General features: G+C 38.6%; 1 protein-coding gene, 2 long non-coding RNA genes and 1 other non-coding gene across 6 annotated transcripts; 1 reads left to right on the forward strand and 3 right to left on the reverse strand.

The window, feature by feature from the left end:
- Nucleotides 1–9: 9 nt before the first annotated feature.
- LOC131235226 (uncharacterized) lies at nucleotides 10–657 on the reverse strand. The gene is made up of 3 exons (XR_009166000.1): nucleotides 535–657; nucleotides 299–436; nucleotides 10–220 (listed from the first exon to the last, which is right to left on the reverse strand). It is a non-coding gene; the product is annotated as an uncharacterized LOC131235226 (long non-coding RNA).
- A 389-nt stretch (nucleotides 658–1046) lies between these two features.
- LOC131235447 (uncharacterized) lies at nucleotides 1047–6024 on the reverse strand. Of its 3 annotated transcripts, XR_009166137.1 has the most exons (6): nucleotides 5916–6024; nucleotides 4837–5753; nucleotides 4428–4573; nucleotides 4036–4150; nucleotides 1222–1308; nucleotides 1047–1139 (listed from the first exon to the last, which is right to left on the reverse strand). It is a non-coding gene; the product is annotated as an uncharacterized LOC131235447 (long non-coding RNA). The 3 variants fall into 3 exon arrangements; XR_009166136.1 differs by having other exon boundaries at nucleotides 4428–5686; XR_009166135.1 differs by having other exon boundaries at nucleotides 4428–5753.
- A 33068-nt stretch (nucleotides 6025–39092) lies between these two features.
- Nucleotides 39093–88741, reverse strand: LOC131235585 (uncharacterized). Its single transcript, XM_058232798.1, has 9 exons — nucleotides 88589–88741; nucleotides 88240–88362; nucleotides 66627–66707; nucleotides 64784–64872; nucleotides 64613–64687; nucleotides 41689–41750; nucleotides 41509–41571; nucleotides 40647–40847; nucleotides 39093–39442 (listed from the first exon to the last, which is right to left on the reverse strand). Exons 2-9 carry the CDS (start codon nucleotides 88360–88362, stop codon nucleotides 39363–39365), a joined length of 774 nt encoding a protein of 257 aa, XP_058088781.1. The 5' UTR covers nucleotides 88589–88741; the 3' UTR covers nucleotides 39093–39362.
- A 12939-nt stretch (nucleotides 88742–101680) lies between these two features.
- LOC131235795 (small nucleolar RNA R71) lies at nucleotides 101681–101787 on the forward strand. The gene has a single exon (XR_009166316.1). It is a non-coding gene; the product is annotated as a small nucleolar RNA R71 (small nucleolar RNA).
- Nucleotides 101788–144179: the final 42392 nt, after the last annotated feature.

Genomic DNA, 144179 nt, shown 5'->3' on the forward strand with positions numbered 1-144179 from the left:
GTCCATTTTACAAGGATCAAGTGGAGAGACCTACAAGCTATCATGAGTCGAAATGGTGTGATGGTTTAGGATTCGCAGGACAAGAGCATGGTTATTATGATCGCTTGAGGGAAGAGAAGAATGATGAACTTGGTATTTCCTCAGGGAAAGAAAGAGAACTCACACATGGGGTTGCAACAGATCATCCCATTGCTCCTAATACTGTTCATAGATACCCAAACTATGATGGAAACATTCATCAAATTAGTTTCCATTCATTGCATGAAGCTCGGTTAGAAGAAAAAAAAAAGATCGCTACCTTAATAACTAAAACCACAAGCTTTGCATACATATCAATAACAGCAAATGAGAGATGCTGGACTTGTTGTGGCATTTGTAGGGACAATGAGCTTGGATTAATCATGTCAGTGGCCAAACAATTTGCTACAAAAATTTCCTGAAATTATAGGTAGAAAGAAAAGGAAAACTCTTAACAATTGTGAGGGTCTGAAGGATTCTCATGGAAACATAATAAAAACCATGAAAAAAGTTTACCATGAGGATTTGGAAAAAGCGATCCATGAGATCATCCCCTTTAAGCAACCCACTTTATTGTAATTGTGAGATATAATGGGTATAAGCTACATTAGTATAATTAGTTTAAACATAAAAAATGATGCAATACAATTAAAACTGTAAACAAAATTTATATTACTACACAATAAAAGAAATATAATATTTATTACAATAAATTGAAAATGGTCTTGAATTTAAAAAAAAAAAAAAAAAAAATCCTCTATATGGTCTAAATTTAGGCTAAAGTGATGTAAATCCTACACACAAGGAAAAAAAAAAGCCAAAAAGTAGCATGCAACAAATTGACGTATGAAAAATTCACATATATAAGCCAAATTAAATAATGATCACATCAACAACTTTCTAAGCAAACCACTTTAATTAATAATGTCTAATTGAAACCACAAGTCATAATTATTAAAAGAAATTAAAAAAAAATAAAGAAGAATTTAGAAATGATTATTATTCAAATAAAATAGCATTACCTCGGTTTCATATCTATCCCATGTATACAGAAAATATTTTTCAATGGAGGTCTATCCCAAGGTGTAAGAGGATTTAGCACTGGATCACCATGATACAACCTAAAATTTACAGCATTAAAAAACATAAGCCTGCTGGAAATGATATGACTCCAAAAATGCAGAACATTATTACAGCACATACTGTTAAATAAAATAGCTTTTCCACCATCTGTAAAATCAAAGGGCAGAGGAGAACTTTAATCAAGCATGAAAGTGGAAGGGTCAAAACCTGCAAGCCGTAGAAAAGCATTTACAGGCAATTTTCAGCATCCAAACACAGACTATAAACCATTTAACTGTAAATCATTGATTTACAGTTAACCCCATTTACAGGCATCATCCAAACACATCCTAACCATACCTATACATAAACGGTTTAGGAAAAAAAAATACAACAATGGTCTGACACGGTAGGGTTTGAGTACCAAACGAAAGGCAGCCTACTGTTCAACATTGAGGACTTGGCTTTTCAAGCCAAGGTTACCAACAAATAAATAAATAATCATTAAGAGAAACAACAATGGTTCCCATTCAACCAGCAATGGACCAAATATTTTCTAGCTAGGATCTTCCAATCTGGAGGATTGTTGGAACATGGTCCAACCACAGTTAGTCCCATCATATCAAAGTGATCAGAGTATGACTTAGTGTTGACTTTCTATTACAGCCTATGGTACCCAGAAACAGAAAGAAGATATGATCAAAGTATGACTTCTATACTAAAGGTCACAACATAAAATTATGATACACATCTTTTTGAAGTACCGACACAAATAAATTACAGGAAAATAAGTTCTCTCTGCAATCTTAGTGTTGACTACTAAAGTCAGTCTACAAGATTTATTTAGGTGTCCAAGCAACAGGATTTTATTGGTATCCAAGCAACGGGCAACATTTTCCACAACATCAATCTTCAAATCAATAGCAGAATTATTGATTTGAAGCAGGAGCAGCACATGTTTAGAAGGAAGAACCCGACACATCTGAAGCAGCCCAATAGTAGGTAGTTTTCTCCCCTAAACCATTTGAGCATAAGAATTAAAGAGAATCTCAGAATAAAAATGAGAACCGGTAACAGTTCTATGACATATGCACTATGGGACTATTAGACTCTGGATCAGCAAACCATTTGCCCCACTTGTACTCAAGACCCGAGGATAATTTCATTGCCTCTGATCAAAGGATTATTTGATTCTTTTCTTTCACAAGTTGAGAGTGAATTAGATATTATTTTATATGTTTATTTAACTAGACAACAAAAGTTTTTTTTTTAATTATTTACGCGTGGTTGAACCATTTGAAAGTAATTTAACAATGGAAACAGGTCAAAATGCAATCCAGGTTTTAAAATGTAAGCGTAATATTGATTTCCTAAAAGAAAGTGCAGAACAATATTATACAATGCAAAAGTGGAACTCTGACACCCATTATGCAAAAATAACCAAACAAAGATTTTTACATGAATCAGATTTGGGATCATCATCATCATCATAGACTTAACATTAGTCCCACAATTTCTTAGCGGGAAATTGTTAATAGAATGGATTAGAAAAAAAAACATATGATTTACATTTTAAGTGTCCAAGTATGCCCGGTTTGGCCACTTGCAATCTTAGAATTCAACTCAATTTTATTTTTAGTTTAAAAAATTATTTTTTTCCATACAAACAACATGCCAATCTAACAGATATTAACCAAAACAAGAGATCACCCAAATCACTTTACTGATTTTTTGCAAAAAGAGTTTCAATACATGGTAAAAAAATAAAAATAAAAAATAAAAAATCACTAACTGATTTGAAGGAAAAAATTTAACATAGCAAGGTTTAGAAAATGGAATTGTGACCGTGGATAAGCCGATTGGTGTTACAGTTGCATAATAGAAAGGAAAATGAGTAGTCAAAACCTCTAAAAAGGAGAAAAGGAGTACATGCACATGTTACTATAGGGAGTGAAGAAAAGGGAGCAAAAAATAAAATGAGAGACACAAAAAATCCATGTTACTTGAGACCCAACTTCCAATAGAAACAAATAAAATACAAATAACCCATGTCATTTGAGAGAGCTCATCACTTGTAAAGGAAACATGAATCATAATAAAGGGCAATAAAAGATTTAGAAAAATGAAAGTAGTATAAACTTACAGTCCAATAAGTGTAGAGCCTTGTGTTGTTGTCTCCATAAAGATAGAGGCCAACCTATTTTTGCATTGTTATTTGTTAAAACATTAGGAAATGGATTTGGGTCTGCATTGTTAAGCAACAATCCACATTAAATTTGCATGTGTGGCCCACCTGATGAGCTGACTGGCCTAATTTTTGGGCCAGGGCATGTTAGTGATGGGACCCACCTAATGGAAGTGCAGATAACATCCGATGTTAGCATTCATCCTTGAATTATAATGTTTTGATCCTGTCTGTTTTCTCTGACAAACAGCTGTTATTGTTGAGGACTGTTGGAATTCTTATTCCAGTTTATATAATGGCAAGAGCACTGACTATAATTCAACGCAGGCTCCAACAATAGGTAGCTCCCCTTTTCCAAACCTACAAATGAGATCCAAGCTTTTCACCAGGTAGATCCCAGCAAATTACCCACGAACCAAAAATCAGGGCAGGCCTAGCACCAGGTGGGCCACACTATATATGGAAAAAATGATGATATTTGAAACTCATCAATGGCTACACATGTGGACCATTTGATGATCATGCTACAGCACATAACACTGATGGGCCCAACTAATGAATAGCCTAGAGCTCACATAGGGCAAGAGCACAACTTCCTCAGCAAATGTAACACTTTACTCTCTAAAATTCAATATTTTGTTGTGGTACAAAGCTTGTCACTAGATATAGAAAGTACAAATTCCAAAGGTTTAATTTATTGGCTACACTAGAGTTCACATATTTAAAGGAGAAAGGAAGCTAAAAGTGAGAAAGCACATGATGAACCGTACATATTGTTGGATGGCAAGACCTAGATGATAAGTGCAAGGACTTTGGAGTTGCCATTAGATGATAGAAATCGCCTTTCTTCAAGTCATGCCACAGTAATCTCACATTCTGATGGTCCTTCACAAAGAAAATAGTTGGATGAAACTCAAAAGTGAAGCAAATACTAATTAGCTAGATAGGGGGACTTTGGGGCCAAATGCATCAATGTATATGTGTTGGTTTCTATACACTTAGCTAAATAGATCGATGCTCAAATTTGAACACTCCCAAGATAGTGATTAACTAGAAGAAACCTTTTCTCACCTTTTCATCATCATATACTGAGCAAATATAATGTCCCAGTAAAGTAAAAATAAGCTTGTGAACTAAAGGTTATTCATAAGATTTCTCTCACCTTTTCATCACCATATACTAAGCAAACCATGGATAGTACTACTCTCTCAAGACATCAGTAAATTATTTTGCTTTCACATCCATATTTGAAGATGAAATATTATTAATCATAAATAAAATCTTGTCATGTATCTCTGATGCAGGTTCCTGCATGAAATAAACAACAAACTCAAAACTTTCAAAATACAATCGAGATAATACATGACTAGTCAAATAACATAGAGTAAGAACAAAACATACAGAGACATTCTTTTGGCCCAACCATGCTAGGAACGTATTTGTGACACATTACATCAGACCCTCTGACAACTCTGCTATAAACTAGCTGTGTAATCTGATAATAATCTAAGCCATGATCCGAACTACAGTCAGCTACAAATTAAGGTTAAAATGGTGGAAGGTTTGAATACCTAATGTTTGTATATTCTGGCTCTTGTGCAGCAGTGGCCTCTGTTCTGAGTGGCCAACTGAGCTTATGAGATTGTGAAGGGAATTAACATTTCCCAAATGAAGACCGTTGCACCTTGGGAGAGTTGATGATTGACTGTTGGGGTGGTGGATTGAAGTCTATAAAAGGGTATCAAGATCCCCATTACAAGGAATAACAGAAAATACAACAAAATCTCTCCTAATGTGATCACTAGTCTCGCGACATTCCCCTCATCATTTTGGCAATGTTCGACAGTACTGATGTCCGTATAAAATTTCAACAATTCAGTCATATAATCTAAAAGTTTCAGATTTTAACATGGGTAACATACATACGAAAATGATAAATAGCAATGCAATGTAATAAAAATACTACGTTGAAGAGTTGAGGACTGACAAAACAATTAAAACCACCCGTTTCTAGATTTAGGACCTGTGCAGTAACCAATGGGTCCCATCATTTAAGGACTGGGTCCCATATCTTTAGCCAATAAGAGTTCATGAGATCTCCATTCTCTTCACAAAGTGGGGATATATACATAATTTTCATGACCTTTTCTTCTTTAAAAAAAAAAAAAAAACTTATCTCGTCAGGCAAGCATATTTGCTTCCTCACAATCTCGCAGACTTTGTCAACTGTCTCCTTTTTTGCTGCACAACAGATCTGGAATCGGGAGGTCCGCAGAGATGAGAAGCTGACGTTCTTCACCCTGCCAACAGAGACCAACCTCAAACTAGAAATCCTTCCAGCTACCTAACTCCAATTCGCTTGTTGTAACGAAGATCCGAACCAGATGGAAGTCGCAGAGACGGATGCCATTGATGCAAGGACTAACGAGAGAGGGAGGGAGAGGATTTTCACGAAAAATGAAGGGCAAAAAGAGAGCCATTAAAACATCTATATCATTCATAAGAGAAAAAAACCTAAAATAAAATAAATATAAAATATAAAAAATATATATTAAAAAAACCCAATCCAATTCCACAAAAAAAAAGACAGCAATATAAATATTCAAAAGAGAGAAAAAAAAAAAAGAAGAAGAAAATCATTCTTGCATACTTAAAATGGACGCGGATTATGGCGTCAGAGAGGGAAGTCTTCGTGAGATTCAGAGAGAGAGGATGGTTAGGGAGAGAAGAGGGGTTCGTGACAGGGGAGATCGAGAGAGAGAGAGAAAAGGGGCGCGGGATATTGAGATCGAGAGAGAGAGAGAGAGAGAGAGAGAGATATGGATGCGGAATCGGTTTGGAGTGGAGGGAGATGAAAGGTTTCGTCCAAGGGGGGAAAAGAAAAAGGGCAGCGCGGGAAGAGTTTCTGCATTTTTACCTGCTACGCCCTGGCTACAGTTTTAATCCGTAGCTAAAAGCCATGATTCGTAGCCATTTACCTCACATCCGCTTACATACATTTTTTATGGTCATGGATGAACGGCCCTCTTAAGGGCGGCTTTGTGGGATCCACCGTGATACATTTCATATATCCAATCCGTCCATTAAATTTTTACTTTTTTTTATAGGGATCGACTCAAAAATATAGGTAATTCGACAGTCAACTTAAACCACACCATTGATCAATAGTAGGTGTTTAATCTCCACTATTTCCTACCATGTGGTCCACTTGAGCCTTCAAACTACTTCCTTTTTTGGGCTCTTGCCCAAAAATGCTCTTTCAAAATGAATAGACGCCCTAGATGGAGCACTCATATTTTAATGTGTATCGTATAGTCCCTTATGGGGCCATCTAAGGTTGTAGGCGTGAATGGTGTTAGCTTTTAGCTACGGTTCGATTATTATTAGCTACGGATTTCAGCTGTCGCAATATACCTACGGTCTATATCCGTAGCTAAAAACTTTCATAGTCCGTAACCTTTGATCATTTTTTTGGTAGTGTCTATACTTCTCTTTGAAGTACTCAATGACAAGAATGGTACGCCCTTGGTTATCAATGGGAAATCCCATGGGTTGTGGTTGTCATGGATCGTAGTTGTCATGTTATATGAGGTCGTGGTTCTCATGTGATGTGGGTCGTGGTTGTAATGGGTCGTAGTTTCCATGGGTCATGGTTGTCATGTTAAATGGGTCGTGGTTGTCATTATATATGTGTCGTAGTTGTCATGTTAAATGGGTCGTGGTTCTCATGTTAAATGGGTTGTGGATATGACATTTTTCCCTATGATGTGATATAAATGACTATTATATTTAAATGAAATTTATGATACATGGTGAAAATATGATTCCTTGTCAAATGGATGGAATGGATCTCATATAAACATGTTCCCACCGTACTGTTTATCTAACATCCCAATTGTGCTCAGTGGCCCACAGACCACCGAGCACCAGCCACACGAGCTCTAGATCAAGCTGATATTTGGGCCTTAAAATGACACAGCAAAAAAGGATGGGCGGTGTGGGCCCAAAAAGTCCTAGCCTGGAAAGTTTCAACAATGGGTTCCATTGTCATGATTTTTTTCTATTATGTGACCCACACGAACTCTGGATCAGGCTGATATTTGGGCCCTAGCCCTAAAATGACACGGCAAAAAGATACATCAATGTGGGCCCAACGAGTTTGGTCCTTGCCCACGCGCAAAAAAGGGTTCTATACAAATCACTTTCTTGGCATTAAATACGACGTAACTTCTTATTCCCTAGAAAACCGTACGACTTTTGAACCAAGGACAAGGGCATTTTGGTCCAAGTAATTTTCGGAAGCTTGTCAGAAGGCCACTTTTAGGATATATGGAATGTCGTAGCTTTCTAGGTAATTTGCCCAAACTTCAAGGTGAGTACGGTCAATTTCCCTTTTCTTTATTGTAGCAGTCCTGCAAATTGTCGTTTCTGTTTCTTGCCACACTGAACCGTTGATGGTTCCTATTTTTAGGGTGTCAGATTCTCACCAATCAGTCGTTGTTGACTACATATTAAGTGGATTCTTATTGAGATATAACATTAATCTTTAGTGGGGCCAACCATTTAGGCGATTTAATATTGAGGTTCGTTCATTCCTTCTTACGGTTTTTGTATCCATAAGCATGCATCATTAGATCGTGCTAGAAAATCAAACTCTTCTCATTTTTTCAGCTTTGACGAGTGAATTTTTTTTTCACATTGCATGTATCCATAGAGCCCATCTATCATTTAGGACTCGGCCTTGAAATTTGGCCCGAAAGGTGACTATCTAATGAGTTAAAGGCAAGAGTATAGGCACTTAGAAATTTCTCACAAATTCCACTGATTTGATTAGCTGACTACTAAGTTAGGGGACATTTTTTATGTAAAATGTGGCACAGATACATTCCTAGCATGGTTGGACGAAAAGAAGGTGAACTGTAAATTGGCCATAACTTTTGATCCGAAAATTGTTACAGGGCGCATAACCTATCAATCTTTATTGAAATAGGCCATCGGAGGTGAATTGACCCACAACGTGGGTCGCGTCTGTCCTTTTTGTTATAAAACACGCACTTTCAGCTCAAAAATGAAATTTAAGAAAAAATTACTATTTTTAGTAATTCTATTTTTTTTTTGTAATATTTCCTCACTTTTAGAGTTTTAGAGTTTTCTCTTTTTTTAGAAAAAACTTATAATCATGCTAGGACTCTTCTAGAAAAAGTTTATTTGGAATTTTTGTTTTTAGAAATTAAGCTTTAAAACAGTTTTACTAGAATTGGGATTTTTATTACAGTTAGAATTTTACTATTTCTGGTAATTATGAATTTTAGGGAGTTTTAGTTGAAGTTTGGTTCTAAAACTTCTTCCTAGGTTTGGTACCACTATTTAAAGGATTGTAAATTCATTTTTAATCATCAATGAATCAAATTTTGAAATTCTAGAATTTATTTCTATTTCCTTATTTTCCCTCATGGATTCGAGGTATCTCTATGAGGAGTCCAGAAAAGCTCCGTGGATTCAGAGTATTTATCCCCTTGAGGAAGATGATGATCGACCACATCACGTTCATCCATGCGTCAATTGGTATCGAATCGAGGACTCCCATCATACCATTAGCGAAAAACAAAGGTATGGACCAAAATCTTGTGGACGTTTATTTAGGAATTTATTATCTTTTAGAAAGAATTGAAGATTTCCATTAGGAGAGTTAGTTAACCATGCAAGGGTTGCAGGAAACTCTCTACTGTCTTGCAGATACACTAATTCCGCCCCTAGCCCAAGGCAATGTTTAGCTATCCATGGTTGGTGTACGGCACAACTCCAATTTCCATAAAGCACTACCAATGGTGAATTGTAGGGCTACCCTAAATTATTCAAGCTCTAGTGACAAGGACCTCGATGACGGCTTTACATGATGACCAATCCATGGAGGCAATCGACTAGATTGTGTTGAAAGAGATTATTGGGGTAAGGTCGAACTTCCTAGTTTTAATATCTTATTACATATAAAAGAATTTCTCGACTGGCTAGCCGAAGTAAAATGATATTTTGATTACATAGACATGTCGGAACATAAAAATGTGAAACTAGTAACGTTTAAATTAAAATCTTGTGCTTTTGGATGGTAAGAGAAATTACAACTCTCACATGCCCAACAAAATAAGGCGCCCATCTGATCCTGGCCATGAATGAGATGTCTTCTTCAATCACAATTCCTCCTTAGTGATTACGAGGAGGTATTATTCCAACAATACCAAAATTGCTGACAAGGGAATCAAATTGTCGCAGATTACATCGAAGAATTCCAGCAGTTGACAATATGGAATGATCTGTTAGAAACTGATCGCAGAAGGTAGTACGATTTATAGGTGGGTTACAATCGATGATTTAGGACTATGTTCAGATGCACCAGTCAGGACCATGGATGAAGCGGTTCAGTTGATAAGTATGGTGAAAATGCAGCTTGCAAGAGTCCCTACTCGACCTTATCCTTGTTGAGGTGTGGAGCCAGCACACCAAAGCGCTGCTCGACCAGTTGAGTGGGCTGCTTAACTCGTCGAGTGGCCTACTCGACCAGTTAAGGGCTTACTCGACTCAAAGTCCAGTGAGCAGGTTTTTAGGACTCGACCAGTTGAGGAGCCTGCTCGACTAGTAGAGGGTCCGCTCGACCAGTCGAGGGTTACACGGATTTTACACGAACTACGTAAATTTAAGGCAGTTTCGCAAGAGTGCAGAAGGGAAGTTGCTTAAACTATAAATAAGGGTTCCTAGGGCTATTTTAGGGTATTCTAAGGTGTATACAAAGGGTTTTTTATATACATCTAAAGAGAAAAGGGCTATCTCTATGCATGGGAGCATTAAGAAGGTTAGTATATTGCTTGTAACTTTGTTTTCTTCATAGTGGAAGTTTGCACCCATGGTTTTTTACCCTTATTGGGCTTTTCCACGTAAATTCTATCTTATGGTTTGTTAGTATGCTTTGATTCTACTTCTAGATTATATTTCTTCTTATTTATCATTTGTGGGTGAGACAGGAGATTGGATCTTGGTTCACTTACATTGTTGGCGTGCTGCACAACAATCCTTCTACTCAACCCCCATAATGGGTCCCACGTAGGATTTAGTACTGGTACGAGGAAAAGAACCAGTAAAAGGATGTGCTCAAGCTCCTACAACCGCAAACCGTGACATGAGGAGCGGCTCATCTAGGCCTCAACGTGTAGCATCCACAACAAGGGGCCTCAATAAGATTTCAAATCCTTATGATCAGCCAAGCCCGAATACTTGTTACCAATGTGGCCAATCGAGCCATTTATCAAACACCTACCCTCAACACCCCGCAACCCACTTGACAATTAATAAAGGGGGCACTGAAGGTGATGTAGTGGAAGAAGACATTGGATTTTATGAAGATGAACAAACCATTGAGGAATGAGCTGATGACGAAGAATAGGTAATCGAGAATCATGATGAGTCCTTGGTCGTAAGGCGATTACTGTATACTCCAAAGAATGAGTTGCATTCACAGCAGCATAATATATTTAGTACACAATGTATCGTCAACAACAAGGTCTATTTTATAATCATAGATAGTGGCAGTAGTGAGAACATCGTCTTGAAAGTGATGGTAGACAAATTATAGCTACCTACGACAAAGTATCTTTCTCCTTACTCAATTGGCTGGATAAAAAGGTGAATGAAACCAAGGTAACCGAACAATGCAATATCTTTTTTTAATTGGTAAAAATTATAAGGATCAAGTACTTTTAATGTGGTTGACATGAAAGCATGTCATATGTTACTCGATTGACCATGGCACTCGGACCGTAATGCGACCCACCGAGGATGAGACAATGTTTACGTCTTTGTCAAGGATGGTCAAAATATGATCATTGTCCCTATAGTGCCCGAGAAAAACCCTGAAGCTTCTAAATGTAGAAGAGCTCCCTCTTGACCATTCGAAATTTCGTGGAGGAATCCAAAGGAAACCGGCAAGGTGTACGCCGTGGTGATAAAGGACGAGGGATTGGAGCCCTTAAACATCGCCCCCCAAGTTTAAGGCCATTGCTAAAAGAATTCAAAAAAATCTGACCCAAAGAATTACTCGATGGATTGCCCCTCATGCGGGATATCCAACATCACGTAGACCTTGTCCCTGGGATAGCTTGCCCAACCACTCTCACAATCGGATGAGTTCGAAAGAATGTGAGATACTTCAGAGCCAAGTGAAGGAACTGATCCATACTGATCAAGACAAGGAGAGCATAAGTACATTTATTGTATCAACTCAAGAGCCAAATGCAAAGTACAAAGAAAATGCTTAAAAACATTGGTATCAGAAATTATTTGAGTACCATGAGCGAAGTCCCTTGAGTAACTCAAGGACGAGTTTTTTCAAGTGAAGGGGTCTAATGTAGAACATGGCACAGATACATTCCTAGCATGGTTGGACCAAAAGAAGGTGAATCGTAAATTGTCCATAACATTTTATCCAGGTATCATTACAGGGCGCGTAACCTATCAATATTTATTGAAACGGGCCATCGGAGGTGAACCGACCCAAAAGTGGGTCACCTCTATCCATTTCATCAGAAAATGCACACTTTGAACTCAAAAACAAAATCTTAAGGAAAAATTACTATTTTTAGTAATTTTGATTTTTTTTTTTTAATATTTTCTTATTTTTAGAGTTTTATATTTTCATCTTAAAAATAAAAATAAAAAATAATAAAATAATAAAATAATAAAAAATAAAAATAAAAACACAACTTGTAATCATGTTAGGACTCTTCTAGAACAAGTTTATTTGAAATTTTAATTTTTAGGAATTAGGCTTTAGAAGAGTTTTACTAGAATTAGGAATTTTACCAATTTTAGTAGTTATGAATTTTAGGGAGTTTGAGTTAGATTTTGATTTTGAAACTTTATAGTATGTTTGGTATCACTATTTAAAGGATTGTAAATTCATTTTTAATCATCCATGAATCAAAATTTGAATTTTTAAAATTTGTTTCTATTTTCTTATTCTCCCTCGTGGATTCGAGTTATCTCTATGAGGAGTCCAGAGAAACTCCATGAATTCAAAGTAATTATCCCCTTGGGGAAAACAGTGATCAACTTCATCACGTTCATCCCTGGGTAATTTTTATTGTACAGTTCTGCATGAAAAATATCCAGTGGTACCATTTCAACAAACAAGTGTCCACCAATCATATGTCAGGATTGTTTAACCAATATAATTTTCGGACTGTGTGATCACCAACAGTTGGCTCAACAATTTAATTGGTTTAATTTGATTTAATGGATGCCACTTGTTCGTTTTCAGATGCTGCGTATCAATCATCAAACCAGCCTAAATATCGTGTAATCTTAACAAGCATTACGTTGGGTAAATCATATACCAAAAATAGTATTGATCACGCAACTGTGGCCAGAAAGTTAGGTGGAGAAAATGGATCCTCATAAAAGATTCGGACTGGATTCAACGACCCGGGGCGGCATGTGTCAAGAGACATTGGATAGAAGGCAAGCATGTCAGAGATGTAGAGATGCAGGCCCTTCATCGAGTAAAGATATATTGTGAATTGGCAAGGTAATATGGTCCGCTCGTCAATCAGGTCGAGCTCGTATGAACAAATGGGCAATTACAACCAAAGTCCAACCTTCCTAATTTAATACTCATCTTACTACCCTAATTTTTGCGTGCTCACAGCACGCACTAACTATTGAACGACTAGGATCTCTTGACAGGTGTGCTCAAATGTTAAATCAACTTCCACTAACCGTTTTTCTTCTGGATTTATCTTCAAAATTAAATGAGGGATTGGGATGGTCTTTGGAGTGCTTTTCGGGCTATGGCCCATCCAAAGTAAGGCTACTTGATAAGTGGATCATCTCATTAACCTTTTCCTACATGTATCAAAGTAACATTTCTATTAAACTAGAACGAGTGCTAAAATCAATCTCTCCCATTGCTTGGAAGGGTCGTGGCAGTGAAAGAATTTATGGACATTAAAATAAAGCAATTCAAATTGAATTTATTTTTAGGCATGCATGTATAAACGCTCTTCATGAGTTAATGCGGGAAATGTCCTCACTTCCTGTAGCTTTTTGCTCAGTGGTGCTTGTTACGTTTGAGTTAGAATGTGAAGGTGGATCAAATTTAAAGATATATTTGACGTGGAGTCATCACTAGCTAAATACAGCTTTAGAATATACAGTCGGGTAGACAACATAGAACCGCTTAAAGATAGAGGAATTGTGAGACTCCATGACTCAAGTGACTCCTATAGTTAGTCTACACCATAGATTCTGAATAAGGGCGTCAATTACGGATTTTAAAAAAAAAAAAAAAAAATAGACATCATTTTTCACTCATGTAATGCACAGTCTCTACTTTATGAGATCTTATGAATTTTTTTAGGAATTTGAATATTCTTCAGTTTCACTACATTACACCATATTGAGCAAGGTATCAGGACCTCGAGAAATGCCATACTGCGAATGCAGGAAAGACCCTCACTTCCTCTAGCTTTCCGCTCCACTCATGTCACTTGTTATGTTTGACTTAGAATGTGAGGTTGACCCATATGTAAAGATATATTTAAATTAGAGTTGCTACTAGCTACATATAGCTCCAAATCTATGGTCAACCAAACACCATAAAACCACTTAAAGGTCGAGGAATCGTAAGATTCTCTACTATGAGTAATTAGGCAATTGAAACCTCAGAATCTACGGTTAGCTAGACATCATAAAACCATTTAAATGTTGAGGAATTGTAATATTCTCTAACTTGAGTGACTCTTGTAGTTGGTTTACACTGTAAATTCCTAGTAAGGGCATCGGTTGCAAAAAAAGAAGGAATTATGCACCCATTTTTACCTTTGCAATACATGTCTCTACTTTACGGGATCATATGGATTTTTTTATTTAAATAATCTTCAATTTCACTAAATTTTGCCATATTACATAAGGTATCAGGTCCTCAAGTAGGCAAAGTAAAAAAAAATTAAAAATTAAAAATTTAAAAAAAAAAAAAAAAAGAAGAAGAAGAAGAAGAAGAAGATAAAAAGTAGTGGAGAAGAAAAGTAAAGATGTGCATGTGGATGTTGTCGATGTTCTTGGAATGTGCGGAGTGGTTCACGATCTGATTTGAGATGTGTGAAAGAAAAAGGGAAACCAAATACCTTTTTTACTAAAAGGAATGGTCAGGTATCCTCGATTCTCCTGTTGACACTGAAGGGCGGATTCCCGAAGAGACAGGAGATCGACTCTCGCTTCTTTCACCTGTAGCCTCAATTAAAGCCTTTCATAAAAGGGATAAGAGGGTTTAGTATTTGACCAGAGTCGCCACTAACTAACTATTACAATTCTACAGTTGGTTAGATCCTATAGAAATGCTTAATATTGAAGACCCAAAAATCCTTAACCCTAAGATTACTTTGAGTTTATGTTCTAGAGATTCTAAGTAAGGGACCGCAGTTACAAAGAGGGAGGGTGTTAAGCACTCACTCTGCCCGTATGGATGTACGGTCTTTATTGCATCAGTTTAAAACCCGGAAGAAGCCATTACACACTCCGCACTCCACCCGTCGCATCCGACCCAATCCTTGTCAACAAATGACCAAGATCAGCCCACCCATGGGCTCAGACTGTTGCAGATGAGACCCAGACTTCAGAGTCAGCTAGGATGAGAATGTGGTCTACAATTACATTGAGGAATCAACTCCAATAACGTACGTGAGGAGTGGTTTCCGACGCACGACCGTGAGGTAACCGGCAACATCGGCACATGCACCATTCACGCCTAATGGCGGTGGTCATGCCAAGAATCACGGATGCGATCACTCCAAACTAAAAGGTATAAAGAGGTAACATTTGGACAGGAACAGGTATGTTCAACATGTGAATTCGGAGACTTGGCATGTTCAACATGTGAATTCGGAGAATTCGAATCACTTATCTCATATTGTCCTTTTGGATTCAATGTGGTTGGGAAGGGAATGTCCATTTCTCCCTAATGAATTCGCCATTACAAAGCATCTCTACAAACTGGCGCATGTTGAAACTCAGTCTATCATAGAAAAAGCTAATCGCACACCATATTTCGTAGCCATGATGTGGGCAGGGAAGCAAAAGTTCCTTGAATCTTTCCCAATGCTGAAAAAAAAAATATTTTATCCTCCTTTCAGGAGAAGTTCATGATATTCCTCCTTAAAGTGTTGGTTTTTTAATCGGGAAAAACTTTTTTAGGAATCATCAGGTTATCACAGTCCATGTCAAGATGGATCTCGGCCTTAAGGAGTGTAGTCATGACTTGGCCCTCTCCTTTAAAGAGAATGGGAACAATTTTAGTATAATAACATCCTAGGAGACGCTGTAATGCAACGTGGCAATAATCTCATCAAATTCCTTTAAGTGCGGATATAGACTCTCAGAGTCAAGTCCATGAAAATTCGGGAGTAGTTGGAACACACCCAGTTTAAAATCTACATTTCTAGTATTTACTGGGAAAACCATGCAAGACAATGTGGTTGTTCTCACAGGTTTAGGTAATCATGTAAAGTTCTGACTGGCGGGACATTGTGTGCCTCATTCTCATCGTGTACCGTTCTAACCAGCAATGTGTTATACATTTCATGCTCATCGTAATTTGGTTCATCATCATCCATAATTCCAGTTGAATCGGGAAATTTTAGGTAATTTCAATACGACAATAGGTGGAGAGTCCTTCAACCAGTCCTCCTTCACTTGGAAGTCGCAATGTGTGATCACGAACCCACTTAGGTATGAACACACATAAAACCCTAGTTTAAAAACTAAACCTAATTCCTACATTAGAAATAAAATCCTATAGCAAAGCAATTAAAAGGAGTGAGGAAGGATGTTACCAGAAAAAGAGACACAACTTGAAAGATTCTTATAAAATAGACAGAAAATTGTTAATAACTAGGATTTTTTTTAAAAAATAGAGCTAATCCTAAAAATAAAAATTCTGGAAAAACCCTAAAACAAAAATAAAATCTTAAAACAAAATCCTAGGTTAGTAAAAATAAAAATTAGAAAACTTAACCTAAAAAATCAAAACCTAAAGTGTTCTGCACCTTCACTCCCTGATAACGATGCCAAAAACTTGTTGGACAACCCCAAGTGCAAGGCTATGAAGTAGTATAAACTCGGTGAATCTGAGGTCAATTCACATGGACTGGGAAGAACCCAATTAGAACTAGATTAATTCTAAGATTAAGTAATCCAATAGAGTAATTAGTGAAATTGCATTGAATATGATACCAAGACAATGAGCAGAAGCTTAGCAGAGCTATAGAATTAAGGTTGCCCTAGAGGGGGGATGATTAGGGCCAAATAAAATTTTGCCAATTAAAACTCAATTTCTTACTAAAACTAATATGCCAATTAAACTAAGCAAGCCAATTTAACACTAAGGCTTCCAAGCTAATAGTGGGTCCAATCACATAAACTAGTAAAGATATGCCGATTATGCAACCAGTTTATATATGACAGTGAGCTTATATGTGCATTACAAGTTAAGTGCCTAGTATACGATTCAATTCAAGCATTCATATGATTTACCTAATCAAACACATAATAATGTATGTAATTCACAATCTCAAATACAAGCATGTAAAGTTATTCAGTTTTTCTACTCCACTCCCAATAGATGTACTCTCCCTAAGTGTACCGGTATTCACTATCAAAAGTTTTAAATTAGGTTCACCTCCAACCTATATAAGTGTACACTCCCATCGAAGGCCTGCACAAGGACTTACCCATGTACTAACCCGTATCAGTGGCCTACACAGGGACTTACCATGTACACACCTATGTCAATGGCCTACACAAGGACTTACCCACGTACACACCCGTGTTGATGGCTAACACAAGGACTTACACACATACTCACTCGTGTCAGTGGCAATATGGTCTTACACAAGAACCTACGCAAATTTAGGTTACAAAATCTGCACTCAACCCTACACGAGTATGTGGACTCTTATAATTTAATAACTTACTTGTCAGATTGAGCCCCTTTTGTAATTCCTTCTTAGGTTGCTTGATCGATGCTCTCACGTGCTTCAATCAGTTCCTCGTATGCTCCCTCAATCATTGATGTCGATGCTTACCAATGTATCAACTATAAGATCAATCACCTTGCATGCAATGCTCCATGAGGTGACCAAAGTGATGGGAGGATAGTGAAATCTCTTACAACTAATGAAATGTTGTAATCCTAAGGGATTCACATAGATGGGTCTTCTAGAGGATTTAGATAAAGGGTATACTAATAAGGTTGGGTCTAATATCTAAAAAATGGTGGAGATTGAGTTCATCTTCAACATTGAGGTTAGAATCCTCATTAAAGTGGTAAAGCTTAAGAAGATAAATCAAATCTCATGGGATTAAAGGCTTAGGGTGTGAAATATGAGTAAGGATTCACCTAAACTTCTATTGCACCAAAAACCCATCAAAATACCCAAAGATCGGATTTTCTTTATAAATGAATTGAGTTCCAACGGTCATAAAACGGGTAGAAATGGCTAGTTTTGGTCCAACTGAATAAGCCAGTGGAAAAATAGCGAAAGCTATTGGGATAATTTTTGGCAATTTCGGTTGGACCGAATATGGTCTTCGATCACATCGAAGCCAACCGAATCACTCTCCAGTAAAAGCCGAATTATATGAATTTTAGGGCTTTATTAGTTGTCCTGTTTTGAACACTTTCGGTGGGACTGAATGGGGACTTGATGGGACTGAAGATTGCCTGAAATTATGCAGATTGTTTTCAAGCAACTTGGTACCTCTAAAACCAATCTAAGCATGTTCAATTAAGGATCCTAAGATTAAAGGATAATCAATAAAAGGTTTACCTATTAAGGTTAAGATCATCTAGAGGTTTAGGTTATTTTGAGTTAAAGGTCAGGGTCACCAAGGTACCTCATATAAATATTCTTTACTCCTTGATACTTTAGGTCTTCATGTGTCTTTAGTCTTTAGCTTCCAATGGCTCAACTAATTCCTTGACACACAGACATACATAATTGACAAACAAGGTGCACGATTAAGTGCATTAACAATTAGGGTTGTGGAAATAATAATTAAAATCAACTAAGGATCCAAGGATCCACTTCTAATTCACAATGCCTAGCTTATCGATTCAATTTCGATAACTCAATTGGAATCGAATAAAGATTCATTCCATTCGGAAGATAAAATAGTTAAACCATACATAATTCTCCAAAAAAATATGAGTTTAATTAAACAATTCTCTCATGAAGCACTCTGTCATTGATCATAAGGAATTCCAAGCATCAATTGTGCTATAGTCTATAATAGATCAAGGAATTTTACAAATTAATACCTTTGCAAATCAAGCAAAGCAATTGCACTACTAAGCATCCAATGTACCTGCAGTTCACAATGGATTAAAGCTCATACTACTCAAAAGCTTTTAAAGGAAAATTCAAACTAATTCAATTAAAAATCATCATTCAAACTAATATATTGAATCAAACAAACTAGAAAATCATAAACCAACAAAAGTTTTACCCCTTAGCCTTAGCTAAGAGACTAACAAGATATAGCTAACATCTTAAAACAAAAACAAAAATGGAAAACAAACTAGAAAACTAAAGAAGAAATCAAAAAAGGAAGGTGTCGTTAGTGCTCCACCTTAGCTCTCTCTCCTTTGAACCATAGGATTTGTTTTAGATGTGAAGTGTAAGACCCGTGTCCTAATCCGTACTGTTCCGTTAGCTTCCGTGGTCCTTCCGGTCAAATTCCGGCAACCTTCGCACCGTATTCGGTGTTTGTGCACGATCCTAAGCCAGGTCCCGCGCACCGACGTCGGCTTGGTCCGAAAGTTATATCATAGCGACCGCGTCGTCGCCGCGGTTCCAACGCCGTGACTTGCGCACCGAACCGATACCCAGGCAAGAAGATGCCGATCAGCGTTTATTCCGAAGAAACACCGCGCGTTGCGGATTTCGAGGGAATCTCTACAATTAGTCCCATCAATCAACCATTAAAGCATCCCATACCTTAAGTACAACAACCCATCTCCACCTTTTTCAAAAGTCCACCATTCTTTCCACCTCACCACTCCTCTTTCCCAAATTTCAACAACAACCATACACCTTTTTACAATTTTTCAACCCAAACCATCCCCCATTACTCCATCACCCATCATTCTCTCTTTCTCTCTCTCTCCCTTACAAGTCTCTCTCTCATTTCAACTCTCCCATAGCAAGTCCCATACGTTTGAGTCCCCCATGGTGAGAAAATTTTATTTGTGAGGCCCACCTTTCCCACCCCTTCATCTCTCATCTCAACCATCCATTTCTCATCTTCCTCCATCAAAGAGGAGCTCAAGGAACTAAGGAAGCCAAGGGAGCAAGAAGATCAAGCGGTGGGTGTGTGGATAGGAGCGTTTTGATGGTTTTAAGATGGGCCAAGTGAGGCCAACCGATCAATGGTTCGGATCTCACTTTGGACCCTATGATGTGGCCAAAGGCCCACTTGGATCATCATGATCATTCCATGATGGGGCCATTCCCCATGGACCCCATCATGATGTTTACCTTCTTGCATATTTAGGGTCATCTAGACCGTCTGATTTAGTGGAGAAGGGATCTCTACCGTTGAATTTTAATTTAATGGGCCCGCATGTAATGGGACCCACTTGATGTATGATTTAGTACAAGGGAGGGCCCATAGTGCCGGGGTCCCTCCATCACGCGGATCTCACCCTTTATCTCTCTCTATCCCTCTCTCTTTTTATTTTATTTTATTTTTAGTCTTTCCTTTTTTGTGATGATTATGAGGTTAGGTGGCCCACTTGAATGGACCCCACCATGTAGTATGTATTGTATTTGAATGGGGCCCACCTTATAAGTATAGTACCCTCACCATTCACCATGAGGTGGCCCACTTGAGCAAGGCTTCCATGCGTGTGCAACGTCCAGGGACGCTAGACGCCACTGGATGAAATATATATATATATATATGTTAGCTTGTCTCCAAGTGGGGTGGTCCATTCATGTAGGCCCCACCTTGATGCATGTATTCAATCCACGCCGTCCATTCCCTTGTCAACCCCCTTTCATGCGTTGAACCGAAAAATAAAGTCAATCCGAGGTTCTGGCGGGCCACACCATATCAAATGATGGTTTTCACCATTGAAACCTTCCCTGACTGTCTATACGGCGAAATATGTCCAATATTGAGTGGGACCACACTGTCCAAACGTGGGATCCACAATGATGGATGCATTGTGTTCACGCTGCCTCCAGCAGCAATGCTGCCTGGACGTTCTGGGAAAGGCCACCTGTATGAGGAGAAAACACGTGTATCAGCTTGATTTTTACAAGCTAGTGAGTCCCACGCGTGTGGCCCCACCTTGTACCTGTATACCATCTAAGTCGTTCATAGGGTGGGCCACCCCCCTGACATGGGCTCACCCCAAAAATCAGCTTAATCTAAGACTCAGGTGGCCCACACCGTAGGAAACAGTTGGAATGAGCCCCTACCTTTGAAACCCTTTTCGGGCCCGCAGAAGTTTTGGATCAGGGTGAAATTTGTTTTCACCCTTCATCTGGGCCCATGGGACCTCATCAACGGGTTGGATGAAATATAAACATTACGGTGGGCCCCACATGGAGCCCACATGGATGTATGTGTTTCAGTACACCGTCCAGGCGAGCCCCCTATGATGATTGTGTGGGGCCACTGTGATGTTGGGGCCCTGATGCGTGCGTGTGTGGGTTTGTACGTGTGTGTGTGTGTGTGTATATATATATATATATATCTATATATATGGATATATCTAATATTATATTATATATATAATATTTTATGTACTATATATATATATATATATATATTATATATTATTTTATGTATATTTTGCTGATGATGGGAGGCCCATCTCAGTACTTGTGGGCCATGGTTGAGACCCACTTTGATGTATATATAAATAAGGCCCATCTCAGTTACTTGTGGCCCGTGGTTGAGGCCACTTTGATGTATATATAAGGCCCATGGGTCGAGGCCCATTTAATGTATTAGGGGCCCCTGGGTCGAGGCCCATTAAGATGTAATGGGGCCAATGAGTTGAGGCCCATTTGATGTGCACATGGGGCCCAATTGGCGAGGCCCATTTGATACATATAAGGCCCAGGTGAGTAGGCCCATTTGATGTACATATGGAGCCCAACTGTCGAGGCCCATTTGACACGTGTAAGGCCCATAAGCTTAGGCCTATTTGATACGTTCTAAAGCCCACGGGTTATAGCCCATTGCAATGTACATAAGGCCCATTGGTGCGGCCCGCTTAATGAATATAGGCCCATATGATACGGCTCATTTGATGTATTGAAGGCCCAATGGGATATACCAAAGGTCCATTGCAATGTGCAATCCCGACATGATTTATGTCATATGCCTTGGGAGCAATGTTGGTTTGGCGTCCACATTGCAAGTATAATGTTGGTTAAATGTCCGCATTATGACTCTCCCTAGGGCCCATTGATAGGCCCATGCGTGTTATGTGCAGGTCGTCTAGGCCCACCTTCGTTATGCACGTCATCCATCCTATATAGCATGTTTAATTCCATGATTCATAATCATATGCATCATACGTATGCTTGATATGAGAAATGCCTGATCATAGCATATGCCTTCGGGCAGATGGTTTAGGGGCTCCCGTACAAGGGGTGTTGCCCTACATGAGCGCACGATACGCGCAGGATTGCTGCATGACTGGATAGTGTGATTCATGCATTCGCATTATGTGATATGGTTACTGTATGCCCTAGCGACATCAGGGCCGTAGCCTCCACAGACGTATCGTGGTTGGCAGGATTGGATACCGGAAATACTGTTCTACATGGGGTGCGATAGATATCCCTGGGTGAAAGTCCCTAAACCCTTATGGTACCAGGAGGTTGCTCCAACGTCTAGACCGAGTGGGTGCATGAGCGCTGGGTGCCGATTACCAGACGGTTGCGCTTTCCACTGTGTCGTGGTCGGTTGGAAGGGGGTGCGGCCTTACCCGCCCGAGAGTAGGGGGCAATGCTAGGCTGAGTCTGACCAGCTCGAGGAATGGGTCCGCTATTGACGAGCCGAGCCCGATATTGGCAGGCGGATAGTGAGGTCTTTTCCACTCACCTTATTGCGCGCGATGGGGCGGCAATCTGGCTTGGAGTGTACTAGACCCCGGTGATATTCCAGATTTGAGCCGTATTGACATGTGGACTTAGATGAGGATTTGTATGCTTGACTTGCATTTCGCATTGCATGGCCTTGGTATGGCCGACATCATTCTTTGCACCGCATGGCCTTGGTACGGCTAATGGGATTCTTAGCATTCATCAGCATGTTCCGCATTACTCTGATACTACATAACTACATTATCACCTTGAGCATACACTTTCACCACCCTCTAAGCTTTCTATAAGCTTATGCACGACCGTTGCGTGCAGGTGACGTTGGATCGCAGCAGCGCTGAGGCTTGGACGCGTGGCTGATCTTTTGGAGCTCTTTTTTTGTCTATCATCATTGTATTTCCCTTATGCTCATTGTACTTGTAAAGTTTTTTTATTATAGTGGAAATGTGATGGAGTTTTTGGTTGTTGTTTGTGGGTTATGCCTTTGGTTATGCTTATTACGAATCAAACTGATGTACAAAATCCTCCTTGTAGCATCCCAGGATCGGAACCTGGCGAATGGGCACTGGGAGTCGAGAATGGGGTTCTACGGAGGCTGTCAGCGCCGGATTCGGCGATCGGGAATTTTGTGAGCCCGGTTTCCGAGTTTGGGGCGTGACATGAAGAGAAGCCCCTTTATATAGAAATTCGCGCCACCAACTTTGGAGAATTCAAACTTATGCAACAGGTTTTTGCACCGCATAATCGACCAGACTATTTCCTTAGTCGACCATGAATTGTCTAATGGGACTCAGTTGACCAAGACAAGGTTCAGTCGACCGTGGAAGTTTGTTCAACAAGTCAGGGTCGACCCTAAAATTTCAAGACTTTTTTTTTTTAACCATACGGTTTTAAGATTTCATTTTCTTAGCCCTGAAATTTTAAGACTTCTTTTTCTTGATTTTTTTTCACTTGTTTTCAACAATCATTCGACTTCCTATTGATTTCCTTTGGTCCACATTCTTAAATATGCTTGATCATCATCCATTGAGCTCTCAAATCTTTAATCACTCTACTCTTGATCACCTTTAGGCTTTAAATCCTCACATTTATCTTAGATAATACATTGAAAACTCAACTAATTAAACCATTTTATGAATTTGCATATGAAAGCACTTAAAATAAGGGATAAATATACAATATTTATCACTCGCATATACCTAAGAGCATATTTTTTTAACCATTTAGCCTCTTCAGCTACAGTTGCAAGAGAAATAAACTCGGACTCCATTGTGTACTGAGATATACAAGTTTGCTTCGTAGACTTTCAAGATATTGCGGCTCCTCCAAGAGTAACCACATAGCCACTGGTAAACTTAGATTTCATTGAATATAATACCAGTTTGCATCACTATATTGTTAGAATCAAATATCAACATATCATCCATATACAAATATATGATAATGCATGCATTTTTTAATAGCTTGTTATATGTACATTTATCTGACTCATTAATTTGAAAATTATTTGACAACAACACTTTGTCAAATTTCTCACGTCATTACATTGGAGCTTACTTGAGGCCATAAAAAGATTTAATTAGTTTATATATTTTATCTTTATGACCTTTTATCACAAAATCCTCAAGTTGGTCCATGTAGATCTCTTCCTCTAATTCTTTATTTAGAAAGACAGTTTTCACATCCATTTAATGAATCACAAGATTATGGATGGAAGCAACAACTATCAATACTCATATAATTGTGATCTTGGTGACCAGTAAATATCTGTCAAAGAAGTCAACACCTTCCCTTTTTATCAAGTCTACATATTATATATTTATCATCTCAATTACATTAGCTTTCCTTACATTTAAGAGATAAATTAATTTAATTAAATATATTTTCTACATGCAAGTAATTTGGAAGATAAAGATTAATATGTGTTTAAAAGGAAGATTTAAAGTTTAAAGAATAATCAAGTGAAGAATTGGAGATTTGAAGGACATCATTGAAGAATTCAAGTACCAAAGATCCAAGAAAACTAAGTACAAAGGTTGAAAAAAAGTCAAGAAAATCACACAGTTTAATAATAGATTGTTCGGTCCCACCTGAGGTTGATTCGTTCCAACCAAAAATGACTAAAAACATTCTACCAAGAATAAGTGATTTTCAGACTTAATTCGGCTCAACACTTAAGTGCGAACAAAGTTAGATTCGATGCCACCGAATGAGAGTTCGATCCGACATGAGGGAGATAGAGACTTTAGACATAAGTTGGAAAAATTTAGTTACAACCGAGAGATAAATTTGGTGCAAATGAAGGACATCGTCAGTGTGATTAAAGCGTAACAAAAGTATAGAAATTCAAGATGGTGAGAAGATGGTGTGTATTTTTCCTATTTAAGGGGGGATGGTCTACGCTCTTTTAAGTATGAATTGGGGCTTAGGAGAGAGACCAAAGGGTGGTGGAGCTCTTCAATCCTTCGATTCTAATTTATTGTTTATATTTTTCTTTTGTTTTTGTTTTAGGATGTTAATCATGTTAAGCTAATCTCTTGGCTAAAGCTAAGGGATGAAGCTTATAGTTAATTACAATATCTACTATATTTAATTCAATAACAATGGTTTGAATGATGATAGTAGTTGAATTGGTTTGAATTTGCATTATGAAAGTTTTAAGTTGTGCATTTCCCTAATTCATTATGAACTACAGTTATAGCGGAAGTTTTGAATTGGAAATTGTTTAGCTTGATTAAAAGAATGAATCAATCTGTATAATCATTTCTTTATTGAGAACCAATGTCACATTAAATGCTCTTGATTCCCTGTGATTGAGATCCAAGTGCTTCGTGAGAAAATTGTTCAATTAAAATTATGTTTTTATTGGCGTTAATAATCGGTTTAATTGAATTTTTTTTTGATTAGATTAGAACTTTGATTCCAATTGAATTATAAGAGTTGAATCAGTAAATTAGATATTGTGATTGCTATAAGTGGATTCTTGAATCCTTAGTCTTTTATTTTTTATTTTAAAACCCTTTCATACTTTGCTGATAAAAACACGGACAATCTATTTACCGTTAGACTAGTTCTATCCGTGTTCCCCATTCCCTGTGGATTCAACTTCAGTCTCATAGAGTTATTACTACATCGCAGTCCTGCACTTAGGGTTATCCCTTGAGTTCAATCACTTTTGCTTATACCCTTAGCCATAAGCCTAGCCTTGAATTTTTCAACATACCGATCTGGTCTTAAAAACTCATTACAACCTATGGGTTTGCTACCTAGAGGTAGGTTTATCAATTCATAAGTGTTTTTGCATTATAGAGTCCATTTCACTATTAATGGCTTACTTCTAAAAGGTTGCATTAGAATAGCTCATAGCTTCGGCATATGAAGATAGATCATCCTTTATCAAGAAGGTGTGAAAGTCGAATCTAAAGCTAGTCTCAACTCTGGCCCCTTTACTTCTTATATGTTTCAAGGGCTCATCTATTGTGTTATTCTCTATATTAATCTTTACGGTCAAATCTACTACTTCTATGGAAGAAGTAGCCTTAGATTTAGTTGGGAATATAATTTCAAAAAAAATCGTCATCTCAGAATTCAATGATAGAGTCGACATCAATATGATTTTGAGACTTCAAAACCAAGAATTTATAAGCATTACTATTTTGCACATAACCTGTGAATGCACAATCAAGAGTTTTATCCCCTAATTTTGTTTTCTTAAGTAAAGGTAGCCCTACTTTGGCTAGGCACCCCCACACTTTAAGATATCTTAGATTTAAAGGTTTGTTCTTCGACAATTTGTAAAGGGTTTTACAGAATGCTTATAAGGCACACGATTTAGAATATGACATGCAGTAGGGAGAACTTCTCCCCACACGTTAAAGGAAAAAAGTATAACTAGAAAGCATAGCATTTATCATGCTCATCAAAATTCAAATTTTCCTTTCAAATATTTTATTTTTCTAATGTGAATATGGTACAGTTAGCTCATGTATAATCCTTTTTATTCACAGTAAGATGCAAAGTCATGAGGAATGTATTCTTCGCCTTAATCAGATCTAAGAACGTTCACCATTCTTTGTATTTGATTTTTTACATCATTCACAAAGGCTATGAATATATCTTTTGCTTCATCTTTACTCCTGATCAAATGTACATTTTCATATCTTGAGTAATCATCTATAAAGGTTATAAAGTATTTATTTCCTCCACGGCTCATAATATTTTTAAGGTCACATATGTCAATGTGAGTTGAATCTATGTAGTTTTTTACAATAGTTTAGAAAGCCTCATCAATTATCATACCTTCTACGAGATTTCATGAGCTATCTTCTGTAAATCATGCACCTGATTTACTATAGATTTATCATCAGACATTTTAAATTTAATATAACGACTAATTACATACTTTTTGTTCCAGCATCCTTTGTTATGAATTTCTTTTCAAGATGATCACATAGTTCTTTGGCAGTGGAGAGATGACAAATAGATATCATAGTTTTCATTAGTCATCGCATAAGAATATGATTTGGGCACAAATAGTCATCATTCTTTTATTTTGATAGTTCAAAAGATGCAAATGGTTCATTTGCATTAAGTGTGTAGCAGAATCTTTAATAATGTAAATCAGCTTGAGGGTAGTCAGTCAGAACTCCATTTTCGGGTGCCATCTCTTGAAGTTCTTCTCGTTTTTTTTTTTTTTTTTTTTTTTTTTTTAAACTCAATTCTAAGAGTCTCAAAAACAATAGCTATAATGCTGAGATTTTTTAGAGAGAAATTTGTCTTGAAATTGTTGGTTCTAAAATACAGAGATATAGCAAAAAATTCAAAATAATAAACCAAAAATAATAACAGAAGAATTTGGAGAGGTGAGGCGCATTACAGTCGTTGTGTTAAATATAAATTTGCCCCCACTGGAAGATTCCAGATTCACTGGGTTACAACAAGTCTGCTTTCGGGATACAACAGCACTCCTCTAAGATGAACGGTGTCAATCAGGTGCACTTTCAATCTCTGCCACACAAACTCAGGAATGCCCATACTGATTTACCCCGAGAGAACACAAAAGGAAAACCTAAGAAAACAGATTTTATTTTTTTTAATTTTTTATTTTTTTTAAGATTTTGCAATAAAAAGGAGATAGCTTTCTAGAGGAAAAATAGGTGGCCATTTACGGCTCTTTGTCTTCATGTACATGAGTACAAAACATATGTCAAGAAAATCAAAAGTACACGATCAAAAACACACCACAACCGCGTTGCAATCACGGTCGCTTGCACACGTGTAAGGTTGCTCTTATGGCATACACTTGTTTTTCAATACAAAAGATTAGTAAGAAGTTTTAATTTAAAGACTTAGTTTTCTTAACAACTTTTCAATATAGGACAAAACTAATTAAATCTAATTAGGACAAGTTAGTTAACAAAGTATGTGTGTATATGTGTGTATATGTACACACACACACACACCCCTGGCCCTACCAATTTGGACAGTTTAATGTACCCCGCGTCCACAATTTCTCGGTACCTGCCCATAGGGTTTCCAACGGCTCGCGTCCAGTTTGTCAGGTAGGGTTTTGCTGGGTCCGGTTCTCATTTTTAAGGGCACAGGTCCAGAACCGATCGAATCTCGGTACCTATCAGGTCTTTTGTTTTCCTGGTCCAGACGTATAAGAACATTTACATTATTGGACCCATCTGAATACTTATGCCTTTGTATATATCTTGGTTTTCCGGGTCCGGTCGTGTAAGAACATTTACATCATTGGGCCCCACTCTGGATACCCATCAGGTCGTTAGGCCTAACTCTGGATATCAATCAGGTCCTGTACCTTGGTCTTTTGAGTTCCCGATCATACAAGAACATTTACATCAATGGGCCAGGCCCCATCGTATGGATAGATTAGAGAGCAAACGCGTATAACCGGTTTTGATGGAGGCATGGTTTGTATAATTAATGGCTATCTTACATCCGTGTCTTAGTAAATCCCTTTCCATTTCTAGTATAATTAATGCTATATTTAAAATATATATTAATGGAAAATGTGGGGCCCATCTTTTAACTTTTTCATCCCGAAAGATTCCCAATAACCTAATAAACTCAGTTGGGCCATACCGTCGAAATGATGCCTAAAACTTCTGAAGCCACTTGGTGGAAATGGCCTGGAAGTTGGGAGGTTGGACAGCTGGATGTTTGAAATTCATCATAGTGGGCCTCAAACAGAAGTCGAGGGTAGGTGTCCATTCACTATTCCCTTTTGTGTAAACCACATAAGTCATGAGTAGAGCTGATTTTTTAGGCTCGTACCATGGAAGGGCGCATCCAATGCGTGGTTCAAATGCCAAAAACATCAGGCTGGGCCAATTTCATCAACACTACCACGAGTTAAGGTAGACCTGACCCTATGAAACAACTACCAAAATTAATTGAAACCGACCCAGTTGTAACAGATCCAAGATGGAGGACCTGCACCAAACCCAACCAAGCACTATTTTGCAGGCCCAAATGGTCCACACTCGAAAATGGGGTTTGATGCAATTTTCATCCAAAACCCACATCCCTCTCACTAGGGCTCCACAAAATAATCCACCTTACGAGAGAGAGAGAGAGAGAGTTGGGGGGGGGGCGGTGTGGGGGGTGTGATGGTTTAAAATAGAATCACGGTCGGGTCTGAGTAAGCAACCTAAGTCATCAAAAGGATCTGAGACAATCTACCAAAGCACGAAAGCCATCTTTACCTACCAATCAACCCGATACCACAAGTCTCAAATTTCTTTTCTCATCAGAAGAAAGAGAAAACAGATAATCAAATGAGTAGGCTGCACAGATCTGAAGACTAGCCCTCAAAAGTCAAACACGTTTGGTAAATGATTGGGTGGTATGGATTTGCATTTAGGGCTGTATATCGAGTCGAGTCGAGCTAGGCCAAGCTCGGCTTGACTAGTCCGTGCTATACTTGAGTTCGAGCTCGGCTTGACTCGTCCGTGCTATACTTGAGTTCGAGCTCGAGCTTGAGCTCGCAGTTCAACATTGAAGCTTGGCTTATTTGCCAAAGCTTTTGAGTCAATCTCGAGTCGAGCTAGTGGTTCGAGTCGAGTTGAGCTTGTTCATATGCCAATCCAACGCCCAGCCCAACCCAAACCCACACCCAACTCAACCCGGTGCCCAACCCGACCTAACCCAGCCCCCACCATGACCCAAACCCCAACCCAACACAATCCAGCATGGTCGGGTAGGGTTTTTAGTAAAAACTTTTAAGTTTTAACTTTCTTTTTTTAGTTAAACATATTATATATATTTAATATTAATATATATATATATATATAATATTTAATATTAAAATATATTACTCGAGCCGAGTCGAGCTCGAGCTCAAGCTTTGAGTCAAGTCGAGTTGAAATGCACTATGGTCAAACTCGGCTTGAACTCAACTCGAGCTTTAGAAAATAAGCTTGACTCACTCCGAGTCGACCTTTCAAGCCGAGTCAATCCGAGCTGACTCGAGCCGAATCGAGCAAGCTTTTCAAGCTAGCTTGACTTGTGTACAGCCCTATTTGCATTTGGTCCATGCAAATTTTATCCAACGTTTGACGGAAAAAAAAAAAAAGAATAATTGATTAATCAATGTGTCATATCATCTAATCCCAGCACCAAATAATATATGATTTTATAGATTTCAATCTACTACATATTTGGGCCCTACATTGATGCATGTGCTTTATCCACGCCATCCATCCATATGCACCCTTTACATGTGACATTTAAGTTGCATTTGCCACGAGTGACCTGCATCAGTTGTGAATCTTAATTATAATTTCATGGTCCAAACATAAGTTTTGTTTAATATAGTGTTTTTTTCAAAGAAAGAATTTGATGATGTACCATACTAAGTTACAAATTCTGATGTATTGACTTCGACAAGTTCTGTGAGTTAAATCATGAGGTATGTGTTATATCCAAACTATCCATCCATTTTGCGAGCTCGCGGCGCGTATTAAGGCTTGAGCCGAAAAATAAGATCTAAAGATCAAGTGGACCCAATAAACAGTGGGGGATTGAACATCTACCATTGAAACCCTTTTGGGGGTCACAGAAGTTTCTGGTCAATATGAAATTTGTTTTTCCTCTTCATCCATTATTTTTAACCTTATTAACATATTGGATGGAAAATAAACGTTATAGTGGGCCCTACGAATTTTTTAACGGTGAAAATCATTATCATCACTGCTATTTTTGGTGTGGTCCATTTGAGCTTTGAATATGATTCATTTTTTGTCTAATGCACTAAAATGATCTCGAAAAATGGATGAACGGTATGTATATAATAAATACATCATTTTCGGGCCATGTAACTTTGATCTCATTTGAACCATTTGTACAACTCGGAGATCGAGGCACATCGGCGCTCATCTTCGCACGACACGTATCTACACCATAGCTAATGTGTGGTACACTAGCCAATCCGCTTCCATCTACCTTTCCCGTTATTTAAAAGATTTCCTAGAAATAAAGGCTCTCTCCCCTGCACATTGCCAGATGCATCAGTGTCCCCAAAATGATCCATACCTTTTAACTATTTTTCACAATCACAAAATTCACCTAAACTATTTTTCTTCTGTCGAATTCCAATCCAATCGTCAACCATCTAAGCTATGAAGGTCAATTTAAAGGTCATCCATCCATTTGATCAAACGCAATGGGGCATAAAGTAAAAAAAAAAAAAACCCTACACCTTAATTTGACTGGAAATAAAAACTTCCCAAAATAATAAAAAATATCAAAAATAATCTATATATATATATATATATATATACACCAAAAACATGTAAACTAAAGATGTTTAATGAAACAATGAGCAATGGCCAAAATCCTCCTTAACATATGGAGGAGATAACTTCTGATTATATATAAGATAATTACAGTTGTGTGATCCTATATAATAGGAAAGAATCAAATACAAATATTCAAAATATTTGTACATATCTCTACAGCTATACAAGCGGATATTGTGGCAACTGAAATGGAATAGGGCAAATATCATGGAGAATCATTCGATTCTCCTTTATCACCCCCCTGCAAGGTGAGCATGGTAGAAGGGATAACGTTGAGCTTGCTTCGAAAGATAAAGAATTGAGGCTTGGTGACGCTTTGGTCAACGAATCAGCAAGCTGCAGATGTGAAGGAACAAAAGCAACTTTCAAAGTGCCATTAGCAACAAGTTCACGAACAAATGGTAGTCGATCGCAATATGTTTTGATCGAGGACGAGTAACTAGATTGACAACCATAAAAATTGCACTTTGATTGTCGCAAAGAATTTTAGGTGGCGCTGAGGTGTAACATGAAGATCTCGAAGTAGTTGAATAATCCAGGTAATATCATCAGTGGCAACAACTAAGGAGCGATATTCTGCTTCTGTAATTGAACGAGAGACAGTGCTTTGTTTCTTAGAGGACCAAGAGACTAAATTGGCGCCAAAAAAGATAGCATAGCCGGTAGTAGAGTGGCGGGTATCAAGACATCCAGCCCAGTCTGCATCTGAGTAGGCAAGAAGATCATGAGTGGACTGTTTATGGAGTTGAAGTCCATGATGAGGAGTGCCTCTAACATAGTGCAAAATACGATTGAGAGCACGAAAGTGGTCCTCGGTGGGAGCATGCATGAACTGGCAAATAGAATTCACAATGAAGGGGAGATCAGGCCTAGTAATAGTCAAGTATTGAAGAGCATCGGCAAGAGAACGAAACATAGTAGGGTCGGAGAACAGCTTTCCTTCAGCTGAGATGTGCTGACCGACGATAAAGGGTGTAGAAATAGGCTTTGCATCAATCATGCAATTACATTGCAAGAGATCAAGAGCATACTTCGTTTGACTGAGAAACAAACCCTTCTCATTAGCTTGGACTTTAATGCCAAAAAAATATTGAAGATCACCCAAATCCTTCATGGAGAATTCCTTTAAAAGCCAAGTAATAAGGGTTTGAACCATAGAAGTATTTCTTACAGTGATGACCATGTCATCAACATAAATAAGTAAGTAAACAATCCCAAGTGGGAGTGATAGACAAACAACGAAGAATCAGCCTGACTGGAGAGAAACCCAAGTTGAAGCAGAACAGAGTTAAAGCGATGAAACCAAGCTCGAAGAGCTTCTTTCAAGCCATAAAGAGCACGCTTCATGAGACAAACATGTCGAGGGAACTATGAATCATTGTAGCCAGGCGGTTATTCCATGTACACCTCTTCATTGAGAAAACCATGAAGAAAAGCATTTTTAACATCTAACTGATGTAAAAGTCATCCAGAAGTAACAGCCAAGGACAAAATGATTCAGACCGTAACAGGGCACACCACAAGGCTAAAGGTGCCACTGAATTCAAGGCCATGAATCTGAGAAAAACCTCGAGCCACAAGACGTGCCTTATGGTGCTCGATAGACCCATCAAAGCGAAGTTTGGTTTTGAAAATCCAGCGACAGCCAACCACATTATGATGCTCAGGACGAGGTACAAGAACCCACGTACCATTTTTCTTCAAAGCTTGAATTTCATCATCCATAGCCGAGAGCCATTCAGGGTGTTTTGTAGTAGACTTGAAGCCCTGAGGCTTTTTGAGAGCAAGAAGTGCCTGAAAAGACCGAGAAGAATACAAAACAGTCATAGCATGATATAACCGTGGTTTAAATATACCAGCTTTACCTCTGGTAATCATCAGATGGCTAGAAGTGATCACACGAGGAACTGAAGACACGGGTGGAGGAACAGTTGAGGCCGGAGCGGTAGAATCCAAGAGAGGTTCCGCAGGAAGAGGAACCTGCGGATCAAGGGGAGGATTCGGGGACAGACTTGGAGAATCACTGCAAGGCAAGCATGGTGAACTCGAAAAGGATGGTGAAGACAAAGAATCAGAAGAACCAACATTAGAAGAACTAAAAACACACTCCTAACAATCGGAAAAATGAGTATAGTCAATGTTGGGCTGCAGATGTTGCACACAATCACCATTATAAGGAAAAATATTTTCATAAAACTGCACATGTCGAGAAACATAGACACGATGTGTCTTTTGGTCTAAGCACCTGAATCCTTTATGAAGGGTACTGTAACCTAAAAAGACACAAGGAGCAAATTTTGGAGATAATTTATTAGGTGAGTAATCTCTCAAATAAAGGAAGCAAAGACACCCAAAAGTGCGAAGCATAGACTAATCTGGTTGCTTACCAAACAAGAGCTCATAAGGAGTTTTGCCATCAAGGGACGGTGACGGGAGTCGGTTAATGAGAAAGACGGCAGTAGAGAAAGCCTCAACCCACAAAGAGAGCGGCACACGCGCATGAAACATAAGGGTAAGACCCATTTCTATGACATGGCGATGCTTGCGTTCGGCAATGCTGTTCTGGCTAGGAGTGTAAGGACATGCCAAACGAAGAACAATGCCACAAGAGTGCAGATGGGAGCGAAATTTATTATTTGTAAATTCGGTTCCACCATCACACTGAAACGATTTTATATTTGCTGAAAATTGCGTCTCAATATAACGTTGTAAATGCATGAAAGTATCAAAAAAATCAGAATTTTGTGTTTTAACGGGAATATCCAACTAAATCTGGTACAATCATCAATAAACACCGCATAGTATCTATATCCAGTAAAAGAGAGAACTGGTGACAGACCCCATAAGTCACAGTGTAAACGATCAGAAGGCATGGCACAACGTTCATCATTTAGAGAAAAAGGTAAACGGTGGCTTTTGCCAAGTCTACAACCAACACAAATTTCAGAATGTTCACCAATTTATGACTACAAGAAATAAATCCTAATCTAGAAAGAGAAGAAACAGTACGATAGTGTGGATGACCAAGGCAAGCATGCCATAAGCGAACAGAGGCTCGTGGTGGAGAAGTGGTGGACACGAAAGCATGATGACGATGATCCAACACGTAGAGACCATTTTCACATCTTCCGACTCCCAGTACCGTTCTTGTGACCCAATCCTTTATGGTAAAACCAGAGGAAGAAAAGCTAACAAAACAATTATGGTCTTTAGTAAGCTGACTAATAGAAATAAGATTATTCTTAATGTCAGGAACAACTAAGACATTTGATAAAAGAAGGGGACTGGACGAAACAAGAGATGAAATGGAACCAGTATGAGAGATTGCTAAAGACTAACCATTTCCAACCATGACACGTTCATTACCAGAGTAGATAGTCGGTTGATCCACACCCTCGGTGTCGCAAGTCATGTGGGACGTCGCACCAGAGTCAAGGAACCATTTAGAGTCATTCAGGGCTTGAACCGAACAGGTAAAAAGTGCTTCAGTAAGATTAGCCGATTGCTCCTTCTTGAGTTTCAAGAAGCTCCAGCAACGTTTGGCCAAGTGTCCCTCCTTGTCACACAATTGATAGTGAATAGAGGAGGTGGATGACGACTTTGAATTGGCAGAGGTTGTAGAAGGTTGAAGACCGATTCTTCCCTTTCTTAGCTCCTGTCGCTTTGTAAGTCTGTTGCACATAATAGGCAGAGTTGGAAGACAAGTGGGAGTCCGACCATTCAAAAATCTCATGGCTCAAAGCTTTCAGAACAATCTCTGCAAAAGAGGGTAGCAGAAGCTGTGACATCATGGTGGTAGAGAAGATCTTGTAGTCGGGTCCCATTGCTCATAAATACCAGTGGACTTTATCCGTGTCGTCAATGGGACGACCAATAGTAGCCAGTTGATCGTAAAGGCCTTTGAAGGTGCGAGAAAACTCAACAACGGACTGAGAGCCGTGTTGCATCAGCTGGAGTTCATCTTTGAGTTGCAGTTCTCGAGTCTTCGACCGGTGCGAGAATGAGACTTCAAGAGCGCGCCAAGCCTCATGGGAATGACGTAAACCCGGTACCTCACTCATAGACTCCTCTGTAAGAGAAGAATAGAGTAAACTGAGCAACGTCTGATCAGTATGCAGCCAAGAGGTATAAGCAGGATTTGGCGTTGTGGTGCCAGTAAAGGCAATAATTGTGACAGAGGGAGTCGTGATGCTACCGTCCAAATAACCAGAAAGCCTTGACTAGCTAATAGAGGAACGAACTGATTTCTCCACAATAAGTAATTGGAGGAGGTCAGTTTAATGGTGAGCATATGCACCATTGTGTTGAGCAGAAGAGTAGGAGATGAAGAAGCCGAAACAGTCATGGTGACAATCAAAGAAAAAAAAAACTTGCTCTGATACCGTAAAGATGTTTAACAAAACAATGAGCAATGGCCGAAATCCTCCTTAACATATGGAGGAGATAACTTCTGATTATATACAGGATAATTACAGTTGTATGATCCTATATAATAGGAAAGAATCAAATACAAATATTCAAAATATTTGTACATATCTCTACAGCTATACAAGCAGATATTGTGGCAACCGAAATGGAATAAGGCAAATATCATAGAGAATCATTCGATTCTCCCTTATCATAAACTATCCGTAGAGCTGTTTGTTAACGCTGACCAAATTTACTTAATGCTGAACTTTGAAAACGCTATGCTTTAAGTGTTTTTGGTTAACTCTGAATTGAGAAAGCTTTCCATTTTTTTAGAATTTTTTCGCCTAAGAGGTCTGGCTTAATGGGAAATACAGAATGCATTTTGTCATTTCTTCTAAAAAAATTTTAAAAAAAAATTTACTTCCGAAATTGCCCTTGATGAGAATCCCTTACATAATACACAACCCAACTTTTAACGTGTGGAACTTCTCTTACCCCACCAGGATTTATGTGTTAAACCATACTCTCCATTAACTTTTCTAAATCATTCTAGAGCATGATCGCAAAAAATGAGGTACATCCAATGCTAAAGTGGACCACACAATAAAGAACAATGGGAATTGAACAAGTAACCTTAAAACTTTCCTAAGGTCCACTATGAGGTTTATTTTCTAACCTCTTCATAAGGTCACGTGGACTTGGATGATGAGAAAACATAAATATCAGCTTGATCAGGGCCTTCTATGGCTCCAAGAAGTTTTCAACGGTCAGCTCCTAATTTCCATTGTTTATTGTAGTGTGGCCCACTTGATCCTTAAAACTGTTTCGTTTTTTATCTTATGCCTTAAAATGATATGAAAAAAATGGATGGATGGCGTGGATAAAACATATAAATCAAGGTAGGCCCCACAGAGCCCCATCTCCCTCGTGCACATTTGGTAGTTGCCAAGTTCGGTGAGCTCCACCGTGATGTACTGTCCGCCCATTTTAAAAGATACATTTAGGGCATGAGTCAAAAAATAAGACAGATTCGAAGCTCAAGTGGACAATCCCACAGAAATCAGGGGATTAAACGTCTACCAGTTAAAATTTCTTGAAGATTTGAATCAACCTACATTTGTTTTTTTCCCTTCCTCCGTGTCTTTGTGACCTCGTGAACACGTTGGATGACAAATAAATATTCTGGTGGGCCATAGGAATATTTCACTCGTAGGAATCATTGTCTCACTGCTTTCTGTTTTGTGGCCCGCTTGAGCTTTGGAACTATCTTATTTTTGGTCTCATATGATATAGGTGTGGATATAATGGATGCATGTTGTGGATACGGATCCCGGATCATTAAGTGTATTGGCTAGCACTAGGCTACCGGATGGTGCGCTGTGGCCTACCATGATATATATCTTATCCACGCTGTCTATCTATTTTATCAGATCATTTTATGGCATGAGCCCAAAAATGAGACATAAATCTCATGTGAGCCACACCACAAGAAAACTGTGGTGATTGACGTTCACCGTAACTTCCTAGGCCCCACTGTAATGTATATTTACCATACAACCTGCTGACGAAGGGAAAACACAAATATCAGCTTTATTCAAAACTTTGTCAGCTGGTAAAACACAAATATCAGCTTCATTCAAAACTTTTGGGGTCCCTAATAAGCTTTTAACGATCAGCGTTCAATCACCATTGTTTCCCTTGGTGTGGTGTGGTCCACATGAGAATTGGATCTTACTCATTTTTGGGATCATTCTCTAAAATGATCTGGAAAATAGATGGACAGCGTGGATGAAACACATGATGGTGGGGCCAAACAGCACCGTCCATCATCACTAGGCAATCTGCGAGGCAGGTGAGTGAGACCCTGATTGTGGGGCCCACTGTTATGTACGTGACTACATCCATGTTGTCCATCCAGACTGAAAGCTCATTTTAGGGCATGATCCCAGAAATAAAGTAGATACAAATATCAGATGGGTAATTGACCATTAAAAATTTCTTATGGGCCACAAAAGATTTGAATCAACGTGATGTTTGTGTGGTCGCTTCATCTAAGTTTTGTGACCTTATGAACTGGTTGGATGGTAAACAAAAAAAACATTCCCGTGGAATCCTTGAAGTTTTTAATGGTAAGGATTCAATCGTGGAGTCCTTGAAGTTTTTAATGGTAGGGATTCAATCCTGACCATTTCTATGGGACAAAGGCGAATGTGTCTAATTAGCAGATTTCAAGTAATTCAGACGTTTGTTAACAAACAGGTTGTTTGTTGTTTCTTTCAGACAATTACCAAACAAATTTTCCATCTTCAGATTCAGACTTACCACTTCAGACTTCAGATTTAACAAACAGGTACTCAGATAACTAAAACAACCTCAGATAACTAACATAAATACTGACAAAATTAGTAAAAGGAGAATTTACTAAAAATAGTACATCTCAACTAAAAATTCAAAATTTAAACCCTAAAACAATATTATTTTGAAAAACCGTTTACGGTTTAATTGCCTGCCTTCTGCGTAGAACCTGTTGATAGCTTACACTTGAAAAGGATAAACGGTCACAAAGTTATCACAGTGCAATGCACTTTTTTTCCCATACAGCCTAATTTCTCTTGATCTTGGCCGTTCATGAGATTGACCTTGATTTGTCCTACATCTCCCCATCATGGACAAGTAGATGCAAGGATTCCATGCTGCCTGTATTACCAGAGAGGGCCTTGCCACATTCCACTACTACACTCCACTCTCCCTCTCATCATTTAACCTTTCTCTTGTTCTATAACTAAAGCACCACCAACAATTTTTGGGGTTCAGCTACGGGGCCAAGTTTGTGTATTGAATGATGGTTTTTCAAACTGGCAAATCTTCTAATTTTCATTTGCTCTCAAGATGACGAAAAACCAACAATTTTGTTTTCTAAAGACAACTCAGTCTGAGCAGAGCGTGTTAACTCACACCGGAATTGCAGATAAGAAAGAAATAGCAAGCACATGATCCTTCTAACCAGGTGGCACTCTGCTCCCCGATTCAGATTTGCATCTCTCGCTTCTTACCTGTTTATACTTGAAAACATTTTGAAATAGAATCACGCCCATGCCCGCCCGCTCCGCACCGAAATCTGTTGATGCTTCACTTCATGCTTGGTGTACGTATAAAACTAGGGCTGTCAATGGGCCAAGCTAGGGTTGGTTACGCATGGATTTTGAACTGTTCAGGGTGGGCTTGCAGGCCGTGCCAATTCAAACATTTGATTTTGCTAGGCCTAAAAGCCTATAGCCCTGACAGCCCTATATAAAAACCAAACTGGATAGGGGCTGACCATTCATATCCATGCGGACATAAAAATGACCAGGAAACCATTTGTAGCACAGGTTGACCCACTTTTACCAGTTCTAATTTCTGAAAGAAAAAGATACGTTTTAAGAATAAAAGAATGTGCTGCTCTATTATTCCTACCCAAAGCATAGAAAAATTGTACAAAGTGCCATAAACTGCAACTTCTAGCAATAAATGAAAACACCCTACCTACAAAAACCAAAGCTGTCATGTCAAATGACTGGGCAGCTCATTACAGTTGCGACTAGACGATGCCTAGAAATATATCGTGAAGTACTTCAGTTTTTCCTTTCTTTAAATAAAGCGCAGAGCAGGCATCCATTTCCTTTTTAAACCAAATGTTGTACCTCAATACTACACTCAAGCAGCTGCTTGGACTGGTCCATCTGATCTAAAATCTCGACCACGGCCACGACCTCTTCCCCTGCCACGGCCACGCCCTGCAAAACACTCGTAATCATATTTTCAAGTCATATTCCTCTAGTACACACACAAACCCATGAAAAAAGGAATCACAGCAAAGAAATTAATTCTTAGTGGTATTGAGTTTATGAAGCCAGGCATTTTGAAAATTAAGGATGCCCTTTTCATTGTTCACAGAAGTCTTCACGACTAGCTACATTCATTTGTTGAGGTATTATACAATGCTGGCCGGATAAGATGCGCAGTATGCTCAGGTTTGTTAGTTTGTACAAGTGAGGCCCATGGTTCAATGACCAAAATTCCAAACAGCTGATATTGGGACCCATGCCCATGCATGAAATATCTCCTCAAAAGTGAAAATACCTCACCTTCAGTGTGTGACCAGAAATAACAGTTAAGAAAGAAAGTACGGCAACAGACAAAGCCATCTGACATTCAACCAGAAAGGCCACATTTTTTACAGCTAGGATGTTCCAATTTGAGAGATTTTTGGTGCATGTCGCATCCAATTGCAGGATAATCATATTAACAGTTTGGATCACAAAACCAGCTGACATTCAACCAGAAAGGCCACATTTTCTACAGCTAGGATGTTCTAATTTGAGAGATTTTTGGTGCATGTCACATCCCATGCTGGATAATCGTATTAACAGTTTGGATCACTAAACCATGGGCCCACTAGTACAAGCTGAAAACCCAGGAAAAATGTGCATACATGTTCTGCATTGTATGATGCCTCATATTTCAAAAGAGAACTGATCGAGGGACCACTTAGTTTAGCCTGATAAGTGGCAAAGATATGTGCCTATGCGTCTGCTTCATTCAATAGGATCATTGATGATTTAGGCAAGATTTTTGCCATTTCAATTACTTCAGGGTTGGAAGTTTGCATTTCCCAATGGATGTGCTAGTGCCAAATTACAGTTGAGATAAAAAGGGATTCATGACACTCTTCTCAACCCAATTTTGGGGTTGGAGCAAGGAAATGCAATTACATTTAGTGCCACTGCCCAAACACCAAATGTATCAGGTAAAATTGGGAAGCCCCACCAGCCACAATTTGGTAGTGCAATCAAATGCTAACTTAGGCGAGGAAAATAGCTTATTAGATTACAGAAACTAGACGCAGATGTAAAAATTTTCACTGTTGTATACATGAGTTTGGATATTTTAGTTTGCATGGACAGTATACTTTGGAAATTAATGAATATATGAACTTACCACGCCCCTGTGGAGGCGGTGCTTCCGGTCCACCAAAATCATTATAACCACTTGACTCATGTTGCATATCACCACCCACATAGCCCCTTCCACGCCCACGGAAACCACGGCCTCTTCCACGGCCTCGAACTCTGCCACCGTAACTGCGTACACCATCCCAACCTCCATCTCCATTGTATTCCCCCACCCCATTGTTGATGCCTGCAAAAATGCAAGCTAAGATAATTAAGCTGCATCCTTACAAAACTGATATGTCAACTGAATAGGGGGAAATGATGACAGTGTGCACTGGACCACCACACGAGGAACTTTAAGCTGGATGTAAAGCAAGCAGAACTTCGAAAAGGAAAGAGAAACTAAGGGATTTTCAAGCATCGAGCCCATTGTTTATGGCGACAGAGGCATCATTAATTATAAGTTGAATACCAAGACTCTATGTTTGATTCCTTTCCTTTAAACAAACCCTTAAGCCAGACAACTCAAGGGCATTGCGAGCTACAACAACAAGGAAGAGGTGTATAACTATAATGTTTAGTCTTTGCCCTGGTGCTCAAGAGGGTCTAAGATCCAACATTGTGAGCTACTAAAAGAACAAAAGGACGTGTAACTATAATGTTAGTCTTTGCCCTGGTGCTGAAGAGGGTGCCTCCCTCCCTCTGAAAGAAAAGAACCTAGAAACAACCTTTGCCATGTTTGTTTTTATTTCTTTTTTTTTTAATGGTGCCCCCGCTTTACTTTAACCCCTTGCACAGATTTCCAAGCCCTGTCAAATCAAATGTGTGATGAACCATACTAAGTTACAAATTCCATCTGCTAATGTTTAACGTTATTCAGTCTACATTCCCAAGCATATGCACGGTACCTCTACCCCCTCTACCCTTTCCTCGACCACCACGTCCTCTGCCTCGCATGCCAGGTGAGCCCTCTGCATTTCATGGCATTAAAACAAAAGAAAATGAATACAACAATTGGTTCAAAATTAAAGAAAAATAAAAATTAAAAGTTCAAATTCCAAGAAGACAAACATTATGCTTTGATTTACCTCCTTCATACTCAAGTTCATTCCATGGTTTCACCTGGTCAACTGGTATAGGTGATTGGTATCTGCATAGGAACAAAACAGATCCAACTGTCACAGAAAAGATACAACTGATTCACAAAAGGAATAATGGATTGTGACATGCATACAACAAACAAGGCACTGAATAAAATCGCAATGAAACATTGTGCAACCATATAATCAGCAGTAGCAGAAACAAAATATCTTGTATCAGACTTTCCTGGGTACAGAACCCTTCATATGAGGGATTTAACACAAATAGACCCCTTACTGTTGAAATTTCAATCAACAAGAAAGAGGCCTAGATAAATCAAAGTATAAACAAATCATAAATCAACAAAATGGCAAAAAAAACATAAAAATAAAAATAAAATAAAAAAGCCAAACCAACCCTTCAGTATTAGCACTAAATGTCTACATCGTAAGATCTTAGATGAAGTAATGCAGACGCAGGTGCATGTGGATCAAAGATTGAAGAACTACAGATTGTGGAACAATCCAACAATTCACTAGCCAAATGCTAGTGATCACAAGCCCCTCTTTCTTCTACAAAATGGCACCAAAGGAAAAACTCCTAATCTGATTGTTTTTATCCAAAATATCATAACAGGCTGTTACAAGAAAGGTTATTTTTATATAGACCTTTGACAACTAAAGAAAAACCTAATATAATAGAAAGCGACTAAAATGCCTTTCAATCCCATCACAACCATATAGGCCATCAATCAAATATCTTGGGCCCATTTGAAAACTAACTCAATAGGCTATCAAACGGGATCAATTTTGTGTCATCCTAATGCCCAAAAAGCAGCCTAGTGACGAAAATACAAATGGGAAACATTGAGTCATGACTCAATCTAAACCTAAAACTAATTAAATAAATAGATACTTTGAATATGAGGACCATTTGATTGATCTCATGGACCCCCGCAGCATAAGCTGGCCATTGATCTCATCAGATTTACCATCAGACCATGGATTTGGTCTTATCATCAATCAAGACAATCTGAACAGTTGGTTTTAGTTAGATCCTTGATCAGTTAGCTTGTATGGCCTTAAGATTGCATCATGCAGGGTCCTTTTCTTCAGAAGGTACTACATGGGGAATCATCTCAAGCGAGCAAGCTTCCAAGATAATAATGGCTATGAAGTTTTAGGAGGAAAGATTATTTGCAGCCCAGTTATCTGTAGAAATATTTGGGAATGATGGTGAAGCTATTGTTGACACTTAGTGAGGTAGCTATTCTTGTTAATGCTTAGTTCCAGGATCCTTATAACTAGGTGCTACTCCCGCTTCGAATCACGCTTCAAACTCACACTCCCACCCTTGGTTCCTAGCCACTTATACTTGATAGCATTTTGAAATATACCCTTCCCCAGTTCCGTACACAAATCTTTTGTTGCTTTGCTTCATACTTTGGACAACTATAGGTCGACGAATTGGATTGCCAGATTTGGGCTCACTTGCACAACATTTCTTCTTTCCCAAGAATTTTATTAAGATTAACTTCTGGTTTCACTCGTGTCTGTTTTTCTTCCACCATCTAAAGTCAAGGCATTCTCTGGGCGGATGTAGCAAATAAAATCTTTTCTCCCAACAACCTGACAAAGGTATTTGGCTCTTCAAAATATGTACTGTCATGTAGAAAGATGAAGAACCAGCGACCCATCTTTTCATCCATCGTGATACAGCTCAAGATATTTAATATTTCATCCTCCACATTTTGAATCACCCAAAAGCCAAAGGTAAGTGATGGATCTATTTGAATGATGGGCATTGGGACCTTTTTCCCCTACAATAGAATTTTCTGAAAATTGTCCATCCATGCAATTTTTTGGACTCAAAAGGAAAGAAAGAAAGGAATATTTTATGATGTGAATGCTTCTAAATCCAGCCACTAACATATAAAAATAAATAAAATTAGCCCATTCTCAAGCTCATGTCAAACCTTAGGGATCGTTTGGCAACACCGATTTGGGTGTATTTGAGTGCATTCAGTTTCCAGAAGTTGTTTGGCAACATGGATTTGGGGGTTAAATGGAATCAGAGGTAAATGAAATATGCAGTTTTTGTGTGTTTTCAAAATCTCAACTTTCAGTTGTGATTCCACTGTAGTTGGAATGAATGCCTTTTTTAGCCCCCTTTTTAAAGGTCAGAGAATCACACGTGTGACAAAGATGTCACTAGGCTACCAATCTGTTGTACACGTAGCACGCTAATGAGGAGCCGTTTGCAGTCCCTTTATCAGCCATTACAAGGTATAAAGCCCCATAATGAAGAAGAAATGAAAGAAAGAAAAAACTTACCTCTTTCAGCCTTCTTCTAATGTTGTCCCTCCCTCAAACGAGAAGGCTACATGGCCTTCTCACATCCACGACTTTTTTTTACTCTGGTGGTCTATGACATTGTGCACTAGCACTGTTACATGGGGCCCACCTAGATATGTGTTGTATATCCACACTGCTGATCGCTTTTTTCAAATCATTTTAGGACATCGTCTCTAAAATGAAGCATATCCAAATCTCAAGTGGAGCACACAATTGGGATTGAATGCCCACCATTAAAAAGTTCCTAGGGCCCACTCTAATGTTTATTTGCTATCCAACCTATTGATAAGGTCACACAAACCTGGATGGTAGGAGAACACAAATATCGTCTTGATCCAAAACTTTTATGGCCCCCAGTAAGTTTTTAATGGGTGGCGTTCAATCACCACACCATAGAAAACAGTGGGAATTGAACACCTACCAATGAAAACTTCTTAGGGTCGGAGAATCAAAACCTGCCACACAAACCTCCAGATCCAGAGCAAACTCAGCCACAAGCTTTGCATCAGCAAGGGGATAGTACATCATCCCAGCAGTTTCGTCCTCCGCATCTTCTTCAGAACCCTAGGCTGTCTTCTATTCAAGTTTCTCGACCATAGTCAGAACAAGGGATTCCATTGCAGCACAGCCCTATTCAAGTGCAGCTGCCGTCATTGCAGCAGATTCAACAACAGCTCCCAATTTCTCAGATCCTTTGCAACAGATTCAGCAACAACTCCCAATTTCTCAAATCCATTGAAATCCATCTCTGGCTCGCCACCTCTGTCTTCACATCCGGATCCATTGATCTGAGATTTGTTGAACCCATCAAGTTGATTATTCTCCATCGACGACAGTTGCTCTACCTCTGCTCGTCAGATCCGGTCCTGCTCACCCAGAAATCAGTGGTACACTTCTTCTTCGTGGTTTTTCTTTCTTATGGCATCCATGAATCCCTCCGATAAGATCGAAACTATCCATGTTAGGTTGGATGGAAAAAATTCTCCCTGTGACAACTTCAATTCAAGCATTTTCTAGCAAGAAAGAGCCTTTATGGCTATGTGGATGGTTCGATGGGCAAACCAAATGATGAAAAGGAACTCCTATCTTGAACCACAAATAATTCGAAGGTGGTCACATGGATCCTTAACAGTATTGAGAGCAACATTGCAATTAACCTCACATCATTCGAGACTGCATCTGAAATATGGGTTTATTTGAAAATGTGTTATCAACAATCAAATCATGCCCGTCGCTATCAATTAGAGTATGGGTTGTCAAAATTAGAACAAGGAGCTCTAAGTATACAAGATTTCTATTCGAAACTTACCTCCGTTTGGCATGAGATTCAACTTATGGATCCAGTTATTCCCGCTGCGGTGGTCGAGACAGTAAAGATACTTCGCGACACAAGTAAATTGATGCAATTTCTATATAAACTCCATCCAGAGTTTGAACCAACCCGAGCCGCTTTGATGAACCAGCCTCAACTTCCATCTCTTGAGGCAGCTCTATTTGATTTGATGGCAGAAGAAACGTTTGAAAACCCTTGCTTCCATGAGAGAGGTTGTGCCTGATGCTGCCTTCATTACTCGCAATTTTTCAAGAAAGTCACGAGACATGTCGAAAGTTAAATGTTTTGAGTGTAATAGATTTAGTCATGTGGCCACTCGTTGTCCCAACAAGAAAGCAAATCTGAAATCCTCTGGACCAAGTACTCTGTTTTGTCGATACTGTAAACAAGAAGGACATGATATAGCCAATTGCCCAACTCGCCCTCCTCTACCTCCTCACTACCAGCGACATGGACGTGCATTTCTGGCTTCCTCTACTGAGAAGTCTGACTCATCATCTATGGTCCCATCAATGCAGCCTAATCTACTTTCCTCAGAACAAATTCAGCAAATCCTTCAAGCGTTGGGTTCTTCAGGTTCAATAGGTAATATTGATCATATAAATCTTTGGTATATTGATGCTGGGGCATCTAATCATATGACTGGGGACCTTTCTTGTCTAACTGATTGTGTCCCCTATAGAAGAGTGAGTTCCATCTACACTGCAGATGGGAACCATTTACTTATCTCTCATATTGGGTCCTTGAAAGTCTCACCTTCATCTTCTTGCAATTTCTTCCTTCGCAAAGTGTTTTATGTTCCTAAATTATCTGCCAACTTGATTTCGGTTACTCAACTAGTGGAAAATAACTGTTTGGTTTTGTTTTCTCGGTCTGATTGTTTCATACAGGATATGGAAATAGGGAAGCTAATTGGGAAGGGTCATAAGATAGGAAGGTTATTCACTTTAGAGTTCGATCCCGGAGTTATCTCAGCACGTTGTTTTTTTCTTCCATGTTCTCATGATATTTCTTTTGCTAATAAATGCTGGAAAGTTTGGTATAGTCGTTTAGGGCATCCAAATTCTAAAAACATGCTTTTCTTATTTAGATCTGGTCTTTTGAATGATGAAATCAATATTAGTCTCATTTCCATTGATATGAACTGTGTTAGTTGCAAAGTGTGTAAATCTACTGCATTGCCCTTTTCATTGAGTAACTCTTGTACTCGGAATTTGTTTGATCTCATTCATACTGATGTTTGGGGTCCATCTCCCATCATGGCTCCTGGTGGTTCGTTGTATTACATCATCTTTGTGGATGACTTTTGAAGGCACGCCTGGATTTATTTCTTGAAGCACAAGTCTGAAGCATTCTCATGTTACAGACAATTTTCTTCATATGTGGAGACCCAATTTGCAAAGAAAATTAAAGTTCTACAGTCTGACTCTGGGGGAGAATATATGCCCTCCGAGATTGAGACTTTTCTAAGTTCAAATAGTATTATACATCGGCAAACATGTCCTCACACACCGGAGCAGAATGGAGTAGCAGAACAAACGAATCGGCACATTATTGAGGTAGCAACCACCATGACAGAGTATGCACGTGTTTCAAAATTTCTTTGGGCTGAAGCAAAATCAACAGTAGTGTATCTAATCAATCGATTACTTTCCAATGTTTTGGCCAACCGAAAAACTCTCACGTTCTTCCTTCATGATAAAGATCCAGATTATAGTTGGTTACTAGTGTTTGGATGCATTGCTTTTGTTGGTCTTCCAGAACGAGAACGGGATAAACTAAGTCCTAGGGCAGCTAAATGTGTATTTCTTGAATATGGGGAGCATCAAAAAGGGTATCGTTGTTATGATCCATGTGCTCATCGTGTTCGTGTGTCTAGACATGTCACATTCTTTGAAAATTTACTATATTATAAAGTTGTTCATGCATCTCCATCAGTTACCGTTGTTCCATCTTCCACTTCTTATGTCCCCTTTTGAAGAAAATCATTTTATGCTTCCTTCTCCCTCTCCTCCTTTGCAAGTCTACCAACGCCGTGTGAAGCCTATCTCTCTAGGGTCCTCTCCCTCAGCTGCTCCTGCTTCCGATCAGGTCTCCTCCTCCTATAGCACAAGTAACCGTCCAACCTTCCACTAAGATCCAATTACGTCGTTCCAATCGTCCGTCTGTTCCTCCCTGTCGATTAAATCTTTTTGCCTCTCATCATGTCTTGTTTTCTGGATTGAATTCTTTGGTTGTACCTACTTCTTATTCTCAGGCATATACACAACCGTGTTAGGTAAAGGCCTTGGATGATAAGATTCAGGCACTTCAGGAGAATGCTACTTGGACGTTGGTTCCATTACCTGAGGGGAAGCAAGTGATAGGTAGCAAATGAGTATAGCAAATGGGTATATACTGTGAAATTAAAATCTGATGGGAGCTTAGATCGATACAAAGCTCGGCTAGTGGCCCAGGGCTATAAACAAGAGTATGGAGTTGATTATGATGAGACATTTGCTCCAATGGGAAAAATGAAAACGGTCCGTTCCTTGATCGCTATAAGTTCTTCTAAAGGTTGGCAACTCAGTCAACTCGATGTCAAGAATGCTTTCCTCCATGGGAATCTCAAAGAAGAAGTTTACTTCGACCTCCTGGTTACAAGTCCAAGGATCCACGCTTAGTTTGCAAGCTATCTAAAGCTTTATATGGACTCAAACAAGCACCAAGAACATGGTTTGAAATTTTCCATGGAGTCTTAAGCACGGCAAGCTATTCTCAAAGCCAATATGACTCATCACTATATATTCTCAAGTCTAATTCAGGTCTTGTTGCTTTATTGGTCTATGTTAATGATATTCTCATCACAGGAGTGATGCTCAAGGAATTGTCGATCTCAAATCATTACTTCACTCCTCATTTCATATGAAGGATATGGGGCCATTAACATATTTTTTGGATCTTGAAATTTCTCATAATACTCAAGGTTATCTCATGAGTCAACAGAAGTATACCTGTGATTTGATCAAGCTAGCAAACCTTACAGATAACAAGACCCATGAGACTCCTCTGGAATTAAATGTCGAGCATGGGAAAGATGATGGAGACCTCTCAGATGCTACATCCTATAGGCAACTGGTGGGGAGATTAGTCTATCTCACTATCCCGTCCTGATATCTCATATGCAGTTCATGTTGTTAGCCAGTTTGTCGAGGCACCTTGCACATTGCATATGACAGCAGTTCGTCGTATTATTCAATACCTTCGAGGTACCCTCAATCAGGCGCTTCTCTTTCCATCATCGCATGATCTACAATTATCTAATTACTCTGATGCAGACTGGGCAGGTTTTCCCATTTCATGACGATCCACCACTGGCTATTATATTTTCTTGGGACAATTGTTGGTTAGCTGGAAGTGTAAGAAGCAAACCACGGTATCTAGATCCAGCACAGAAGCCGAATACCGTGCAATGGCAGAGGCATGTAATGAAATTACTTGGTTCCGGGAATTATTAACATATCTTGGGATTCATTTGTCTTTGCCGACTCCATTATATGCTGACAACCTCAGTGATATTCAGTTGGCTTCTAATCCAGTATTTCACGAGCGCACTAAACACATTGAAGTTGACGGCCACTTTGTGAGAGAAAAATACACAGTTAGAATCGTTTCTCTTCCTCATGTAACATCAGAGCCACAAATTGTTGATTTATTTACCAAAACTATGACCTCATCCCGTCATAGGTTTCTTTGTGGAAAACTGATTTTGTTTCATTATCCCACATCAGTTTGAGGGGGGGTGAGAATATTGTATATATGGGTTATAATTAGTTGTAATATACTGTGCATAAAGAGGCTCTAAATAAGCTTCCTTGTATAGTCTTGTAGAGTGATTATTTAAACCCACTTTTGGGTTGAAGCAATACAGAAAAACATCTCCAAATTCCTAGATTTTCACATGTGACCTTATGAACAGGTTGGATGACAAATAAACATCATGGTGGGCCTTAAAACGGTGGTTGTCATTGTCCCCACTACTTTCCATGGTGTGGTCCACTTGAGCTTTGTATTTGTCTCATTTTTTAGTTCAAAATTGTCTGGCAAATGATGAACCATGTGGATGTAACAAATACATCACGGTGGCGCCCACAAAACTTTGCCATGTCAACACACCACCAAGGTTGTGATGTGCTAAACTACACAATCTAATGATATGTTCTCTGATATATTGCAATGGCAAATTGGATTCGTATAGTTGACCCCAATTAGTTGGGATATGAAATTAAAATCTTGTTCATCACAGCCTCACCCAGCAGAACGCTTGAAGACTATTACATGGAGGGATAAAAGTGCTACAGCAAGGCACATCCATTGTTGATAGTATGGGTCTAGAACATGGATGATCCATCCATCTATTCAACCATCCGTGCACATGCATGCATGCAAACATACGTACAATGATGTATACATATATACACACGTGCATGATCCATCCAATCATTCATCCATGCATGTATGTATACACTCATACACACACACATACATACAGACAACATCCATTCATCCAACAAACCATCCTACCATCCAACCATCCACCCACCCACCCATACATAAATATATTGTTTGAATTATCCCCAATACTATCGAAATATCCCTGATACTAATGCTATATCCAGCTTGGCGATACTAATAACACCGGTAGCGATATTGATAACACCAATAGTATTAGAAATTCAAAGTATCAGCAATGTACCGCTAAGTATTGCCAACATATCGATATTGCCAATATTTTCAACTATGTAAATTCCAAGTGTCGATTGGTCGCTTGTATTGCCAATGTATCGATATCGCCAATATTTTCAACTACGTAAATTCTAGGTGACGCTTGTACCACAAGTGTATCAGCGATATTTCAATAATATCATCAACATAGAGATCTAACAAAAAAATTGTTTATTAAAAAAAAAATCATTTCAAATTTTTTTTATAGGCATATGGTTGTATGCAGTGTTCAATTTGTCGTTGATAATATTGATATTATCGTTATCGCAACATACACGATATCGATGCCACAATCTTTCGTTTCATTTACCGTTGTTGATGACTTCTTGCCAAAATATCATGAGTTGTCAATATTCTGCAATATTGAGGGATGTTTGGATGGATGGTTGGATCATTCGATGGAATGGATGGGATGGTTAGATTGTTTCTTACGACAACACATGCTTTTAGGCTCCCATTAAATGGAAACTTCTTGCGTATATTAGCATCTTCTAAAGTTTCACTGAAAATTCCACAGTTTTTCCCATGTTTCCATGTATTTCCGGTTATCAGCAATATTATCAACGATATCAATATTGTTTCCATATCCCTGGCCAACGAAACTTGGAGCGATACCGATACATTGAACACTGCACAGATACATGCATATGTGATCCATCCATCCATCCATCCATGCATACATATAAACGCATACAAACATGCATTTCATCATACAACCATGCACCCATAACAAAATTTTGAAATGAAAACTTTTTTCCAATAAACAAAATTTTGGGCAATATTGATACATTGGCAATATTATCGAAATATCGCCGAGATATGAGCAACTCATAGAATTCACAAAGTTGATAAGATTGGCAACACATTGGCGATACTTAGCAATACATCGATAATATATCGCCGATATCTTGAATTTTTTATGCTACCAGTGTTATCAATATCGTTGACTTGGCGATGCTGATAATATTGACGATATTATCGATAATATCATTGACACTCGGAACAATGGGAACACCAACGACCTCTTTTGAAGATTATCAATTATTAGCACCCTCTTCCTCCCTACTACTCACACAAAAGCCGCTACCTTAGGAGGAGCGTCATAGAACCAAATCTTGGAAGTGTGATCTCTTCTCTCCCATTGAAGAACTCTGAAGCATCTTGTAAAAAGAAGGAACTAAGAAGTGACCTGACTTATCCTTGTTCCACACCAGTATCCCTCTCACATAAGGATGGAAAGCAAAACTGAAGACACTCCTCAAGCCTACTGAACTCTCATCCACTTCCTCGTCCAACAAATTCCTTCAACAAGTAGGAGACCAGACAATTGCATCCTCGTCCAACAAATTCCTTCACAAGGAGAATCAACAAGCAATCAGAATATTTCTTTTCGAAGAAAAGTGCTAGCCTGGGAACTCAAGCTAGAGTGATTTTTTTTTTCCCAAAGCCATATATCTTCCCAAACTGAATCCTCTTCCTATCCCCACGATAGAAGCATATCCCCTCCCTAAACTTACTCAACAAGCTAGAAACCACCTCCACAACCCCAACTCCCTATAGAATGAAGATTCCTTTACCCACCATCCCTCTTCCTAAAGCCTATACTTACCCACAATTACCTCACCCCACAAACTTTCTTTCCGAACCAAATCTCTACATACATTTATCAAGCAAAGCAAGGTTCATATTTTTCTAGGTCCTTAACTCCCCCCTTCCCTCTCCATACGGCTTGTAAACCTCTTCCCATTTGAACGAGTGAAATTTTTGCTTCTCATCAATGTCCCACCAAAAAAAAAAAAATCCCATCTCAACCTCTCCAAAATATATTTTGGACACCTAAAGAGAGACGTCGAGTATAGCGGCAAATTAGCCAAAGCCACTTTTTTAGCGTTATCCAGCAGCCCGAGTACCGGCTCTTCCATGTTGACAACTTCATTTCTACCCTTTCAATTAGCCTTATCCCATAAGTGGTTCGCCAACTTGCCAATGCAAAGAGGGAGACTGAGATACAACAAGGGAAGAGATCCCACAACACACCCAAAGATCTCCGCCAATCTCATCACTTCTTCCTTGAAGAGACGCACACCCAACAGCTCCCTCTTGATGATATTAACTTTCAACCCCGAGACCACTTCAAAGAATCTAACAATTTTCCTTAAATTGTCCACTATATCCACATCTGCATCACAAAAAAGAATGGTAACATTGGCGAGCTGAAGATGCGAGATCTAAAGAATAATGTTTTCCACCCGAAATTTGCAAAAGAAGGCCAACCTATTGACCCTTGTCCAGCATTTTAATGAACGGTTCTGCTAGCACCACAAACAGAAAAGGGGAAAGTAGATCTCTTAAAGCTTTGAAGAAGCCTTTAGGGGACCCCCATAGACCAACACAGAATTTAACTGACCAAATGCATTTTTATATCCAACCTCTCCACCTCTACCCACACCCTAACTATCCGAGCATGTAATCAAGAAAATCCCGATCAACATGGGCACAATATTTCTCAATATCCAACCTGAAAATGATACCCTTTTTCCTTCCCTATGTTATAAGTCAATGCACTCATGAGCTATATGTGCATTGTCCAGGATCTACCTACTCCCCACAAATGCACCTTGGACCTTGGAGGTAACATTCACAAGAACAACCGAGAACTGGAAGCTACGATGTTGGCTAAAATCTATACACCCCCAATGAGGCTAATAAGTCTAAAGCTTTTTAGGCATTTCGCGCCTTCAACTTTCGGGACAATAGCAATGAAGGAGGCCCCTAGCTCCGACAATAGTCAGCCCCTATCAAAGAATTCCAACATGAAGCTACATTGATTGTTGGATTGAAACCATGCAAGATCGGGAGGTCCCATCCCTCACCAGATCTAATCCATGCATGATTTGAATATGGTACCGCAAGATTGTGATGATGGTCTGCAACTATTGCATGTTTCCTTTGTTATTATCTTTACTATGATGTGGAATGTTGAATATTTCAATTGATTTGCTTAATTTATTTCGCTAGATAATTTATGTACTCACACATGCATTCTAGTTTAGACTGTCCTGCATCAACTCGGCTAAAGTCAACTTAGCCCAATCACAAAGCTGGTATTGGGTCAGGAGAACTAGGGTTGATACAGGTCTCAGGCCTGGTCCTGATTCCATGCGTGACTTAGATGACTATGACGAGTCAAGACGGGCCAGACGAGTCCAGTGAGGGCATTCTTTTTTCTTTCTTTTCTTATTGAAAGATGTCTAGTAAGGGCATTCTTACAACCTAAAACACAAAAACCAGCTTTTTTCCTACTCATTCATATCTCCGCTAATTTTTGAATTTCAATCTCCCCTCCCCTCTTCTTTAGGGTTTCATTGAAGGAGGAAAAAAAAATAGGAGGTAAAGAAGAAACGATAATAAAGAAGGTAATTTTTCATTTTTTTTAAGTTTCTTTTTCAACCTTTTTTATGAAGGAAAACTGATTTTCTAATTTTCTTTGTCAATTAATTTTTTAATATTCTCCGTTTTTCTAGAAAAAGGAGATGCAGGAAAACTTATTTTTAAAAAAAAAATTCTGCATCTTTTGTCAATTAGTTTTTCTGATTATCTTTTTTTTTCTTTTTTTTTGGAAAAAGGATGAAGAAGAAGGGAAGAATGTATTTCTCTAATTCTCTTTTGTGTTTATTTATCAATATTGCTTTTATTATTTAGGCTTTTTTAGAAAGCGAGGAAAAAAAAAAAAAAAAAAAGAAAAGAAGACAATGGAAGAAGAAGAATAAGAACCACCACAAGAATCTTTTCTCCATTGAAGGGTAATTTTTTTCCTGTCTTTGTCGAGACTAACTCTCATCACATAGGCCTTCTCTAATGTGTCGCTCTTCGAGTGCCCTTCAGTGGTTCGGAAAATATTACATCATTTAAGAAGAAATTTCTTTTGAAAAGGTTCAAAAGATGGCAACAAGTTTCACTTACTGAAATGGGAAGAGGTTTGTAAGCCGATTGATGGAGGGGCTGGTTTGAGAGATCTTAGCAGTATGAACAAGGCACTTCTTGGGAAGTGGCTTCGGTGCTTTGGTACAGAAGAAGGTAATCTTTGGACAGAAATAGTTGCTTTTAAGTACAAATCGGAAATGAGGGGATGGGAGACTAAGGAGTATATAAAGATAGGACATCTAATACTTGGAAGTCGATCATGGCGACTAAGAAAGTTTTCAAGAAAGGTATTTTATTCTCCATTGGAGATAGAACTAGAGTCAAATTTTGGGAGGACACGTGGTGTGGTGATTTTTCCCTATCTCAAGCCTTTCCTAACCTGGCTCACCTTGCTCCTTCAGTTGACATTTCAATGGCAAAATGCTTCTCAATCAACGACTCCACTATTTGTTTAGACTCCTCCCTGTAGAAGAGGTCTCTCAAAGTGGAGTGTTGTGTGTAGAAGGAACCTCCTTGATCATGAGGTAGAAGAATACGTAGCCCTGTTGAATCGGATTCAACAAGTCAAGATAGATACGGAAAGCGCAGGTAAGTTAGAGTGGAAGAATCTCAAATCTAAAGTCTTCTCAGTTAAATCTTTCTATAGGGGTATCAAAAAAGCTGCTGAAAAGAAAGAAGAGATCCACACCGACAAGGTCTAGAAGTGTTCGTATGAAAAAAGCCCTAAGAAACTTCACCATTGGCAAGTGTTCGTATGAAAAGAACCTTATGAAACTTCACCATTGGCAGATATGGAGGATAGGGAAATAAAGGAGGGGGAGATAGTAGATCAGGGCAATCAACAGAAGCGATGGCAGATCATCGCTCGGAAATCCAGGAAAGGTAAGGAGTTGGACGGGAGGATAAAAAAAATCGCGTCATACCCAACGCTTTTCGTCAGAGGCTACCCAGATGGGTGGCTTCCGATCAACTTTGCGAGAGTTTTCGGGCGTGCAGGGGTGGTGATGGATGTCTTCTTACCAAGAGACAGGTTCTCAGGGCTTCTCAGAGGGTTCGCTGTCGTTAGGATGAGCTCCGAAGAGGAGCTGGGAAGGGCAGTCCAAATGCTACATGGCGAAAGCTTTGGCGGAAAACCCTGAACGGCTGGGAAGAAATTTTCTAGATTTCTAAAGGAAACACAAAAAAAAAAAAAAACACTCTGAAGCTGCGACGATTCCAAAAAGTTCTATACCCAGAGACGATACCCTTCAACACAGTGGGCAATTGTTTAAGGAGGCCTTGCTTCAGCTAGTGGGACCTTCATCAAAAGTCGCTCTCCAGTCATCTTCAACTAACCACCCCCAGATCGCTATGAATCAATCGGATCCAGAGGTTGAGGCTATCAAAACCTTCGATCCACGCATGATATGCATATGCAAAGATAGATTGGATCGGTCCAGAAGGGAGTTGCAGGATACGGTGGTGGTGAGCACTAGCGAAGGTGTCTCGATTCCGCAGGTTCGAAAATGGATAGCTGAGTGTTGTGGATTTCAACCGACCAACTACTCCATCAAGCCAATAAGATACAACAACCTATGGATAAAGGTCTACCCGGGAGTTAATTCGGAACTTCTCATTATGGCAAGTGCATTGCATCCTGATGAGCTGATAGTGAAAGTTCAAAAATGGAACGATTATTCCATATTTAGCATGGAAGAACTCTGGGTCCTCATCTAGGAGGTACCACTCGAGTTATGGTACGACGAATTCTTTATCAAAGCCGCCACCATGATTGGCTCTCTCATTGAGTTGGATTTGAAGACTAAGCTGGGGAAGGAAATGGTTGTGATTCATCGGATCAGAAGAAGAAAGGGAGACCCGTTGCCGCTCCAACTTTAGGTCCTGGTGGAGGGAAGAGTGGTTGAGCTACCAATTCAAAGAGAGACAAAGGAGGAACTTCATCCGAGGTGGGGAGACTTCTGGAGGACGAAGGAGATATCGTCTTCCCCATCTCAGGCGGTTTCGAGCTCTGAGGAGGTTCTCCGGAATGCACGATACTCCTCAGGAGCACGGGACGTTTCTCCCACAGCTGGTGTGCATTGGGACTCTTCCGGTACGCATGCCCCACCCCTGTGCGAGACACATGGCCCAGACGCTGATGGAGTGCTGGTCACGCGAGCGTGTTGCCCTGCCATCGAGACTCGCAAGTCATCCTGGGCGCGTGACCCGCCACTAAGCGCAACAAGTGGCGCCGTAGCAGACCGCGCCTTGCCTACGCCAAAGAATCCTACGGCTGGCGTGCCTCGAGTCTCTAACGATATGCGTGCCCCATCCTCGTGCGAGTCACGTGTTCCGCCCTCGAGCGAGTCACGTGATCCTGTTTCAAATGGCGTGCTGATCACGCATGCTCGGACGTCCATCGCTAGGAGTGACAGAGTCTCCCAGGCATCCAACGCGTGCCTATGTGCGGGGTCGGAGACCTTCAAAGTCGTCCAAGGAGGCTACCGAGAGCCCGCCACGTTAACTAGGGTCCAATGCAATTTCTAAAAAGGCGGTTCCGATCCCGATGGGGACACCTGGCTATGCTAGAGGAGAGCCCGTTCATTTTAATGGCAGCTATTGCAGGATCCGTGATTCCGATTTAGGTTAGGAGGTAGGCTCAGGTACGGACAGCCAAAATCATCAAATTAATTTCAATCTCAACCTCTCTCCCCAACCCGACCTAATTTTGAACGGTGCATCGTCCCCGTCCTTGCAGCATTGGTAGAAAAATTGATTCTCCGCTCGATCAGAAATAGGATGTCTCCAATGCATCATAAGCTAATAAGGGGCAATGTACAGGAAGAAGACACTACCGAAGCTGAATTCAAAAATTCTTCATGGAACTCAGACGGCCCCGAATCACAGACTTCTATGCTCTCCTCCTCGCTCTCTGTTAAGGATGCCTTATCAGATTAGGGTCCAATCTCCCTTTTCCAAGACGGAATTGGGGAAGACATTCTGGAAGCTGAACCGTTACAAATTCGCACAGGTACGTTGCCAGAGGAGGAGGGAGCCTTAGAAAAGAAGATGAATGAGAACGGGGGAAGAGCAAAACTCATTGATACTATTCATAAGAAAAAATGGGTGAGGGATGCAATCAGTCATGTGGGAAGGGCTGTAGGCCAATCATTCGGGGACTGTCCGGAAGATTTTATTGCCCTGTTCCACTGTGTGGAAACTCGAGGGAGACCAATTTCAGAGCACAGGTCTCCTAGAAGACGTCTTTCCAAGTCTTGCAGCAATAGGGAACTGTGGCGGCTTTCTGAGAGATCAGGATTCAATGACAATAAAGAGTTGGGTGGAGATTTCAAGCTTCTCGGGGCAGTGCAGTGATTACATGAAGATCTTCTCATGGAACGTGAAGGGAGTGGGTTCAAAGCAGAAGAGAAGGCTAATAAAGGAGTCATGTGGGAGGAGGAACCCTGATGTTATTTGTTTCCAGGAGACCAAGATTCAGCATTTTGATGATCGGTTTGGAAAGCTGCTGACGCTAACTGGGTGTCTCTGGATGCGGTTGGATCTGCGGGCGGCATGCTCATGGCGTGGAAATCAGCTCAATGGACTCTGGAAGATAGTTGGACTGGAAAATTCTTGGTGTCGATCATTCTTCAAGATAAATCATTGTCCTTTCGCTGCCTCATCTCCTCGGTTTATGGTCCTTCCCAGGATGCTCGTCGGCAAGATTTTTGGGATGAATTAAGCAGGTCCAGCCGGAGATTTGTGGGTCCGTGCTATTTTGTTGGAAATTTCAACGTCATCAGATACGCAAAGGAAAAATCCCACGGGTGAAAGATCTCTCCCTCGATGCGCGCTTTTTCCTCTTGGATCAACAATCAAGAACTGCTGGATCTCCCCCTTCTTGGTGCCAGATTCACATGGGCAAACAAAAGAGCTGATCCAATCTATTCCAGGCTGGATAGAATTCTAATATCTCCTGAATGGCTGGAAGTTTTCCCTTTGGTGTCTCAGACAGCCCTCCCAAGAACAACCTCGGACCATTGCCCTGTGTTACTTGCGGCTGAGGACCAAAAGTAGGGCCCAAAACCGTTTGGATTTGAGATCTCTTAGACTAAAATAAAAGGATTTTCACAGTTGGTTGCTGACTGGTGGGACAAATTCACAGTAGAAGGTTATGCTGGGTATAGATTATGCTGCAAGATGAGGAAGATGAAAGATAAAATCAAGGAATGGAAGCAGTCTGAGTTTCGCAATAGGGATCTGGAATCGGAATCGTTACTGGAAGATTTACAAGCCCTCGATGCTGAAGTTGAAGCGGGAATTAGGCCATCAGATTTCTTGTCTAAACGCATACAGATTATTCAGGCTCTATCTGCCAGAGCTCTTGAAAAAGAAGTAGATTGGAAGCAGAGATCCCAGGTCAGATGGATAAAGGAGGGGGATAGCAATACGAAATACTTCCATGCTATTGCTAATATGAATGCCAGGAGGAATAGAATTAACAGTATTGTGGTTGACGGCAGTCGGATTGAAGATGGTTCAAATTGCTGAAGAGGCAATCCGCCATTTTAAAGCTCAGTTCCAAGGAGAGTGTTGGGGCAGACCAAGACTAGATAATCTTCAAATGCCCAGTCTATCCAATGATGAATCCAGCAGTCTGGAAATGCCTTTCAATGTGGAGTGTTGTGGTCTCACTTGGAGGGGAAAAGGGCCCAGGCCCCGATGGTTTCCCCATTTCTTTCTTTCAAAGCTACTGGAATGTCATCAAGGGAGACCTGATGGATTTTTTTTGTGGAATTCCATGATAGACGCAGATTGTCGAAGGGTCTGGGGGCATCTTTTATTATGCTCATTCCAAAAGCTTCAGGTGCAACCACGCTTAAGGATTTCAAACTCATCAATCTGCTTGGTGGTCCATACAAGATTCTGGCCAAAGTGTTAGCAACTCGTTTGAATACAGTTATAGGAAAGATCATCTCTAGTAACCAGAGCGCGTTTATCCCAAGAAGGCAAATTGTAGATTGTGCACTCATTGCAAATGAATGTTTGGACTCTACTCACAAATCCGGCTTCAAGTCTTTAATTTGCAAGTTAGATATTGAGAAGGCCTAAGACCACGTCGATTGGAATTTTCTGCAGTACATGCTTAGGAGGATGGGTTTCGGTAATAAATGGAGACAGTGGATGAGGGAGTGTATTAGTTTAGCTCACTTTTCGATCCTTCTAAACAAGTTCCTCAAAGGTTTCTTTAAAAGTTCAAGAGGGTTGCGCTAGGGTGATCCTTTGTCCCCTTCTTTGTTCCTCATTGTTGGTGAGGCCCTATCTAGAATGTTGCAAAAAGGAGAAGAGGAAGGTCTCTTTAATGGAGTTAGAGTGAGAGGAATGCCCACCACAATTTCCCACATTCAATATGCGGATGATGCCCTCATTTTCTACGAGGCAGCTCCAGTTTGGTGGACAACCTACACTCCGCTATCCGTTGCTTTGAGGTGGTGTCGGGGGCTGAAAGTGAATCTGGCCAAGTCAAAGTTGTTTGGCATCAATGTGGAGGACAAGGAGCTATTGGATTTTGCTCATAATATTGGTTGTTCAGCGGCCTCGCTCCCTTCATCCTTTGTTCGTCTTCCGTTATGTATTGGAGTGCCCCCAAAAGTTTCGGGGGACAAGGTGATTAATCGTGTCGAAACCTATCTTGCTAAATGGAAATGTCGCTATCTCTCGAGAGGTGGTCGGCTTACTCTCATAAAGGCGGCCCTATCAAATCTGCCCGTGCACCTCATGTCCCTTTTCAGATGCCCGGTTAGTGTTTTGAAGATGATTGATAAGCTGAGATGTGAGTTCTTTTGGAATGGCAAGACAAACAAGAAAATTCCATCAAGTGGAAGCAGATGTGCTGCAGCTTTCAAGAAGGGGGTGTAAGCATAAAGGATCTCAAGGTTATGAATGGTGCTCTCCTGGGAAAGTGGATCTGGAGACTTGGGACTGAAAATGACAGCCTCTAGAATAAGGTGATCAAATATAAATAAGGTACTTCTATGGGGGGCTGGTGGTCTAAGCCCTCTTCTAACTACAGGGCCTCTGCCCTTTGGAGGGGAATTCTGGCCATGCAAAATCAGGTGCTTAAGGGGGTTGTTTTTTACCAAGGTAAGGGTGATCGTATTCGATTCTGGGAAGACACCTGGCTGGGTGACATTCCTCTGAAAGAAGCATTCCCAAACATTTTCCAACTTGCCCCAAACAAAGATATAATGATAAACAGGTGCATTTATGTTTCTGGTGGCGATATACTCTGGAATGTGGATCATAGAAGATATCTTCATGACTGGGAGGCCTCCGAGTACGTCGAACTTCTTCACAGACTGCATAGCATCAAGCTGGACCCTCAATCTGTTGATCGCATTAACTGGCGATGGGACAAATCTGGCGCATTTACAGTTAAGTCGTTCTATCAGAAGATGGCCACTCCCCTTGCCACCAATCCCCACCCGTTTTCCCTCATCTGGAAATGTGGGGCTCCCCCAAAAATTCTGGTTTTCGGCTGGCTAGTGGGGCAAAAGAAAATTCTTACAATCGATAATTTGAAGAAAAGGGGGATGCCGATTGTAAACGTTTGTTTATGCTTGCATGAAGGAAGAGGAATCGATTGATCACCTCCTCCTCCACTGCCCGTTCATAGCTACGATATGGTCTGAATTTGTGCAGTGTTTTAGGCTAAGCTGGTGCAATCCAGGCTCGGTCAATCTCCTTCTCTACGCGTGGCATGGTGTCAATTTGGGCAAGTTATTGAAGCGGATGTGGAGAATATCGATTTTAGCAATCTAGTGGGTTGTTTGGATAGAGAGAAACAACAGATGTTTTGATAACATTTCTAATCCTATGCACAGTATAATTTCCAATGCTAAATGCATGCTTGTAGAATGGGCAGTAATTGATGTTAGGTTTAAGGAGTCAGCAGACTGCCGTTTTTTATTTTGCTTTTGGTTCTCCTTTCCCCTTTGTTTTATCCTTTTCCTTTTAATGAAATTTTAGTGATCTTTCAAAAAAAAAAAAGAGGTCTCTCAAATCAGGAATTGGCAGAATTCCTTGCCCTCCCAGACAAGATCCGATTTGTTTCTCCAACAGGTGGCAAAGACCAAATGGTTTGGACCGTTCATAGATCTAGTCGGTTTTCAGTGAGCTCCTTCTACAAGCATCTTTGCCCTTCACCGTCCGAAGAGAACGGGAGTTACGCGTTTCATTTTTGGTTCTATGCTATTCCCCCCAAGGTAGAGCGGCCTTTACTTGGTTGGTGGGAAGGAAAAGAGTCTAGACAATACACAATCTACAGAAGCAGTCATTCCGAACAGATGTTATCTATGTCAACAAGCTAAGGAAACAATTGATCATCTTTTCATTTCCTTCCCTTTCACCATCAACCTTTGGTCGTATGTCATTTCCTCTTTCACCCCTTCATGGCCTATGCCCGATAATGTGAAGGACTCATCGTGGGGTTGGCATAGAGAAGGTTCGTTCATTAAGAACAAGGTTCGTTGGCACATATCCCTTCTAGCAGTTTGGTGGGCTATGTGGGTTGAGAGGAACAAGCGCTATTTTAAAGATTCCTATTCTTCTGTCCATAGAGTTTTAGACATGTTTCAACTCTCGTGTTGGAGTGGGCCTCTCTAGTCAAATTGTTTTCACTGTTAGCCCCTTTTCTTTTTTTCTTTCACTCTCCTTGTATTCTTTTCTTGCTGATTTTCGGTGAGCCTTTAATAAAATTTCATTATCCTTCAAAAAAAAATCTTTTTTTTTGTCAATTACTTCTTTATTATTTCCTTTTTTTAAACAATAATATTGACTTCATGATGTTCCAGTTTTTGGATTTATTTGCTAATATGCTTTTTTTAATTTTTTTGTTATTTTGTTAATTATTATACTCTTGTATTTTTATTAATTTATTTCATAATATAAACCATTTTTTACAAGCCCAGTCAACCCACCAATCCTTGGGTCAACCTGGACCCGATGACCGATTGAGTCCCAAGTTGAATCCTAGTTGGCAAACCATGTATCAAACCATTTAAGACCCATCTTTGAATGATCCAAGCACCAAGCATGTATCATCCCCCTTTTTTTAACAAGTGGATTGAAACATTATCGAGAAAAGGGGAAAGTGTAAAACACATGAATCTTTTTATGTAAAACAAATATTTAACAATGTATTGTACCATTCACCATCATCATCATCATCATCTAATCCTTATCCAACTTAATTGGGTCAGCTACATAAATCATGTTCTATCATTCCACTCTATCAAGGGCCAAAACTTTAGTTAGACAATAGGTCATGAAGTCTTTTCTCACTACCTCCACCCAAATCCTTTTAGGCCTTCCTCTTGCCCTTTCAACTTATACCAACTCACTTCTAACCAGCACAGTCCTTGGCCTCCATTACACATTACCGTTCTTTGGTAAAATTGTTGCCAGTTGGCTTGACCTAATGAAAGTCAACCAAATAGGTGCTAATCGAACACAAATCAAACACGATTTAGAGGATTAGTGCCCATTACATTGAAATAAAACATCTTCTCTACTCATAGTCAAGCAGGATAAAATAGGCCCTAATCAAACACAGACCAAGCACGATTTAGTGGAATAGGCCCCATTACATTCAAAACCAAAAAGAAGATGAAAAGCCAACATAAAAAGAATGATGGTTCACCGCTTCTTCGATTTTTCCCAAAATGGTCCTTCCACTTCGATCCATCGCGATTCTCACTCAAATATTGCATTTTGGCCCCCACAATACGCCTATTCAAGTCTATAATGAATTTCTAGGCTTCCTCCATGATTAAAATTCATAAAGTAGGAAAAAAAAAAAAAAAAAAGGAAATCCTGGAAAGATTTTCAAGAAGCTTTTATAGACATATCAGAGCCAATACTGTCTTTTTTAAGGATAGCCAATTTCCACCTGTATCACATATAAGGAGACCCGATGCAGTTACAAAACAGCCGTATCATGAAATTGCATATTAGAAATTAGGATGGGTGATACAATTAGAAATATGGTTGATATGGGTGTAAACCCTTTTTTTAGATGGCCCAACTGAGAGCCAACGACTCCAGAGTCCGGACTTGCTGATATTTTAACAACTGAAGTTCAAATTACCCTTTCTTGGAGTCATTTGTGAGCCCACTTCTGGTGGAACACAAGTCCCCAAGTGCAATTGCTTGGGACTGCAAAAGGAAAGTACTCCAGGGAAATGTGCTTTCATCATCAATTAAATGTGTTAAAGCTTCTATTTTTAGTTTCATTTATGCAAGTGTCAAGAGAGGCCAGGTCAGCTCATCGGCCAAAATATTAGTTAAGAAGGGCACCTAAAGACCTAGCCTTATGTATTGGAAACCAATACCCATTACCTTAATGGACAACTAATGTACTTCTCTAACAATTTATTTTGCCAGTCAAAAGAAGGATGCTTTTGGAATTTCACTGAAAAGTTAGGGGTACATGCATTTGTAACAACAAAAAGAAAGAAATAGAACAGAAAAGGAGAGGCTGCTTTCGGAATCTCATCATAAAGTAGGGTAGATTTTGTCATTACCTGCAAATTTTGTATCCTTCGAAGTTGCTTAGACTAGAGACAACCTGCTCTCTCTAATCAGCTTTACTGAATACAACTTGTAAGTATTTTAGTAGGGTAAAAAGACTCCATTGTCATCTTAGACTTTCTCCCAGCAATTTGGAGTCAGAGAGGCATATAAAATACATCAGGAATACGGCTCAACTGTTAAATAGTTCAGCCACCTCCAAGTGGTTTGCAAACCCACTTTTCAAACCTAAGCACATGCCATGGCGTGCAACATGAGAGGTATTGAACAGCACGTGGATAAGGCATTCATTAGCTAAAATGATGTATAATATCACTTGTTCCAAGGATTTCAGCATGCATCCTATAACATGTTCAGGAACAAGTACACAGTGATATCACTAAATGTCATGATCAATCCACATCTAATAAATAGCAGCTTCACAATTGAGAACTCTGCCCAGTAGCAATTGCATCAGCAGGTCGCCAGCACTCATAACATGAGGGCTGATGTCAGGTGGGCAGCCAGTCATTAAACTATTGCCAAGCTACACGAGATTTTCTGTACCAGCCATCAATAGCTGGGACAAGCCTGTGATGGAGGATGGAGATGGCGATGGTTGTGTTCAGCTTCATAGTCGGAATATATGTAATATTCAAGACTATTGTAGAGCTGAAATTAGTTAACTTAAAGAGGCCAGCCCACTATGCATTTGACACCCCACTATCTTGCAACGCAGTCGAGTAGCACAGCACAGATTTGTATGGCATATTCAAACAAAGAAACACTGGGATCCAAATCAATGAGAACTTTAATATACAGTTGCATCTTATCAGATATCATAGATCTTTTCCAGGGAAAACAAAGTTTCAATAGACCAAGTTACGATTATTGAATAAGTCACATTAATGGCAACCCAGAGAAACAACAGTGTATGACAGCAGCTTGAAAAAAAAAAAAAATCAGTGACATCTGTAGAATCAACAGGAACATAAAATTGAGATTTACCCTGTCGAGGAAACATCCAGCTGCTTCTTAGATAATGTTATTGTGATCATTGATACATGACGAGTAGTTTCCAGACTGCAACATATGAAACAGATGACAAAATATTTGTACTGATAACATAGCATGTACTGAAAAAATTACATAGAACCAAAGGATCATAGTAGAACTTACGGAAGAAGGCCCTCTTCCAATGGCTCCCACGTGTCAGTTATATCAGTAGATCCAATTAATGTGTTTTGATGGAGACCTACAATCCTTCTCTGAAAATGAAATGCATTTTATTTGTGCATAGAGAAGAATAATTTTGAGAGAGATGTCACAAAATCACGCTAATATAGAGATTAAGCACTTGATAGAACAAAATGAGTAAAAAGTTTCCAGGGATAGCAGTGTTTTGAGTATTGTTATAGTATCAGCCGATATGGATGTATCGTACCCATATCAGCCTAGTACGATACGCGACACAGGTCTGTATCGGCACATTCTGAAAAAAATTTGGACCGTATCAGCACCAATAGTCATACACTCAAGTAACTACAATCAGCTCCCATTTTCCACATTTTCACCTTTTTTTCTTCTCCTTTCGAATTTCTACAAGTCAGGGATTGTTCAGGCTTAAAGACAAGCTTTTTTGCCTCAAATCAAAGGACCAAATGTTGGGTACTTGATTTGAGATATTTTTAAATAAAAAAAGGGTTAAATTGTCTTCTTTTTTATGTTTATTCTTGTTGGAATTATATTGAATCAACATGATAACCCCAAACTGATCAAATCATGCTTCATTCGATTTAGGGATTTTTGCCCTTTTTTTTATTTTTCATAAATTACGGTGGTATTTTTTCAAATTTTCAGAAAATCTTTATTGTCACTTTTTTACACTAATTGTTGTAATGATGCATGAAGAGTGTTTTGATACTATAGATCTACAAATTTTGCAGTTCCTTTTTTTTAAAAACATTTTTATGACTTTTTTTTTTGTATTTTCGGGCCATTTTTTCGGCATTTACTGAAAAAAAAAATTCCAAAATAAGTTTAGGAAAATCAATTGAATGTTAGATCTAGGTAAATCTAAGTTTTCTTAACATAGACCTACTATTGCTACTGGATTTTAATTTATTTTTTGTATTTTCGGCCCTTTTTTTGCCTTTTTAAGGCTTTTTTTTAAATTCTTTTCTTCTTCTCTTTCCAAAATTTCTTTGGGCAAATGATAGATTTAGGTTGTCTAAACATAGATCCAGGATCTAGGTCATTTGAACCTAGATCTATCATTGCTACTGGATTTTATTTTTAATTTTTGGGATATTTTTGCCATTTTTTAGGCAATTTTGGAATTCTTTTTTTCCAAAATTTCTTTGGGGGAATGATAGATTTAGGTTGTCTAAACATAGATCTAAGTTATTTGAATCTACATTTTAAATACATTATGTATTTACAACCAATTTTTGGCAATTTTGAATTTTTTTATTCTTTTTTTTAAATATTTGAAAATTGAAAAATTATTGTTGTCTGAACATAGATCTATATTGTTTGAACGTAAATTTACCATCTATGAGCTGTAATTTTGTTTTTTCATGTATTTTTACCATTTTAAAAAATGTATTTTTTTCAAAAGCAATTTGGTAAATGGACACATGGATGAAATGATAAATGAATGCATTCATTAATAAGATATCATATCAATTTATGACATACATAAACAATTTATATCAAAAGACTCAACATCACAGCTCACAGGTTACAGCAGGTTAACCCAACAGACAGCATTCTTACCAAAGAATGGTCTGATACACCATTGAAAACATGTTCAAAACACAATAAAATAAAATAAAAATTGATAGATTCTCTTTTTATCCCATTTTTCTTTTTTTTTCCTTCATTTTTTGTTTAAAATACAAAATTTCCAATACGGGGCCAATATCGATATGCACTGTATCGTAATGGTTTTTTGCCATGCCAATACGCCCACTGATATCAATATTCAAAACCGATAGTAAACAATTCATGAACAACCCACCTTAATTAATTCAGCAATCATCACAGTCTTGTTGATAGCCCTCCCCATAGCTTTGAGGACAATTTCATTAGATCCTTTTTCCTGCAAAGGTGCCCCAAAAAAAAAAAAAAAAAAAACAAATAAACTAAAGAACAAAATGAACTCATATAAGGGTACGGTATTCAAATAACAAAAGCAGAGATATAAATACCACACAAAAGAATCAGAACATTATAACTCTCTAGTTTGGCACAAAACTATTTAAAAATAATAATGTAATGATTTAATAATAATAATAATAATAAAGAGTGAGCTAAAGAAAGCTACAGTAGATATGAGGTCAGTTCAACCCACCATCATCATCTAAGCCTTATCCCAACTAATTGGGGTTGCAATATTCCACTCTCAAAGGCCATAAAACTTGGTTAAATAGTTAAACCATAGGTCATCAAATCTTTTCTACTTCCACCTAGGGCTGAAAGTTGGGCGGGTTCAACCTGATTGACCTGTGACCGACCCGACATTGGATCGGGCTTGGGCAGGATGTATCGGGTCTGGTCTTGGGCTTGGGCCATACAAACGCCAACCCAATAAAACTTGGGTTGGGCTCGGGTTGAGGTCTCGGGTTGCCCGACCCAACCCGAACCCAATCAACATATAAGTTCCTTATAAATTAATTATAATTGAGTGTGGATCGTCTATGTTGAACACACAGGAAATTCCAATTTTGTCGGGTTTCATTGGTCCACGTCATTTCCAATGACTCAAGCTAACAAGATACACCAGATTTCTCTCCCAAATAGATTGCTTGATACACAATACGACTTTTAAAGGAGTAGTTGTCGTATATTTTTTAGAAAAAATGTTCTTTATGATAAATAACTACATATATAATTAATAAAATTATAGGTATAAAAAATAAAACTTGTATTGAAAATATAATAGACTAATGTAATAATGAAAATATTAGCATATATCTACCCGACCAACCCGGCCAACCCGACCGAACCCGCTTGGGTTGGGCTTGGGTTGAGAATTCCCAACTTGAGGTTGGGTTGGGTTGGTTTAGGGTTGAGGTATAGGAACCTTGGGTTGGGCTAGGGTTGAGCACCAACCCAACCCAACCCGCCTGACTTTCAGCCCTACTTCCACCCACGTGGCCTTCCCATTGCCCTTTACAGCCTTCAACTTGAACTTGCTCCTCGCTAATGCAGCTCTGGGTCTCCATTGCACATGGCCAAAACATCTAAAGTCTATTTTCTTCATCCTATTGGTGTTACTCCTAAGTGCACTCAAATGCATTCATTTCTAATTACATCCTTGTCTTATCACTCATCCATCTCAACATTTTCATGTCAGATACGCTCATCCTATGAATAAGATGTTCCTTGACTCCCCAACACTTTGTCCCATATGCTTGACTACGGTATACCATCTTCACTGCCCTCTTTGTCACTACAAAGCATGCCCATGGGGTTTCCAAGGGAGCTCCAGTATCGTCAACCTGAGGTTGAGATCTACACACCCAAGTCACAAATCTGATCGACATCTGTGTATCCCTGTGCTTTAAAATTTGTACCAAAGTGATCAAGTGTGTCCCTTGCCCAAACTCCCTAAACTCAACCCAACATAGCATAGCTGGTTGCATTTACCAACTACAGATACCATGCCGGTCCACAGCCCAAGGAAAGTAGGGCTGATTTCAGGTAGCCAACTGTTTACAGAACTTCTGCCAACTAATAATGAGAATAATGCCAAGTCCGAATAGAGGGAGGAGGCATGAGGGTGATGGTGATGCATTTTTTGTTTTATCCATGACGTCCATCCCTTTTGCCAACTCATTACAAGGCACAGTCCCAAAAATGAGTCAAATCCTAATCTCAAGTGGACCGCACAGTAGGGATTGAATTCCCACAATTAAAAACTTATTGGGAGTTACCAAAAAAGTTTTGGATCAAGTTGTTATCTGCGTTCTCCCTTCATCTAGGGATATGTGACCTTATCAATAGGTTTGATGGCAAATAAACATTACAGTGGGCCCTAGGAAGTTTTTAATGGTGGGTATTCAATCCCTACTGTGTGGTCCACTCGAGATTTGAATATGCTTTATGCTTCATTTTAGGGACAATGCCCTAAAATGAACTAGAAAAGCTAATGGATGGCATGGATACAAAACACAAATCAAGGGTGGCCCCACGCCACGAAATAGTGCACTTGCACTGAGCGGCGTATTCGCGGAGTACTTAAAAAATTCCACTCGTTTTTCTAAGAGGGGGGGAATTGAAAAATTGAGAGGGAAGCCTAGAGGGAAAAAGAAGGAAAGATAGAGAGAGGCCACCCCAAAGAGGGGGCCGCACCAGATGGGGAGGAAAGAAGCAGCAGCTGTTACAGCCACCACAGCAGCAACAGTCAATGAAAAGAAGAAGAAAAGAAGAAGAATGTACGTTATCGTTATGTATTGGATATGGCCGATACGTAACCGATTTTGCACACCTTGGTTTGGATAACCGTTTATAGTAGGACACAATGAGCATAAAACCTATAATGCTTGTGTTTGGCTGCCTTGTAAATTGGGAATCACTTGTGGTGTACTATCATTTTTCAGTAGTGTTTAAATTAATATAAAAAGTGTGGCCCGCTTTATCATCCGATCAACTTGAAGTCTATATAGAGAATTGAAGTTGATCAGACAATAATCCAAGTCATGTGATCAAATGATGAGCATAATGCAGATGGGACGTTGTCCAAATGAGAAAAATCTCTACACATCAAACATGCGGGAAGTAAAGCAACTCACAACCATAAACTTGAATCGGATGGCTATGAATGGATTGCAATTCCTAAGTGAGATGTAGGATTCATAGTACAGTATGTAGCAATCTTTGGAAGAAAGCCAATCCTTCAAGTTATTGGGTGGGCCACACGTGGGCCGAGCATGGACTGTCAACAATTCATTTAATTGCTAATACAAACGTGGCCACATATGAGGGGTTTCCTCCAGGTCTTAGTGGTGGGGGGTCAAATTCAGCACCTCATCTTCATTCCTGGTGGATTAAAATTCCCATTTGAGGGATAAATCACCGATAGAAACCTTGGTAGGCTGGAATAACAAAATTCAGAAAATTTTTATATATATAAAAAAAAAAAAAAGGAAATTCAACTTTTTTTAGGAATTTCTGAGGATCTAGTTGGGGAGTGGGTTTCAACCACCCCTCTTCCATTTTTTTAAATTATTTAAATTTTTGAAAAATGCATAAAATAGATGTTTTATTTAAAAGAAAATAAATTCGAATTCATTTTTTAGATTTCTGTTTTCTTTTAACTTGTTATTTTTTATGATTCAATTGGTTGCATATATTGGCGAAAATTAGTTGGATGATGGATGGATCATTGTGCATGTGTGTGTGTAAGTATTTTTGCATGCATTGATTGTAGGATCAATAGGTGATTGGATGGTTGGATGTATGTTTGAATGGATGTGTGCATATGTGCATGTGTGTATGTATGTATCTATGCATGGATGGATTGATGGTTGGATGGCCAGATGGATGGATGGATCATGTATGTGTGTGTGTATGCATGTATGGATGGATGCATTTTTGTATGCATGGACGGATGGATGTTTAGTGTAGTATGTATGACAAGATGGATGGATGTATTAATGCATGCATGTATGGATGGATGGATGGATAGACAGATATGTCACATGTATGGATGTATTGATGTATGTATGCATATGTGCATGCATGCATGAATGGATGTATATCCTTCCTTTTTTAATTTAGAAACAACTAAGTGATTATTGTGTAGGCAAGAATGGATGTATAACCTTTAAGTGAAATTACTGATGGACATGTCACATCTAATTTTTTGTCTTTATTCATCTACTTCTCTTCTCCTCTGTATGAGTGGTTTGGATAGCTAGAATATTGTGTTGTGCATCAAAAATCACGACCACAAAACAAAAACACCACCCACACACAATGCCTTCCCCATGCCAATGAACTTTATCATCCATTCGTAGGCCAACAACTAGATCGGCTTCCAAAATTAGATGCAAGGCTTCTTCCTTTTTCTTTTTTTCTTTTTTTTTTTTTTTTTTTTTTTTTTTTTTTTTTTTTGCATCATCTCCATAGATGAGAAGTCTAGTTCAACAAACATTGGCACCAACTGGAGCACACCTGATGAACAATCTGGGTCAGAGAACATTAGATCCACCAGGTGTAACGACCAGCAATTTTGGGTGCCTGTTTACCCATATATGAGTATGTGCAGAAGCATTTATTCAACTGTACATAAGTAGATCGATCAATTTTACTGTACATAAGTAGATCGATCGGTTAAAGAGTGAATGAACGGTTCTCACTGTTAGTGATGGTATGGTCCATTAGAATCTCAAATGTGGCTCAATTTTGGACTCATGTCCTAAAATGATGGCGTTAAACGAGTTAAACGAGTGAACGGGGTGGATCCAGCACGCACGAAACGTGTGTGGGCCGCCAAGAAAAATTTTATAAAGCTAAAAGACTCATCACATCCAAACCATATTTAATAAAATTTCATATCCATAATTGATTCTGATCCATGCGTCATTTTTGTGGGGCCCATCTCAAATTCAATGTGTGTGAAAGATCCATGCTTTTCATTCATCTTTTTGACCCTTATATATCTTACGGCTCAATAATCATCCTGAACCAAAATCCAGGTGGACCAAAGTTTACAGAACAATGGAAAATGAGCACCAACTATGAAGCTTCATGTGGTCCACAGACGTCTTGTATCAAGGAGATATTTGGGCCCAATGGATAAACCTTAGGTGCCTATCTGATGGTCGGCTCAGATTCTCACAATGGGACCCACTTTTATACACACACACACACACACACACACATAATATTAAAGGTTACAACGCTGTAACCAAAGCTATTCCAGGTGCTGGAACGGTCCACGTTTAGATTACAACAATGGCCCCAACATGGTGTGTATGTTATATCTTCTTCATCCAATGTGTTTGGAAGGCGATGTAAGGCTTGCAATGAAATCTCATGATGGATTTGAGATCTGTGTGGTCCCCACCGAAGTAAAATAATGGGAGCAAATGTTTGGGTTCATTTGATCATTGTGGACAGCACATATCTCATTTGGGACCAAGATTTTTACCCAACGGCTACTATAAGGGTAACAATCATATGCACGGTTAAAATATTACACCGATGCTTAAGAGTGGACCCAGTACAAAAAGAAACAAAAATGAGAAAGAAATTTTAAAAAAAATTCCTTCCAGCATTGGAAGGGTTCTAACGTTGAAAGTTGGGTATCAGTTTGGGTTTTCGAATTGTGGACACCACATTGAAGTATGTGTCAGATCCACACCATCCACTTGAATGGTCTCCTTTGTTAGAGTCCAAATCCATAAATGAACTCAATCCAAATATCAAGCGGGTCACATTTTCTTATTCAATTTGTACCGTTAAAACTCATGCACTAAAAGGCAAAATGAAATAAAAGTTAAAAAGACCCTTTTGCTTTTGTTCTTTTCAAAATGACAGTTGAGCCCAAAATACTTTTTACCTGTGCTTTAATCTCATTTACACTTATGCAAACACCACTTTATAACCAAGACTTTCAACCTATTTACACACTCATACAATGACCCTTGTTAAGAATCCAAGTAAACCATGTTTATTATCATAAATTAAATTATACTTTAAATAATAATACTAGGGTTATATTTAAACTAAGTGCGAGTTTAGTCACTTTGTGCACCCAACATAACCATCACATGCCAACTATTTATAGGGTGTAGGTAATCACATGTGGTGATTATAAAAGTACAAAGCACGTGTGTTCATAGAGACAGGTGAGTGATCCTAACATGTTTCCTCTTCGTATGATTAAAATAGATTGCTTTGGCTGTTATGTTTAGTTGTATTATGATTTTGATTATTAATGTCTGAATTAAATTGATTATGGATTGATTTGTGCTTGAGTGTTTTTGAAATCATTGAAATTACCTCTCATGTACAGAGATGTGTGTGACAGTTCATGCGATTGCTGATATATCAGACATTCATTCCTTGCATTGAACAGCGCTATTGTATAGATACTTAGGAGACAACCCCTTGTACCCACTAGAAATCCACTACATGTGGAAGCCTTCACAACGAGGGGGATGCGGACCTTGCCAATGCCTACCATTGGTAGAAGCCTGCCCAATGGGGGGATGTAGGCTTTGCCCATGCCTTCCAATGGTAGGAGCCTGCAGAGTGCAGATGCGAGTTGCCGATATCTAACCCAAGCAAGTGGATGGTTTCTATTTATACCCGCTTGATGCAGCCTTGCCCATGCCTACCAATGGTAGAAGCCTACCGAGTGCAGATGCAAGTTGCCAATATCCAACCCAAACAAGTGGATGGTTTCTATTTATACCAACTTGATGCATCATCAACATCATTTACAACATTTGTACCATATACATCAATCGCATTGTATCAATCTGTTATATTAGATCGTTATGTTGTACTTGAATGCGTTGTTTTAATTGTATCGTGCATGAACCATGATGGGTTCACTCACTGGGCATGGCCAGGTGACATTGTATTGATGAAAAAATCATACAGATGTTATTGAAGATGAAACAATTACTCAATTTCCAATACAGAAGACTAAAACAATGGATAATCCACAAGGGCAATAGCCCTATCTTGAAGAAGAGGAGTTGAACGCGCTGAATCATTAACATGTTTCGATGGAATTCGTGCTACTTTCTTCATTTATGTTTAGGATTTTATTATTGCTTAAAAACTTCAAATTGGGAATGTTTTGAAGTATTTTATTGGTTAGTAAGTTGACAATTTTAAACATGTTCCCATGACATCCCAAATGGGTGGAATTAGCTAAATAATTAGTATTTTTATAATTATTAGAGATGTGTGAAGATGAATGCTTATTAATGTTTATGTTGAATGATGGTTGTTATGTGTGGATGGTGGATGTTAATGAGAACTTAAAAGACATTTAATTATGTGCCTCTAGAAAACAGCATGAATACATAGTTTTAGTACACTTTGTCTACGAGTTACATTCCGTAACTCGGGTCTAAGGGTGCACACTTTGTATCCGAATTTCGGGGCGTGATTGAATGGCATCATAGAGAGGCTTTTCTAAAACCTAATGTGACATGTATGTTATGATCCACACTCATTACTCATTGACATAATTTGTAGACCCCCAGAAAATTAGAAACATAATACCTAGGATTCCCTACTTGGCTGTTGTGTATGATGAAGAACATAGAAACCAAAATTTAGGGTTCCCTATTCGTTGATATATTAAATAAAAACTTAGAAACTAAGTTAGGATGTTCCTTGCACTCTGATTTAAGTTTATTTTAGGTTGAGATGGGTTTGTTTGAACCATAATAAATTTTAAGGATATTTAGTCCACAAAGTCCTGCTTGACAGCAATGGACAGCAGGAATCACCCAACTTATAAAATTAATAACTACAAAAATACTACCCGATCGAGGCGATTCAAAAGCCTGATCGAAGATAGACAAGTCTAAATTAATATATATATATATATATATATATATATATATATATATTAAATACGAATCTGACATTCACTGTGCTAATTTGGGGAGTTAGTATAGACCGGTCAAAATTCATCAAATTCTAAACAAATCCAACTGCAAGAATTTTAGACATTTCTGTGGTTGGCAGATTGAACTAAAATTTTACAGAGAGGCTATATACTTGTAATAGGATCCCCCAGAAAAATTTTGAATTTAATTCGAAGTTTCTAAGTATATTATACGGTGATTATAACAACATCCAACAAACATAAATTGAATATGCCCAAAACTAGTGCCCTGTCAGTTCAACTGGCAGAGTTTTCATTTTGACAATTACCATTGGTTATTTTAACATAATTATAATTATAATTGTAAACTTGGATGAGAGCACCTTTGAATCTCGAGGACGAGATTCCCTTTTAAGGGGGGTAGAATGTAACGACCCGAGATTTTAGGTGCATGTTTATCCATATGTGAGTATGTGCAGAAGCATTTATTCAACGGTACATATGTAGATCGATAGATTTTAACCGATCATTACGAAGCTCGTAATGTATTCATCAAATCTACCAATCAGCTTTCACAGTAGTTGTATACACACTTGGCTTTGAACTACAGATAAGTTAAAGCACATCAAGACCACTAATGGAAGATCATGAGCCAATATTGCATTCAATGGATAGTGTTCGTCGAATAGTGAGCCATGGTCAAATCTTACTTCATTTGTACAATAGAAATCTACTACACACGTGTTAGAAGTTTTACATGTAAGAGAAGAGATGATAGTCATCCCATCTGTCTCTGTAAGATACTAATATATCATATTGTATTGAATTATATTATACTATATAAAAAGGGGGAAGGGGGGGAAGCAATGAGAAGACGCGTCTCTCTTAACTTGTAAACGTGGGACCCACATTTTCGATTTTTACTTTCATCTGGACCGATCATCACCTAGTCCTGGGCGTCAGTACATCTGGGCCATGCACACATTACACATGTGCATAAGTTTTTTTTATGAAAACAAAACACTTAAGCAGTTTATGTTAATAGTGGCTATCACCCAATTTATCCATCATGGTGCAACCCACCTAATCAACCGCTCCATTTCATTTTTGAAATCTTGCGTACCGTGATCCAGGCACGCCTAAATATCGGAGTAGATTATTCTCCTAACTCTTACAGTGGACCCCACCTGGGCATCACAAGCACCCCATGCCTGTATTTTTTTATAAATTAAAAAAAAAAAAAAAACAAAGGAATCTTTTTTAATTTGAATTTGAGATAGAGAATCGAATCTCTCCCTCCCTCGTATCTCTCAACCTCCCAACAACTCCACCTTTCGAAGGATGGATTCGTGAGAGGAGAATATCCATACTTTAAAAAAGAAAAAATTAAAAAAAAAAAAAAAAAAGAAAAGAAAAGAAAAGAAGAAGAAGAAGAAGAAGAGAGGGGGGAGAGAGAGAAAGAGAGAGAGAAATCTAGAGAACAAAAGCACTTAAAAAGGGGGGAAAACGAGAGAGAGAGAAAGAGAGAGGTTAGTACTTTATTTATTTCATTTTTTTCTTTCTCATTCTTTTTTCTTTTTGTACTGGGTCCACTCTAAGCATCAAGGTAATATTTTAACCGTCCATATGATTGTTACCCTCATAATGACCGTTAGGTAAAAATCTTGGTCCCAAATGAGATCAGTGGGACCCTATCTTGAAGAAGAATTGAACGCACTGGATCATTAACACGTTTAGATAAAATTTGCGCTACTTTCTTCGTTTCTGTTTAGGATTTTATTTTTGCTTAGAAACTTCAAGTTGGGAATGTTTTAAAGCATTTATTGGTTAGTAAGTTGACAGTTTTGGAACATGTTCTCATGAGATAGGTGGACTTAGCGGAATAATTAGTATTTTTATAATTATTAGAGATGTATGAAGATGAGTGTTTATGAATGTTTATGTTGAATGATGGTTGTTATGTGGGGATGATGAATGTTAATGATAACTTAGAAGACATTTATGTGCCTCTAGAAAACAATATGAAAACATGGTTTTGTTTTAGAAAAGCCTCTCCGATACCATTCTGTCATGCCCCAAAATTCGGATACAGAGGGTGCACCCTCAAACCTGAGTTTTGTACACTGAGCATACTTTATTCCTTCTCCATACAGTTGTCTGAAGGCATAATTTGATGAATTCTAAGTTCACATCCAAATTTAACATCCATTCATCCACCTTTGTGTTATATTTCTATAATTTCCATCATCATACATTCAAAACTACATCATTTGAACAGGAATCATCTGAGTCCACTCATTTGAAACTTCATTCAACTAAAAAATCAAATATTGTTTAACATGATCGTATTTATAAACAATGATGAATCATATTCATGTACAGATAAATACAATAAAGAAATCAGACTCCTGAACAGTAAACTATATAAATAATTCATTAATCCAGCATAACAAGTTCATCTTCTAGATATGGCCATTGTCCTTGTGGATCATCCACTGGCTCGGCCTCCTATCCTGGTACTTGAGTTATTGTTTCAGCTTTAACAACATTTGTACAGTTTTTCCATCAATACAACATCAGTTGGCCAAACCCAATGAGTGAACCCATGTTGGTTCATGCACAATACAATTAAAACCACACATTCAAGTATATCAAAACAATCCAGTATAGCTAACAGAAATACAATACGATTGGTGTATATGATGCAAATGTTGTAAATGATGTTGATGATGCATCATGTGGGAATAAATACAAACCATCCACTTGCTTGGGTTGGATATTGGCAACCCGCATCTGCACTCAGTAGGCATCTACCATTGGTAGGTATGGGCAAGGCCCACATCCCCCCATTGGGCAGGCTTCTACCATTGGTAGGCATGGGCAAGGCCCAGATCCCCCACCCCCCACAAAAAAATGGGCAGGCTTCCATTCAAGAACACTCCAACACAAATCAATACATAATCAATTTAATTCAGACATTAATAATCAAAATCATAATACAACTAAACATAATAGCCAAAGCAATTTATTTTAATCATACGGAGAATAAACATGTTGGGATCACTAACATGTCTCTATAAACACGTGCTTGGTACTTCTATAATCACAACATGTGATAACCTACACCATATAAATAGTTGACGTGTATGTGAATGTTATGTTAAGTACATAAAGTGACTAAACTACCACTTAATTTAAACGTAACCCGAGTATTATTATTTATTTTATTTATGACAATAAACATGGTTTAATTGGATTCTTAACAAGGGTCATGGGATGAGTGTAAATAGGTAGAAAATCATGGTTATAAAGTGGTAATGGCATAAGTGTAAATAAGATTAAAAGCATGGGTAAAAAGTATTTATGGCTCAACTGTCATTTTAAAAAGAACAAGGGAAAAAAGGTTTTTTCAACTTTTCTTTCGTTTTTGTCTTTTAGTGCATGTGTTTTAATAGTACAAATTGAATCGGCAAATGTGACCCACTTGATATTTGGATTGAGTTCATTTCTGGGTTTCAACCCTAACAAAGGATGACCATTCAAGTGAATGGTGTGGATCTGACACATACATCAGTGTTGTGTCCACAATCCCAAAACCCAAAGTGATACCCAACTCTCAACGATGGAACCCTTCCAACACTAGAAGGTTTTTTCTTTTTTTCTGTCTTTTTTCTTTTTTTACTGGTCCACTCTAAGCATTTATGTAATATTTTAACCGTCCATATTATTGTTACCCTCATAATGACCATTGGGCAAAAATCTTTGTCCCAAATGAGATCTGTGGGGTCCACAATGATCAAAAGAACCCAACATATGGCTCCATTATTTTACTTCGATGGGGACCACAAAGATCTCAGATCCATCACAAAATTTCATTGCAGGCCTTACATGGCCTTCCAAACACATTGGACGGAGAAATAACATACACCATGTTGGGGCCCATTGCCCTAATCCAAAAAAAAAAAAAAAAGGTTGACCATTCTAGCGTCTGGAACATTTAATATTATGTATATATTAAAAAAATTTTAAAAAAAAAAGTGGATCCCACTATGAGAATCTGAGCCGACCATCAGATAGGCACGTAAGGTTTATCCATTCGGCCCAACTATCCCCTTGATAGAAGACGTCTGTGGACCACATGAAGCTTCATAGTGGATGCTCATTTTCCATTGTTATGTAACCTATGGTCCACCTGGATTTTGGTTCGGGATGATTTTTGAGCCCTAAGATATATAAGGGTCGAAGAGATGAATGAATAGCGTGGATCTTTCACACACATTGAGATGGGCTCTACGCAAATGGCGCATGGATCTGGATCAATTACGGATCCGGAATTTTATTAAATATGGTTTGAATGTGATGAGTCTTTTAGCTTTATAAAAAATTTCTTAGCGGCCCACACATGATTCGTTTGCACTAGATTCATCCCGTTCACCAATTTAACACCACCAAAAATGAGCCAAATTCGAGATTTTGGTGGACCGCACCATTACTAATAGTGCAGACCATTCATTCATCGTTAAACCTTCATAAGCCCTGTCTAGGGCCCATTATGACTAGAGCTATACACAAGTCGAGCCAAATCGAGTTTGACCCAAGTTTGGTTTGTTTTGCTTATGTGACACCCCATGTACAAGTTTTACATGAGCCGAGCTTCAAGCCTATCCCTACTGCTTGAGCTTGGTTTGGTTTGGTCCAAATATCCGAGCTGAGCTGAACCGAGCCAATTCGAATCCCACTTTAGCGTACCAAGTAAACTTTGTGGGACCACCGTCAGGTATATGTATTATCCACGTCATCCATCTGTTTTTACATATCATTTTAGAATATGATCCAAAATTAAATCATATCCAAAGCTCAAGTGGACCAAACCACAGGAAACAGTGTGCATTCATGTATATGTATTATGTATTATCCACGTCATCATGTATATGTATTATCCACGCCGTCCATCTGTTTTTACATATGATTTTAGGACTTGATCCCAAAATTGAATCATATCCAAAGCTTAAGTGGATCAGACCATAGGAAACAGTGTGCATACGATCTACGAGCCGAGGTGAGCCGGTACTGCCCTGGTTTGAGCTTGGTTTGTTTTTTTAAACGAGCTCGACTCCAAGGCTTAGTTTTGCTTTAACTTCTATTCGAACCAATCCAAGCCGAGCTTTTTCAAACCAATCCGAGCCGAGTTGGCTTGGTTAGTGTCCGGCTCTAATTATGATGTTTATGTATGATCCAAATTACTCAGTGGGCCACGCTAATATGTTTAAAGGGAAGGTACATGTCAACTTGATCTGTAATCCCTTTAGGCCCCAAGAAGTTTTTAATGGTAGATGTTCAATATCCACTGTTTTGATTGGTATGGCCCATCTAATGATCAAGCTAGCCTAATTTTTAGGGTCCCGCCTTATATCATCTCTAAGAATTGAGTGGCCCATGTAGATCAGACCCCCCACGTTACAGTGGGCCCGACACAAATTTCCATGCCAAAAGCAAAAAGGAAACATCTCTCGGTAGTGTTACGTGTTTTACTTTGGATATATTTCACATGCTTTCTATGCTCGAACATACACCGTGTATATGCACACACATTATTATTATATGTGTGCATGAGATGGACCCTCGGTTAATCTGCACTGACCATCATAAGGTCCAACGCATAAATCCTATGATTATATTTAAAAAAATGAAATAAATAAAATATTAACCTCTTTTTTTCTTTTTAGGAGCTTCATTTCTCTAAATCTCTCCATTCTCTTTTTTTTTAAGTATGGATCTTCTCCTCTCACAACTTCATCCTTTTGGAGGTTGACAGATATGGGGGAGAGATTCGATTCTTTCTCTCAAATTCAAATTGAAAAAATAAAAATAAAAAATCCTCTCGTTGTTTTTTTATTTTATAAAAAATTACGGGCGTAGGCTACCTGTGATGGCTGGGTGGGGTCCACTGTAAGAGTTAGGAGAATGATCTACTCCGATCATCAGGCGTGGTTGGATCACGGAAGGCAAGATTTCAAAAATGAAATGGAGTCGATTAGGTGGGCCACACCATGATGAATAAATCAGGTGATAACCACCATTAAAATAAACTATTTAAAGAGTTTTGTTTTCATTATTTTTTTTATTTAAAAAAAAAAAAAACATATGCACTCATGTAATACATACATGGCCCAAATGTATTAACACCCAAGACTACGTGATGAACGGTACAGATGAAAGTAAAAATCGAAAATTGGGATCCCACGTCTACAAGTTTAGAGAGACACGTCTTCTCATTGCTTTCCCCTTTTTTTTTATATAGTATAATATAATTCAATACAATATAATATATTAGTATCTTACAGAGACAGACAGGATGGCTATCATCTCTCCTCTTACATATAAAACTTCTAACACATGCAGTAGATTTCTATGTACAAACGAAGTGAGATTTGACCACGGCTCACTACTCAACGAACACTATCCAACAAATCCAATATTGGCTCGTGATCTTCCATTGGTCCTGATGTGCTTTAACGACCTATACTTATTTATACTTCAAAGCCAAGCATGTATACAGCTACTATGTAAGCTAATCGGTAGATTTGATGAATACATTACGAGCTTCATAATGAATGGTTAAAATCGATCGCTCTGCATATATACAGTTGAATCAATGCTTCTACACATACTCACATACGGGTAAATAAGCACCCAAAATCAGGGGACGTTACATTCTACCCCACTTAAAAGCGAATCTCGTCCTCGAGATTCAAATGTGCTCTCATCCATGTTTACAATTATAATTATAATTATGTTAAATTAACCAAGGGTAATTGTCAAAATGAAAAGTCCACCAGTTGAACCGACAGGGCACCAGTTTTGGGCAGATTCAATTTATGTTTGTCAGATGTAGTTATAATCACTGTTTAATATACTAGAAACTTCAAATCAAAATCCAAATTTTTTTCTAGAGATCCTATTACAAGTATATAGTTTCGCTGTAAAAAATTTTAGCTCAATCTGCCAACCACAAAAATGTCTAAAATTCTTGCAGTCTGACCTATACAAAATTTAACGAATACTAACTAGTCTGTACTATCTCCGAAAATCAGCACAGTGACTATCAGATTCAGATTTTCTAATTATTTTTATTTTAATTTAGACTTGTCTATCTTAGATCAGGCTTGTGAATCGCCTCGATCGAATTAGTACTTTTATAGTTACGAATTTTATAAGTTGGGTGATTCATGCTACCCATTGTTGTCCACCAACACTTTGTGGGCTAAATATCCTTAAAATTCATTATGGTTCAAACAAACTCGTCTCAACCTAAAATATACTCAAATCAAACTGCAAGGAACATACTTAGTTTCTAAGCTTTTATTTGACATATCAGTGAATAGGGAACCATAATTTTTTAGCTTTCTACGTATATCACACAACAATCAATTTGGGCAGATTCAATTTTTGTTTGTTGAATGTAGTTATAATCACTGTTTAATATACTTAGAAACTTCAAATTAAATCCAAAAATTTTCTGGGGATCCTATTATAATAAAGGAAAGTGGATTCATTGGATAGTGCTCGTCAAGTGGTGAGTCGTGGTTAAATTGCATTTCGCTTGTACGATACAAGTCTACTACACATGTTAGGAGTTCTACATGTAAGAGAAGAGATGATAGTCATACCGTCTCTGTCTCTATAAAATACTAATATATCATATTGTATTGAATTATATTATATTATATAAAAAAGGGGGTAAGCAATGAGAATACGTCTCTCTAAACTTGTAGATGTGGGGGACCCACATTTCTGATTGTTACTTTCATCTAGACAGCTCATCACCTAATCCTAGGCGTCAATACATCTGGGCCATATACACATTACCCGTGTGCATAAGTTTTTTTTAATGAAAACAAAACTCTATAAGCAGTTTATTTTAACTGTGGCTATCGGCCGATTTATTCATCATGGTGTGCGGCCCACCTAATCATTGGCTCCATTTCATTTTTAAAACCTTACCTACCATGATCCAACCACACTTGATGATCGAAGTACATCATTTTCCTAACTCTTAAAATGGACCCCACCAGGCCATCACAAGCAGCCCACGACCGTAATTTTTTATAAAATTTAAAATATAAAAAAACAAAAAAAAAGGATTTTTTTTAATTTGAATTTGAGAGAGAGAATTGAATCTCCCCATATATCCCTCACCTCCCAACAACTTTGCCTTTTTAAGGATGGAGTCGTGAGATGAGAAGATCCGAACTTAGGAGGGAAAAAAAAAAAGAAGGGAGAGAGAGAGAGAGAGAGAGAGAGAGAGAGAGAGAGATCTAGAGAAAGGAAGCTCCTAAAAAGGAAAAAAAAAAGTTTAGTACTTTATTTATTTATGCGTGCGGCCATATGATGGACAATGCTAATTAACCGAGGGTCCATCCCATGCACACATGTAACAATGTGTGTGCATATACACGGTGTACATTCAAGTGCAGAAAGCATATAAAATATAAATCAAACCAAAATGCGTAACACCACAGATGTGTTTCCTTTTTGCTTTTGGAATGGGAATTTGTGTCGGCCCCACTGTAATGTGTGGGGTCTAATCCCACGATCCACTCGATTCTTACAAATGATATAAGGTGGGACCCCAAAAAATCAAGCCAACCCGATCATTAGATGGGCCATACCAATGAAAACAGTGGATATTGAACATCTACCATTAAAAACTTCTTGGGGCCTAAAGGAATTCCAAATCAAGTTGACATATGTACCTTCCCTTTAAACATATTAGCGTAGCCCACTCATCAATTCGGATCAAACATAAACGCCATAGTAGGCCCTACATAGGCCTTAGGAAGGTTAAACGATGAATGAACAGTTCGCACTGTTAGTGATAGTATGGACCACCAGAATCTTGAATTTGGTTCATTTTTGGAGCCATGTCCTAAAATGGTGTTAAACTGGTGACCGGGATGGATCCAGCACACAAATTGTGTAGGCCGCCATGAAAATTTTTATAAATTTAAAAGACTCATCACGTCTAAGCCATATTTAATAAAATTTTGGATCCGTAATTGATCTAAATCCGTGCGTCATCTGTGTAAGGCCCATCTCAATGTGTGTGAAAGATCCATGTTATTCATTCATCTCTTCAACCCTTGCATATCTTAGGGCTCAAAAATCATCCTAAACCAAAAATCCAGGCGGACCACAGTTTACAGAACAATGGAAAATGAGCATTCACTATCAAGCATCACGCGGTCCACAGACATCTTGTATCTAGGAGACATTTGGGCCCAATGGATAAACCTTAGGTGCCTATCTGATGGTCAACTCATATTCTCACAGTGGGACCTACTTTTAAATATATATATACACACACACACACACATAATATTAAAGGTTCTAGTGCTAGAACCAAAGTTGTTCCAAATGTTGGAACGGTCCACGTTTTTGGTTTTGGATTAGGGCAGTGGGACAACATGGTATGTATGTTATACCTTCTTCGCCCAATGTGTTTGGAAGGCCATGTAAGGCCTGCAATGAAATCTTGTGATGGATCTGAGATCTGTGTGGTCCCAACCGAAGTAAAATAATGGGACTGTATGTTGGGTTCTTTTGATCATTGTGGACCGCACAGATCTTATTTGGGACCAAGATTTTTACCCAACGGTCACTATGAGCGTAACAATCATATGGACGGTTACAATATTACACAGATGCTTATAGTGGACCCAGTACAAAAAGAAACAAAAATGAGGAAAAAAGAAAAAATTTCCAGCGTTGGAAGGGTTCCCACGTTGAAAGTTGGGTATCACTTTGAGTTTTGGATTGTGGATACCACATTGAAGTATGTGTCAGATCCACACCATCCACTTGAATGGTCATCATCTATTAGGGTCGAAACCCAGAAATGAACTCAATCCAAATATCAAGTGAGTCACATTTGCTTATGCAATTTGTACCGTTAAAACTTATGCACTTAAATACAACAAAAAACAAAAGTTAAAAACACCATTTTGCCCTTGTTCTTTTCAAAATGACAACTAAGCTAGAAATACTTTTAACCCATGCTTTTAATCTCATTTACACTTATATCATTACCACTTTATAACCATGATTTTCAACCTATTTACACTCATACCATGACCCTTGTTAAAAATCCAATTATACCATGTTTATTGTCATAAATTAAATTATACTTTAAATAATAATACTAGGGTTATATTTAAACTAAGTGCAAGTTTAGTCACTTTATGTACCCAACATAACCTTCACATACATGTTGACTATTGATAGTGTAGGTAATCGCACATTATGATTACAAAAGTACCGAGCACGTGTGTTCCTAAAGACAGGTGAGTGATCCCAACATGTTTCCTCTCCATATGATTAAAATAGATTGCTTTGATTGTTATGTTTGGTTGTATTATGATTTTGATTACCAATGCCAGAATTAAATTGATTATGGAATGATTTGTACTGGAGTGTTCTTGAAATCATTGAAATTGCCTCTCATGAGGAAGTGTGTGGCAGTTCATGTGATTAATGATATATTGGACATTCATTCCTTGCATTGAACAACGCTATTGTACAGATACTTAGGGGACAACCCTTTGTACCCACTAGCAGCCCACTACATGTGGAAGCATGCCCAATGGAGGGGTTGTGGGCCCTTGCTCATGCCTACCAATGGTAGAAGCATGACGAGTGCAGATGCAGGTCGCCAATATCCAACTCGAGCAAGTGGATGGTTTCTGTTTATACCCACTTGATGCATTATCAACATCATTTATTACATTTGCATCATATACATCAATCGTATTGTATCTTTGTTTGCTATACTGGATTGTTATGTTGTACTTGAATGTGTTGTTTTAATTGTATCGTGCATTATCCATGACAAGTTCACTCAATGGGCCTAGTTAGCTGACGGTGAATTGATGGAAAAATCGTACAGATGTTATTAAAGATGAAACAGTTACTCAATTTCCAATCCTGGAGACCGAACTGGTGGATGATCCACAAGGGCAGTGGCCCTATCTTGAAGAAGAGGAGCTGAATGCGCTGGATCATTAACTTGTTTACATGGAATTCATGCTACTTTCTTCATTTATGTCTAGGATTTTATTATTGCTTAGAAACTTCAAATTGGGAATGTTTTGAAGTATTTTATTGGTTAGTAAGTTGATAGTTTTGAACATGTTCTCATGAGATCGCAAATGGGTGGACTTAGCGGAATAATTAGCATTTTTATAATTATTAGAGATGTATGAAGACGAGTGTTTATGAATGTTTATGTTGAATGATGGTTGTTATGTGTGGATGATGGATGTTAATGAGAACTTAGAAAACATTTAATTATGTGCATCTGAAAACAGCATGAATACGTGGTTTTAGTACACTGTACGAGTCACATTCTGTAACTCGAGTCTGAGTGTGCACACTCTGTATCCGAATTTTGAGGTGTAACACCAGGATTATGCCATTATAGCATCGTTCATAGTACCTGTATCATACCAGCCCCATCAGGAGCACAACATTAAAGCAAAATTCTTAATATCCATATTTGTATCAGCCAACATGGCCATATAATTCCGTATTGGGTTGATACAGTACGCAATAAATAGTTAAAACAACCTGAGGAGAAAAAAATCTTATGATGTCATATATCGAATCGATACGACATACAATGCATGGTCAAAACGACCCAAAGAAAAAAAATATTCGATCGGGACATATCGGCAGTGAGATAGACCCATAAGGTCATAAATGCCCAATTTTTATTTTTTTTTCCAAAATTTCTTTTATTTTTCATCTTCTTTTTTCCATATAAAGTGATTTAAACCATGGAGGAAGGTTAGAAAGTGATTTAGATCAAATCTAGCCCTATTTTAGGAATCAAAACAAAAGATTTGTGCGGGACTCAACAAATAAAATTAGAATGGGTCATTATAGGAAGATTCATGAAAAGGGTAAACCATCACGTTTTCGTGTTTTCGTCTTCCTTTACTGTATTTTAATGTATGGACCCTAATTCACCAAATCATGCTTGATATTTGTTCAATTAGAGCCCATTTGGTTGATTTCAATAAGTCAAGCCAACAGACAGCATTCTTTTTTTTAAGAGAAATCATTATGCATTATTAAAAAGCCCACCAAAGGCGAGAAAAGAATACAACCGAACTCTACAATTAAAAAAAATAAGTAGAGATTGACTGAATTAACTGTCTTAACATAGAAGCCCAACCCAAAACGCTATACTTAACCCTACGAATACTTTCCTCAACCAAAGAATCCCTATTAAATGGTCATTTCAAGCCCCCCTAAATAACCAAAAATAGCCAAGACTATCATTCTCCACACCACTACCTCTACCTTCCCTGCCCTTCCCCCTGCCAAGCCACAAAAGATCGATCACGGTCCCTGACTAACAGCATTCTTATCAAAGAAAGGTCTAATAACCATTAAATACATGTCCAAAATTCAAATATATATATATATATATCGATTCTTCAACATCTCGTTTTTTTTTCTTTTTAATGATATTTTTCCTTGATCCTGTCTTAGAAAAAATTTTGGCCAATGGGGTTTAATGCAGGCCAATAATAGACCAATATGGATATGCGACACTTGTATAGTATCTTTTTTTGCCAAGCCGATAGGTCCATCGATACCAAATTCAAAACCATGCATTGAAGCACACCAAATGAATGGACTGGGTTAACAAACATTGGGCCCAACCTGAATACCTGATGCATACAATTACATCTCTCAACAGAGAGAAAGAGAGAGAGAACCTTTCTCAAATCTCATCTATTGATTCGTCTATCTACTTCTCTTCTTCTCTTCTCTTCTCCTCATCTTCTCTTCTACAATGATTTTGGAAGGGCGGATGAGGGTTCTTTGTCCGGAGCATGTATGTACTTGGGAGCAGCACACAAAATGAGTGATTGGAAGGGAAAATCTACCTTATTAGGCATAACAATACCCGATAAAATAGGCTTTACATTGAGCAATGGGCATTTGAATACCTGATTTTTTTACTCACATCCTTCCCTAAACATCAAAATGGATAGGTAAGTAGGTATTGAAATTACCGAGAATTGAAATGGCCCAAATCCAAACACCTGCTAAGAACTTTCCAACATAAGATTTTCTTGAGAATGTGGATTAGAGCATTCCTAAAAACGAGTTGAATTGAAATTACCGAGAATTGAAATGCCCCAAATCCAAACACCTGCTAAGAACTTTCTAACATAAGATTTTGTTGAGAACGTGGATTAGAGAACTAAAACCGAGTTGACTCGATTTCAACGGAGAACAAACTTAGTCCCTCAAAACACACACACTTTCTAAACAACAGGAGCAACTTGACACAGTTTCAAGAGAGTTAGAAATAAGCTGTAAGGGTATCACCGTATTCACACTCCAAAACGAAATTTACTTCCTGGGTCATGATACAACCAAAAAATTCTTCAAGAGTGATTTCTCACAATCTTAACAACAATGTTATCCTAATTGCTATCGTTTCGTAAATTGTAATCAGGGATGAATCGTATCATATCATGAATCGTGTCATAAACCGTGAGATTTTTTCTGATTTTCTTAAGAAAAAATATATCATAGAGAATTTTAAATTTTATAAATAAATCAGAATAATAAAAAACACATCAATAATCCATTTTCGTAGTAAGGGATGAGTGTTTCATAGGAAGTGGACACTGGAAGGAAGGAGATGGGAGAACTTGGGAGGAAACACGAGGAAAGCTCTCTTTTTAGAAAGCTTATAAATAAACAGGTTCTCGAATCAGAAAACGGATTGTTATACTGTAATGCCATCCTCCTGGAAAATTACCAGAATGACCTCTAAAAGACCATACAACACCGTCAAGTAAACACGACATTCCATCAATATCAATAAATGCATAAAAGAAAGAAGCCAACAAAAATATAAGCTGAAGCTTTCCATAAAATAACAGACATATTAACTAAATCTACAGATGACAGAAGAGGAAGAGAGAAGAAGAAGAAGAAGAAGAAGAAGAAGAGATGGAAAGAAGACCTGGAGGAGGCTAGTGGCATAGGTAATGTAGTTTCTCATCCTCCCTTGTGTAGTTATCCGTATCTCGTTCTCGTTTATGGGCGTTTCTGCCCTCGGCTTCTCCACCCTCTGATACCGATCCATCTACAACACCTCACAAAAAAGACAAACTCAAAAATCAAAAATAAATATAATAAAATTGATATCAAAGAGAGAGGGATGGATTAGGGTTGAAATCATGAAAGAAATAATAGAACTTGGAAAGAAAACGATCAGATCTGTGATATTTAAAAAAAAAAAAAAACCCAATAACGTGGATGAGAGAGAGTGATGGATTAGGGTTGGGGTTTAGAGGGTTAGGTTACGATACCTTTAGGAGCGAAGGGATGCCTGCCTCTGTCTCTCTCAGTTATCTCTTATCTGAAGCAGCCCTTTGTGGCTTTTTTTTTCCTTTTCCGCTCCAAAGAGCTTCTGTGCAGCCTTGCATATCTTATATAGCCTACTAGGCAAGCGGTCTAAGATAAAGCCTAGCGGCCGCGTTGGTATCGCACTTCGAAGACTGCCCGCTGGCGCGGCTTACCCGGATTTTCGGCACGCGTGGCGACGCGGTGCACGTGCTAAGATATGAGCCGATATCTGCTTGATATCAATAAAACTCAGGTCCATCTAATCATTGGTGAAGTACGTCGTGCCGACACGCGGTGCATACATATGCGACCTGCCGGATTTTTGCCTTAATGTTAGCCATAGTCGTGTAACACAATAAAAGTTTTTTTAAAAATAATAAGCATGATTACTATGGTTATAATTTTGTTATTATAAGAGTTTGATTTTATATTAATTAAGATTTTTAAGTACGTGGTTAATATTCTTATATTATTAAATAAGATGATGTTTTTATTTTTTAAGTTATTTTTGTATTTTAAATATAATGGGCCAGGTGAGTTTGGTGTGTGGTGCTCCACTTATTGTTAACAATGAATTTTAGGGCTTTTGAGGTCAAGAGGGTGTTATGTTTAACCAAAGTCGCCATTAACCAATTATTTCAATCGTATAGTCAGTTAAACCCTATAGAAGCGCTTAGGATTGAGAATATGAAGATCATTATCCTTAAAATGACTCTTGAGTTTGCGTTCAAGATATTCTAAGTAAGGAATCACGATTACAGAGAGGTAAGGTATTAGGCACCTACTCTACCTATACAAGCGTACGGTCTTTACTTCACAATATCTAATTAATTTATAAAGAATGAGATTAATTATCGTGCACAAAAGATTGAAATACAACGCAATCATTAGTCCAAAATTTTGATGGCGCAGGATCCAATTATATCGTTAAGTCGTAGAGCCTACGTTTGAACTGACCGAGTGTAGGGTGCAATGCATGTAGAAATGTGATGTATAAGATGCTCGATGCTATTTTAATACTTATGGCAAAATGACGGTTAGTTGGTTGAGTTTCTGGTGGGCAAGTTCCAATAATATCGGCAAGCCATAGAGCATACGTCGGCTAATTAGATACAAGAAAATAATGAAATGCAATGCAGTGATAATGTATTTAAAGAGAATGTGGGGTTGAGGAGAGAATAAGTGTTGCACAATGTTAATGCTTCGACTTAGATGCAAATAATTGAAATTTGAATGGTTGGATAGATGGTACTTCACAAAGGCAAGATCGAGTGGCTCGGATTAAGACTTTAGTAGCTTAGGAGACTTGGACTCTGGCTAAGCTAAAGTAGATCAGGGCTAGACTCTCTTTCTAACTCTCACTCTCCTTGGTGGAGGGATGGTTAGATGTAGTAGATGTTTTCCTGAATGCTTTATAGGATGCTTCATGAATGCTTTAAATGGAAAAAGGAGAGGGATATTTATAGCCTCCAAACATGGTTTTCTTGTAATTCCTGCAAAGTCCAAGAGCAACAGGTAGTTGAAGGGTTGGGATTGGAGATTGTCACATGGCATCGTCTCATGAGTTGGATGAGGTAGTAAAAGAGTAAATTTGGATAAGGAGATTGGCATCAGAGTAAATACACACCAGTCACACACTTAGAGGCTACAAAAGAGGAGCTCCATATACTCAAGAGATGCCACACTTGGAACTACCCCTTCGACAAGCCACCTCCCTCACTCGTGAGGAGGCTCTCTTGTGAAGGGTGTTACATTGTTGTTACACATTGTAATCCAATTGGGCTTGAATTTAGGCTTTCATCCAGGCTTGGTTTTGGGCTTAACTAAGGAGTTTATTGGATTGTTGGGCTAGGTAGGCTGACTGGATAGGTTAACTCAGTGATTAGCTCGATCAATTGACTTGTCGAGTTGACTTAAGGCTCTAGGGTTTTAGGGTCCTAGGTTTTATGATTATATCGACTGCATTAACACTGTTGATTGGGTTGAGTTTGGGGTTTAGAATTAGGGTTCCTAGGGTTTAGGTCTCTGGGGTTAAAATTTAGGATTAGCGTTCATAAGGTTTAGGTCTCTAAGGTTAGTAAAGTTCATAGGGTTCAGGTCTCTAGAGTTAGGGTTTAGGATTAGTGTTTTAGTTAATCATCCATTAGTTTAAACTAAATCAACTTATCGGCTTGGGGTGGGGTGTCTACAGATGCCCTTTTTTAGCATAGAGTGTGTGCAATCGAATGTCAAAGCAAGTGGATACTCTAGCTTTATTGGTCAGTCATGAATTGTAGTATGGATTCATTGTGTGCCTTAATGTTCGTGTCATCTGATTTCCTAGAAATAAGTAACTTAAACATATCACGAGGGTTTGAGGAAAACGTTGTGATTATCCCTATACTTTTTGCGGCAACCTTTTCACTCCTGATCGGTACTGACATTGGAAAGGTACAGTAGAGCCCTTGCACTTTCTACGGCCTTACAAGGATACTGACCTGAACTGGAATGTCCGTGGATTCCCATATCGCCCCAGCAGTACTTATTTCATTTTATCATAAAAGTTGTTAGTTGTCCTATGCTTTTTGCGACCTTATGGGACACTCACTATGCCGACTTGGACTTGATCAAGTTCCACAAGCATCCACACTTAGTTATGTGCGAGTGACATTTTTCCATGCAATCTTATGGTTTTGACACTTGGGTTGCAATTTGTCTTTTTTGTCATTTAGATCATTTCTTCTTACCAGTCTTGGCCTATCGTCTCTTCTTAACATTAGTATTTGGTACAATGGAGCTAACGCTAGAGTTCAGTCCAATCGTACTTTATGTACATTCGGATCCTGATAATCTCCAAGGAAACTATGAGACATCAGATCTTATTTGGTTTTACGCTGACTCCCACCCAAAGATATGGAAGATCTGTTAGTGCCTCATAAGCTTAGTGCTTTTTACCCTGAAAATATTTTGGGATTTTTTTAAGTCTCCCCAGCCTAGGGAGTGACACTCTGTGGTGATTGCAAGATGATTTTGTGAATGGGTCTGGCTTACTTGGTTATCTCCATCCAGGATGCCTATAAGACTTCAATTAAGCTAGTTTTGATTGAAAACATGCAAGAGGTTAGTGCATATGATGGTTGTGATTTAAATAGACTCGGCTAGGGATTATTGATTTTAAGGATTTTGTGTTTTATTGCTTAGGTTTTGGTTATCGTAGTTAGTACCAAGATCTGTTGGGGATAGTTCATCTAGCGCAAGTCTGATTAGTGGTTATCAAGAGTTTGATTTTATTAGAGATGTTTGATTAGTTCCATCCTTTCACATGATAATCAGACTTGATTATTTTGGGGTCGATTCGATCATTAGTTGTGATTCAATCTGACTTTGATAAGGGATGGTGATTGCTGAAAGTACCCTGATTTGTCAATTAACGTAAGTGTTGCGTCAGCAAGACAGAGAAGCTCCATAGGAAGATTAATCAACCGTCTACCTCAACCGGATGTGTGCTCAAACTCGCCACAGGTAAATCTAAGCCTCACATCCCATGTCCCAAAACACTAGGCACTTAAAACCCTTAAAAATTGATTAGAATACCTTAGGGTTTTTTAGTTAGAAAACTTTTCAAAATATCAGAAAATTTCTAAATTTTATACCTCTGTCAATTTATTGATAGACTTATCGATAAAATCAAGAAGTGATGTCGATGTCCTCGATGATCAATCAATACCATCGAAATGAGGACTAAAGATGTCCAGCAACCACATTTTCATCTGGACAGAATTATCGATGTATCGATAACCCTATCGATATCATTGATATTTGAAACTCGAGTCTATCGAAGTTGACTTGATAAAATCGACAACAGAATGTGTCCCTGTTTTTTATAAGAAAATCATATAAACCTTCGATATATCGAAACACTCATCGATATCCTCGAAATTCAAAATCCGCTGATATCGGAAGGCCTTCGATGATATCGATATTGGACATAGTTTTCCCAGCAACATTTTTCAGGTGGTTTTTATCTAGGATCGAGGGTCACTCGATAGAATCGATATTCAAATATCGATGATATCGAGGCTGTATCGATGACATCTAGAATGGACATAACCTGTCTAGCAAGCTTACTGGAAAATTATTTGGATTTATCGATGCATCGACAATGTCTTCGACATCATCGGTATTCAAATTTCGATGGTGTCAAGTGTACCTCGATCATATTTGTTGACCTGAAATATTTCAAAGCAAGTCTCTCTCATTTTCAAATGTCGAGGAATCGAACCTCGTATCGATACTATCGGAGTTTGAAATCCGATGATATCGACACCTATCTCGATCTCCTCAACCAGTTGGCAAAAGGTTTCAAAAGCGTATGACATTGAGTTTGTGTCATCGAGCGGTCAGTCGATGCAATCGAGAGTATACGCTCGATGACATCGACCCTGCTCGATGATATCGAACTCTGTTATAAATGTGACTATTTTATATCCGTTGGAACTTTTTGCCTATATATAGAGAGAGCTTGCCTTTAGTTGCTGGTAGAGAAAGAAGAGAGTGCTTTTGAGTGTTTAACCTTAGATCATATACCCAAAGCCCTTTCTCTCAGGGAAGTTTATCATTCAATCCACCCTCATCATTGATATTCAATAGAGTGGATTAGGGAATGAACTTCCACATTCAAGGATCCTCCAGCTACCACCTTAATGACAAATCATTAAGCTGGGATGCCTTGAATGCATAAATGATTGGAATCTCTCTCTCCTTAATAAGAAAATATTTGAGAGTAGGATTCCATCATAACCTTAACCTAACCCATCGTCATATATTGGTATATCTTCTGAGTTGCGGTTTAAGGAAGCAGAAGACTCTTCATCAACAAAGGAGGAGATCTTCGTTAACGAGCTAAAATTGACTCATCTGCTTATCTGTAAGTTATCAGAGTCCAGAGGACCCTTGTGATCATTCCTTTCTAGGATTGGGTCTAAGGTGTTTCTCACCCCTTGTAAGTCCTCTAGGAGGCCTCCGGAGGGAGTGTACATGGTGGGTGCGTTGTGTTGACCCTTACTTTATGGAGAGCATAAACAGTTAGGGTCTTGTAGAAGATCCTTGGCCAGTGTGCCTAAAAGTGGGTGTCATGTGTTGACCCTTACTCGTGAAAGGTTCCTTGTGTGGATCCTTAGCCAGTGTGCCTAAAATCGGGTGCTATGTGTTGACCCTTACTCGTGAGAGCATAAACAGTTAGCCTAGGTGTAGGTTGTAAAGGTTAAAGGTGAACCTGATTTAAAACCTTGGGTTTGGAGTGAACCGTGTGAAACCTCCTTAGTGAAATCCAGTACACTCAAGGGTTAAGTGCGGTTACTGGGAGTGGAGTAGACAAGTAGTCGAACCATTATAAAAATGACTATGTTTGAGATTGTTATTGTCTTTCATTTGTTTATGTGATTTCCTTAAATACATTCATATCTGATTATCTGATATCACGCTTCACATCCATGCACAGTCATATCCATCATAAACTAGTTTGCATATTGTTCTTCTCTCAAATAGTTTGTGATTGGATCCTCTACCGGGTTTGGAAGCCAGTAGAGTTACTCTTGAGTAATCCTAAAATATGCTTGTTGTTAGGATTAGAATGATAGGATTTGAAATTATCATAAAATTATTAAAAAGTCCTATTCACCCCCCTCTAGGACATATTGGCATATTCCTACTTCAACTAAAGTGGTCTTTACCGCAATTTCAATTGCTTGCCTCCAAGTGCAGAAGTTTATAAGTAGTATCCCGTGAATACAGGGTCGATCCCACAGGGAAATGAATTGTGAGAAGAAAAAAATCAAATGCAAAATAAACTAAGTAATAAAAACTAAACTGATGATTTGATTTTGAGATTTTTGAATGGATGTAATTCAATTGAATAAAATAACACCCAAGCTTTAAAGTTCCACACATAGGTTAATATTCCAAAATCATGATGAATTGGATAACACAACTAGGATCTGAGCACTATGGTCAACCTAATCGGAAAATAAAATAGTTTAAATATTTTAATAAGTGATATAAAATATTAGAAAATCATGGATTTATACCATTGATATATATTCTCAAGCGTCAGTGATTTTAAGAATTCAATATCAATGAGATAATGAAAATCAAAGAATTATAACAGGTTGAGAACCTCTCCTATATAGGAAATCTGATTGATCTAGGGTAAGCCTATCTATCAATGTGGATCTCATATGATAAAAATATATGAATTTCACAAGAGGATAAAAAATAAAACCTAAATAATAGATAACATGCATACACCATTCTTCTCATCATTAAAACAATCAATCATCATAATCTTAAAGAAGTATTAAACCCTTGTGCTTCCCTTCTAGCTTGGGTTAGAAGGAACTTAGAAAAACATAATTAAAATAAGGAAGGAAAAAATAAGAAGAAAGAAATAAATGCAAATAGAAAAAATCTTTTTAAAAAATAACTTATAAAACTCTAATAAAATTAAAAACTCTTTAAAAATCCTAAATTTTGCTTTGGGATGCCTTAAATGATGCTTAGGAATGCCCTAGGAAGCCCTATTTATAAGTAGGGAATTCCAATTTTTGTACAAAGTTGAAAAACTCTATAAACCGCCTTAAATATATGCAGTTTCTCAAAATAGACTTATCACTGCACAGTTTATTTAAATTAGATTTCCTACTGCGTAGTTTTCCAAAATAGACCTCAGAGCTTCAAGATACACTTTTTCAGGACGATTTTAGGATTCTTCACTTCAAATCTTCAATTTTCTTCATTCTTCACTTGGTTTTCTTGGATCTTTGGTATGTGAATTCTTCAATCTTGGTCTTCTAAGATCCATCCCCTGCCTTGGTAATTTTTGAGCATTAAATTCATGCTTTTTAGCACCCTTTTTCAATCCAAGCTCTTAAATTAACCTTACAACACATACATGAGTAAAATAGAACATTAAGCTGATTCATGTTTATAAAACCAAGATGTAAATGGAGAAAATTATGCAATATTTGAGTCTCAACACACCCCTAACCAGCATTTTGCTAGTCCCGAGCAAAATAAGCGAAGAAAAATAAAAATAAGAATAAAAATTAATTCTAGAAACAAAATTCTAACTACACTTTTGCAAGTAATCTTGATTGCATTTAGTATATGTAACAAGCCTTTAAACCCCTAGGTTTTCCCTAGTGGACGAGTTATAGTCTCGTGAGGGTTTCTAGAAATGTTACCCACAAACATTGAAAACATAAAAAATAGTTCAATACTCAGAAATTTATACAATTATGCCTCCATTCATCATATGAATTCCAAAATAAAACAATACTTACCCTAAGTCTGAAGTTAGTTAGAATCTCAATTTTCTAATCCATTATATCCTTGAGTTCAAAGACTTAATCAAAATTTAGAATAGTTATAATCCAATATCCTTAAGTGCTCCGTGACACTAGTCTAACTTTGAGAAATATGCATGTTCCCTATCTTAATTCCTTTTAATCATTCTAAGAATATGAAATCTCTAGTTATTTCATTTTCTTCATGACATTTCTTCTTTTATCATTATATCCTCATTATTATAGACCACCCTTAGATAAAGATTCCCATCAGGTTTGCTTTATAACATAAGGTATTGTACTTGTAATGGTAACAGTAATGGATACTTAGGTATCCTTACTTCGGATTACTGACATGATTGCCATGGTAATTGCATTCATGCTTTATAATAATAAAAAAAAATTCCATCATTTTTTCCTTCAATATTCTCTCTTTTAAGCATATATCAATGGTACTAGTTCATTCAACTTTGTTTGAATCAAAATTTGTTATTCTAGTTCACATATCATATTCCTCAGTTAGCTCGGGCGTATTATGAATTCAGTACATTAAATTACAACTCACTTTAAACTAGTGATTAGATAATTGACTCAAGTTTATAATTTTCAGTTATCAGATTTTTGAATACTATTAATCTAGACTAAGTATTAACTTTGCCTTTGAAATTCGCAAAATATAATATTCACATTCTTGTATATAAAAATATTATTTTGAAAATGTTGAAAAAAATTTCCCCATAAACCTTCACATGGATGACTATCTACAGCCCCCAACCTAAAACTACATTGTCCCCAATGTAATGATAATGTAATGCAGAGAACAATAAAAATAAAAGAAAGGGTGGATAGTACCTACCATGAAAAACTCACCTGCTATGTGACACTAAAAAGAATTGAATATGATACAAATCTTATAGAAATGCTCCGTCAGACTAGGAGCATCATTCTGAATATTCTGACTCATGAAGAGGAAAGAACTCCTCTCCCAAATGAAAGTTTTCCACATAAGGCTTCAATCTCTGACCATTAACCTTGTACACATTGTCATTACGTGGATTCTCAATTTCAATAGCCCTATGAGTATAAACATTCTTCACAATGAAGGGGCTGTCCATCTTGATCTTAACTTTTCTGGAAAGAACTGGAGACGAGAATTGTACAATAGAACCTTTTGCTGAGGTTCAAAATTCTTCCTAAGGATATTTTTGTCATGAAAAGCTTTAGTCATCTCTTTGTAGATTTTAGAATTTTCATATGAATCTTTCCTCAGCTCCTCTAATTCATTTAATTCTAATTTCTTTTGTCCACTTGCTTGGTCTATATCGCCTAGTAGGCTCTATGTTCCAATTCCACAGGCAAGTGGCAAGCCTTCTCATACACCAATCTGTATGGAGACAGTCCAATCAGGGTCTTATAAGCAGTCCTATGAGCCCATACAGTGTCAGATAGTCTGAGAGACCAATCCTTCCTATCTGGCCTTATAGTTTTCTCTAAAATGTGTTTGATTTCCCGATTAGAAATCTCAGCTTGCCTACTCGTTTGTAGGTGGTATGGAGTGCTCACTTTATGCTTGATGCCATATTTCTTTACCAAACCTCAAATGTCTTATTGCAAAGTAAGACCTGCCATCACTAATGATGGCCTTTGGATTTCCAAATCTAGAAAAAAATATTTTCCTTGAGGAATCGTATGACCACTTTGTTGCCATTGGTCTTACTTGGAACTGCCTTAATCCACTTTGAAACATAGTGTACACCAACCAATATATAAAGAAATTCAAAAGAAGATGGAAATGGGCCCATAAAATCAATACCCCAACAATCAAAATCTCCAATGGTAAAATTGGGGATAAAGGCATCATGTTGTGCTGGGACACTCTTCCCAACCTTTGACATCTATCACAAGCAACACAGAAAATATGGGTGTTTTTAAACATGATGGGCCAGTAAAAATCATATTGCAGGATTTTTGCAGTGGTTTTCTTAGCAAAAAATGGCCACCACATGCTTCCATGTGACAAAAGGAAATAACACTCTTAACTTCATCCTCTGGGACACAACGTCTAAAAATTTGATCAGTCTCATATTTATATAAATATGTGTTATCCCAGAAGAAGTTCCTAACATTAGTTTCAAAATGCTTCCTATCTTGTGACTTCCAATGATATGACATTTTTTCTGTTACAAGATAGTTCACTATATCCACATACCAAGACAATTTGGAGATCGCAAATAATTGTTCATCATGGAAAGTGTCCTATAAATGCATCTCCTCAGTGGAATCATCTAACACCAATCTAGAAAGGTGATCGGCCACTACATTTTCTACTCCTTATCTTTTATCTCTAAGTCAAATTCTTGGAGTAGGAGGATCCATCTAAAAAGTCTCAGCTTTGTATCCTTCTTAGATAACAAATATTTCAAAGATGAGTGGTCTGTGAAAATGACCACTTTGAATCCTAATAAGTAAGACCTAAACTTATCCAAAGCAAAAACTACTGCAAGTAACTCTTTTTCAGTTGTTAAGTAGTTTACTTGGGCCAAGTTTAGAGTTCCACTCGCATAGTGAATAACGTAGGGCCATTTATCTTTCCTTTGGCCCAAAACAACCCCTATGGCATAATCACTTGCATCGCACATTAGTTCAAAAGGAAGTATCCAATCTGGTGGACGCATGATAGGTGCAGTGGTAAGGGATGATTTAATTTTATTAAAGGCACTTGCACACTCATTTATCCACTTAAATGGAACATCCTTTTGAAGAAGATTAGTCAAGAGTCTAGTAATGGCACTAAAGTCCTTGGTGAATCTTCTATAAAAACCAGCATGCCCTATAAGTGATCTAATATATCTAACAGTTAGGGGGATAGGTAGATTAACTATAATGTCGAGTTTTGAGCGATCTACCTCGATTCCATTTTTGGAGATAATATGGCTCAAAATAATTTCCTTTTGAACCATGAAATGACATATCTCCCAATTTAAGACAAGGTGTTTCTCTTTACATCTAGACAAGATGAGATAAATTGTTGAGGCATTCCTCAAAACTACTCCCAAATATAGAGAAGTTGTCCATGAAAACCTCAAGAAACTTCTCAACCATATTTGAAAAAATACTTAACATACACCGTTAGAAAGTTGTTGGGGCGTTACACAATCCAAATGGCATCCGTTTGAAAGCAAACATGCCAAATGGACAAGTGAACGTGGTTTTCTCTTGGTCTTCCAAGGCTATCTCTATTTGGTTATATCTAGAATATCCATCAAGAAAATTATACAAGGAGTGACTTGCTACCCTCTCTAAAACTTGATAATGAATGACAGAGGGAAATGATCCTTCTTTGTGACCTGGTTCAATTTTTTATAGTCAATGCAAACACACTAACCAGTGGTGACATGTGTTGTTATGAGTTCATTATTAGAATTCTGCACAATAGTTATTACAGATTTCTTTAGGACTACTTGAGTTGGACTCACCCAAACACTATCAGATATTGGGTAGATGATTCGCACATCCAATAATTTGATCACCTCATTTTTTACAACTTCCATCATGCTTGGATTGAGATACCGTTGAGGTTGTCTAATTGGTTTGGCGTCCTCATTGAGGTGAATTCGATGGGTGCATATGGAAGGGCTTATACCCTTGATGTCAGAAATGGTCCAGCCCAAGGCTCTTTTGTGGTCCCTTAGAACTTTCAACAATTTAATCTCTTGATCATTCTCTAAAAATGAAGAGATCACCACATGATAAGTTTTATTTTCACCTAAATATACATACTTAAGCTCATTTGGTAGTGGTTTTAAATCAAGCTTTGGAATATTGGTTGGTGATGACAGAGGTCGTGAGTCCTCGATAGATAGGATTTGAGTGCGCTGTCTCCATTGGTACATACCAATGTCTTGGTGGTAGTGCTCTCATTATCATCACAAATTTCAGTAAACACTTTTTCTAAATCAGCTTTTTTTCAAGTCCCCAATGACTTAAATTAATTCCTCAGTTAGACTAGATTCCAATTCCTCTTCTTCTATCAAGCAGTTCCTGAAATTTAGCTCATGGATCTCGTTATTATCAATGGGCTGCTTATATAGATTGAAATTATTTAACTCTAGAGTCATGTTACCAAAAGACAAGTTCATCATTCCATTCCTGTAATTTATGATTGCATTTGAAGTTACTAAGAATGGGCGGCCTAAAATGATGGGAACTTGAGCGCTAGCATTTACACAGGGTTCAGTGTCTAGTACAATAAAATCCACGGGGAAGTAGAATTTCTCCACTTAGACTAGCACGTCCTCCAAAATTTCCCTTGGTACCTTAATAGAGTGGTCAGCGAGTTGGAGTGTAATCGTAGTTGGTTTAAGCTCGCCTAACCCCATTTGTTTGTAAACTGAATAAGGTACTAAGTTGACACTTGTACCTAAATCTAGCAAAGTATGCTCGATTTGGAAATTCCCAATAATGCAAGGAATAGTGGGACTTCCCGGGTCTTTGTATTTAGGTACAGCCCTTTGTTGAATGATAGCGCTCACTTTCTCAGTAAAGAAGGCCTTTTTGTGCACATTTAATTTCCTCTTTACAGTGCACAAGTCCTTGAGATATTTAACATATGATGTAATTTATCTAATGGCATCAAGCAGAGGAATATTGACAGTAACCTTTTGGAGCACATCCAACACCTTTTGATATTTCATGGGGACAATTGGATTCTGAAGTCTAGATAGGAATGGAACTGGAGGCTCATATGACTCAGTCTCTTTATTCTTTTATTGTTGTGGCTCTTGAACTATAGCCGGTTCATCATTTTCTTGAGATAGTGGCTCATCCTCCGGTATTTCTAGCGGTTGCATTATCTTGTTATCGACCTCTATTCTATTTCTCAAGGTAATGATGGCCTTAGCTTATTCATGATGTAACTCACTTGGATTTGAGTCTCCAATAAAATGTGTTTTTCTAGGGTTTGGCATAGGTTGAGAAGGAAGGGTGCCTTTTTCCCTAGCATTTAGTTGAGTCTCAATCATAGCCACAACTGTCTTTAATTCCTGATTTGATTAAATTAGAGACTGATTCATTTGAGCTTGAGAGTTCATGAATGCGGTCAATGCATCCTCCACAGATGATAGCTTTGGTGGGGGCACATATCATGCATTGTTAGGTGCCCCAAAGAAGTTATATTGTGGAGGCATTTGAGGTGCATTGGGCGCATTAATTTGTGGTCTTTTCCTCTAACTAAGATTAGGATGGTTACGCCAATTTAGATTATATGTGTTTCCCATTGGTTGTATAACTGACCTTTGGTAGTTATTTATAACATTTGCTTGATTATGCTCATGCGTGATTTTTGTACCACTGAGATTATTGGATAATCCTGTGTCATGGTCTATACCACCACAAATGTTACAAAAATTACCTAAGGAAGTGTTTGCTTTAACCATATCAATCTTCCTAATTTCCCAAGCTTCGACCTTTCTAGCCAATGCAGTGAATTTTGCATTAAGGTCGTCTTTCTCTCTTAGGACATACATCCCCGCTTTCTCTCTAAGAATGAGTCTAGTTTGGTCAGATTTAGCAGAGACATCCCATGTCTGCGTATTCTCTGCTAACATATTTAGAAAATCTCAAGCTTCATTATGATCTTTGTTAAGAAAGGTTCCACCACACATCATCTCTATGAACTGACGGGTATACATGGTGAGCCCCTTTCAGAAAGCATCAATCACGTGCTATGGTTCATAACCATGATGTGGACAAGTAATTAAAATGTCTTTGAAGCGCTCCCAAGCTTGAAAAAATAATTCATTCTCCTTTTGGGAGAATGACATGATTTCTTGTTTTAGTGCATTTGTTTTATGCTCGGGAAAGAACTTTTTTCAAAAAATCTCTACTTAAGGCTTGCCACTGAAGTGATCGTATTAGGTCTTAGAGAGTTGAGTTATGCTTTGGCTTCATCCTTTAGAGAAAATGAGAATAACCTAAGCTTAAGTACATCCCTATTGCCATTATTTACTTGTAATGTTGCAATTACTTTCTCAAAGTCCTTGAGGTGCAAGTAGGGGCTTTCAGAATCCAAGCCATGAAATTTAGGAATTAATTGAATCACACCTGGTTTAAAATCAATGTCCCCGGTGTGAGCAGAGAACATTATGAAAGATGGTAAAGTTGATCTCTCAGGGTGTAAATGTTCACGTAAAGTCCGTGGTTGGTTTAACACATTCCTATGAACTTCATTTTCATCCTCAAGAGGAGGATTTGATTAATTTTCTCTGTTTTGATTTATAGTTGGATCTGACAGATTTGGATTTAGATTATCAACTGAGTCTGCCATGAAATCCAAGTAATGTTGAGTGCCTCTTCTAAGTGAATGATCAAGGCCTGGAACTAGTCCGCCTTCGGAGAAGAGTCGATTGTTTTGATCCCTACTCCAACGGGACATAAACCTTCTACACCACACAACAAATACCACTAATTCAAATAACAAGTATAATACTTAAAAGAAAAATAAAAACTTAACCAACAACCTAGGTGGTAGGGCCAACCATGAGGGTTCAATTTACAAAGTAAAATAAATCAATAACCCAGGTGGCAGGGCGACCATAAGGGTTCAACCCACAAAGTAAAATAAATTAACAACCCAGGCGGTAGGGCCGACCATAAGGGTTCAGTCCACAAAACAAAAATAAATCAACAACCCAGGCGGTAGGGTCGACCATGAGGGTTTAATCCACAAAGTAAAAATAAATCAACAACTCAGGCGGCAGAGCCGACCATGAGGGTTCAGTCCATGAAAAAAATAAAATAAATCAACAAAAGTAAAACTAATGCAGAAATTAAACTATGCTAATCTGGAAAATAAATTCAGCGGATGATCTTTGTGATCAAACAGCAATTGTAGGACAACCATAGCACTTGGGTGATAAAATTTCAAGCAGGGCAACCTTATGTCATAATTAGTGCTTGAAAGACCCAACTGAATTTACTTTCAAAGAAAAAGAAAAAGAAAAAAATCTATAGAAAATTTGGAGGGTTTCGAAGAGAACTTACCTTAGAAGAAAACTTACCTTAACTATCTTGCACAAATCTGATCTATCTCAGTCTCTCCCCAGCAACGGCATTAAAAACTTGATTGCTTGCCTCCAAGTGCAGAGGTTTGTAAATAATATCCCGTGAATACAGGGTCGATCCCATAGGGAGATGAATTGTGAGAATGAAAAAATCAAATGCAAAAAAACTAAGTAATAAAAACTAAACTGATGATTTGATTTTGGGATTTTTGAATAGATGTAATTCAACTGAATAAAATAACACCCAAGCTTCAAAGTTCCACACATAGGTTAATGTTCCAAAATTATGATGACTTGGATAACACAACTAGGATCTGAGCACTATGGTCAGCCTAATCAGAAAATAAAATAGTTTAAATATTTTAATAAGTGATATAAAATATTAGAAAATCATGGATTTATACCATTGATATATGTTCTCAAGCGTCAGTGATTTTAAGAATTCAATATCAATGAGATAATGAAAATGAAAGAAATATCACAGGTTGAGAACCTTTCCTATATAGGAAATCTGATTGATCTAAGGTAAGCCTATCCATCAATGTGGATCTCATGTGATGGAAACATATGGATCTCATAAGAGGATAAAAAATAAAACCTAAATAATAGATAACATGCATACACCATTCTTCTCATCATTAAAACAATCAATCATCATAATCTTAAAGAAGTATTAAACCCATGTGCTTCCCTTCTAGCTTAGGCTAGAAGGAACTTAGAAAAACATAATTAAAATAAGAAAGGAAAAAAATAAGAAGAAAGAAATAAATGCAAATAGAAAAGATCTAAAAAAAAAACTTATAAAACTCTAATAAAATTAAAAACTCTTTAAAAATTTTAAATTTTACTTTGAAATGCCTTGAATGATGCTTATGAATGCCCTAGGAAACCCTATTTATAAGTAGGGAACTCCAATTTTCGTATAAAGTTGAAAAACCCTAGAAACCGCCTCAAATATACGTTTAGTTTTTCAAAATAGACTTACCGCTGCATAGTTTGTTTAAAATAGATTTTCTGTTGTGCAGTTTTCCAAAATAGACCTCAGAGCTTAAGAATATACTTTTTTAGGACGATTTCAGGAATCTTCACTTTAAATATTCGATTTTCTTCATTCTTCATTTGGTTTTCTTGGATATTTGGCATATGAATTCTTCAATCTTGCTCTCCTAAGATCCATCCTTTGCCTTGGTGATTCTTGAGTATCAAATCCATACTTTTTAGCACCCTTTTTCAATCCAAGCTCTTAAATTCACCTTACAACACAAACATGAATAAAATAGAACATTAAGCTGATTCATGTTCATAAAACTAAGATGTAAATGGGGAAAATTATGCAATATTTGAGTCTCAACAGATGACGCAGGTCTGTCCATAGTTGGCAGTCAAGATTCTGATTTGCAACCAATTGAGTCCGTCATCCCTCTATAGTTGTGCCTCTCTAAGAATTTGAAAACATTTTTTTGGTAATTTCAAAAGATGATCTGGTCCATTAGATTGTGAGTTGGGAGTTGCGATCGATGCTAGATTTTTTAAGAATATTTTTGTGAAAAAATTTAAAATAATTTAGTCCATTAGATGGCGAGTTGGTGGTCGCGATCGATACTATTTTTTATTAGAAATATTTTTGTGAAGTTTTTATAAATGATTTGGTTTATCGGATCGCAAGTTGACGATAGCGATCAATGTTGGTTTTTATTAGAAATTTTTATGTGAAATTTTTTAAAATGATATGGTCAATCGAATCACGAGTTGGTAGTTGCAATTGATGCCAGTTTTTATTGAAAATATTTTAGTGAAGTTTTTTAAAATGATCCTATCCATCGGATCGCTAGCTGGCAATTGCGATCGCTGCCAATTTTTATTGAAAATATGTTTGTGAAGTTTTTAAAAATGATCTAGTCAGTCGCGATCGATGTCAAATTTTATTGAAAAGTATTTTGTAAAATTTTTTTTAAATGATTCAGTCTATCGGATCGAGAGTTGGCAGTCGCAATCAATGCCGGTTTTTATTGGAAATATTTTTGTGAAGTTTTAAAAAATTACCTGGTCCATCAGATTGCAAGCTAGTGGTTGCGATTGATGTCGATTTTTGTTATAAATATTTTTGTAAAATTTTTGAAAATGATCTGGTCCATCAGATCACGAGTTTGTGGTTGCAATCATTGCTAGGTTTTTTTTGAGAATATTTTTAAAATTTTTTTAAAATGTTCCGGTCCATCGGATCGTGAATTGATAGTCGCGATTGATGCCAATTTTTAAAATATTTTTTGGGATTTTTAAAAATGATCTAATCCATCGGATCACGAATTGATGATCATGATTGATGTCGGTTTCTTGGGTACCAAGACTCACCCACTAATTATCGGATATAGGGTATGTGATACCCACTTCCAATAGTTCCAACACATCCATCTTAACTACATCCCTCATGTTTGGATTTAATCGGCATTGTGGTTGCCTTTATGTTTTAGCATCCTCCTCTAGGTGTATTTAGTGAGTGCAAATTTGGCGGTCAATTCCCTGAGATTCGCAATAGTTCATTATATGGTACTTTTGTGGTTCTTAAGAGTAGTAATCAGTTTGCTCTCTTACTCATCATCCAAGTGGGAAGAAATCACCATTGGATATGTGTTTCCATGACTTAAGTAAACGTATTTCAGCTCAGATGACAATGTTTTTAGGTTAAGCTTCAGTAGATTGATGCTAGATGGTAGAGGCTTTGAGTTCATAAGGGACAATTTTTCAAAGGTTGGCCTCAACCAGTTAGTTTCAAGTACTAACTTAGAATTTAATAACGTGCTCACTATATCCAATATCATGTGATCGTCGAAATCCATGAAGTGAGCAATACATGCTTCTAAGGGGTGAGAGATTATAGTTAATATGAACTCCTCCGCCACAAGTGTGTTAATCATGTTTACCTCATGGCTCTCATCTACATCTCCTAGTTTTTTTGCAGATATTAAACACATTCACCTCCAGCGTCATGTTCCCAAAGAACAACTTCATCACTTCATTTCAACAATTAATTATATCGTTTGAGGTGGCCAGGAATGAGCATTCTAAGATGATCAAAATTTGAGTGCTTGTGTTTATAATCGGTTATGTGTCTAAGACGATAAAGTTTATTGGGCAGTAGAACTTATCAATGTGGACTAACACATCCTCAACTATCCCCTTGGTATACGAATCGATCGGTTAATGAGTTATAGGGTCATCTTGGTGGGTTTTAATTCACCAAGTCCCAGTTCTTCAGACATTGAGTAGGGTATGATGTTTACGCTCGCCCCCAAGTGTAGTAAGGCTTGTTCAATTAGAAATTTTCTTATATGAGATCGTAGGGCTACTCGGATCTGTATATTTTGGGGAAGCATTTTATTTGATTATGGTGCTCACTTGTTCTATATATAAAAAAAGCTTTCTTTTACACATTCAATTTTCGTTTAATTGTGCAAAGGTCCTTAAGAAACTTGGCGTATGAGAGAATTTGTTTAATCGCATCCAATAAGGGAATGTTGATTTTGACTTGTTGGAAATTCTCTAAGGTGTCATGATTCTCTAATCGGCATTTTAATTAGATGAAGTGTTAGGGAAACAAAGCTACAAGCTTATACCCATGCATCAACTCTTTCTCATGTGGGGTAGGGCTTGTTCCATTCTCATTCTCAAATTTATCTGAATCTTTAGGCATGTTGGCCTTTATTAAGATAGTGTTGTTTATTTTCTTTCCATTTCTAAGAGTGGTGATGGACTTGACTTGTTCCATATGTCGGTTAGGAGGACTCGAATCACTTACTTCGTATTATCCTTTTGGGTTAAGTTGTGGTTAGGCTGAAAAGATCCCTTTCTCCCTAGTAATCAAGTGTGATTCGATCCTTGAAACTAACTTTTTGATATCATTTATGGCTTACATGGTGGGCCTACACGATAGTCTGATTGAATTGCATATGCCCTTGCATGAATGCTTGCAATGTGTCCTCAAGGGTCTTCTTTTGTGCTTGCACTTGCAGTGCACTTTGAGGTACAAGGGGAGGTCCTTTGGGAGGAGTGCTTGCTTTACAGTTGGCCCATTTCTCCAACTAAAGAGGGGATAATTCCGCCAGTTAGAATTATACTTGTTAAAGTTCGGCGCACTGAATGGGCATTGGTAAGCATTCATGGCATTCACTTGAGCTTGAAACACATCCTGAAAAGCTGTGATTGTGGGACAATCCTTTGTAAAGTGTGCATCACCATCGCGTATGCCACATACGCTTTCAGTAGCCGTATTGGTGGGCTGAATCGCTTCCACATTCCTTAGTTCTATGGCCTCAACTTTCCAAGTGAGATCTGCAATCTTCACATTCACATCGTCCTCCTTTTTGAGGACATATATTCCCCTTTTATCTTTACAAGTAGGCTTAGAATTACTAAATTTGTTGGTGGTGTCCTATGATTGTTCTTTCTCAGCCAACATATCAAAGTAATCTCATGCGTCTTCTGGGTCCTTGGTAATGTACTCACCATTGCACATCATTTCAATAAATCGGTGCATATTTGAGTTCAATCCATCACAGAAGAAACCAATTACTTGCCAAATTTCATAACTGTGGTGTGGGGGAGTGAGTAAAAGTTCCTTGAATATGTACCAACATATGAGAATGTTTCATCTTCCTTTTGGAATTTTTTCAGTGGCATTTTTGACATTTCAATGATGGATGGGTAATCTGCATTAGGGAGAGCAACCTAATGGTGGCGTTTAGCCTCAGGTGGGGACTGCTTCTCTTCTATGAGAGGCATTCTCCCGATGTTGGTCTTTTGGGAGATATTGAAGGAGAGGAATTACCCTCGGTTTGAAGACAGAAGGGTCAATGCAAAGAAGACCATAAATTGAATTGTCATTTGGCTGTGTTTCCTAAGTTCCTACCAGCCCCCTCTCAAACATAGTCTCCTCACCAGAATGCTTGCTTTCAAAGAGCTGGGATGTGTTACAAGGTAGCCAATTAGTTCTTCCTTCTTTATATGTTGTTGGGAGAGACCGTCAGAGTGATGGATCAAAATTAATGTGGATGGTTCTTTTAAGGGGAATCCGAGAATCTTAGGGGGTAGGGCATTTACAGAGATAGTAATGGTAATTTCCTCTTTACATACAGTGAGGGTTACAAGGTCGAAATCAATGCAAAAGATTAGACTCATGCACTTCTCGAGGCCCTTCGCTAAAGGGTTACCTAAGGCTTCGACAAAATCCTAGTGGAATGTGACTCCAAGATTGTTGTAGATTTAGTAAACAAGGTCAGGCCATCAAATTGGTTCCTATGGTATGTCTGGGCCCATATAAATTCCCTTAAAAGGAAAGTGGAGGTCAAGATAAGCTTTGCCCCTCAGGAAGTTAACAGTGTACCAAACTCCTTGGCAAGACTAGGTAGCAAGGAGTAGGTTCATAAGTCCTTTCTCTCGGTGGCGGAGCAACAAATGACACTTGTGGGGCCTTCTTGGATCAGGTGGGGATGGGTTCAATCAAGGAAATAGGTCGCATGTAGTATTGCTTTAGTGTCGAAGGCCCAGAGTTTTAATTTTTTTCCCTCGTGGGCCTCTGTCTTGTGTATCCTTCTTGTTAAGCCCTTCACTCTTGTTAATGATATTTCAATTTCTTCACAAAAAAAAAAAACTTTTTTATTAAGAAAAAAATGCCAGAGAAACTGTCTCCATTACAACTCATAAAAAAAAAAAAAAAAAAAAACAGCCTTCCCAGCCCCACCCTAAACAACCTTTTTTTAAAACTAATGAGAGAATTTCCTTAATTTAAGATAATCTCAATGGAGTGTGGCCCAAGTTAACCATGTTCCCATTATCCATCAATGATGAAAGCTTAATTGATGATTATCTAGTAAGACTATGGGTTTTTGTGGAAAGTGTGGACCCAATCAATGCACCACGACTGTCCATTAAGCCCATTCAAGATCAACCATTGTAAGTGGTGAACCTCCTAACAAATTGCATATCCTGACTCATCTAATTGTCCCAAACTAATTATTGGAGTGGATTTCCCAACACATCAACCCTTTGAGACCAAAGTTGACCACCCAAGCTTTCTTATGGTGTGGACATCCAATCCCCTTTCATAGCTTGTTGCAACATGCACAACTCCTCTCCTTAGTGCTTTATTTCTCTCCCAAAATCTTTATATAAAAAAACTCCAAAAACACCCTAGCCCTCACACGCCCACCAAGAGGGAGAGATAAGAAAGGAAGGAGAGACAAAGAAGAAGAAGAGAGAGAAGGAAGGAGTGAAGAAGAAGGAGAGAGAGAGAGAGAGAGAGAGAGAGAGAGAGAGAGAGAGAGAGAGAGAGAGAGAGATGCCAACCCTAGCCATCCATCCCTTGGGCTTTCCCCCCCTCTCCATCTTAAGTGTGTGACTCCTCTTGGACATATGAATGTTTTTCTCTCTTCTAACTCGATCTAGATTTCCTTAACAGGTTAACGTGAGGAATCCCTTATAGGTTTTCTCCAATGTTAGTCTAATTTTGATATGGTTGATAGATTGTTTTCTATGTTTGAATTATTGATTGCTTAAATCTAAAATGCTTATGTTAAATTTATGATTTGTATTGATTTTATGCTATGAATCATGTGTTGAAAGATTAATTATATGAATGATTGTGTTTGGGTAAATATTGAACAAGGTTAGGTTTAAATATCAAACTACTTGTATGTGTGTTCAGGATTCATGGTTGTATGTTGCTGGAAATCATATAGTTCGTATACTTGTCATGTTACACCCCGAACTTTTCAATACTTAAGTATTGAAAGTTATCGAGTATTACCATGGAATTTAATTTAGTATATGCATGTGTATGTTACCAATTTAGCCTATCCTAACCTTAAATATATTCTTTAACTTGAATCTAACCATTAGGAATAATCTTTATCTATATATCAAGTTATCCGACCATTGATTTGTAAGACATGATCATCGTATATCCAAGTATTCTCACTTGTCCATCACAATCAACCGTTCAGTCAACTATTCACCTCTAGGTAAAGCTATCTGACTGCCCACTTTGAGTTTGGATCACCCGATCATAGTAAACTAAGTACCTGATCTCTACATCTGCTCGTATACGTATCGAATCGAGATGTTAATCCGATCATCTTGTTCACCACCTATAAATATACTTAACTAACCATTAAAACTACAATATGAGGAACTTACATATGTAAACAAATTATTTGAATCTAACTGTATACATGTTTTATCTCTTAATCACTTAAAAAACTCACCTTATGTTCATCCATTTATGAAACTAACCACCCTAAACCCTAAAGTACTAACCATTAAGTTTTTCTATTTTTGACATGTCATTGACCATCCATCATGTTGTTTGACATGAGTATCTCGCCTTAATTAATGATAATTTTAACTTACTTGGTAAATAACTCTTTATTTTTAACGATTTAGATATGAGTTCTTTTGTAATAATTGCTTAGAAACGTTTATATTACCATGTACAATAATTAGATTTCCTAAAACTCTCAAATCAACAATAATTACAAAAATGTCATTAACTTAGACCCTTAAATTCTAGATCACATGGTTCTCATGATCCATTTGATGTGAAAATTTATACCATGCTCGTGTATCATAAATTAACCGTACATGCTGAATTTCAACCCTTAGATTATTGTGAAAGTGATCCAATTGACAAATCAGCCCTTTAACCATTAATTTTGGTGTCCATCGAGTGAGAAAAGTTGTGGGTAGTCATATTAGGTTATTTCCCTTCATATGAATGAATTAGATTTCCTATCATATGGATCGAGTGTGAAATGTGAGAACCCCACCTTAGTAGACTTTTCAGCGTGAAGTTAGCCATTTTAGGCTTACCAACTATTTCTAAATCTGGACCTTCCAATTTATCCACTTTAGACCGTCAATCACAAATCAAATTTGGACCACACTTTGGACTGATTTATGATCCCACACCGCTTTAAAGCCAATTCCTTCATTTTGGCACAAAAGGTGAAATTTCATATTTAGGCTTTTTCCATCATCAATCAACCACCAAATTTTATCTAATCATTTGTGTAAGTGCTATGGTTATTTGCTCCTTTGATTGTTAAATTTTGTTGTGCCAAAACCACAATCAGTGTCTTGTGTAGCACGATGATATATATGTTTAAGGCAATGCATCTCATGCTCAAGGACAATGCTTTAAGTTAAGTACAATGATCTACTTCAAAAATTGCAAGATCAAGTACATTGTTCTCTTCTCTAAAGCTTTAGAGTTTTTAAGCTACGAGATCTTGTTCAAGACTCAAGGTAAAGTACAACGAAGAACTACAACTTCAAGCTTCTAAAGATCTCTGAAGTACAGCTCAAGAACTACAAGTTCAAGCTTTCAAGCTTCATCAAGCGTCGAGATCTCAAGCTTCATGATCTTTAATGATCATCCATCATCTGAAAAAAAGAATGTTCAATGTTCATACTTCATGTCTCAGGTATGAATGTCCTTAAATTGACCTTAGGGTAGGTCATTTCGGATACATAAGTCAATTGCTTATTTTATATGTGTTTTGGTCTGTTCTTATACTAGTCCTGGACTCTGTTCGACTAGTCCTAAAACTGCCTCGACCAGTTCAAGAAATTTCAAGACCAGTCCTAAGTTGTTGCAGATTTTCAGAATTTTTTGGTTGAGCTACTACCAATCCTGGAGTCTGCTCAATCGGTCGTGTGAACAGTGCCGACTCGTTCACGACCAGTCCTGTAGCTACGACTCAAACTCCAGCAATGAATTCTAGTTTCTCACGACTAGTCGTGGAGGACTCACGACCAGTCGTGAAGTGCCTACGACTAGTTGTGGAATGGTTTTATCTGATTGCGCTCAAAATTTTAAAATGCTGTTGGTCTTACGACTAGTCGTAGTGTCCACAGGACCAGTCGAAGATGCGATTTCTACAACTACAAATAGAACACAAATTTCAGAGTTTTATATCCAATTAAAGTAAAATCAACGCATCACTCTGAGAGATAAGTTTATGTTCTTTTTAAGCTACATTGTGCATATTTAGTATTCTCTTTTGTTAGCTTTTTATATTTAATTTTGTTTTTGCATTCCAATCTGATTTGAAAGAGGAATTGTGATATTTCACTTCTTGGAATCAAAATCAAATAAAGCTAGCCTAACTTGATTTAATTTAAAATCAATTAGAACTTAGAACCATTTTAAAGTTAGTATTGGACATTGAACTTCTCTATTCGAACTTCTACTCCGATTTGGTTCTTCCGGGCTGCTACAAAAGGAGAAATCCAGGTATTTTACATTTGTGTAAATCTTCTATGTTTTTGGTTTCTTTGAGATTAAGCCAGAAAAATCTCTAAGTGTTGGTTATCTGAGGAGAGTCAGAAAACTCAGAGTGTGGGGTTTTTGAATTATGTAAGCCCATTTGCAAGACACAATTGTGAGGGTTTTAGGTGAACTTGAGAAAAACCTATTTTCATAGTGAACGCTAATATCCCCTGTGTGAGGATATTAGGAGTGGAGTAGTAAGCTATGTGGCTGTTGTTTAACAGTTGGTGAACACACAGGCGAACCACTATAATTTTTTGTGTCTTGTGATTTGAATGTTTATTTATTTGCTATATCTTTTATTATTCAAAGTTGTGGGATGTATGTGTGATGTGAATGTTGTGATATTTACATTTCAAGCATTGTGGGGAATGTTGTAATAGTTTAGACTTTCATTCTTGCTATTTACTTTTTATTCCTCTTCAGTTTGAGATATTGATACTTAAACCGTTCTAGTAAGGTTGTCTTGCCATAAACCCTTGGTTTTTATGGTGCAAGGTTGTCCTTAGAACAACATTTGTATCAACCTCTCAAGACTTGAATTTTGAGGTTGCTATACATTTCCGTACTATGATTTGTTTAAAGTGCTATCTTTCCTTTATTCATTTAAATTCCGCTATTAAAGATTTAATTTGGCATAGTCCTATTCACCCACTCTCCCCCTCTAGGACATATAGCTTGGCCTTTTTAGTTTGCCTTTCCTGAATACACATTTTCTCCAAAATTGGGCTATGATCTTTAAGCGTGGACCATTAATTGAGATCAAAACCGTTTTGGCACTCATTATGAGAATTTTCAATATAGGCCAGTCTAAATTTTAGATCACCAAGAAATTCATGTACCATGGCCTTATTCGATGACCTTGACACCATGAATGGTTACCTTCATGAATGTGATATGGAAAATAAAGGTAAAAAAAAAAAAAACAAGGTATGATTTTGAAGTATCTAATTATTACTTTTTTAACGCCCGAAATTCTGGGGCATGAGTATGTATTCAGGCTATGAAAACTAGGGGTGTTACATATAATGATGAGAATGATATTCTATGATGGTAAAATAAGTGGAAATATGTAGATCAGCAAGTTAAATCATAGTGACAAGTTAACCCGTTGTGTCGACTTGGTACGCCCACCAATTTAACCCGAATGAATCTTATATAATGTAGTTTGCATTGGCCTACCTTGGGACATGTTTGTAGGTTGTTCGGTGATGTTTACTATCATAATTGTGCAAATATTTATTTTGGGAAATTTTATGAAATATGATGTTTATACACATGCGAATACATGAACATGGATTTGAGAATAGTTTCAAGTTGTAGATGAAACTGTGTTAAGATTAAATGTGTTCCGTGATGAGAAATACATGAGAATGGACTTGATATGCACATGTGATGGTGTTGTGATGGAACACATGTATCATAGGAATGTCACGCCTGGAGTAATCACACATCCATCATTAATGTAAGTATTGTGATTATGGTTATGGTGATGGTTATGGTTACGGAGCATCCAAGTGGTTGGATTATTGTTGGTTATGGGTCCATTTGTGAATAATTATTGGTTTGGAATAATGTGTAACATTATGAGTAGGATGAGACCATCCCTCCATGTTAGGTGTCATGTAAAGGACAACGACTATCTTAAGACATGGTGGACCATAACAGTTTCGTATGTGGTGAATGTAGTGGTAACTTAGAGAATGTATGCATCTTAAATCAGAAAAAACTAAAGGATTGGATTAAAATAATATATTCACTAGGATCCAAGAGTTGGGTCAACCCCTTCGGGTGTTATAATAGAGAAAGTGTCGACTACTCTTATTTCTCTGGTTGTATATTATCTAATGAAAGAGTTGCCTACTCCTCACATTTCATTGGTTGGGTATTTTGGGAGCCCGTGAGAGAGGTGGGCTCATCATCTCATAAGTGGGCTCAGAACCTCTGAAGGATAGTGACTAATGAGTGTGTCGGCTATTCCCATTTCATTGGTTGGGTACCTTCATTAGAGCATGCATATCATGCATTACATTAAGAAGATTTCTATATGATTGTTTTGGATTGATTATGTACTCGTTGTGTAACACCACGCACTTCTGGTATGTGGGTGTTACCACTTAAACTGTAACAGGGGATTTCAAACTCGAATAATAGACAACTTGAATCCAACGAATGCAGGATGAGGCTTCCAGTCATCGTTAAAGTCATCCATCAAAGGCCCTAGGAGCTAAGTTGAACCCTACATCAGTCAGGAAGGTAATCCTAACTAAACACCTTAAGTTAAAACAACTTACAATCACTTGATCGAATCATAACGGAACAATGCTCTAATGATAGACCTTCGAGGGGTAGTGACTGGCCGACCATGCACTCACTACCTCTCAAATTCATATTTAATTGTTGAAATCACGTATCAAATCAATCCAGCCATTGGATCGATTGTATTGGCCGTAAAAAGGCCTTGGATGTGTGATACGGCCCACCTGGGCCTTAGTTCCACCCTAAACTGGGCCAAGACCCCTAAATGGGGTTCCCAAGATGAATGAACAGAGTGGATTTATCAAAAATGTCACGGTGGACCCCACATGAAGTGTGAGTGAACCCAGTGCACCCGTACACAAGGTGTACTGGTCGGTCTAAGTCGGTCAAATCGGCTTTGACCGAGCCTCTTTGCAAAAAGAGCATATTTCTCCCGCCAAACGTCATTTTTGAAATGGATGGATGTCAGTTCCCTAGGTGGCCCACCCTAACCACTATCTGGATGATCCGCACCGTCCATCAGACTCATGGGGCCCGTTCGACCAAAACTTTATAGGATTATGGACCCATGCATAGAGACGGTGATTTTGGGATGGAACCGATCAAAAGCTCGGGTGCGACTAGGATACAGGATGGTGGGCCAACTTGTGGCCGCATGGGCGGCCCACGATCGGTTTGATCATGCTATCCCAGCTATCCATCTTCCAGTTGAAGCCACATTCTCCCATTTCGGAAAATGGCCGAACAACAGCCTGCACCAAGAAAAGCAGAAAAAAGGATTTTCCCATCTGGGAAATAGGTGCTGGCACGGTTTTAACCGTTCCCTGGGATGGGAAATAGGTGCTGGCATGGTTCTAACCGTTCCCTGGGCCACGTGGGGCAATCCTAGCCCCTCACCTTAGGGCAGTATGAGAAAATGGAGAGAAACGCTCCATCTCTTGAGAAAGTGACGAGTATTAGAATATCTCGCGAGATATTCCAAAACGCACATAAAAGGCCTAAAAAGTGGGCCTTGCAGTGATCGACAGTCCCATCTGGTCCGCTCAAACGGACCAGATCATACTGAAATACATTAAAGGATGATTTGCCATTAATGGCCACTCCATCTTCTCCGTTAACCCATCCAACCCAAGATCACGAGATGGGCCCCACTAGGGCTGAAAGTTTTCTTTCCTGGTGGGCCCTTGCAGTGGGAATCCATCCCCATGGTCAGATGGAACCTATGCATAGCCATTTTCCAAAAATGGTCGTTGCTAGGGCCGGTTCATCTCAACCGTTTGCTGATTCATGCAGGCTCTCTCTCTTGGCTATAAAAGCCGTTGTGGTGCCTTGAGATTCGCACCATAGAAGAGCATTAAAGAGTGAGAGAGAGAAGGAGAGGAAGGAGGGAGGATGAGTGAAAGGGAGAGAGGAAAGCGAGTGTGACTGAGTGGACTCAGTGCCTCACTACACCAACTCAGCCCTCACAAGATCAGACCGAGTTGGGTCAGTGCAGATTTGCAGCACCACAAGTAGAGAGGAAGTAAGGGAGATCAAAGAAAAGAAAGAGAGAAAGAGGAGAGAAAGAAAAGAGAAAGAAACATAGAGAGAAGTGAGGTTGGGAACGTGTGTTGCCCCACTCCAAATCGAGCTCGACCGAGTTAAGGCCACGCCTGAGTCAAGCCCAGGTAACTCCTTACCCTTCCATCTTCATTAGGCCTTGTAACAAGCTGGGAAACAGGCCTTAAGCTGAGTTGAAAATGGACCTCTATATGGGCCCTGGAATAGACTGAAAATAGACCCTTAACTGGGCTCTGTAGTGGGCTGAAAACAACTTCCAGATTGGGCTGAAATCAGGCCTTCATTAGGTTGTGTAACGGACTAAAATCTGACCTTCATCAGTCTGTGCAAAGGGGTTGGAAACCGACTTTCATCAGGCTGTGCTTTCATCAGGCCGTGCAATAAGCAGAAAGTAGGCCTATAAATGGGCCCTGAAAGGAGTTGAAAACAACCCTCAACTGGGCCTTGATTTGAACTGAAATCAGGCCTCAACTAGGCCCTGATTTGAGTTGAAAGACAAGCCTCGGTTGAGCCATAAGTTAAACCGAAAGTGGCCTTCAGATGGGCCGAAGTTCCGGGCAGAAAGCTGGATTTAAACTAGGCTTTCAGCTGGGCCTTGCATTGGGCAGTAATCTGGGCTGAAAACCAGCCTAGAAATGGGATGAAATCAGACCTCTATGGGCCATACCACAAGGCAACATGTAGCACCCCGAAATTCAAGGACCGACTAGCTACTCGGCTCCCGAATTCCTGAGTGCCACGTGTGCAATAATGAGTCACAAATGCATATAGTTAATCAGGTATTAACACGCTATAACGAATTAGACTAAGCATGTTTAATTACTAATCAAATAATTAAGTTCCAAGTGCTACTAGCCAACTAAAGTTCCATCGTAAATTCATATCCAACATAGCAACTTAATAGATTTGAATAACAGTCATTCAGGCATCCAATCCCATATGCTTATCACACCCAAAAATGATCTGGGCTTTAGCCCAGTCCCGCCGACATCCACCTCACTAATATGCCCCGCCAAACTCCTGATAGTATCCCTACTCCTTGTTGTCATTGACACCGACATTGTCTAATACGTGCTGATCAAGGGTATTTACATCTATATCAGGTTTTGGTTGGTGTTTTAGAACACTGTCCTAGAGTGGGAGTGAGTGATCAACTCAGTGATACCATTAGCAATAGGCATATGAATTATCATGCATAGGATATATTTAATGAACAACAAGCAGCATGGAATCCTAAACACTGTTGTTAATGCAAATGCATGGTTATGATATGATGCATGCTCCTCACAAAGACCAGCACTCCCTCAAGCGACGACATTTGATATTTGCAATGAAACAACACTCCCTCAAAAGCGACCTCGACTGCATAATCGCTATAAATATAATGTAATGTCATGAAATATGTTAGCCTAGTTGATTAGTTAAGTTCATTCGTCCAGCAGGTTGGGGAAATCGGAATACCCTTAGTAGAGTTATTACCCTCACTCGATTGCGCGGCTCAAGGGCCGTGGCCATGTGACTCTCGCGACCCTTAGCCCTATCTTGGGATCGTTAATCCCGAAAAGTAGTATAAATACAGATGAAACAAATTGGGACTTAAATGTCCTACTCGCGGTCATTGTAGGGAGGTTGTCACCCCAACATAGGCCGATAGCACGGATACAGTGTCCCATACCACTGTTCCCGGCTGCTCAATGGACACTATGGGAGGCTCGTCACCCCAGCATAGGCTGACAGCATGGGCATAGTGTCTTATACTACCATCCTCGGCTCATAAGACTTTGTTGGCCGTAAATCATGGTTAACAATGGGCGCAATGGTCTTAAGGTACTTTGGGTTCATACAGGCATGATCAAACAATGTTAACGTACAAAGATGGTCGACTTATAGTCAATAAGTCCTGACGGGTTGAACCGTAGCTAATCGGCCCGAGAATATTGTCTCGTGTAGTCCAACTATGGCTAACAACTTATAGTTCAGCTTTTCGTGCCAGATTCACTCACGGATAGGTCTAACAAGGACTGCCCCAGAAATTCCAGGTAATCGGCCGATCCATAGGGGAATATGCAACAATTCACAATGAAACATGGATTCCTTGGATACAATTCATATATGACAGACATAACTTCAGTATGATCAGTACATGGATAAGCACGCACAAGGTTCTACTCAATTTTACAGGTTCTACATAACCTATTCCAGCCTATACAGTTATGTGGACAGCCATATAGCAATGCACCAAAATAAATCTTCCACAGGTCAACATACATCATATAATTCCGCCATGCATTGAAAATCCAAACAAGTGACTTGACCCAATCAGAAATTCTTCATCATTACATGTCCACAATAAAGCATTCTCAATCACAAACTCAGGGAGTAACGAAATCAAATGCTAAATAACCATTTACAGCAATTCATATTATCATGGTAGGCATAGTTAACACCAAACTAAGAGAAACACAATTAGCCATCAACAAATTAGGGAAATCCACAAATTTGTAACCAACATAGCATGCACATCAGCAATTTAATTTATTTAAGGGTTTGGGGTCAATCCCTTTCCCATAAATTTTAGAAATCTCTCATTTGTCATCCTAGTTATACCTAATAAGGAAAATCCAGCTACATGCACCAATATTCGCCAAACATGTTCGTTAAACCTATATTAGGCGCGATAATCGACTACCTAAAGATAATGGTCATCACTTAAACTTAGTCGGAGATTGCTGAGATGATCCTAGTGACGCCGAGTCCGTAAGCTCGAGGTGTCAGGGCCCTACATTGCATTGGATGGACAACGATCACATGCATGTTCGAGAAATTATGAAAATAGAGTGAGAATTCCTACATTACCTTAGATGGGTTGGAATATCTCTTCTAACGGCGGAAAATGATGAAGTTTGCGGGTAGAGGAGAGGTGAGGGTGCTGGGATCTTCAAAATCCAAGCACCAAGCTCACATGCACATCAAGGTGGGGCTTTCTCTCTCCTCCCCCTCTCTTTCTCTCTCTCGGAGCTGAGAAATAGGGTTTTGAGAGAGAGGGCAACTCTTTTACATGCCCAGAATTATTTCAGCTAACCCTGGGTTTTGGGTAATTCCCTAAATAGCCAAGTGGGGCCCATATAAGGTTATTGGAGCTGCTTTGATGGGCCCCTAGCCCATCTGATTCATGGGATAGGCGTCCCATAGCCCGATGAAGGGTTGGGTGAAGTTTGATTGTAAACGGATGCGGGGGTTTTGCCATAGTGGCCTGATTCGCGATCAACAGTCACCGTTTCATGATCAACGACCAAATTTTGTAGGCGCAAGCTTGGACTTATTTCAACCTTCGGTGTGAATTTGGAAGGGATTCGATGGCTGGAATGCCCAAATATGCATACTCAAGCAACGAGGTTATTTGATTTAATTTCTTTAGGCCAGGCGACTAGCGGTTTGCAAGTGCTGGCAGGGCAGCATCGATAAAGCATTTCTAGGCATCCTTTGAGCCTGACGTTTGCGTGGGACCACAAGCCTAGCGAGACATGAGGCCTAACAAAATTTTGAGATTTTTGGTCCTTCCTCAGTGATACACGGCCCGTACGGACAGTTGCCAAGTATGGCTCGACCACCTGGCTCTACGGTCTGTGCTCGGCCTGAGCACGATTTGATTTAATTCATTAGTGGTTAAGTTTGTCATTAATTAGTCCATAGTAGGCCCACACGTGCGACTGAATTATCCGATCTGCGTCGATTCACACATGCACCTCAAGACACTGTTCCCTTTTTGGACGGGGCGTTACACAACACAAGTTAGGCTAGGCCAGGCAGACAACCCAGCCTCACCGTTTAGCCAAACGCCCAGTGGGCCTCGCCTTAAATCAATGTGAGCTGCACTATATACCACAGTGGGCCTCACCTTAAACTGCAGGTGGGTCGCACCCTGTAAATCAGGTGGGCCGCACCCTGCAAATTCTGATGGGCCAGACCGTCAGTCCAGCCACACACAGGTGGGCTAGACCGTCAGTCCAGCCACACACAGATGGGCCAGACTCTTAGTCTAGCCACACGCAGGTGGACTGCACTTAGGTTGGCCACATTTGGGCCGGGATCAATGGGCCGCAGGAATCAGGGAAAAGCCCAGTTTTCCTGGGTCTCCATTGGGCAAAATAAGGTGGGCCAAACCAGGCCTAGTTCAATCCCATTTTTGGGGCCGCTATCGTATAACAGTGGTTGGGCCTAGTCCAGGCCCAGTTCGGGCTTTGGGCAGGGACATTTCTGGCCTAGCCCAGGCCTCATCGATCGGGCCATAGTTAGTGGGCCTGGTCGCCTTGAAACAGGCCTAATTCCCACATTATAAATCCTTACAAATCCCCACACAATTCCAATAAAATGGATAGACAAAAGGCCTTGGGGAATATTTGTCTAATATAAACTCTGACTTTAGAAGACTACTTGTGTGGCTTTGGGCCGCAAGGTACGCACGGGAATTCGGAACAAGGACGAGACTGTAACCCTTCAGGTGATGACTTCTCCCCTTGAGCTTTCCACCTCTAAACTGGATTAGGGATAGCTTTTATAATAGCTGCTAATGATATCCTAGAAGTGGATGATCATTCGATAGTTTACTTGAATGTATGCCTTATAAGAGATTTGACTATTGGTTAGCTTACTTGAATTCACGTTGTAAAAATGGTTAAATCTTTTGTTTAGATCACTTAAACGCATGTCTTAGAATTGATTAGGATACTTGATTAGTTACCTAGGGAAATGTCTTAGAGTTGATTTGGATACTGGATTAACTGAACTCAATTACTTGTCTTAGATTTATTAAAATGCTTGGTTAGTTGGCTTAAGCACATGTTCCAAGAATTGATTGACTAGTTACTCAAGTATATGAATCACTTGATTGACTTCCTTGAGATACATACTTTAGAAACTGATAAGTTATGAACACATGACTTTTGAATTATATGTATACATAAGTGTTACTTTGAGTATTGAATTATGCCTGAATCTCCATGTCACACCCTCATATATGATTGTATTGGTTGCAAGTCACATATTATCTGAAATCTCTCTATGGAAACCTCTATTTAAAGAGAGTCCGTACTTAGGGTGTATCAGAACGGTTGTGGTGAGATTAGACCCTCAACATGGAGGTAATGGTTAATGGCAGTGTAATTCATGGGATTCACCACCTATGGACTGATTCCACCTACTTGACTATGGAATGGCCTTTTCAACGTTTGTTATTACTGTTGTATACTCGCATTGACTCATACATACCAACTCACTTTAGTCGCTGTATTTAAGGTTTTCAATACTTCATTCCTATTCAGATTCGGTGGAAATTCCCCTACATTGAGAATTGATTGGCCATATGTTGATGTGTTCTATACACACCCTAAGGTGGTAGACTCATGGGCTGGGGATGGTGGTCATGAGACACTATGCTCGAGCCGTCGGCCTACGCTGGGTGACGAGTCCACCGTAGTGACCTTGAGTTTATTAAACCGGTTGATTGTAATTGAACTAATAACGGTTTGGCTAATCATGTATACATGGCATATTTATTGACGTATGTGATGTATGATGGCAGTCATTATGCGGTATGTGATGTGCTTCGCTAATGGCCAACCTTTGCATGGGTGACGAGCCCAACTTCCGAATGGATGAGCATCCCCGGGTCGATGATGCATTCATGCATCCATGCATATAATAAGACTGCATTCTCTATGTTTTGGTTTCTGAATGTTTTTGTGCTATTTCTTGTCTAGGGTGGCGGTGTGTAATCTTGAGGCAAAATCACACTAAGCTGGCCACTCATTCATCAATGTTCAACCGAATAGAGGATACAGGTGCAGGGATGGACGAATATGGAGTGGATCTCAGGACCGTTACCGTCGCGATGGAGGAATTGCTGTATGATGATGAGCCACACCAGGAAGTGGCTGCATACTTCGGACTAAATCAGTGGATTAGTTGTTATGTTTATTTTAGTACACTTTGAAACTTGAGGTTTTGCATTGGGCCCCCAGCTGTGTGGGCCAGGATATTGTTCTCATTTTGATTATACTTATACTACACTAGATTTCGGTTGGTAACACTTTGATCTTGTGTTGATTACCATTTGATAATCTGCTAACATCTGGGTTTTCAGGAAACGAGTTGCGTACTCAGGTCCTGAAAACTGGGGCGTTACACATTGATTATGCAAATATTGAGAGTTAATCTTAGAGTGATGCCCTCACTAAGTCGAACCTAGCCAAATTGTTGAGTGCCAAATATTGCATATTTTCCCCTGGTTATACCTTGGTTTTATGAAGATGATAATGCTTAATTTTTATATTTATGCATGTTTGTCTTGCGAGGTGATTTTGAAAGCTTAAGGTGAAAATGATGATAAAAGTATGAATTTGATGCTTAAGAATTGCCAAAGCAAGGATTGAATATTTAGAGGCCAAGATTGAAGATTTTAAGATCCAAGATCCAAGAAAATTAAGTGGAGAAAGAAGAAAATCAATTTTGCAAAGTGCATAATTCAAAATTGCTGAGCTTGACATGTCGATGACATCAAACACTTAAAACGATGCCATCGAAGGACGATCGATCACATCGAGATTTTAGTGGAAAATTAAGTTTGTTGTTGGACAATTGGGTGTAAAGTTCGATTCCATCGAATGTAAGTTTCAATGTCATCGAAGCCAGTTTGATGACATGAATAATTTTTTATTTTCAAGCTCAATTCACTGGGCAGTTTTAGACCATTTTCGATTGCATCAAAAACTTGTTTGATGACATCGAAGATCGGGCGATGGCATAAAAGGCTATGCAGTGTGAAAAGATGCGCAATTCGAATTCAACTTGGATTGCTATCTTCGATGACGTCAAAGGTTGTGTTCGATAACATCGAAGGTGCGCGAAGTGTGTAAATTTGAGGCAGTTTTCAAATTTGGCTGAAAAAAACCTATATATTTGGGTTCTCCAAGGGATTATAAGCATGAATTAGGGTTGGAGGAGTAAAGCAAAGGGTGCAGCAGCTTCCAAGGAGTTCTTTCTGCTTCTGTAGTAAGTTTTTTCATGTTTTTCTTTAAGAGTTTTAGTTCAATCAAGTCTAGGATTGGCTTATCTCTTAGATAGAGCTTAGAAGTGAAGCTTGTAGTTTATTTAATGTTTTTCTTACTTTGATTCATGTTCATGATCTTCATGTTGGATATTTCATAGTTTATGATTTGAATTAAAGAAATATTGTGATTATTACTTCGATCTATCATCGACTCCGGGCACGGTGGATGCTTAGGAACTTCATGAATGTTTATATATATATATATATATATATTTTATGATTGTTTAATCTGTAGAATTCTTTTATCTACCATTGACTATGGGCATGGTAGATGCTAGAACTCTTTACAATCAATTCAACAAAACTATTATACATGGATCATTACTATGAATGTTCATAATCTATTTTGCAACAGTTTATGATGTTTTAACCGCTCTATCATCCAAATGGATAGATTAGGACTTCGATTCTAGTTGAAGCATTGATTAAATCAAGTAAGGATGCATTAAGATGACTACAAGTGGATCCTTGGTGCTCTAGTTTCCCATAATATGATAGTTTTAAATCCACAATAAACTGTTTAATTACAGCATTAAGTTTAGTTTCTAATTCTAATTCTCAATTGATTCAGAAGATTCACATATATACAGTCCATGTGGGTACGACTTCGATCTCACCGAGATTATTACTACATCGCAACCCTGCACTTGGGATACAAGCGAACACAACTCATTCCTCTTGTAGAAAAATAATTGTAGAATGTGCAGGTAACGATCCAATAAATGAGACAGAGCTTTGAATCAAGGACCATGGAGGTTCATGGCAGCAGATTGTGGATGATGAAGCACAGACAGCTTACCCATGATTTTTTTTCTTATATTTATTTTGCTTTCTTAATAGTATTTATTTGAACTTTAAATTTGTAATAAGTCCCCATGGGAGGAAAAACATGGACTATATTTATTATTTGATTGGACTTTGGTGAATGAAACGTAGAGTAGTATTTAAATGGAATAAGATTTGATTTTTTGTCATTTATTGTATGGTGCTAAGTCTGAAAAATTATATATTTCTCCTTTATATATTTCTCCTTTATTGTGCATTGGTTTTATAAGCATAAGTGTGCTTAATTCATATAATTACGTGTGCCTTACTATGTGAGGTGATTTAGATAGCTGAGATATAAAAGGTGATTAAAATGAAGATTTAATGCTCAGAGAATGACCTAGTGAAGAATTAGATTTATAGATAACAATATTGAAGAATTTAAGTGCCAAAGATTCAATAAAACTAAGCTTTAAGGATGGAGAAAAGACTGGAAAAAAATCACAAAGTTCATTAACATAAATAATAGACAGTTCGGTCCCACCTGAGGTAGGTTAGGTCCAACTGAATGTGCACAAAACAGTCCAACAAGAAACTATAGTTTTAAGACTTATTCTAGCTCGATCTTTAAGTGCGATCGAAGTGATGGTCAGTGCGACTGAAGGAGGGTTCGGTCCGACTTGGGGAAAATAAAGACTTTAGACCTATTTTGGAGAAATTTGACTACAACTGAAGGTGGGTCGGTGCGATTGAAGGTATGTTTGGCTGCAACCAAAGGCTATTGTCGATGCGAATAAAGCAGTGTGAAAGTGCAAAATTTGAAGTCAGTTTCAAGTCGGTGTGAGATTTTACTATTTAAAGGGATGTTCTAAGTTAATTTAGATACGAATTAGGATACATGAGAGAGAAAGGAGTTGCGGAGCTTCTATGGAGTCATTTTTCTCCAATCCTTCGGGTCTACTTCAGTTTTTATATTTTTGTTTGAGTTTAATTCAATCATATCTATGGTTGGCTAAATCTCTTAGCTAGGGCTAAGCGGTGGATCTTCTAATTCTTTTTAATGTTCTAGTTTACTTTTATTCAATTTATTTGGTTTGAATGTTGAAAATTTCATTAATATTGGTTTAAATAAAGTTCCAGTTTTAGTTTACTTTGATCCATTGTTGACTCCGAGCATGTTGGATTCTTAAGAAGGTTAGGATTGATTGTTTATCTATTTTTGCAAGGGATTGATTTGTAAAATCCATTGATCTATCGTTGAATAAGGGCATGATAGATGTTTTGAATTCCTTACGATTGATACTTTGGTGCTTCATGTGGGAACTAAATAAATTGAAGTTCAAATCCATTTTGGTTTGTGAATGATGAATTAACCTTTATTATCTGGCTAGATAGGATAGGACTTTGATTCCAGTTCAGTTATCTAATTGAATTTAGTGAACTAGACATTAAGGATGGTTATAAGTGGATCCTTGGCGCTATAGTGTTTCACTTCATTGACCTTTCTTTTTAATTATTTGAGTTTCAATCATTACTTCCTAAAAATCCAATTCCATAGTTAGTTTTAGTCCTAGTTTTATTTCTAAAGTGTTTTAGAGAGCGCACAATTATAAGTCCTTGTGAATTCGATCTCGCTCTTAGCAAGTAAAACTACATCGCAACCCTGCACTTGGGGTTGTCATCCCTTTGGATAGATCAAGTTTTTAACACCGTTGTTGGGACTTTGGTTGTGTTTTTTCTGAAATATCTTAAAATTAGAATTTATGTAAGATTATGATTAGTTTTCACTCCAATTTTAAGTTAGGGTTTTCTCTGGAAATTAGATACTAACTTTACTCTTGTTTCTTTTATTTCGTATAATCTAACCAAGAAACATCAATCGGGTACCATCCTTCAAACCCTCTTGTTTTAGTTTATTTTTTGTTTCACTATACAAGTTTTTATTACAGTTGAAGTAGGTTTAGAATTAATATTTGAGTGGTTCATGCCCAAGTGGGTATGTGATAACACTCTTCGTCTCTTGAGTGAAGGAGGACTAGTTAAAGGATTGTCCATCCATCGCTGTATTAGTTAAAGGATTGTCCATCCATCGCTGTATTAGAAAACACTTGAGATTGTCTGATTTGGCTAAGAACATATCTAAGAACCAATCAAATCAACGTGCTGAAGAACAACAAGATGAGAAAGAGGTGTGAAATGTCCCTCCAACTAGAACGTTACATGATTATTTACAACGAGATAAGACGAGCTCCCCTCGCTGCATGATTTTTCTACATAATGCAAGAAACATGGATTTTAAGCCACGAGTGATTCAACTACTTTTGGAATTCCGTGGACTAGATTTTGAGAGTACATATTTATATCTCAAGGACTTTGACAAGATCATAGCAACCTTACACTCTAATAATGTATTAGATGATACCCTATGATTAAAATTGTTTCCTTTTTCATTAAAGGCGAAGGCCAAATCATGGCTTCACTCCCTAAGGCCAAGATCGATTGGGACATGGATTGAGATAACACGAGTTCCTTAAAAATTTCTTTTCGGTTCATAAGACCAACACTCTCAGCATGTCCATCATGAACTTCTTACAAAAAGAGGAAGCAACTTTCTTCTAATGTTGGAAGAGGTTTAAGGATCTTTTAAGTGCTTGCCCACATCATGGTTACAAAATCTGGTGGGTCATAAGCCTTTTTTATGACAATCTGACTTTACCCATGCACCAATTCATAGAGATGATGTGTAATGAAGAATTCATGAACAAGGATCCCAATGATGCATGGGAATATTTTGACATGTTACCTAAAAACGCCTAGTCTTGGGATACTTCAAACAGGTCAACCAATCTAAACTTGATTCAGCCTAAGGAAAAGGGAGGAATTTATGTCTTAAGGGAGGAAGACGATGTCAAGGCAAGGGTAGCCAGCCTCACAAGAAAATTCAAGGCCATAGAATTGAAGAAAGTAAAAACGATCATACCCGATGAGACTGTTGAGACTATTTGCGTTATATGTGCAAGTAATATACACTTGACATAAGAATGTCCTACTATTCATGCATTCCAAGAATTGTTACATTAGTAGTCTAATGCCATGAACAATTATATAAGGTTGTTCAATGGTCTAATTTCAAATACATATAATTCTAGTTAGTGGAACCATTCGAACATCATTTAGAGGAATGGACCAGTGACTAATGTGCAGAAAAATCCTCAAGGGCCTATTCGTTCGATCCTTATTCTGTTCTTAACACATAAAAAGGACCTAAGAAGATCCAGAGCGAAGGTGGAACGATCAAGAGCAATTCAATCAGAATGCTATGCAAGCATTCCAGAATATTAAAAACATCCGTAGGAATGTTTGCATCATCTATTTAAAGATTGGAGTCACAACTAGCTGTTGGAGAGAAGTGGAATCTTCCAGCCCAACCTCTACCTAACTTGAAATCGCAATGTGAGATAAGTGACCCTATCTCTTCTACCCAACATGTGGAGCAAGCTAAGTCCATCACCACTCTTAGAAGTGGAAAAACAATTAATAAAAGTATCCCGATGAAGGCTGAGAAACCTAAGGACTCAGAAGAATCTAAGGGTGATGACAAGACTAGTAACACTCCACATGAGAAAGAACCGGAGAAAGAGTATAAGCCAGTGGCACCATTCCCACAATGATTAATCTCGCCCAAACCTCAAACCAACACTCAGGATATCTTAGAGGTTCTCAAACAGGTGAAAATCAACATTCTTTTGTTAAATGCCATAAAACGAATTCGCTCATATGCAAAATTCTTCAAGGACCTATGTACGGCCAAAAGACAACACAATGTTCAAATAAAGATATTTTTAATAAAGAAAGTGAGTGCCAACATCAAACAGGATGTGCCCCAAAAATATAAAGATCCCGATAGCCCAACCATCTCATGTGTGATTGGGGACCACCAGATTCAACATTTGCTACTTAATTTAGGAGCAAATGTAAATCTGTTTCCCTATTTGGTTTACGAACAACTAGGTCTATGTGAATTAAAACCCACCAAGACCATACTTCAATTAGTCAATCGTCCGATTCGTATACTGAGAGGGATGATAAAAGATGTGCTTGTCCAAGTCGATAAATTCTATTATCAAGTGGATTTTATTGTTTTGGATATGCAACCCGTCATTGATACTAGCACTCAAATTCCTATCATTCTTAGCCGCTCATTTCTAGCCACATCAAATGCCATAATCAACTATAGGAATGGAATTATGAAGTTTTCTTTTGAGAATATGACACTTGAGTTGAATGTGTTTAATATGTGCAAGCAACAAAAGGATGGTGATGATATCTATGAAATTAACTTGATAGATTCATTCATAGAAGAAAAGTCATTTTTGACTTTGTACTTTGACACTTTAGAGGTGTGCTTGGCCCACTTTACTTGTAACACCCTGGTTCTCGAAACCCGAGAATAGTCACTCCTCATTAAGAACCCGAGTATTACACTATGAAGTAAACAATTTTACCTCTAATCACTAGAAAATTTCATGATGTAAAACAAGGAAACTACCATGTAAACTAGATTATCAAGAGTAACAACAAGGGAGTTTAGTACAAGTAAAGGAAAGAAAAATGAAATCTCACAGTAGGGAGTTATTATTACAATTTAAACAAATTACAAAATTTGAAGTATAAAAACAAGTAAATCTTAGAGCCCCAAAGGCTCAACAACATTCACATAGAGTTCTTCCTCGCCAAACTCCATCTCAGTTGTCCCTGGAATCCTGTCATAGGGGTCTCCACCTATTCATCATGCCTGTGTCTATTTGGTGCAACCGCACGATTGGGTGAGTGAAAACTCAGTGGGAACTTCCCTCAAGGATTCATGTATATCATATCATTCTAGAACAGTTTAAATCAACATATTCAAATTACAAGGAGACAAATTATGAAATTATAAATGAATGTATGAGTGTATGAATGTATGTACAAGTCACAGATCTGGGAAAGCATATCCAGTTGTCAAAATAAAGGGTCGCCTAAGTTGAACTAGTCACCCGGAAAAATACTCATAGGTACGCCCAAGGAGAACTAGCCACCCAGAAAAGACCATGCAGACCGCCCGTGGTAAATTATCTACCTAAAAAAAGCCATGTAAGTTAGTGCGCCCAAGGATATCTCCTGAAAAAATACACGGGATATGCCCGAGGAGTGTCTAATCCCGGAAAAGCCTTATGTATAGAAAGAGTGCCCAAAGTGGGACAAATGCATATGCTCTGTGAGTTTAACTGAAGTGCTAGAGTCTTCGGGAATTCAATCAAAGTGTGACTTACATCGAGCACTTGGACAAGCTCATATGTCATGCGGAATGTCATGTACCATAATGCTCATGCACATTCCATAGGATTAATAAGATTACTCTCATAAGCATGATTAAGACTTGTAGTCCTTTAATAGGATATCTAGCATTCAAATATGAGCTCAATATAAATTCATTTACTTTCCCAAGGTCCAAAGGAAGGCCCACAATTATTACATTTCAAGCATATTAAATTGTTAACAAGTCTATTCAACATTTCTCATGAAAGATAGCATTCCATACATAACTTTAGTTTATAAAATAGGATGAAATGGAATATCATAACTAGTAGGACTATGTCCAAAATCAAGCCACTACTAAAATATCATAGAGAATGTAATGCTGAATTCCAACTACATAGTTATCAACTGTGGGGCTTAAGTAATGGAATTTAATATACTAACTCATGTTTATCTCATCCATATAGGAAACTAAGGGCTACTTACTATTGCTGTTATTTTAAAACTTCATTAGTATTAAATTATAACAATTCTAATCCAGGAGGCAAACTTAACATTAGAATGGGAGCAAGAATCTGAAATTTAATGCAACTAGTAGAAATATACATGTATTCAAGTAATTTCAAATGTGGCATAATGAATGTATTATAACTCTCATGAGCTGGATTAGAGTAAGACAATTTTAGGATATTCCCACATGATTATTCATGCCAATTAAAAATTATAGGAACACAACTACTATTTGCACAATTAAAATATCTTTATACAACTATCTTAGAATTCAACGAAATGATGAAGCTATGCGGGATATCCCTCACCTTAGGTGGGTATTCCTCTAATTTGAAACATTCCTCTGAGGTGAGCGTAATGATCTTGTTTGGACTGATTGAAGGAAGAAATGTCTTCTAAGGTAAACAGTTGCTGATTGTACCTACACTAGTGTTGTAAAACCTTGAGTCACAACGAGTTGACCTGGTTGGGGTTCTCAATCATCGACTAGTTAAGCTTGCTTCAAGAGTTTAGCTAATAATCGAGTTAGATCAAATATTCATTGGGCCAAATGTTCCCCAACTCACCTATGATTGGTTGGAGTTAGCTTGTTTTAGATGAAAAACTGACCGAGTCAACTCGCAAATGAGGGTAGAGTTAACTCAGTTAGTTAAAATAGTTGGGTCAGCCCCAAAGGGGGCAGATCTTAGTTGCCACGAGTTGAGATCTAGGCTGATTGGGAAAACTTGTACCCCAGGTCCCACTGAGTCAGCACTTCTGATTCAGAATCGGTTCCAAGTCACTGACTTCGTAGTACTTCAATGCAAAGGCACTACAACCCACTGCCTCTAGCGAACCAAAGCTTGACTCGTAGCACCAGTCCCAGCTCCAGGAAGGAAAACAACCACTACCATGGAGGCAGATCGGGTTATTCATATCGGAATAGTGCTGGAGTGGGGCTGAGTCACCTAACTTGTAACTGAGTTGAGTTGACTGTGAAACCAGTCAGCTGGTTGGGTGAAATCTGATAATAACAGAGGTAGATGTACATGGTTACCTGACCAGGGATGACGTTTGGATGCTAAAAGGGGCCTGGGTATGGCGTGTTGGGTTGAGGATTCGAGCAACGCCCTCTGTGAGATGGGTCGGCTATGGATAGATGACCGAAACTCACCTCAGCAGCATGCCTTCTCCCCTTTTACCCTCTCCTTCTTTCTTTATCTCTCTTTCCTTCTTCCTCTATCTCTCTTTCTTTCTTCCTCTATCTCTTATCCCTAGTAGAGGACGATCCAAACCGAGTCGAGTTGCTAACAGGCCTGTAACTCGCTCGAACAGCACTCGAAATCCCTATCTTCCTCTCTTTCTATTTCCTATCCTTTTCTTTTCCTTGGGATTCGTCCTAATAGCAGTCTAATTATAGACTTATTGTTTCTGGACTATTCTTCCGCTAATCACTGGGATTAGGTGGAGATTACTTAAGTTAATCGAAAACGGTTTGACACTAGGATCCCCCAAGGTGTTAGATCTCATACATGGGTCCATATGATTGTCCCTGATGGACATTAAATGGGGTGGGCCACACGATGAACAGACCAGATCAATGAATGGGTCTGATTTTGCATAAAGTGGGTAACACAGTCAGTTTGAGGAAGATGACTGACGAAAATGGTATTTTCCAACTAAGTGACTAATCCATAGATCAGGGCCGTTTGGATGGTCCTGATATGGCCTAATAGCGATGTGGGGTCCACTTCATGGTGCAAGGAGAGCCATTGATTGAGACGACTCACTGTAACAAAAAATTGAGGTGCTGCTTCAAATTCTCGCCATTTTCTCAGCTGCTACAAAAAATGTCTGCTTGCCCTATTTCAGACGTCCCAGATTGATCGAGCGAAGCTTCCAGAGAACGAGTGATGGTTGGGATGGGTTTTGCTATAAGTGGAAAGGATTTTTTCGCTTTCCGACGAGTAGTGAAGCAATTTTGGAAACAGTAGGGCTGACTAGGCTTTTCTTTGCGTGCATGGCCTCCATCCGACGGTTTCCAACGGTCGGATTGGTCAGAGGTGTGGCGGATGTGGACATTTCATTTTCGTCAGTGACATTCTTGTGTGTTGCTTGCTTGGTTGTTAACCGAGGAGGTGCGGATGGTTTTCAATCGGGAATCTCCTCATGGTCATGGTCGGTGGGACCCTACAAATCAGATGGACGGTGTGGATTTTACTCCTGTATTCGGATGGGCTGTGATTGCCTCGTCAGATGGGATGGTCCCATTTGAATTAGCGTTGGGCGGGAATTTCGGCTGAAGTTTGGAGTTTCATGGGTCAGCGGTCATTTGACCAGATCCGTGGATTGGTGCACAGCATGTACACTTGGACGGCTCCAAAAGTGGGGTCCACGTTATGATCCAAGTTGATCAATGCTGTCCATTCATCTTGGATGATCATTAAATGCCTAAAGTTGGAGTTTTGGTAAATCCTGATTGCTTGTGGATGTGATCTGAGCTGTCTATTCCTCTTTCAGGGTTTATAAATGGTCTTGGGCTAGAGATCAGGCCATTCCCATTCTTGTAAAGGATCTTAATCGAAGATTTTTCCTTGATGAGTATTGGTTAGTTTAGTTGGACTGTTACTTTTTATTTAATTGTGTCAGATAGTAATCACGGGGTGTTTAAAGCAAGATAGGGTTTTTCTCATGACCAGGATCTTGTTACCGGTTTCATGTTTGTTCATAGTGTTATACAGTGGGGTGATTGAAATTCTAAAAATAGGGTGACTTGATGCTGTAGTGATCAGCCTCAAAAATAAATGAATGTATAACTTGTTCTAGAGTTGAATATTGCTCCTAATGGTCAGATTTGGACTAGAACGTATGAACATTTAGATGAATTAGATTTGTACTTATTCTAAATTCGGTTAACCGGTAACACCCGATTACTAAAAAGTAAGGGGTGTTACACTAATGATTTCAATGATGATATGATTGGGGAAATGGATACCTTAGTTGATGCAATGTCGGTACTTGAAACTAACCAGTAGAGGCCTAAATTTGAACTTTTACCTTTAATCGACTCAAAGTCTCTATCGTGTAGTGCCAAGGCATGGAAGCATGACCTAAAAACTTTACTTGTTGATCTTAAATATGCTTATTTTAGCCAAGATGAGACATATCTAGTGGTGATATCTTCCCACTTGGATGAGGAACAAGAGAGTAAGTTAATTTATACTCTTAAAGAGTATAAGAAAGCTATTAGATGGACTATCGTGGATGTCAAGGGAATAAAGCCATTAATTTGTACTCACTACATTCACCTTAAAAACAATGAAAAAAATCAAAATAACCACAACGCTGTCTAAATCCAAACATGAAAGACATGGTTAAAGATGATGTGTTAAAGCTATGGAATGTGGATATTATCTACTCTATATCAGATAGCCAGTGAGTGAGTCCAACTTAGGTTGTGCCTAAGAAGTTTGGGATTACCATTGTAGCCAATGTGAACAGCCAATGTGAACAACAAACTCATGTAGACTAAATTCACTACTAGTTGGAGAATGTGCATTGACTATTGAAAACTAAAATCATCATAAAGAAGGACCACTTTCCTTTTCCCTTTGTTGACCAAATTTTAGAAATGTTAGCGGGTCATTCCTACTATTGCTTCCTTGACGGGTACTCAGGCTACAATCAGATTGAGATAGCCCCTGAAGATCAGGAGAAGACAATAGTTACACGCCCCTTTGGCACCTTTGCTTATTGTTTTGACGAGAAATGTATTTTGGAGGTCTGAATATCCATATTCAATAATAACATACAGAAATTCAAGCAAAGATTACTCATCATTAGTCTGTTTTATTAATCTAAATTCTTATTACATTCCTTACCCTGCCCTTGATTATAAAACAAAGCACACTTAATCAATGTAAGTGAAAGTAATTTAATAATAATTTCAGCAGCATCTTTGTTTATATAGCATTTGTCGCAATGATAGAAGAGTTGTGTAGGTTTGAAACCCTTGTTTCACTCTAGTATGCATAAATGCACATGTGTGAAGATGAATCCCTGATGAATATGCAAGGTCACTAGCATATTGGTGATTTGGAACCTCTGTTGCGCGGTCACGCAACAGGTTGGCCTCCTACTCCTTGAATCTTCTCTCTTTCTTGCTCAAGTGCTACAACCCGCAGGATACATAAATCATGAAACCCTTAACTTTGAAAACTTCCAAATATTTCTCTCTCATTCTCAAATGAGAAGAGGGATGGGGTATTTATAAGCACACACATATGCAAGAACCCTAAATTTGCCCAATGAGGTGTTGTTGCAAAGTCACTCAACACGCATATGTCGCGCAGTCGCACAACACCTCTTCTGTCAACAAGCCTGTCTTTTATTGTCCCAGCTGTTCACAACCCCAAGTGTAGTGACTGAAACTTGTATGTTTCTGAAATTAACTAGAAGTAGAACTAGAAGAAGATATGAAACTAATTTTGAAGTATTTGAGAGAGTAATTGTGAATAGAGTAATTAAAACTAAGAATTTAAAGGTGGGAACTAGGGTGCTAAGGATCCACTTGTAGTGATCAGGGAGCCCTCTTACTTAATTCAAGTAACGCAATTGGAATTTGAGTCTTATCCTATCCAATTGGAAGATATATTAATAAAACCAAATTTGAACTTTCATTGATCTAATTCTCAAAGGAGGAGAATTGTGATACTTGGAAGGGATTTCAACACTAAATCATGCCCATGAGACGATAGCCGATAATAGGATTTACCAATTTCACAATCTCAAAGTAACTAAAAGAAGATACTCAAAGCTATTGCATATTTACTGTAATTTAAGTTACAATAAATCATTGAAAACTGAAAGCATTCCTTTAAAATCAAATTAGAATCAAAGAAGGTTCAACATAAACATGAATTAAAGTAAGAGAAACATCCTATTATGCTCCAAGCTTCACCTCTTATCCGTAGCTAAGAGGTTTAGTAAACCATAGACATGATTGGACCAAAGTCTCTTAAGAAAAACATGAAAACAACTAAGGAGGAAGAAGAAAAACTCTTGGCGATGGCTTCTCCACCCTTTTGCTCCACTCCTTAAACCCTAGAAGATGCCTAGGAACATCCTAGGGAGTCCTATCTATAGTTGTGGAACTCCAACTTTCGCACCTAGTTGGAAAGCTCTAGAAATTGCCTCAAATTTATGCAGTTTACAAAAATAGACTTCACTTTGCACAATTTTTCAAAATAGACTTCACTCTGCTCAATTTCACAAAATGACCCAGAGTTTCAGAGTATGCTTTTTCAAGACGATTTCGGGATTCCTTTTCTTCGCTTCAAATCTTTGATTCTCTTCATTCTTCACTTGGTTTTCTTGTATCTTTGGCATGTGAATTCTTTAATTTTGGTATCCTAAGATTCATCCATTGCCTTGGTGATTATTGAGCATCAAATCCATGCTTTTAGCACCATTTTCAATCAAAGCTCTTAAATTCACCTTGCAACACAAACATGAGTAAAATAGAACATTAAGCATTATCATGTTCATAAAACCAAGATATAAATGGAGGATAATATATAATATTTGACCCTCAACACCAGTCTCACTGTCTCTATCTTTGGTTGCACGGATGCGCAACACACTTCTGTTACACGATTGTGTAACATAGTTCCCATATGTGAATCTTTTTTATTCTTGTGCTCCAATAGATGCCCCGTTGATCCTCCTTTGAAATTTCTTTGAAATTAAATGGGGGATAGAACCTTGATCTGCACAAAAAAAAATCTTCTTTTCATCTGTTGCGCGACCATGCAACTCAGGTTCACGCAACATCCAGTCAAGTCATACTATATATATCGACTAGGTACCCTTCATTTGACCTACTTTGCTTCTGATTATTCATACATTTGAAAAGGCCGAGCCAAACGTCCTAGAGGGGGGGTGAATAGGATTATGCCAAATTAAAAATAAATGCAGAATATAAAGATAGATAGTACAATCAAATAATAAAGAAGCACAAGTAAATAGCAACCTCAAATGTACTAGTCTTGAGAGGTTGATACAAACTTAGTTCTAAAGACAACGTAACACCAAAAACCAAAGGCTTATGGTAGGACAACCTTACTAGAATGTTTGTAAGTATTAAAAACCCAAACTAATAAAGAGGTAAAGAAAATAAACTAAGTTATTATAACATTCACCACAAGTGCATAAAATAAATTATACAATTCACCACAAATGCTCAAAGTAAATTACAACAAACTTTAGACTGGTTGAGAAAACTCTTAGACTGGTCGAGCTAGTACTTGGACTAGTCAAACAAGGACTAACACTAGTCGAGAAAATGACCTATAAACTTATGAAATGACCCACATAAAATATACAATGAATATGACTCAACTATGGTTAATCTAGGGTCATCCATACCTTGTTTGTGAGTTGAAACAATTGAAACATCATTTGCTTTAGAACCTTGAATTCTTGTGATATGTGAAGCTTAAGTTCGATCTCTTGAACTTGAGCTTGAGTTACGCTTGAGTTCTTGAGTATTTAGCGTATAGTATTTGAAATTCAAACTTGAACTTGAGTTCTTGAGCCTTAGTTCTTGAAATTGAGCTTGAAACCATTGTAACGACCTTGGAATTTTTTTGTGCTAATCTTTCCTTAAGTAGTTGTTTTGGGGTAATTAGCGCTTTACTCGATTGCTTGTGAAATTCGCATCAATCACTTTAAATTGTATCTGCATGGCTCTAATGTGTAGATTAGTGAGCACTACGCTACTCTGAAATCTGGGATCCATCGCTAAATCCAGTTGTTCTGGGGAATTTTTGGAAGATCTGGATCGGACCTGGACCGCGCGTCGAAAGTCCGATGGCGATGATCTTAGGCTGTTGCGGTCACCGAGTTGGGCTTGGTCATCTCCTCAAAAATCAAGTCCATCTGATGTTCTGGGTCGATTTGCTTGAGCTCGGAGTGAAGAGTGTGAGAACGGTTGGAATTTATTAAGCTTTTATTGAAATCTGAGTCGTGTCGCTTGCGCGACGATTTTAAGCTATCTGACCGTTGGATTCTGACCCAATTTCACCCTCTGATTAGGATAGTTGGCCCAGGCATATCCTAGTGCTTCGTTGGATCGAGAAAGGCTTACTTTGGTTATAACCTAAGTATACCTTGTCCCTAGGGTTATTTTCTTCAAGTAAAGGCCTATTTATAGTCCTTAAACCCTAGCTCTCTTTTCCATACGATTTTCTCTAACCCTAGCTTGGAAAGAGAGTGGAAAAGAGAGAGAAAGTGAGAGAGATAAGTTGGTGAATCATCTTGGATTCTTCCTTGTTCTTCTTCGAATCTTCGTTTTGAATCGTTCTTCTGACGGTTCTGAGTTTTTTTGGGGTAAGTTAACCTAACCCTAACCTGTGTTAGAGCTTAGATTAATCTTGGTGTTGTTGTATCTCATTTCCATCTTTGTTCTAGGGTATTCTAACGCCGTTGACGAAGACAACTCGTTTAAATCAGTTCGGTGTTCCTTTCTTTGCTTAAGGTGCGGACTTTAAGTGTATAGGTTATGGTTTTCAAGGCTTTCAATCCCAGTTAGTGATTTATTCTTATTATGGATGAGATTTCACATGCCAAATGTTGTGTTTACGTTGTTTTCCTGATATGCATGTGCTATATTGAGATTTGTGTATTCTATGTGTATTTATAAAGTACCGTATTCGTATAAAATATGCACTTGTGTTTGCCATGATTATTTGTCATGTATGTATGCTAGATGCATGTATGACGACTCCTTGGTAAAAGGAATTGTCTAAGTGCATGTATTCTAACATACGCCATGTATGTTGTTCCATGTATGCTAAGTGTTTGTAGAAATGCATGAATGATCTAAGTGTAACTTATTACACTAATTGTGGGTGTTGAGAAGTGATTCTCAATACTCCTATTGATGTGCATGATTTCCTTTATGCAGTTACATTTCAAGTTATTTAAATTCAAGCATCTCCTATGCTTACATTTATGTTAAGTTGATATTCTTCAGATGCGTATGTACCATGATTGGAGTTGTTGTTCCATTACTGTCTTACATTCCATATGAATATCTGTAGTAGTGTAAAGTGTAAAGTATTTGTCCTCGCCAGCCAAGCCAAATAAGTATTTTACCTCGCTGATACCAAGTTAGGTGGCTCTTGGCACGTGGTGCAGAAAATAAAGCCCAGGAACGTATTTGACGTTCCCATACCAGAAGTTGAAGATAGCGAGTGTAAGACCCGTAACCTAGCCTGTACCATTCCATAAACTTCTACGGTTCCCTCTAGTCGAGTTTCGGCGACCCGGGACGAGTAGATAGCATTGGCGCATGCTCTTGAGTCACATCCTGTAAACCCGAGCCGACTCAAAATGAGACCTATGTCATTTTGACCGTGCCGTCACCGCGGTTCCGACGATGCGTCTTGTGCGTCAATACGATGCTCAGATTATAAGATCCGGCCCGTGCATTATCTAGGCCGTTGATCGATTGATTGTGGGACCCACCTATCCCTATTGTTGTACTTCCCTAGAAACATTAATTACTATGATGTCACCCTAGGGGTGACATCACCCTACCATACCACCTTACCTTCCCTTTTCCCCATAAGTCAAACTCATTAATTCCCATTACCTCACCATCCCTCTCTCCCATCACTCCCTTACATCATTTCTCTCTTTCACTTCTCTCCATTCCAAGCAATCCCTCCATGGAGCAACCCACGTCCATGGCTCCCATGAGAGAGCTAGTGTGGCCCACCTCCCTATCTCCCATCTCCACCATCCAATGATCATCTCCACCATTGAAATTGTTTCTTTGGGGCTCTATCATGCATTGGCGGAAGAAGGAAGAAGAGATCTCGAGGTGGGTGCTCCTTTCTTTTCCTCTCATTTTTTTTGTGATGTGTGGCCCACTTGGATGAATCCCATCTTGAGGTATGTTTTATCCCAACCGTACAAGTCATGTGGACCCTACTTTATAGTGATGGAAACACACAAATATCAAGTTGATTTAAATATGGTGGGCCACGTTCATGTGGGACCCACCTTGGTGACACGTGGACCACCTACACGTAGGACCCACTATGATGATTGTGTTATACCTATGCTGTCCAACGTCCAAGGGACGCTGGACAGAGTGGTGTGCGTGCACTGAAATGGTGGTGTACTAATAAGCAAAGGAGAGGAAGAAGAATAGTATTTGGAGGTGGGCTGCTCATGCAGGCCCCACCTTGATGTATGTATAAAATCCACGCCGCCCATTTCACTTCTCATCTCATTTTAGGCGTTGAGCCAAAAGATGAGGCTAATCTGATAATCAAGCGGGCCATACTGTAGGAAATGGTAATTTTTACCGTTGAAAACTCACCCAACGATTCTACGTGCTGAAAAATACTCAATATTGGTCTTGTTTGGTTAATATTGAGCCGTGAGATGCAATGGTCAGGATAGATTTTCCTGATGAGGGCCCCACCTAAGAAATTCCCTAGAAAAATTGGATTTAGAGAAAAAAAAAAAAACACAGAATCATAAGGCAGCAACGCTGCTGCTGTCAGAAGACTGCATGGGCGGGCGGACGGCCTGGTTGGACCTCACGGCTCCAGCCGTGGGCCCCACGTGATGCATTTTGAACATCGAAACCGTGCATTTGATGGGTCCCCATGGACCAGCCGTCCATCCCAAAAATTAGCTGTATACGGAACTCAGGTGGGCCATACCATCTACAATCATGTGATAACATGCTTAAAAATATAAAATCATCTGGTGGGGCCTCCTTGAGTTTTGGATGTGATTGAAACTTGGTTTGGACCCCTAATTTTATGGGACACATATAATGGATGGAGTAGATCTGGTTAATGTGGGTCCCACCTAGGATAAAAGAAAAAAATAAATAAATATGCATGCATGTACATTGACGTACAGACTCTCTGTACGTCCAACGTTAAGTAGGGAGGGTCCCATTGGCCCCAATGGTGGACCCTACCATGATGTATGTTCTACATCCATGTCATTCATTTAATAGGTTCCCTTTTTTGATACGTTGGTTCTAAAAATCAGTCATAAAAAGTTCTCGTATGGCCCACACCATCACCTTTCATGCGGTGGTATGTCAAGCCACATGGAATCAACTGCTGGGGTCCACATGCAGCTTGGATCCACCTGAAACTCGGTTTGGACCCTTAAATTGGTGGGACACACATAATGAATGGGTGGGATTTGTGAACTACATCATGGTGGACCCTAGGATCACATAACCGTACCAAAAGTTTGGTGGACAAATAAATATTACAGTGGCTCAGTCCACGTGACCTTATAAAGAGGTTGTATGGCAAGTAAACATTGTAGTGGGCCCCTGGCCCATGTGACTTTATCAACAGATTGGATGCAAGTAAACATTTCAGTGGGTCCCATGATCATGTGACCCTATCACAAGGTTGAAAAAAATAATAATAATAATAATAATAAATAAAAATAAATAAATACTGTAGTGGGCCCCAGGTCTGTATGACCTTATCAACAGGTTTGAATGGAAATAAACATTTTGGTGGGCCCCAGGTCTATAAGACCTTATCAACAGGTTGGATGCAAATAGATGTTATAGTGGCCCAAGTTGGATGATAAATAAATATTACAGTGGGCCCTAGGCCCATGTGACCCTATGACTAGTTTGGATGGAAGATAAACATCATGTTGGCCTCATTTTGGATGGACAGTATGTTGGGCCCTAGGTTGGGTGGAAAATAAACATTTTGGTGGGTCTTACTTAAGACTTATTTATGTATGTGTTGTGTCCACAACTGTGGACCTCCATCATGGAACATGTGACTTATCTATTCCTTCCATCCCTATGGGACCCACTATGATGCATGTGTTTCATCCAACCGTCCAACCATTTTTGGAAAATGATCCTTTTTTTTAGGTTTGGGACGAAAATAAGTCAGATTTACTTATCAAGTGGACCATAGTGCACGGTGAGGATTGAACGGCTATCTTTGAAATCTTGAGACCCTATGATTAGATTAGATGGGAAATAAATGTTATGGCGGACCTTGAAAATTTTAGTAGTGGAATTCATTATCACCACTTATATTGAGTGTGGCCCATTTAACATACATGGGGCCCATTGATGTGGCCAATTTGATGTATGTATGACCATGTTATGAGGCCTACTTTGATGTATGTTGTGGCCCATTTGTCAGGCCCACTTTGATGTATCTTTATCCATGCCATCCAGGGCAGGCACCTCATTATGATATATATATCAGGGCCCATGGGTCGAGGCCCATTAGTGCTGCCTATTTGATACAACCCACTTGATGTGTACGAGGCCCATTAGGGCGGCCCATTGATGCAAGGCCTATTGTGACATGTATTAGGCCCATGACGCGTGACCCATTTGATGTGTATAAGACCCATGGGTAGGGCCCACATATTATGTATTTGAAGCCCATGAGCAGAGCCCACCTGAGGTTTATATATGGGCCCCATTAATGTGGCCCACTTGTATTTGAGGCCCACGGGTTACGGCCCATGGGTCGTGGCCCATTGTGATATATACTCGGCCCATACGTCGTGGCCCATTGAGATGTGTTTCCGACCCATTTAGTGAGGCCATTGTGAAATATTCCTACTCTTGTGATGAGGCCCATTGAGATGTATTTCTGGCTCATTGATGCGGCCCACTTGTTGAATTGAGGCCCATTGGTGTGGCGTGCGGCCCAATGTATCGACCCACCGTGATGTGTAGGTCCACGTGCTGTATGTGTAAGGCCCACCTGTGATGACTATTTGAGGCCCACTTGTTTGATATTTGGGCCCATCTTATGTTTGACTCTATGTGGACCACTCCTTGGGAGCAATGTTGGTTAAATGTCCACATTGCTGGGCAGTGATGGTTGGATGTCCACATTGTGACCCTTCCTTAAGCCTTATCAGGCCCATTCTCATCATTCTCTTAGTGGGTTAACCCAAATAAGTGGGCCCCATTTACCATGGAGGGATGACTCCATGCTACCAGATTTGATATAACCATGGTCGAGGGCTGATCTTTATATTATGATTGATCAGATGTTCATCTATGGACCCAGTCTTGTCTATGTGACCGGTCGTCGGTGTTGATTATCGAAGCTGATTGTCGGTGCTAATTATCGATGTAGATTATCGGTGTCGATTTGTCGAGGTCGATTGTATTGGCCGGTTCCGATTGTCGAGGCCGATTCTGAGTATCGAATTCGATTGCCATGGCCGATTGTCGAGACCTGCATGATGTATATGTGACCCGTAGTTGAGGGCCATTGTGATATGTATTAAGCCTATGATGCATGGTCCATTTAATGAATTCAAGACCCATGTGTAGGGCCCACATGTCCTGTGTTTGAGGCCTATGGGCAAGGCCCATTGTGATGTATTCATGGCCCATGGGCAAGGCCCATTGTGATATGTATTAGACCCATGAGCAGGGTCCACCTGTTGTGTATATGTGGCCTTTGAGTAAGACCCATTGTGTTGTATATTAGGCCCTTGTGTGAGGCCGTGGGCCCATTATATGTTTGACTCTATGTAGGCCATTCCTTGGGGGCAATGTTGGTTAAGTGTCCACATGGTCGAGGTCGATTATCGATGCTGGTTGTGGATACCAGTTATGAGTATGTGACAGCATAGCATCATGATACATGCCCATACGCATCATCTGCATGTTTGTTATGAGAGGTGGTTGATCATTGCATATGTCATTGAGCATGTTGTTATGAGACTCCCTGATAGGTGGAGGTTATCTCACATGAGCACACGGTATGTGCAGGACTGATGCATGACTGGATTGTATGACTCATGCATCTCGCATTATGATTACTATACGCCCTAGCGACATCAGGGTCGTAGCCTCCACAGGCATATCGTGGATGGCCAAATAGGACACCGAAAATGTTTGGTTCTAGCATACGGGCGCCATAGATGTCCCTGGGTGAAAATCCCTAAACCTCCGTGGCCAGGAGACGCCCCAACGTCGAGACCGAGTGGATACATGAGCGCCCGAGTGCCAAATACCAGGCCGCGTCTCCCACTTTGTCGTGGTCGGTTGGGAGGGGTGTGGCCTTACTCGCCCGAGGGTAGGGGCAATACTAGGCTGAGTTTGACCAGCTCGTGAATGGGTCCGCTATCGACGTGCCGGATAGGTATTGGCAGACTATTGGCAAGGCGGATAGTGAGGTTTCTTATGCTCACTTGGACTGTGCGGCTGGGAGAGCGGCAGTGCCATTTGGAGTGTACTAAACCCCGGTGATGATCCCAGAGATGAACCGTACTGATATGTGGATTTAGTGAGCAGGAGTTGCATACTCATTCATGCATTCATTCATTCACTATCTACTCGGGTTGGTGGTAAGCAACTAGTTGATACGTGTGCCTTCGTAATGGCCAGGATTTCGGTTGGGGCGCGCGACTAACCTGAGATCAGGAGTCTACCACATTGAGTCTGACTATCCAAATTTAGGTATGGGACTGGTTTGGATAGAAGTCTCTTGTGATGGACCCCATAGCCTGCGATACTACGTACTACCATCCCGACTTCACACTCCGAATGGTCATTCCATCCGCACCGCATATTGCATTACATCCTTGGCATTCGACATGTTTGGTTATTTTTTTTCTTAATTTTTTTGGTTTAGATATGGCTGACGTATTTGTGAACACATAAGGAATTATATACCCAATTGCATTTATATGGTTATATGGTCTAGGTACGACTGATGCTATTTGTGTTACTCATCAGAAATGTATATTGTATTGCATCCTCTACATTTGATATTTGGCTCTTTATGACTCCTCGTTTGCGTAGTTGTTATATATTGCGTATATATCGATTGGCTCATGGACTTGTTCATATTTCCGCTTACTCTGTTATCATATGATCTATGATCTTGTGAGTATTTCTGTTTACTCAGATAATTCATGATCTTGCTAGTATCTTTGCTTATTCCGATATTATGCGATTTATGATTACCAGTACTTCCAGTTTGTATGATAATGGCATTGTATCGAATACTTGGCACTTACCTTGTGCACACACTTACACCACCCTCTAAGCTTTCTATAAGCTTATGCACGATAGATGCGTGCAGGTGTTTTTAGGTTGCAGCAGCGTTGAGCTTGGAGCGTGCAGTTGTATTCTGGAGCTTTGATTTCGATATATATATTTCCCTTTCAGCTTTGTATTCAAATGATTATATTAGTGGATATGTGATGATGATGTTGCCTTTATGATTTGGGTATACTTGTGGTTATGCTTATTACGAGATAAATGTACATTGGCAAAAAAAAAATCCTCCTTGTAGGATCCCAGGATCG

This window comes from Magnolia sinica, chromosome 19 (assembly GCF_029962835.1).
Source record: "Magnolia sinica isolate HGM2019 chromosome 19, MsV1, whole genome shotgun sequence".
NCBI classification, from domain to species: Eukaryota; Viridiplantae; Streptophyta; class Magnoliopsida; order Magnoliales; family Magnoliaceae; genus Magnolia; species Magnolia sinica.

What these genes read in the sequence shown, in the direction of transcription:
- LOC131235585 (XM_058232798.1), bottom strand. Translation starts at nt 88,362, where the DNA reads ATGGATCGGTATCAGAGGGTGGAGAAGCCGAGGGCAGAAACGCCCATA. An exon ending in TGAACTTGAGTATGAAGGAG is followed by an intron (nt 41,572 to 41,688) that starts GTAAATCAAAGC and finishes CATGAAATGCAG; the next exon opens with AGGGCTCACCTGGCATGCGA. An exon ending in ACCGCCTCCACAGGGGCGTG is followed by an intron (nt 39,443 to 40,646) that starts GTAAGTTCATAT and finishes AGTGTTTTGCAG; the next exon opens with GGCGTGGCCGTGGCAGGGGA.